The 144,179-nt window shown below is 45.3% G+C and overlaps 4 protein-coding genes and 1 pseudogene across 4 annotated transcripts; 4 read left to right on the forward strand and 1 right to left on the reverse strand.

Moving 5' to 3' along the window:
• Positions 1 to 58,003: 58,003 nt before the first annotated feature.
• Positions 58,004 to 62,252, forward strand: LOC125510633 (Mitochondrial substrate carrier family protein). The gene is made up of 6 exons (XM_048675864.2): positions 58,004 to 58,320; positions 58,592 to 58,973; positions 59,084 to 59,280; positions 59,869 to 60,010; positions 60,942 to 61,089; positions 61,792 to 62,252. Exons 1-6 carry the CDS (start codon positions 58,253 to 58,255, stop codon positions 61,821 to 61,823), a joined length of 969 nt encoding a protein of 322 aa, XP_048531821.1. The 5' UTR covers positions 58,004 to 58,252; the 3' UTR covers positions 61,824 to 62,252.
• Positions 62,253 to 63,294: 1,042 nt separating this feature from the next.
• On the forward strand, positions 63,295 to 68,041 carry LOC125510632 (Transducin/WD40 repeat-like superfamily protein). Its single transcript, XM_048675863.2, has 13 exons — positions 63,295 to 63,681; positions 63,754 to 63,872; positions 63,953 to 64,022; positions 64,432 to 64,515; positions 64,604 to 64,690; positions 65,267 to 65,337; positions 65,488 to 65,539; positions 65,628 to 65,685; positions 66,171 to 66,265; positions 66,365 to 66,519; positions 67,209 to 67,317; positions 67,529 to 67,585; positions 67,675 to 68,041. The coding sequence occupies exons 1-13, from the start codon at positions 63,511 to 63,513 to the stop codon at positions 67,819 to 67,821; spliced, it is 1,275 nt and encodes a 424-aa protein (XP_048531820.1). The 5' UTR covers positions 63,295 to 63,510; the 3' UTR covers positions 67,822 to 68,041.
• A 4,146-nt stretch (positions 68,042 to 72,187) lies between these two features.
• On the forward strand, positions 72,188 to 78,047 carry LOC147972945 (uncharacterized). Its single transcript, XM_087524510.1, has 11 exons — positions 72,188 to 72,673; positions 72,793 to 72,930; positions 73,502 to 73,606; positions 73,754 to 74,137; positions 74,191 to 75,121; positions 75,610 to 75,746; positions 76,002 to 76,366; positions 76,615 to 76,798; positions 76,884 to 76,967; positions 77,503 to 77,765; positions 77,879 to 78,047. The coding sequence occupies exons 1-11, from the start codon at positions 72,188 to 72,190 to the stop codon at positions 78,045 to 78,047; spliced, it is 3,246 nt and encodes a 1,081-aa protein (XP_087380636.1).
• A 512-nt stretch (positions 78,048 to 78,559) lies between these two features.
• LOC147972946 (protein FAR1-RELATED SEQUENCE 5-like) lies at positions 78,560 to 82,653 on the reverse strand (annotated as a pseudogene).
• A 748-nt stretch (positions 82,654 to 83,401) lies between these two features.
• LOC147972947 (uncharacterized) lies at positions 83,402 to 86,017 on the forward strand. The gene is made up of 3 exons (XM_087524511.1): positions 83,402 to 83,427; positions 84,207 to 84,271; positions 84,735 to 86,017. The coding sequence occupies exons 1-3, from the start codon at positions 83,402 to 83,404 to the stop codon at positions 86,015 to 86,017; spliced, it is 1,374 nt and encodes a 457-aa protein (XP_087380637.1).
• Positions 86,018 to 144,179: the final 58,162 nt, after the last annotated feature.

The raw sequence follows: 144,179 nt of genomic DNA on the forward strand, positions 1-144,179 counted from the left end.
CGATGCTTGATGATTGTTTTGACATATGGAGGTAATAATATCAAAGTCGTGCTAGTTGAGTAGTTGTGAATTTGAGAAATGCTTGTGTTGAAGTTTGCAAGTCCCGTAGCATGCACGTATGGTAAACGTTATGTAACAAATTTGAAACATGAGGTGTTCTTTGATTGTCCTCCTTATGAGTGGCGGTCGGGGAAGAGCGATGGTCTTTTCCTACCAATCTATCCCCCTAGGAGCATGCGCGTAGTTCTTGGTTTTTGATGACTTGTAGATTTTTGCAATAAGTATGTGAGTTCTTTATGACTAATGTTGAGTCCATGGATTATACGCACTCTCACCCTTCCATCATTGCTAGCCTCTTCGGTACCGTGCATTGCCCTTTCTCACATTGAGAGTTGGTGCAAACTTCGCCGGTGCATCGAAACCCCGTGATATGACACGCTCTTTCACACATAAACCTCCTTATATCTTCCTCAAAACAGCCACCATACCTACCTATTATGGCATTTCCATAGCCATTCCGAGATATATTGCCATGCAACTTTCCACCATCCCGTTTATCATGACACATTAATCATTGTATATTGCTTAGCATGATCATGTAGTTGACATAGTATTTGTGGCAAAGCCACCGTTCATAATTCTTTCATACATGTCACTCTTGGTTCATTGCATATCCCGGTACACCGCCGGAGGCATTCATATAGAGTCATCTTTTGTTCTAGTATCGAGTTGTAATCATTGTGTTATAAATAAATAGAAGTGTGATGATCATCATTTTCAAGAGCATTGTCCCAAGTGAGGAATATAAAAAAAAGAGAAGGCCCAAAAACATGAGAGAAAAAGAGAGAAGGGACAATGCCACTATATATCCTTTGCCACACTTGTGCTTCAAAGTAGCACCATAATCTTCATGATAGAGAGTCTCTTGTTTTGTCACTTTCATATACTAGTGGGAATTTTTCATTATAGAACTTGGCTTGTATATTCCAACAATGGGCCTCCTCAAGTGCCCTAGGTCTTCGTGAGCAAGCAAGTTGGATGCACACCCACTTAGTTCCTTTTGTTGAGCTTTCATACATTTATAGCTCTAGTGCATCCGTTGCATGTCAATCCCTACTCCTTGCATTAACGTCAATCGATGGGCATCTCCATAGCCCATTGATTAGCCCCATTGATGTGAGATTTTCTCTCTTTTTTGTCTTCTCCACATAAACCCCCTCATCATATTCTATTCCACCCATAGTGCTATGTCCATGGCTCGCGCTCATATATTGCGTGAAAGTTTATAGGTTTGAGATTACTAAAGTATGAAACAATTGCTTGGCTTGTCATTGGGGTTGTGCATGATGAGAGCATTCTTGTGTGACGAAAATGGAGCATGATTAAACTATATGATTTTGTAGGGATGAACTTTCTTTGGCCATGTTATTTTGAGAAGACATAATTGCTTAGTTAGTATGCTTGAAGTATTATTATTTTTATGTCAATATGAACTTTTATCTTGAATCTTTCGAATCTGAATATTCATACCACAATTAAGAAGAATTACATTAAAATTATGCCAAGTAGCACTCCGCATCAAAATTATCCTTTTTATCATTTACCTACTCGTGGACGAGCAGGAATTAAGCTTGGGGATGCTTGATACGTCTCCAACGTATCCATAATGTTTGATTGCTCCACGCTATATTATCTACTATTTTGGACATTATTGGGCTTTATTATCCACTTTTATATTATTTTTGGGACTAACCTATTAACCGGAGGCCCAGCCCAGAATTACTGTTTTTTTGCCTATTTCAGAGTTTCGCAGAAAAGGAATATCAAACGGAGTCCAAACAGAATGAAACCTTCGGGAATGTGATTTTCTCACCGAACATGATCCAGGAGACTTGGACCCTACGTCAAGAAATAAAAGAGGAAGCCACGAGGTAGGGGGACGCGCCTACCCCCACCCCCCAGGCATGCCCTCCACCCTCATGGGCCCCCTGTTGCTCCACCGACGTACTCCTTCCACTTATATATACCTACGTACCCCCAAACTATCAAACACGGAGCCAAAACCCTAATTCCACCACCGTAACTTTCTGTATCCATGAGATCCCATCTTGGGCCTATTCCGGAGCTCCGCCCGAGGGGGCATCCATCACGGAGGGCTTCTACGTCAACACCATAGCCTCTCCGATGAAGTGTGAGTAGTTTACCTTAGACCTTCGGGTCCATAGTTATTAGCTAGATGGCTTCTTCTCTCTTTTTGGATCTCAATACAATGTTCTCCCCCTCTCTTGTGGAGATCTTTTTGATGTAATCTTCTTTTTGCGATGTGTTTGTTGAGACCGATGAATTGTGGGTTTATGATCAAGATTATCTATGAACAATATTTGAATCTTCTCTGAATTCTTTTATGTATGATTGGTTATCTTTGCAAGTCTCTTCGAATTATTAGTTTGGTTTGGCCTACTAGATTGATCTTTCTTGTAATGGGAGAAGTGCTTAGCTTTGGGTTCAATCTTGTGGTGTCCTTTCCCAGTGAAAGTAGGGGCAGCAAGGCACGTATTGTATTGTTGTCATCGAGGATAACAAGATGGGGTTTTTATCATATTGCATGAATTTATCCCTCTACATCATGTCAGCTTGCTTAAGGCGTTACTCTATTTTCATGAACTTAATACTCTAGATGCATGCTGGATAGCGGTCAATGAGTGGAGTAATAGTAGTAGATGCAGGCTGGAGTCGGTCTACTTGTCTCGGACGTGATGCCTATATACATGATCATACCTAGATATTCTCATAACTATGCTCAATTCTGTCAATTGCTCAACAGTAATTCGTTCACCCACCGTAAAATACTTATGCTCTTGAGAGAAGACACTAGTGAAACCTATGACCCCCGGGTCTATCTTCATCATATTAATCTTCCAATACTTAGTTATTTCCTTTTCTTTTACTTTACTTTGCATCTTTATCACAAAAATACCAAAAATATTATCCTATCAGATGTCACTCTCAAAAGTGACCGTGAAGGGATTGACAACCCCTTATCGCGTTGGTTGCGAGGAGTTATTTGTTTTGTGCAGGTGCGAGGGACTCGCACGTAGCCTCCTACTGGATTGATACCTTGGTTCTCAAAAACTGAGGGAAATACTTACGCTACTTTGATGCATCATCCTTTCCTCTTCAAGGAAATCCAACGCAGTGCTCAAGAGGTAGCAGTCCACATTCCTCACTCGGGATGCGTTTAACAAGTGCGAGAATGGGAGATGAAGCAAGGACGGCCTCATGCAAGTGCAATCACACCGTGTTAGGGAGACCTTGAAAGCCCGGCCTCCGTGTTGGTGGCCATCGTGTGTGGTTCCTCCAGGCTCTTTCACCTCATACATCCAATCGTTGTCGTGGTATAGTACAGCATCTTCGGAGTCTGCCTTCCGTGATTGAAATCCCAACCATTCTTCAACCTTTGATGGGAAATTGTACTTGTGCTTTTCCTTGTTCTCACAAGCAATCTGCTTATCCGTCTCCATTGAGTACTTTAAAAAGCATGCATTCATCTTGTCAAATATGTATTGAACTATTGTCGTCACGGGTAATGCACGTACACCCTCGAGCACCCTATTGAAGCATTGTGCCATGTTGCTTGTCATTTGACCGTACCTCCAGCCATCTTCATCGAAAGTATGTGCCCACTTATTCCTTTTGATAATGTTCTTATTGAGAAATTCAAGACCACCGGGATCAAGTTTCTTGTGTGTGAGCAATGCATTGAACAAGTTGGCGAACCGCTTGTCGCAGAAAGCGAGACAACAATCTTGAAGATCATCGACCAATGCTACCTCTTGAGCACTGCGTTGGTTTTCCCTTGAAGAGGAAAGGGTGATGCAGCAAAGTAGCGTAAGTATTTCCCTCAGTTTTTGAGAACCAAGGTATCAATCCAGTAGGAGGCCACGCATGAGTCCCTCGCACCTACACAAACAAATAAAATCCTCGCAACCAACGCAATAAAGGGGTTGTCAATCCCTTCACGGTCACTTACGAAAGTGAGATCTGATAGATATGATAAGATAATATTTTTGGTATTTTTATGATAAAGATGCAAAGTAAATAAAGAAAAATAAAACGACAAAAGAAATAGCTTGTTGACGGAAGATTAATATGATGGAAAATAGACCCGGGGGCCATAGGATTCACTAGTGGCTTCTCTCGAGAGCATAAGTATTACGGTGGATAAACAAATTACTGTTGAGCAATTGACAGAATTGAGCATAGTTATGAGAACATCTAGGTGTGGGAGTCCTGGTTTAGGGGGTCTCCGGACAGCCGGACTATCTCCATTGGCCGGACTGTTAGACTATGAAGATACAGGATTGAAGACTTCATCTCGTGTCCGGATGGGACTCTACTTGGCGTGGAAGGCAAGCTAGGCAATACGGATATGTGTATCTCCTCCTTTGTAACCGACCTTGTGTAACCCTAACCTCTCCAGTGTCTATATAAACCGGAGGGTTTTAGTCCGTAGGACAACATACAATCATACCATAGGCTAGCTTCTAGGTTTTAGCCTCTCCGATCTCGTGGTAGATCTACTCTTGTACTACCTATATCATCAATATTAATCAAGCAGGACGTAGGGTTTTACCTCCATCGAGAGGGCTCGAACCTGGGTAAAACATTGTGTCCCCTGCCTCCTGTTACCATCTACCTTAGACGCACAGTTCGGGACCCCCTACCCGAGATCCACCGGTTTTGACACCGACATTGGTGCTTTCATTGAGAGTTCCTCTGTGTCGTCGCCGTTAGGCTTGATGGCTCCTACTACCATCGATAGCGATGCAGTCCAGGGTGAGACTTTTCTCCTCGGACAGTTCTTCGTGTTCGGCGGCTTTGCACTGCGGGCCAATTCGCTTGGCCATCTGGAGCAGATTGAAAGTTACGCCCCTGGCCACCAGGTCAGGTTTGGAAGCTTAAACTACACGGCTGATATCCGTGGAGACTTGATCTTCGACGGATTCGAGCCTCTGCCTTGTGCGTCACGCGGTCACGATGAGTACGATTTAGCTCTACCATCGGACAGTGTTCAGGAGATCGCACAGGCAGCCGCTCCGACCCTCAATTTGGAGCCAGTTGCACCGTCCATGGACGGGTGGATGGACCCCGCCACGGAGGCCTTACCCTCAGCAGCGATCGAGCCAAACATCGACCTTACCTTGCACGAGAGCCGTGTTGTTAAACTATCGGATCCTTCTCCAGCCACGGACTCCGAGCCGCCTGCGCCCGTTCCTATCGAATCCGATTGGGCGCCGATCATGGAGTTTACCTCCGTGGATATTTTTCAGCACTCGCCCTTTGGCGACATACTAAACTCATTAAGGTCTCTCTCCTTGTCAGGAGGATCCTGGCCGAACTATGTCCGGCAGGACTGGGATGCGAACGACGAAGAAATTCGCGGCCCACCCACCACCCACTTAGTAGCCACTGTCGATGACTTAACCGACATGCTCGACTTCGACTCCGAAGACATCGACGGTATGGACGACGATGCGGGAGACGAAGAGGAACCACTGCCCACAGGGCACTGGACAACCACCTCATCATACGATATATACATGGTGGATACACCCAAAGAAGGCAATGGTGACGAGATAGCGGAGGATGACCCCTCCAAGAAGCAACCCAAGCGCCGACGTCAGCGGCGCCGCTCTAAGTCCCGCCAAAGCAAAAGTGGTGATACTAGCACAGGAGATAATAACACTCCAGATAGTGCCGAAGACAACAACAATCCCCTCCAGCAAGATTTAGAGCAGGAGGATGGAGGAGCCAGCCCTCCTGAGAGAGCGGCAGATGGAGAGGCGGAGGATGATAATTACATGCCCCCCTCCGAAGACGAGGCAAGCCTCAGCGACGACGAATTCGCCGTGCCAGAGGATCCCGTCGAATAAGAGCGCTTCAAACGCCGGCTTATAGCCACGGCAAATAGCCTTAAGAAAAAGCAGCAGCAGCTTCAAGCTGATCAAGATCTGCTAGCTGACAGATGGACTGAAGTCCTCGCGGCCAAGGAATATAAACTCGAGCACCCTTCCAATAGTTACCCAAAATGCAGGTTGCTACCCCGACTGGAGGAAGAAGCGTATGACATGGCTGATCGGCCACCTCGTGGCCGCGATAGAGAAGCATTCCAGCCAAAAACTCAGCCTGCACCCCGACGCCATTCAAATAGAAAGGCATGGGGAGATACGCCAGACCTGCAAGACATATTGGAGGACAAAGCAAAGCATGCAAGATCGATCTACGGATCACGAGGGCGTGCCACTATGCGAGACGATAAACGTCACGCCGGATACAGTAAAAGTAAATCCGGCCGGGCCGAACCCAGCGGGCAAGACCCATTCGAGCTGCGTCGCGATATAGCCCAATACAGAGGCGCCGCACACCCCTTATGCTTCACAGACGAAGTAATGGATCATCAAATCCCAGAAGGTTTCAAACCTGTAAATATTGAATCATACGACGGCACAACAGATCCCGCGGTATGGATCGAGGATTTCCTCCTCCACATCCACATGGCCTGCGGTGATGACTTACACTCCATCAAATACCTCCCACTAAAGCTCAAGGGACCAGCGCGGCATTGGCTTAATAGCTTGCCAGCAGAGTCCATTAGCTATTGGGAAGATTTGGAAGCCGCATTCCTTAACAACTTTCAGGGCACTTATGTGCGGCCACCAGATGCCGATGACTTGAGCCACATAATTCAGCAGCCAGAAGAATCGGCCAGGCAATTCTAGACTCGGTTCCTAACAAAGAAAAATCAAATCGTCGATTGTCCTGATGTAGAGGCCCTAGCGGCTTTCAAACACAACATCTGCGACGAATGGCTAGCCCGGCACCTTGGTCAGGAAAAGCCAAAATCTATGGCAGCCCTCACGACACTCATGACCCGCTTTTGTGCGGGAGAAGAAAGTTGGCTGGCTCGCAGTAATAACATATCAAAGAACCATGGTACTTTGGAAACCAAGGACGGCAATAGCAGGTCACGTTGCAACAAACATAAGCGCCGCATTAACAGCGATAATGCCGAGGATACGACAGTCAATGCCGGATTCAAAGGCTCTAAACCCGGTCAGCGGAAAAAGGCATTCAAACAAAGTACGCCAGGCCCGTCTAGCTTGGACCGTATACTTGATCGCTCGTGTCAAATACATGGCACCCCAGACAAGCCAGCCAATCACACCAACAGGGATTGTTGGGTGTTGAAGCAGGCCGGCAAGTTAATTGCCGAAAACAAGGACAAGGGGCCACATAGTGATGACGAGGAGGAGCCCCAGCAGCCACACACCGGAGGACAGAAGAGGTTTCCCCCACAAGTGCGGACGGTGAACATGATATACGCAACCCACATCCCCAAGAGGGAGCGAAAGCGTGCGCTCATGGACGTATAGGCGTTGGAGCCAGTCGCCCCAAAGTTCAATCCATGGTCCTCCTATCCGATCACTTTCGATCGCAGGGACCATCCCACTCGTATCCGTCATGGTGGATTCACCGCACTGGTCTGGACCCAATCATTGACAGATTTCACCTCACTCGAGTCCTTATGGATGGCGGCAGCAGCCTGAACCTGCTTTATCAGGACACAGTGCGCAAAATGGGTATAGACCCCTCAAGGATCAAACCCACAAAAATGACCTTTAAGGGCATCATTCCAGGTGTAGAGGCCCATTCCACAGGCTCAATTACACTGGAAGTGGTCTTCGGATCCCCGGATAACTTCCGAAGCGAAGAGTTAATCTTCGATATAGTCCCGTTCCGCAGTGGTTATCATGCACTGCTCGGGCGAACCGCATTTGCGAGATTCAATGCGGTACCGCATTATGCATACCTCAAGCTCAAGATGCCAGGACCTCGTGGGGTTATTACAGTTAATGGAAACACAGAGCGCTCTCTCCGAACGGAGGATCACACCGCGGCCCTCGCAGCAGAAGCGCAAAGCAGCCTCTCAAGGCAATCCACCAGTTCGGCGTTTCATGACCCGGACACCTTCAAGCGCGCTCGGAGCAATCGGCAACTAGACCGCCTGGCGCGATCTGAGCTCACGTAGCAATGCGGCACCCACCCTAGTCCCAGCCAAACGGCGAAACTCGTGCCATGCGTACATAATTACGCATTAGAAATACCATGGGCACAGGTGGGGAGGGGGCACAACTGCGGCACGCCCCAAGACGCGGCTTAAACCGCACTAGGGGCTTCCCGTTTGGTTATTTTTCTCTCTCTCTCTCTCTCAGGACCTTAATCTCTGGAAACCCTGCCCGGCAGCACTATTGCCGAACACATGATGCAGCAACCAAGCAGGCAGAAAGCTACGTCACACCACGGAATTCCCAGGTGGATTACAATAACAAGCGAAATATTTGATTTAATACTATTCCTCAGCTTGCCCTTGGAAGGGACATAGTCCTACTCTTTGCTTATCGCACCATCTGTATCATCCTGCTTTAAACGCACCTTTTTGAATAAACAATGCATAACATTACGACTATTATTGCATTCTTGTTATACATATATGTGTTCATTAATGACGCCTTGCAACCGTACACTTTGGTACGGCCAATACACCAGGGGCTTACGTACCCCACAATATGGTGTGAAAAGTCCGAACACTTTCACAAGTGCGGCACCCCGAACTTATAGCATTATATGCATCAGCTCCGAATCATGTCTTTGGTCAAATGTTGGGTTTGCCCGGCTCCTATGTTTTGGTACCTTATGTTCCGCTCTATCGGCTAAGGTAGCGCTAGGAGAACTACTGCGATTGTGCCCTGGTTTTGCTGGGCTAAGCACCTCAGTAGAGAAAGCTAAGACTGACTCTCATGATAAGGCGAGAGACTGGTCGCCGTTCGGCGATGTTTTCGAGTCCCTAAAGACTTATGCCGCTTAGAGCGAGGGGCCGGCCCTGTCCGGCTTAAAGGCGTGTATCGTGCCCCGAATTCGGCCTTCCGAATACCAGGGGCTTCGCCGAAATTTAAAATTATAGAATTCTATGGCTAAGTGAGAGTGATAAAGCATTATTAGTCCGGTTGCCTTGTTCGTTGTGCTGAGCACCTCCCTCGAAGGACCCAAACATGGGAACAAGAGTGCTCAGGTTTATCCCGAACACCCCAGCACTCGTGGCATGGGGGCAGAAGCCGAGGACTAGCCATCTCTCAGATTGGATAAACAGCCAAACAGAAGGTAATATTTTAAATTCACACAAGCGTTGCATAGCGCATACGAAACAAGTTTTCATCATACAGGATCACATGAGCAAGTTTACTCAAATATTACATCCTTTGAACATTCGTTCGCTACAATACGGGCACCCTTCAGGACACCCTCATAATAAATTTCGGGGGTGCGATGCTCCTTGCCCTGCGGTGGCCCTTCCTTGATCAGCTTCACGGCGTCTAGCTTGGCCCACTGCACCTTCACATGGGCGAAAGCCCGGCGTGCACCTTCGATGCAGACGGACCGCTTGACGACCTCCAGCCATGGGCAGGCATCCACAAGCCGCCTCACCAGGCCGAAGTAGCTGTTCGGAAGGGCGTCGCCAGGCCACATCCGGACTATAAGGCCCTTCATGGCCTGTTCGGCTGCCTTGTGCAGCTCGACCAGCTGCTTTAGCTGGTCGCTCAGAGGCATCGGGTGTTCGGTCCCAGTATACTGGGACCAGAACAACTTCTCCGATGAGCTTCCCTCCTCGGCCTGGTAAAACTGTGCGGCATCCGACACGCTGCGGGGCAAATCTGCGAATGCTCCTGGAGAGCTCCGAATTCGGGTAAGTAATCGGTAATTTACTTTTACATGCTTGCTCTGCATATAGAATGCCTTACCCGCCGCTATCTTCTTCATTGCGTCGATCTCCTAGAGGGCCTTTTGGGCTTCGGCCTTGGCACTTTTTGCGCTCTCGAGGGCCGTGGCAAGCTCAGACTCTCGCGTCTTCGAGTCAAGCTCCAATGCCTCATGCTTCGTGACGAGAGCCTGGAGCTCTTTCTCCACCTCGCCCACCCAAGCCTCTTGCTTTTCTCGCTCGGTGCGCTCCTTGGCCGCTTTATCTTTGGCTTCGGACAACGCTTGCTTTAGGGTCGCCACTTCGGTCATGGCCCCTGGCAAATTCACGATGATCCTGTCATTTTGCAATCGCAATCTTTTTATACATATCCACAGACTAGATACTACTTACCTTTGTTCTCCTCGAGCTGCCTCTTGGCAAGGCCGAGCTCGTCCTAGGACCCTTTAAGGTCCTACTTCAGTATGGAGACCTCTGCAGTCAGTGCGGCGGACGCCAGCAGCGAAGCCTGCATATGCATATTGACATACTCATATTAGACTCCTGCGATATTGTTTGATCCTCTGTTCGGCTTTTCTTTGTGAACACCGAACGAAGCATCAGGGGCTACTGTCTATGCGGAAATATTTTCCTATATTTTAAACACTTACCTCAAAGCCTGTTAGAAGGCTGGCACAGGCTTCAGTTAATCCGCTCTTGGCGGACTGATCCATCTGGATCACCGCACTCATGATAGTACGGTGCTCCTCATCGATGGAAGCGCTGCGAAGCGCTTCCAGCAGATTTTCCGGCACCTCTGGATGGACAGAGGTCACCGGTACAGGCGTCTCGCCCCTCTTAGAAGGAGGCCGCCTGCCCGAGTCCGGAACCACTGGAGGTTCCGGCGCGGTGTTCGGCTGAGGGCCGAACTCGGAGCTGTCAGGGGCCTTGTCCCCTCGGCTCCCGAAGTCCAGGAGGTCGCCTTGAGGCGCCTCCGGGACTGTCTCCCCTCGACCCGGTGCCTCGTGGGACAGCACCTCGGCGTTGTCCGCAGGATGAGGGGAGGTGGCGGTCGGGACTGGATCGCTATCCATATCCGACGAGCCCAGGGAGCCTTCCGATGATACATTAATACGGGCTCGAGGCGGCCTGCATAATCATATTTCGGCGTTAGGTGAAGTAGTGCGATAAAGGAATACTATGAGTTACTCTGGTATCCGAATACTTACGACTTCCCCAGGGGCTTGGCCCTAGGCAGCCACTCGTCTTTGCCGTCGGCAGCGGTGGTAGAGCTGTCCGGAAGGAGAGTCTTCCCCTTCTTGGACCCTTCGGCCTCCCCAGTTGGGGCGGCCTTCCTTTTCTTGTCTCCCCCATCTGGAGGGGGAGCATCTTCTTTTGCCTCCTCGTCTTCGGGGGAGGATTGCGCCGTAGAGTCCTCGGACGGTGAGTCCGATGACGCCTGGCGTCGGGAACTCTTTCGGGTTCCCTTGGCCTTCTTGGTCTTCTCCGACACCGTATAAGGAGTCGGAGTCAGCAGCTTCGTCAGAAGAGCATCTGCTGGGCCTTCGGGCAAAGGGGCCGGACAGTCGATCTGTCCACCCGTCTCCTGCCAGTCCTGTCAAAGGTACGGGAGTTTAGATCCCGCATGGAGTCAATCTATGAAAAATAAGTATCCTGTAAGAGGTAAAGCAGCTTACCGCACTGGCTTGGCGCTTCGTGCTGAATCCGCGATCCTCAGTAATGGGAGGGGGGACCTCGGCACTCTTGAACAGCACCCTCCAAGCATCTTCGTGAGTTGTGTCGAAGAGCCTGTTCAGAGTTCGGTGCTGCGCCGGGTCGAACTCCCACAAGTTGAAGGCCCATTGCTGGCACGGGAGGATCCGGCGGTGGAGCATGACCTGGACTACGTTGACAAGTTTGAGCTTCTTGTTCACCATGTTTTGAATACATGTTTGGAGTCCGGTCAGCTCTCCCGAACTACCCCAGGACAGGCCCTTCTCTTGCCAGGAGGTAAGCCATGTGGGGAAGCCAGATCGGAACTTGGGGGCCGCTGCCCATGTAGGGTCACGCGGCTCGGTGATGTAGAACCACCCCGATTGCCACCCCTTTATGGTCTCCACGAAGGAGCCCTCGAACCATGTGACGTTGGGCATCTTGCCCACCATGGCGCTTCCGCACTCCGCCTGGCGGCCGCTCACTACCTTCGGCTTGACATTGAAAGTCATCAGCCATAAGTCCAAGTGGGGCTTGATGCGGAGGAAAGCCTCGCACACGACGATAAACACCGAGATTGTCGGATTTCGGGTTCCGGCAGACCCTTGAGGTTCGAACACTGGGGTGCGCGCGGAGATTTCGCCTTCTACCTACCTGCACCCCTCCGCCTCGCTAAGATCTAAGCTAAGGAAAGAACAACACAAGAGACACAGGGTTTATACTGGTTCGGGCCACCGTTGTGGTGTAATACCCTATTCCAGTGTGTGGTGTGGTGGATTGCCTCTTGGGCTGATGATGATGAACAATACAAGGAAGAACAGCCTCGCGAGGGTCTGTTCTTTGCTGGGGGGACGAACTGCTAGGAGGAGTTCAGTCACCCTTCTCTCTCTCTGATTTCGATCCGATCCTTGATCCTCGATCTCTGTCTCTAACCTTCCTTTTACCTCGAACCTGAACCCCGATCCTTGTGGGTGGTTGGTCCTATTTATAGGCAATGGCCCTGGGCCTCTTCCCATATATTGAGCGGGAAGGGCGCCAACAATTGGCCATTTTGAAGGGGAACATCTAGTACACTTATCCTGACTAAAGTTGGTCCTTGCCTGCACGAAGCTCTGGTGGTGACGCCGTCTTGGGCTCCACGATGACCTCCGTCTTGCGGTCCTCCTGGTCTTGGTCTTGTTGCACCGAAATGGCAACCTTTGCCTGATGCCTCGGTACTCCGCGGCTGCGCTTGCCCCCTTTGCACCAAAGGGGAAAGGAGGACACTGCGCGGGCTGGCGCCCGCCTGGCACCCTTGGTCGTCATGCCTTGCGTTACGGGCACCTCGTGAGGTACCCCGCCTTGATCTCTCCGCCTCCTCGCGTGTCAGCCTGGTGAGGCCGTGCCTGAGGAAGCTCCGTGTCGTCCGCCCCGCGAGGCTTGGCCCCTCGCGAGGGTCTTGGGTCTGTGTTGATGAAGATGGGCCGTGCTGGGGCCCCCTTTGAGCCACGTGCAGGCAGCCAAGTCTGGGGACCCCCGTTCCCAGAACGCCGACAGTAACCCTCGAGCCCAAGGCGCGCCTGAACTTTGCCGTGCAGGGAGGCGGAAGGGCAAGAGTGAAGCGCCGCGGGCCCTAACAGCCTGCGGTCTTGGGCGCCGCGTGGCGGTTGATTGGACATGGGCGTCTCCACTTCCCCATGGCGCTTCGGCAACTGCACGGATTGGACAAGCCTCTACATGCAAAGCGGTTCATGATTACCTGCAATCATGGAGGTCGGCAGTTGGCCTTCGCCGGCCATAAGTACGGAACGACGCGCGCCCTTCCAGTCCATCCCTTCTTGCTTCTCCTTCTTCCCGGTCCTTGCTCCGTCTTGCTGCGATGGCTCCGATCCGCCGGTTCTCGACGGTAGAGAAGGGAAAGGCTCCCCGAGAGGAACCAGACCCGCTCCCGCCGAAGAAACGGCTCGCCCTCCACGGCCCGGACGAGGGGGCCCATCAGGTGGTGTCGAGGCCCTGGTGCGAGCGGGCACCGCCGGGGTTCCCGCTTCCCTTGTACGCCCACATCGAGGGCCCTGAAGGAGTTGATGCTGATCGCCACGGGCGGCGCCGCCGTCGGCACCGACGGGTCACGAAGGTGTGGGTCGTCCCCCCTGGGGTCCACACCGAGGGCTCCTCCCGAGAGTTCATGCTCCATGCCGCCATGCCTCCTCAGTCTTGGATTCGCCTTCCTCCCTTCTTCGCCTCCATCATCCCGCAAGGAGAGCTCTTGGAGCTTTGGCTGCAGCACGCCGGTTGCAGCACCCTAGCGACCGAGGCAGAGGTCGCGGTCGTCGCCCCGGGCGAGGTCTTCATGACTCGAGGCTGGAGTGAAGTCGCCCGGGTTTGCAGGACAACCGGCGCCTTCATGATCCACTTGGAGTACGACGGTGCTTCGGTGATGTTCTTCAAGGTCTTTGATGCGAACGGGCGTCGGCTGGAGTGCTGCCCCGAGAGAGGTGGCCGGGACCCTGTTGCGGCGAGGACTAGGCCCGCCGACCGCTCCCTTGGCGGCTCCTCAGGCGGCAGAGGCGTCCGAGGTTCCAACGACTCCGGCGATCTCTTCGCGACTCCGGAGATGAGCGACGACAGCTACGAGCCCCCGAGCCGGCGCCGCTCCTGGATCAGGGTGGGCTCGTCAGGCCGTCACCGCCTCTGATCTGGATGGGGTTGGTGCCGGTGCTTGACGGCCCACTGTTGATGATGGCGTCTTTTGCAGGGGCACGCGTAGTTAGCGTCCTTTTAGGATCTGTTCCCTGCGAGGAATCAAAGACGCGTCCTGTGGGGGCTTGTAAGGTGCCTGTGATCCTGTTTTGTTAATATAACCCTTGTCGTAGAATTGTGCGAGTTGCTCATTCCGTCTTAGCTCAGTTCTCCCTTTCGAACCTCACGAGGGCTTGGTGCTCTGCGCCGACAGGTCCCAGTCCCAAGGCGGCTTCAGTCGTCGCTGGTATGCCAGGTCGCGATGCCGTGGTCAAGGCCGGGAGATGAGCGACCCGGAGTCCGGTAAGAGCCCCTGAGTCGCGATGCTCAGGAGGTCCCCTTTGGCGCTCAAGCACCCGTCGTTCAGTGAGAAAGGAGAGCGGCGTCGCTAACACGGGATTGCATAAGGTCCGGGGATGGTGCCACGGTAGCTGGCGCTTCCGGGTGGTGACTTATCTCGAGAATCAGGGGTCGCTCTCTGGTGTGTCGCCGGGTCCGTGCATCGGCAGGCGTGAGGCTGCTCGGCGAGGTCCTCGCGTGTCCCTCCCCTCTCGCCTTTGCTCCCCTTTCTGCTCTACGTCCTCGGGTCCCGGCCCTCGAGTGAGTCTCAGCCGTCGCTGGTATGCCAGGTCGCGATGCCGTGGACAAGGCCAGAGGGTGAGGGCTGGAGAGCCAGTAGAAGCCCTGAGTCGCGATGCTCAGGCACCCCCCCTTTAACGTGCAAGCGGTTCACGCGGATGAGAGTGAAGGAGACACCGCAAGGGCCTAGCCTGATGCGGCTCCTTTGGAGATCCTGTAAACCCATCATAGAGAGAACGAGGGGTTGCCATGACAATTGACAGTCAGCCGTTGGTTGCTACCGAGGGGTGATGAGGCACTGAAGGCTTGACGAGGTGGCGCCATGCGGGGCTGCCGTGGCCAGAGCTCAGCCATTCAGGTTTGTCGGCGTTGCAGGGACGGACCCATGCGCAAGCGTCGTGCCGTTTGGGAGCAGTTCCGTCTGTTGGCGTCAGTTGAGCGGGCAACTAGGTCAAACACATTAGCCGCGAAGGAGTGGATTCATTCAAATAGATGCTGGGAAGGCGGATATCACTGGGTCAGGCCCGAGCGACTTGGGGATGATGCAGCCCGAGGGGCGCCCCCAACAAGGTAAGCTAACAACATGAAATAAACGGGATACATGCCACAGGGACGGACCCACGCGGCCTGGGAATAATGCAGCCCTGGGGGGCGCTCCCAGCTGGAAATGAAACTTGAAAGATGTCACCTGATGATGTTGAGGACGTAGGACTGTTGGTGTAGCAGACTCGGTGGGCTGCGGAAGCCGATCCTCACGAGCCCCCAGGCCTAGGGGCCTCGGGAGGCTCCGGAGGCGCTGGTGGCTCCTCGCAGACCATCTCCATCTCCGCCAGGGCTGCGGAACGCCTGGCCTCTTGTGCCTCCATGATGCCCCTCATGAGGCGCTAGTACGCGGCAGCCGCGTTCGGTAAGCCGTAAGGCATGTGAACGTAGCTGTGGGGTGGACCTTCGCAGCGCCCCACTCGCGAGGGCCAGAGGTGCTCCAGAGAGGCGACTCGATTGAGCCCTGCTATGTCGATGCAGACACGCAGCCCACCATCCTCGCCTGGATGGGGAGCCACCGCTGCTAGGCGGCGGCCGCCTTTCATGACTCTTGACTCCTGTAGCTCCTGAATGGCCTTGCTGACGAACTCCTGAGGGTCTGGCTCTCCTTGCCTCACTCCTTCTTGAGGGAAACGTGCTTCGAAACACGCCTCCATGTGGTGCCCAAGCGCCTCCCTCGTGACCCTAGCCAGGTCGGTGGCCCTCCAGGGGAGAGCCCCCGAGCCCTGCCTAAGGAGGGCGCCGGGCGCGCTTTCCTATGCGACGGAAGGAGGTTCCCCCTGGGCAGGTGCGGGCCCAGAGGGGCCTGCCTCCTGAGGGGCCGGGCCGGACGATGTCTTCTTCTTCTTGGGGGCGGTCTCGGGAAGCTTCCTGCTTCCGCGATCCGGGTCTTCCAGTGACGCGGCCTGAAAGGCTCACTCCAGGGAACACACCGCGTCCTTCTCTTCACAAGGAACCATGATGACTCCGCCACTTCCTGGCATCTTGAGGACGTTGTAGCCATGGTGAGTTACGGCCATGAACTTGGCCAGCGCTGGGTACCCAAGGATGGTGTTGTACGGCAGGCGAATGTGAGCGACGTCGAAGTCGATGAGCTCGGTGTGGTAGTTGTCGCGTGCCCCGAAGGTGACAGGGAGGCGGACCTGCCCAATCGGGACCGTGGAGCCGTCGGTGACTCCGGAGAAAGGCTTGGTTGGCTGAAGCTGGCTGCAGGGCACTTGGAGATTGTTGAATGTTTCCACGGACAGGACGTTGAGCCCTGCCCCGCCATCAATGAGGGTCCTGGTGACCACCACGTTGCTGATGATTGGGGAACAAAGCATCGGGAGGACTCCGGCTGTAGCCGCACACTTGAGCTGATCTGCTGAGCTGAACGTGATGGCGCACGCCAACCACCTGAGAGGGCGTGTGGCTTCGAGCTTGGGGGGACTACATTCACTTCGCAGGCGAACTGCTTGAAGATGCGTTGAGAGGTTGGGGCTTGAGCCCCGCCCAGGATGCAGGCGATTGCGCGCGGATCCTGGAAGCCCCCAGCCCCCTCGTCCTGGTGGCGGTCCTCGTTCCTCCTTGGTTGCGGCGGCAACGGAGGGAGGCCTGCGTTGCCTTGCGGGCGATCCTCGCGAGGCTGATCCCTCCAGTCTCCCTCGCGAGGCGGATCTTGCCAGCGATCCTCGCGAGGTTGATCGTGACACCCTTGGCGCGGGCCACGGTCTTCCCAGCGTCATGCGTTCCTTCCTCCTCCTCGACCGTAGCCCCGGTCACCGCGGTCGGGGCGACGGCCGATCTTTCCTTCTCGCACGGCTCGGAGCTCTTGGAATTCGTTGGTGTTGTCCGTGTGGAGGTCGTGGTACACATAGTATCGACTGCCCTTGGGAGGTTCGGGCAGATCTCTGCCCCGCTTGGTGTCTGGTTCTGCCGCGAGCATGGCAGGCCCCTTGCGCTTCACATCCTTGGCCTTGGGCTTCTTCTCTTTTGGGTCTGCGGAAGGCAGCTCGAGGAGGGAGAGACACCCTTCCTCGGCCCTGGCGCACTTGGTTGCCAAGTTGAACAGCTCCAAGGAAGTGCACAGGTCTTCATGCATCGCCAGCTCCTCCTTCATCTTGACATCGCGCATGCCGCCGGAGAAGGCTGAGATGATGGCCTCCTCGGTCACCTTGGGAATCTTGAGGCGTGCGTTGTTGAAGCGCTGGATGTACTTCTGCAGGGTCTCCCCGGGTTGTTGCTTGATGCGGCGCATGTCGCTCACGGCGGGTGGCCGGTCGCGAGTACCTTGGAAGTTGGCGATGAAGTGGGTGCACATGTCGTCCCAGGAGGAGATCATGCCTGGGGCCAGGTTCAGGAGCCAGGTGCGGGCCCCGTCCTTGAGCGCCATGGGAAACCAGTTCGCCATGACCTTCTCGTCTCTGTTGGCAGCTTCGATGCCCAGCTCATAGAGCTGGAGGAACTCCGCAGGGTCGGCCGTGCCGTCGTAACGAGGAGGCAGGTCTGGCTTGAACTTGTCGGGCCACGCGATGCTGCATAGCTCGGTGGTGAAGGCACGGCAGCCTGCTGTGGCCACGGGAGGCCTTGGGTGACGGAGAGCTTGGTCTTGCATGTCCCCACGTGCTACAGCTGGGAGCAGCGCGGGGTCTTGGCGTGCGGGAGCAGGAGCATGGTCGCGACATGCTGGAGCAGGGAGCGCCCGGGCAGCTTCTTGCGGGCGAGGGACTTCTTGGCAGCTATGCTCTTGCCGCGCTGGCACCTGACGGAGCGGGTTCTGCCCAGGGGCCACGCGCCTTGGAGCCATGGTGCCTTCTTGAGGAGGAGGCGGCCTGGGCGCCGCCGGAGCCTCGTCGCCCGTGCGGGGCGGGGTGCGGTGCAGCGGAACGGATGGCGCAGGAGAGCCCCCTGCGGCGCGGACGAGCTCGGTGACGCGGTCAAGCCATTCTTCGTAGACGTCGTCGACGGGATGGTAGCACAGGAGCTCGTTTGCCGCGATGAGCGCAGCTTGAGCCTCCATGGGTGCGCAGAGCGCGCGGGACGAAGAACCAGCTGGGGTGAGCGAGGGAGTAGCGGTGCGGCCGTCTTGCCGCACTGACGGATGCTGAGACGATGCTTGCTGCTCGTCCCCCGCTGGGCCGGTGGCGGCATTGATGGTAGGTGACGGGGAACGGCGAGGACGCCCGCCGACAGGAGCCGTCTGGGCGACGCGAGAAGCGAGAGCGGCCCGGCGCTCTGCGCGGGCCCGACGAGCGTCAGACATGGGCGCGATGGTCGGAGGAGAACGTGGTGGTGGAAGACGAATTCCGGCGCACCCCTACCTAGCGCGCCAAATGTTGGATTTCGGGTTCCGGCAGACCCTTGAGGTTCGAACACTGGGGTGCGCGCGGAGATTTCGCCTTCTACCTACCTGCACCCCTCCACCTCGCTAAGATCTAAGCTAAGGAAAGAACAACACAAGAGACACAGGGTTTATACTGGTTCGGGCCACCGTTGTGGTGCAATACCCTACTCTAGTGTGTGGTGTGGTGGATTGCCTCTTGGGCTGATGATGATGAACAATACAAGGAAGAACAGCCTCGCGAGGGTCTGTTCTTTGCTGGGGGGGACGAACTGCTAGGAGGAGTTCAGTCACCCTTCTCTCTCTCTGATTTCGATCCGATCCTTGATCCTCGATCTCTGTCTCTAACCCTCCTTTTACCTCGAACCCGAACCTCGATCCTTGTGGGTGGTTGGTCCTATTTATAGGCAATGGCCCTGGGCCTCTTCCCAAATATTGAGCGGGAAGGGCGCCAACAATTGGCCATTTTGAAGGGGAACATCTAGTACACTTATCCTGACTAAAGTTGGTCCTCGCCTGCACAAAGCTCTGGTGGTGACGCCGTCTTGGGCTCCATGATGACCTCCGTCTTGCGGTCCTCCTGGTCTTGGTCTTGTTGCACCGAAACGGCAACCTTTGCCTGATGCCTCGGTACTCCGCGGCTGCGCTTGCCCCCTTTGCACCAAAGGGGAAAGGAGGACACTGCGCGGGCTGGCGCCCGCCTGGCGCCCTTGGTCGTCATGGCTTGCGTCACGGGCACCTCGTGAGGTACCCCGCCTTGATCTCTCCGCCTCCTCGCGAGCCAGCCTGGTGAGGCCGTGCCTGAGGAAGCTCCATGTCGTCCGCCCCGCGAGGCTTGGACCCTCGTGAGGGTCTTGGGTCTGTGTTGATGAAGATGGGCCATGCTGGGCCCCCCTTTGAGCCACGCCGCAGGCCGCAGGCAGGCAAGTCTGGGGACCCCCGTTCCCAGAACGCCGACAGAGATGTTGAGGATGAAGTTCGGGGCCAGATCGTGGAAATCCAGGCCGTAGTAGAACATGGGCCCCCAGACAAATGGGTGGAGAGGAAATCCCAGTCCGTGGAGGAAATGGGTGAGGAACACTACCCTCTCATGGGGCTTGGGGGCGGGGATGAGCTGCCCCTCCTCTGGGAGCAGGTGCGCCATGTCGTCGGGCAAGTATCCGGCTCTCCTCAGCTTCTTGACGTGTCCCTCCCGCTCCGGACATGGTTGGAGAAGGTCGAGGTGGGAAATGCGAACTTGGGCGCTGGAGCTCGAGTGTGCGAAGGTGGATGAGCAAAGGAGGAAGAAGGCATGGATGAAAAGGTAAATCCTTATCCCTTTATATGGGCAGACGAAACTATGCGTCCCCAGTAGCCTGGTAAAACTCGCTTCTCCCCCAAGCGCCGTAATCGATGGCACGGTTGGGTTACCCACGCCCGTATTGATGAGAATCCCGTGATAAGGGGACACGATCTCTGCTTTGACAAGACGTGTCAAAAACTGCCTCGCGTTATGTGTGGGGTTAGTTAAAGAAAATGGTTCGAATAATCACCGGGCCGTGACATAATGTCGTGTTGCCAAAACAAGTCAGCAAATTGGATTTGTGGAAATATTATTCTCTCTACGGTGGTATGTGGAACTTATTTTGCAGGGTCGGACACTACCCTTATGTTCAAATTCTTTCGTGGTATATTCGGAGGAGGAACCCACCTTGCCGGACTCATCGTCATTGAAAGCCTGGTTCAGGGGCTACTGTGGGAGTCCTGGTTTAGGGGGTCTCCGGACAGCCGGACTATCTCCATTGGCCGGACTATTAGACTATGAAGATACAGGATAGAAGACTTCGTCTCGTGTCTGGATGGGACTCTACTTGGCGTGGAAGGCAAGCTAGGCAATACGGATATGTGTATCTCCTCCTTTGTAGCCGACCTTGTGTAACCCTAACCTCTCCTGTGTCTATATAAACCGGAGGGTTTTAGTCCGTAGGACAATATACAATCATACCATAGGCTAGCTTCTAGGGTTTAGCCTCTCCGATCTCGTGGTAGATCTACTCTTGTACTGCCTATATCATCAATATTAATCAAGCAGGACGTAGGGTTTTACCTCCATCGAGAGGGCCCGAACTTGGGTAAAACATTGTGTCCCCTGCCTCCTGTTACCATCCGCCTTAGATGCACAGTTTGGGACCCCCTACCCGAGATCCGCCGGTTTTGACACCGACACTAGGTATGATCATGTATATAGGCATCACGTCCGAGACAAGTAGACCGACTCCTGCCTGCATCTACTACTATTACTCCACACATCGACCGCTATTCAGCATGCATCTAGAGTATTAAGTTCAAACGAACAGAGTAACGCCTTAAGTAAGATGACATGATGTAGAGGGATAAACTCATGCAATATGATATAAACCCAATCTTGTTATCCTCGATGGCAACAATACAGTACGTGCCTTGCTGCCCCTACTGTCACTGGGAAAGGACACCGCAAGATTGAACCCAAAGCTAAGCACTTCTCCCATTGCAAGAAAGATCAATCTAGTAGGCCAAACCAAAATGATAATTCGAAGAGTTGCAAAGATAACCAATCATACATAAAAGAATTCAGAGAAGATTCAAATATTGTTCATAGATAAACTTGATCATAAACCCACAATTCACCGGTCTCAACAAACACACCGCAAAAGAAGATTACATCGAATAGATCTCCACGAGAGAGTGGGAGAACATTGTATTGAGATCCAAAAAGAGAGAAGAAGCCATCTACCTAATAACTATGGACCCGAAGGTCTGAGTAAACTACTGACACATCATCGGAGAGGCTATGGTGTTGATGTAGAAGCCCTCCGTGATCGATGCCCCCTCCGGCGGAGCTCCGGAAAAGGCCCCAATATGGGATCTCACGGGTACAGAAGGTTGTGGCGGTGGAATTAGGTTTTTAGCTCCGTATCGGGTAGTTTGGGGGTACATAGGTATATATAGGAGGAAGGAGTACGTCGCTGGAGCAACGTGGGCCCCATGAGGGTGGAGAGCGCGCCTGGGGGGGTAGGCGCGCCCCTACCTCGTGCCTTCCTGGTTGCTTTCTTGACGTAGGGTCCAAGTCCTCTGGATCACGTTCGTTCCGAAAATCATGTTCCCGAAGGTTTCATTCCGTTTCGACTCCGTTTGATATTCTTTTTCTACGAAACTCCGAAATAGGCAAAAAAAACAGCAATTCTGGGTTGGGCCTCCGGTTAGTAGGTTAGTCCCAAAAATAATATAAAAGTGTATAATAAAGCCAATAATGTCCAAAATAGAATATAATATAGCATGGAACAATAAAAAATTATAGATACTTTGGAGATGTATCAAGCATCCTCAAGCTTAAGTCCTGCTCGTCCTCGAGTAGGTAAATGATAAAAACAGAATTTTTGATGTGGAATGCTACTTGGCATAATTTCAATGTAATTCTCTTAATTCTGGTATGAATATTCAGATCCAAAAGATTCAAGACAAAAGTTTAATATGGACATAGAAATAATAATACTTCAAGCATACTAACTAAGCAATTATATCTTCTCAAAATAACATGGCCAAAGAAAGTTATCCCTACAAAATCATATAGTGTGGCTATGCTCTATCTTCACCACACAAAGTATTTAAATCATGCACAACCCCGATGACAAGCCAAGCAATTGTTTCATACTTTTGGTATTCTCAAAATTTTCAATCTTCACGCAATACATGAGCGTGAGCCATGGACATGGCACTATATGTGGAATAGAATGGTGGTTGTGGAGAAGACAAAAAATGAGAAGATAGTCTCACATCAACTAGGCATATCAACGGGCTATGGAGATGCCCATTAATATATATCAATGTGAGTGAGTAGGGATTGCCATGCAACGGTGCACTAGAGCTATAAGTATATGAAAGCCCAACAAAAGGAACTAAGTGGGTGTGCATCGAACTCGCTTTCTCACGAAAACCTAGGGCATTTTGAGGAAGCCCATCATTGGAATATACAAGCCAAGTTCTATAATGAGAAATTACCACTAGTATATGAAATTGATATCATAGGAGACTCTCTATCATGAAGATCATGGTGCTACTTTGAAGCACAAGTGTGGTAAAAGGATAGTAGCATTGTCCCTTCTCTCTTTTTCTCTCATTTTTTTATTTGGGCCTTTTTCTCATTTTTATGGCCTCTTTTTTTAGTCCGGAGTCTCACCCCGACTTGTGGGGGAATCATAGTCTCCATCATCCTTTCCTCACTTGGGACAATGCTCTAAAAATGGTGCTCATCACACTTTTATTTACTTACAACTCAATACTTAGAACAAAATATGACTCTATGTGAATGCCTCTGACGGTGTACCAGGATATGCAATGAATCAAGAGTGACATGTATGAAAGAATTATGAACGGTGGCTTTGCCACAAATACAATGTCAACTACATGATCATGCAAAGCAATATGACAATGATGGAGCGTGTCATAATAAGCGGAACGGTGGTAAGTTGCATGGCAATATATCTCGGAATGGCTATGGAAATGCCATGATAGGTAGGTATGGTGTCTATTTTGAGGAAGGTATTTGGTGGGTTTATGATACCGGCGAAAAGTGCGTGGTATTAGAGAGGCTAGCAATGGTGGAAGGAAGAAAGTGCGTATAATCCATGGACTCAACAATAGTCATAAAGAACTCATATACTTATTGCAAAAATCTACAAGTTATCGAAGCAAAGTATTACGCGCATGCTCCTAGGGGGGTAGATTGGTAGGAAAAGACCATCGCTCGTCCCCGACCGCCACTCATAAGGAAGACAATCAATAAATAAATCATGCTCCGACTTCATCACATAACGGTTCACCATACGTGCATGCTACGGGAATCACAAACTTTAACACAAGTATTTCTCAAATTCAAAACTACTCAACTAGCATGACTCTAATATCACCATCTCCATGTCTCAAAACAATTATCAAGTATCAAACTTCTCATAGTATTCAACACACTCCATAAGATTTTTTTACTAATCTCGAATACTTAGCATATTAGGATTAATTTCCCAATTTAAGCAAATTACCATGCTGTTTAAGACTCAAAATAATATAAGTGAAGCAGGAGAGAATAATAGTTTCTATAAAACAAATCCACCACCGTGCTCTAAAAGATATAAGTGAAGCACTAGAGCAAAAACTATATAGCTCGAAAGATATAAGTGAAACACATAGAGTGTTCTAATAATTTTCAAATCATGTGTGTATCTCTAAAAAGGTGTGTACAGCAAGGATGATTGTGGTAAAATAACAAATAAAGACTCAAATAATACAAGACGCTCCAAGCAAAACACATATCATGTGGTGAATAAAAATATAGCTCCAAGTAAAGTTACCGATGGAAGTAGACGAAAGAGGGGATGCCTTCCGGGGCATACCCAAGCTTTGGATTTTAGGTGTCCTTAGATTATCTTGGGGTTCCATGGGAATCCCCAAGCTTAGGCTCTTTCCACTCCTTGTTCCATAATCCATCAAATCTTTTACCCAAAACTTGAAAACTTCACAACACAGAACTCAAAATAGAAAATCTCATGAGCTCCGTTAGCGAAAGAGAACAAAACACCACTTCAAGGTACTATAATGAACTCATTATTTATTTATATTGGTGTTAGACCTACTGTATTCCAACTTCTCTATGGTTTATAAATTATTTTAATAGCCATAGATTCATCAAAATAAGCAAACAACACACGAAAAACAGAATCTGTCAAAAACAGAACAGTCTGTAGTAATCTGTAGCTAACGCAAGTTCTGGAACCCCAAAAATTATAAAATAAATTTCTGGACGTGAGGAATTTATCTATTAATCATCTGCACAAATAATTAACTAAATAGCACTTTCCAAATAAAAATGGCAGCAGTGCTCGTAAGCGCTAAAGTTTCTGTTTTTTACAGCAAGATTAAAAAGACTTTCCCCAAGTCTTCCCAACGGTTCTACTTGGCACAAACACTAATTAAACACAAAAAATACAACAGAAACAGAGGCTAGATAAATTATTTATTACTAAACAGGAGAAAAAAGCAAGGAATAAAAATAAAGTTGGGTTGCCTCCCAACAAGCGCTATCGTTTAACGCCCCTAGCTAGGCATAAAAGCGAAGATAGGTCTAGGTATCTTTAGTTGGTAATTCTTTAATGAGACATCTATCACCCTTAGGAGTTTCTTTATTTTTATTAATTATCAAACTTCTAGGTACAAAATCGAAAAAATCATTTGTAGCAAATGGTTCCTTAATGATAGCAAAAAGATTGGGATGGATACTTATAGATTTGAGATCCGCAGTTTCCTTGCTAGAGGATTCACCCTTATTTTTAGGAACATACATAAGCTTGGCAATTTTAGTTGGAGGACTTGGATTATTTTTTGCGGAAGTAAAGGCGGTTCCCAAGTTGGTAACGATACCCTCAAGTTTATCGATTCTAGTGGAATCCTGATTTATTCTTTCATTAACTATGGGTTCCTTCTCCTTAATATTTTTCAAAGTGACTCCTACTTTAGATCCATATTGAGTAATTTGGTTGTGGATCTTTTTATCCAAATTTTCAATTAACTCTACAGTAGCAACTTTATTTTCAATGATTTTAAGTCTTTGCATTACATTCTCCAAAGTTAACATAGTTCCATTAACCAAAAGAGGGGGTGAGCCAAACAAATCTATCATAGCATTATAAGAATCAAAAGTATGGCTACCCAAGAAATTCCCTCCGGTAATGGTATCAAGGATATATCTGTGCCAAGGAGTAGCGCCTACATAAAAATTGCAGAGAAGAACGGAAGTAGATTGCTTCCTGGTAGATCTATTTTGAGCATTGCAAATTCTATACCAAGCGTCTTTTAGATTTTCTTCTTCCCTTTGCTTAAAATTAGGAACTTCATTTTCGGGAGACAACGGAGAAGATAGGGGACTAGCCATAACGACAAGCAAGCGATCCAACACACAAGCAAACAAGAAACGGGCAAAAAGAGGCAAATAGGGAAAGAGAAGGAGGACGGAGGGAGAGGGCAAATAAAACGACAAGGGTGAAGTGGGGGAGACGAAAACGAGAGGCAAATGGAAAATAATGTAATGCGGGAGATAAGGGTTTGTGATGGGTACTTGGTATGTTGACCTTTGTGTAGACTCCCCAGCAACGGCGCAAGAAATCCTTCTTGCTACCTCTTGAGCATTGCGTTGGTTTTCCCTTGAAGAGGAAAGGGTGATGCAGCAAAGTAGCATAAGTATTTCCCTCAGTTTTTGAGAACCAAGGTATCAATCCAGTAGGAGGCCACGCACGAGTCCCTCGCACCTACACAACCAAATAAAATCCTCGCAACCAACGCAATAAAGGGGTTGTCAATCCCTTCACGGTCACTTACGAAAGTGAGATCTGATTGATATGATAAGATAATATTTTTGGTATTTTTATGATAAAGATGCAAAGTAACTAAAGCAAAATAAAAACGACAAAAGAAATAGCTTGTTGATGGAAGATTAATATGATGGAAAATAGACCCGGGGGCCATAGGTTTCACTAGTGGCTTCTCTCGAGAGCATAAGTATTACGCTGGGTAAACAAATTACTATTAAGCAATTGACAGAATTGAGCATAGTTATGAGAATATCTAGCTACGATCATGTATATAGGCATCACGTCCGAGACAAGTAGACCAACTCCTGCCTGCATCTACTACTATTACTCCACACATCGACCGCTATCCAGCATGCATCTAGAGTATTAAGTTCAAAAGAATAGAGTAACGCCTTAAGTAAGATGACATGATGCAGAGGGATAAACTCATGCAATATGATATAAACCCCATCTTGTTATCCTCGATGGCAACAATACAATACGTGCCTTGCTGCCCCTACTGCCACTGGGAAAGGACACCGCAATATTGAAACCAAAGCTAAGCACTTCTCCCATTGCAAGAAAGATCAATATAGTAGGCCAAACCAAACTGATAATTAGAAAAGACTTGCAAAGATAACCAATCATACATAAAAGAATTCAGAGAAGATTCAAATATTGTTCATAGATAAACTTGATCATAAACCCACAATTCATCGGTCTCAACAAACACACCGCAAAAGAAGATTACATCGAATAGATCTCAACGAGAGAGGGGGAGAACATTGTATTGAGATCCAAAAAGAGGGAAGAAGCCATCTAGCTAATAACTATGGACCCAAAGGTCTGAAGTAAACTACTGACACATCATCGGAGAGGCTATGGTGTTGATATAGAAGCCCTCCGTGATCGATGCCCCCTCCTGCAGAGCTTCGGAAAAGGCCCCAAGATGGGATCTCACAGGTACAGAAGGTTGCAGCGGTGGAATTAGGTTTTTGGCTCCGTATCTGGTAGTTTGGGGGTACGTAGGTATATATAGGAGGAAGGAGTACGTCGGTGGAGCAACGTGGGCCCCACGAGGGTGGAGGGCGCGCCTGGGGGGTAGGCGCCCCCCTACCTCGTGCCTTCCTGGTTGCTTTCTTGACGTAGGGTCCAAGTCCTCTGGATCACGTTCGTTCTGAAAATCACGTTCCCAAAGGTTTCATTCCGTTTGGACTCCGTTTGATATTCTTTTTATGTGAAACACTGAAATAGGCAAAAAACAGCAATTCTGGGCTGGGCCTCCGGTTAGTAGGTTAGTCCCAAAAATAATATAAAAGTGTATAATAAATCCCAATAATGTCCAAAACAGAATATAATATAGCATGGAACAATAAAAAATTATAGATACGTTGGAGACGTATCAGCCAACTCCTTGATACCACATGCCCTATAGAAGTTTGCACAAAAGTGCCTCATGCACCATCGATGGTGCTACTTTGCATGTCTGGGAATGTCAACCACCACCGCATTTAGAATTCCTGGATGGCGATCCAATATGACACAAGTTTCCCTTTCAGCCGGTAATACCCTTGTTCTCAATTGACGCAAGAACCACTCCCAGTTATCATTGTTCTCCATCACAACCAAAGCGAAAGCCAAAGGCAACACCCGGTTATTGGCATCACTTGCTATTGCAACCAATATGGTGCCCTCGTATTGTCCGGTCAAGAACGTGCCATCAATGGCGATGACGGGCCGACAATGCTCAAAAGCCCTAACGCATTGCTCAAAGGCCCAAAATGCACGGCCAAATACTCAGACGGTCCTCCCGTTGTGAATCAATGTTTGGTGCCCATGAGGCTCATGTTGGAAATATGCCCTAGAGGCAATAATAAATTAGTTATTATTATATTTCCTTATTCATGATAATCGTTTATTATCCATGCTATAATTGTATTGATAGGAAACTCAGATACATGTGTGGATACATAGACAACACCATGTCCCTAGTAAGCCTCTAGTTGACTAGCTCGTTAATCAATAGATGGTTACGCTTTCGTGACCATGGACATTGGATGTCGTTGATAACGGGATCACATCATTAGGAGAATGATGTGATGGACAAGACCCAATCCTAAGCCCAGCACAAGATCGTGTAGTTCGTATGCTAAAGCTTTTCTAATGTCAAGTATCATTTCCTTATACCATGAGATTGTGCAACTCCCGGATACCATAGGAATGCTTTGGGTGTACCAAACATCACAACGTAACTGGGTGGCTATAAAGGTGCACAGCGGGTATCTCCGAAAGTGTCTGTTGGGTTGGCACGAATCGAGACTGGGATTTGTCACTCCATGTAACGGAGAGGTATCTCTGGGCCCACTCGGTAGGACATCATCATAATGTGCACAATGTGACCAAGGAATTGATCACGGGATGATGTGTTACGGAACGAGTAAAGAGACTTGCCGGTAACGAGATTGAATGAGGTATCGGGATACCGACGATCGAATCTCGGGCAAGTATCATAACGATGGACAAAGGGAATTGAATACGGGATTGATTGAATCCTCGACATCATGGTTCATCCGATGAGATCATCGTGGAGCATGTGGGAGCCAACATGGGTATCCAGATCCCGCTGTTGGTTATTGACCGGAGAGTTGTCTCAGTCATGTCTAGATGTCTCCCGAACCCGTAGGGTCTACACACTTAAGGTTCGGTGACGCTAGGGTTGTAGAGATATTAGTATGCGGTAACCCGAAAGTTGTTCGGAGTCCCGGATGAGATCCCGGACCTCACGAGGAGTTCCGGAATGGTCCGGAGGTGAAGATTTATATATAGGAAGTCCAGTTTCGGCCATCAGGAAAGTTTCGGGGGTAATCGGTATTGTACCGGGACCACCGGAAGGGTCCCGGGGGTCCACCGGGTGGGTCCACCTATCCCGGAGGGCCCCATGGGCTTAAGTGGGAGGGGAACCAGCCCCTGGTGGGCTGGTGCGCCCCCATGGGCCCTCCCCTGCGCCTAGGGTTGGAAACCCTAGGGGTGGGGGGCGCCCCACCTGACTTGGGGGGCAAGTTGCCCCCCCCCCTTGGCCGCCCCCCCTTGGAGATTGGATCTCCTAGGGCCGGCGTCCCCCAGGGGTCCTATATATAGTGGGGCAGGGAGGGCAGCCACACCCAAGCCCTTGGCACCTCCCTCTCCCTCCATGACACCTCTCCATCTCGTTGGTGCTTGGCGAAGCCCTGCCGAGATCCCGCTACTTCCACCACCACGCTGTCGTGCTGCTGGATCTCCATCAACCTCTCCTCTCCCATTGCTGGATAAAGAAGGAGGAGACGTCTTCCCAACCGTACGTGTGTTGAACGCAGAGGTGCCGTCCGTTCGGCGCTAGGATCATCGGTGATTTGGATCACGACGAGTATGACTCCATCAACCCCGTTCACTTGAACGCTTCCGCTTAGCGATCTACAAGGGTATGTAGATGCACTCCTCTTTCTCGTTGCTAGTCTCTCCATAGATTGATCTTGGTGACACATAGGAAAATTTTGAATTTCTGTTATGATCCCCAACAGTGGCATCATGAGCTAGGTCTATGCGTAGATTCTATGCACGAGTAGAACACAAAGCAGTTGTGGGCGATGATTTGTTCAATTTGCTTAGCGTTACTAGTCTTATGTTGATCCGGCGGCATTGTGGGATGAAGCGGCCCGGACCGACCTTACACGTACGCTTACGTGAGACTGATTCCACCGACTGACATGCACTTGATGCATAAGGTGGCTGGCGGGTGTCTGTCTCTCCCACTTTAGTCGGATCGGATTCGATGAAAAGGGTCCTTATGAAGGGTAACTAGAAATTAGAATATCACCGTTGTGGTTTTGCGTAGATAAGAAACGTTCTTGCTAGAAACCCATAGCAGCCACGTAAAACATGCAACAACAATTAGAGGACGTCTAACTTGTTTTTGTAGGGTATGCTATGTGATGTGATATGGCCAAAAGGATGTGATGAATGATATATGTGATGTATGAGATTGATCATGTTCTTGTAATAGGAATCACGACTTGCATGTCGATGAGTATGACAACCGGCAGGAGCCATAGGAGTTGTCTTAATTTATTTATGACCTGCATGTCAATGAAAACGCCATGTAATTACTTTACTTTATTGCTAATCGTTAGCCATAGTAGTAGAAGTAATAGTTGGCGAGGCAACTTCATGAAGACACGATGATGGAGATCATGATGATGGATATCATGGTGTCATGCCGGTGACGATGGTGTTCATGCCGCGCCTCGAAGATGGAGATCAAAGGCGCAAGATCATATTGGCCATATCATGTCACTTTATGATTTGCATGTGATGTTTGTCATGTTTACATCTTATTTTCTTAGAACGACGGTAGCATAAATAAGATGATCCCTCACGATAATTTCAAGAAAGTGTTCCCCCTAACTGTGCACCGTTGCTAAGGTCCGTTGTTCCGAAGCACCACGTGATGATCGGGTGTGATAGGTTCTAACGTTCGCATACAACGGGTGTAAGCCAGATTTACACACGCAATACACTTAGGTTAACTTGACGAGCCTAGCATGTACAGACATGACCTCGGAACACGGAAGACCGAAAGGTCGAACATGAGTCATATAGTGGATACGATCAACATGAAGATGTTCACCGATGATGACTAGTCCGTCTCACGTGATGATCGGACACGGCCTAGTTGACTCGGATCATGTATCACTTAGATGACTAGAGGGATGTCTATCTAAGTGGGAGTTCATTGAATAATTTGATTAGCTGAACTTAATTATCATGAACATAGTCAAAAGGTTTTTGCAAATTATGTCGTAGCTTACGCTTTAGTTCTACTATTTTAGATATGTTCCTAGAGAAAATGTAGTTGAGAGTTGACATTAGCAATTATGTGGACTGGGTCCGTGAACTGAGGATTGTCCTCATTGCTGCACAGAAGGGTTATGTCCTAAATGCACCGCTCAGTGTGTTGAACCTCGAGCATCGTCTGTAGATGTTGGGAAACATCTGACATACACGTTTTGATGACTACGTGATAGTTCAGTGCGTAATACTAACAGTTTAGAATTGTGGCACCAAAGACATTTTTGAAACATCGCAGAACATATGAGATGTTCCAAAGACTGAAATTGGGATTTCAGACCAGTGCCCACGTCAAGAGGTATGAGACCTCTGACAAGTTTCTTAAGCCTGCAAACCAAGGGAGAAAAGCTCAATCGTTGAGCATGTGCTCAGATTGTCTGAGTACTACAATCGCTTGAATCGAGTGGGAGTTAATCTTCCAGATGAGATAGTGATAGTTCTCCATAGTCACTGCCATCGAGCTATTAGAGCTTAGTGATGAACTATAACATATCAGGGATAGACATGATGATCCATGAGCAATTCATGATGTTTGACACCGTGAAAGTAGAAATCAAGTAGGAGCATCAATTGTTGATGGTTAGTAAAACCACTAGTTTCAAGAAGGGCAAGGGAAAGAAGGGATACTTCATGAAACGGCAAATCAATTGCTGCTCTAGTGAAGAAACCCAAGGTTGAACCAAACCCGAGACTAAGTGCTTCTATAATGAGGGGAACGGTCACTGAAGCAGACCACCCTAGATATTTGGTAGATGAGAAGGCTGGCAAGGTTGACAGAAGTATGTATTGGACATACATTATATTAAATGTGTACTTCACTAGTACTCCTAGTAGCACCAGGGTATTAAAATACCAGTTCAGTTGCTAAGTGTTAGTAACTCGAAATAAAAGGCTACGGAATAAACGGAGACTAGCTGAAGGTGAGATGACAATATGTGTTGGAAGTGTTTCCAAGGTTGATGTGATCAAGCATCGTATGCTCCCTCTACCATCGAGATTGGTGCTAAACCTAAATAATTGTTATTTGGTGTTTGCGTTGAGCATAGACATGATTAGATTATGTTTATTGCAATACGGTTATTCATTTAAGGAGAATAATGGTTACTCTGTTTATTTGAATAATACCATCAATGGTATTGCACCTAAAATGAATGGTTTATTGAATCTCGATCGTAGTGATACACATGTTCATGCCAAAAGATATAAGATAGTAATGATAGTACCACATACTTGTGGCACTGACATTTGAGTCATGTTGGTATAAACGCATGAAGAAGCTCCATGTTGATGGATCTTTGGACTCACTCGTTTTTGAAAAGATTGAGACATGCGAACCATGTCTATTGGTAGATATGCATGAAGGAACTCCATGCAGATGGATCGTTTGGACTCACTTGATTTTGAATCACTTGAGACATGCAAATCATACCACATGGGCAAGATGACTGAAGGGCCTCATTTTCAGTAAGATGGAACAAGAAAGCAACTTGTTGGAAGTAATACATTTTGATGTGTGCAGTCCAATGAGTGCTGAGGCACGCAGTGGATATCGTTATGTTCTTACTTCACAAATGATTTGAGTAGATGCTGAGTATATTTACTTGATGAAACACAAGTCTGAATTATTGAAAGGTTTAAGTAATTTCAGAGTGAAGTTGAAGATCGTCGTAACAAGATGATAAAATGTCTATGATATGATCATAGAGATATATATCTGAGTTACGAGTTTGGCACACAATTAAGACAATGTGGAAATTGTTTCACAACTAATACCGCCTGGACCACCATAGTGTGATGGTGTGTCTGAACATCATAACTGCACCCTATTGGATATGGTGCATACCATGATGTCTCTTATCGAATTACCACTATCGTTTATGGGTTAGGCATTAGAGACAACCACACTCACTTTAAATAGGGCACCACACAATTCCATTGAGACGGCACCGTATGAACTATGGTTTAGAGAAACCTAAGCTGTCGTTTCTTAAAAGTTCGGGGCTGCGATGCTTATATGGAAAAGTTTCAGGCTAATAAGCTCGAACCCAAAGAGGATAAATGCATCTTCATAGAATACCCAAAAAATAGTTGGGTATGCCTCCTATTTCAGATCCGGAAGCAAAAATGATTGTTTCTAGAAACGGGTCCTTTCTCGAGGAAAAGTTTCTCTTGAAAGAATTGAGTGGGAGGATGGTGGAGACTTGATGAGGTTATTGAACCGTCACTTCAACTAGTGTGTAGCAGGGCACTGGAAGTTGTTCCTGTGGCACCTATACCAATTGAAGTGGAAGCTTATGATAGTGATCATGAAACTTCGGATCAAGTCACTACCAAACCTCATAGGTCGACAAGGATGTGTACTACTTCAGAGTGGTACATAATCCTGTCTTGGAAGTCATGTTGCTAGACAACAATGAACCTACGAGCTATGGAGAAGCGATGGTGGGCCCGCATTCCGACGAATGGCTCGAGGCCATAAAATCCGAGAGAGGATCCATGTATAAAACAAAGTATAGACTTTGAAAGAACTACTTGATGGTCGTAAGGCTGTTAGGTGCAGATGGATTTTAAAAGGAAGACAGACAATGATGGTAAGTGTCACCATTAAGAAAGCTCGACTTGTCGTTAAGATGTTTCCCGACAAGTTCAAGGAGTTGACTACGATGAGGCTTTCTCACTCGTAGCGATGCTAAGAGTCTGTTGGAATTATGTTAGCAGTTACTGCATTATTTATGAAATCTTGCAGATAGGATGTCAAAACATTGTTTCCTTGACATTTTTCTTTAGGAAAGGTTGTATGTGATACAACCAGAAGGTTTTGTCAATCCTGAAAGATGCTGACAAGTATGCAAAGCTCCAGCAATCCTTCTAAGGACTGGAGTAATCATCTCGGAGTTGGAATGTATGCTTTGATGAGATGATCAAAGATTTTGGGTTTACACAAAGTTTATAAGAAACTTGTATTTCCAAAGAAGTGAGTGGGAGCACTATAGAATTTCTGATGAGTATATGTTGTTGACTATTGTTGATCAGAAATGATGTAGAGTTTCTGGAAAGCATATAGGGTTGTTTGAAAAGTGTTTTTCAATGGAAAACCTGGATTAAGCTACTTGAACATTGAGCATCAAGATCTATAAGGATAGATCAAAAACGCTTAATGGTACTTTCAAATGAATACATACCGTGACAAGATTTTGAAGGAGTTCAAAATAGATCGGCAAAGAAGGAGTTCTTGGCTGTGTTATAAGGTATGGGTATTGAGTAAGACTCAAGACCTGACCACGGCAGAATAGAGAGAAAGGACGAAGGTCATCCCCAATGCTTTAGACATAGGCTCTACAGTATGCTATGTTGTGTACCGCACCTGAAGTGTGCCAAGCCATGAGTCAATCAAGGGGTACAAGTGTGATCTAGGAATGGATCATAGGACAACGGTCAAGGTTATCCTTATTAACTAGTGGACTAAGGAATTTTCTCGATTATGGAGGTGGTAAAAGAGTTCGTCGTAAAGGGTTACGCCGATGCAATCTTTGACACTAATCTGGATGATTCTGAGTAGTAAACCGGATTCGTATGGTAGAACAGTTATTTGGAATAGCTCCGAATAGAGCGTGGTAGCTGCATCTACAAGATGACATAGAGATTTGTAAAGCACACACGGATCTGAAAGGTTCAGACCCATTGACTATAACATCTCTCACAAGCATAACATGATCAAACCCAGAACTCATTGAGTGTTAATCACATGGTGATGTGAACTAGATTATTGACTCTAGTAAACTCTTTGGGTGTTAGTCACATGGGGATGTGACCTTGAGTGTTAATCACATAGCGATGTGAACTAGATTATTGACTCTAGTGCAAGTGGGAGACTGTTGGAAATATGCCCTAGAGGCAATAATAAATTAGTTATTATTATATTTCCTTGTTCATGATAATCGTTTATTATCCATGCTAGAATTGTATTGATAGGAAACTCAGATACATGTGTGGATACATAGACAACACCATGTCCCTAGTAAGCCTCTAGTTGACTAGCTCGTTAATCAATAGATGGTTACGGTTTCCTGACCATGGACATTGGATGTCATTGATAATGGGATCACATCATTAGGAGAATGATGTGATGGATAAGACCCAATCCTAAGCCTAGCATAAGATCGTGTAGTTCGTATGCTAAAGCTTTTCTAATGTCAAGTATCATTTCCTTAGACCATGAGATTGTGCAACTCCCAGATACCGTAGGAATGCTTTGGGTGTACCAAACGTCACAACGTAACTGGGTGGCTATAAAGGTGCACTACGGGTATCTCTGAAAGTGTCTGTTGGGTTGGCATGAATCGAGACTGGGATTTGTCACTCCGTGTAACGGAGAGGTATCTCTGGGCCTACTCGGTAGGACATCATCATAATGTGCACAATGTGACCAAGGAGTTGATCACGGGATGATGTGTTACGGAACGAGTAAAGAGACTTGCCGGTAACGAGATTGAACGAGGTATCGGGATACCGACGATCGAATCTCGGGCAAGTATCATATCGATGGACAAAGGGAATTGAATACGGGATTGATTGAATCCTCGACATCATGGTTCATCCGATGAGATCATCGTGGAGCATGTGGGAGCCAACATGGGTATCCAGATCCCGCTGTTGGTTGTTGACCGGAGAGTTGTCTGGGTCATGTCTACGTGTCTCCCGAATCCGTAGGGTCTACACACTTAAGGTTCGATGACGCTAGGGTTGTAGAGATATTAGTATGCGGTAACCCGAAAGTTGTTCAGAGTCCCGGATGAGATCCGGGACATCACGAGGAGTTCCGAAATGGTCCGGAGGTGTAGATTTATACATAGGAAGTCCAGTTTCGGCCATCGGGAAAGTTTCGAGGGTAATCGGTATTGTACTAGGACCACCGGAAGGGTCCCGGGGGTCCACCGGGTGGGGCCACCTATCTCGGAGGGCCCCATGGGCTGAAGTGGGAGGGGAACCAGCCCCTGGTGGGCTGGTGCACCCCCAATGGGCCCTCCCCTGCGCCTAGGGTTGGAAACCCTAGGGGTGGGGCGCCCCACCTGACTTGGGGGGCAAGTTCCCCCCCTTGGAGATTGGATCTCCTAGGGCCGGCGCCCCCCCTAGGGGTCCTATATATAGTGGGGGGAGGGAGGGCAGCCACACCCAAGCCCTTGGCACCTCCCTCTCCCTCCGTGACACCTCTCCATCTCGTTGGTGCTTGGCGAAGCCCTGCCGAGATCCCGCTACTTCCACCACCACGCCGTCGTGCTGCTGGATCTCCATCAACCTCTCCTCTCCCCTTGCTGGATCAAAAAGGAGGAGACGTCTTCCCAACCATACGTGTGTTGAACGCGGAGGTGCCATCCGTTCGGCGCTAGGATCATTGGTGATTTGGATCACGACGAGTACGACTCCATCAACCCCGTTCACTTGAACGCTTCTGCTTAGCGATCTACAAGGGTATGTTAGATGCACTCCTCTCTCTCGTTGCTAGTCTCTCCATAGATTGATCTTGGTGACACGTAGGAAAATTTTGAATTTCTGCTACAATCCCCAACAGCTCGACCACGTGAACCATGCCTGGGTTTGTGGCGGCCATAGCTAACAACAAATTAGGGAGTCGGTTGTATGCTTCCTCCCAATTGCCATACAACATCCTGAATGTGGCTTGCTTCGCCTTCCATGCCTTGTCGTACTTCACCTTGTAATGAAAGATGGCTTTCACAAGGTCAACGACACTCTTAATGCCCATTGTTGGAAGTGTGGATATTTGGTTGGAAAACCTATAAGCGATGAACTCGGACGTGAGTTGTCTGTGTTCTTGGGACACAAGCTCGCCATCCGCATTCTTGTGTCAGCACATGTGACTTGGTGCACAACTCACTATGCGCCAAGTGGGACCTCCTTTCCATGGCCTTGCACACACAATCCATGGACATATTGGCACTTCACATTTAACTGTGTAACGCACATTGATGTCCTAGTTGGCCACTCTATGTGGACGATAATGCGTAACCGAGTAGTTGTCGAGCCACATCTTCAATTCCAAGGAGGAATCAAACTCACAACCGGGAAATATCCCGTTCTTGCCGTCTTCCAAATCACGGTGAGAACTTGGCCTACCTCCAAGAGATATACATTTGCCACCATCTACAACGCTTCATCCGCAAGACTAAGATCCTTGAACAATGGTGTCTTGTGATCCCACCCGAATACCTTCTTAAATGCTTAGGCCTCCTTCGGTGTGAACCCCTCCTCATCAACTTCTTCATCGGGACCATTGTCATCCGAGTCCGATGCATATGAACGGGAAAAAGGGATGGATTGGTCCATTGTCTCTTGCACATGATATTGGTCGAAATCACCCACATTGTTGTCATGGAGATCAACTTCGTTGTCATCCTCCTCGTACTCATCATTCTCCTCTTCAAAAGCTTCATTTTGGTTGTTTGAAATCGGGCTCAATGTTGGCCAAACTTGTTGCATCAAATGAGGTTCACTCATTTGATCTTGGTTCATGGGTGGGGGAGTACTAGCAACCAACGGGGAAGGGTTCCTGTTCAAGTCCAAATGCAAACTAGACTCAACCTTCTTGGAGGCAAATAACTCAAGAGCCTTGTCTAGAGATTCGGCAACTGTCTCCTTGTATGCAACCCAACATTGCTCGGAGTTCACACGCATTGTCTTCCAACGGATGTGCATTCCAAAACCAACATTATGCCTTCCCTCGAACTCCACAACGTCACTTGGGTCCATCCAATTCAAATCCTTCCTCACTTGTTCCAAGACATCCGCATAGCTAGGACTACTCTCAAACACCATGTCAAGATCATCCGGGTCCGGCTCAACATTGCCTTTCAAAAATGCCTCTTTATCCACATGATGAACATAAACACATGTGCTTCCCATCCCTATAATAATCAAAAACACACATATATCAAGTAAGTACTTAATCAAATATTTGCACAAAATACATAAGCCCTAACATAGATATGAAACAATAACCCTAACCCCCACTTAACAATACCCACAACCCTAACCATAGCATAACCCTAACCCTAACCCCAACATAAAAACACACATAACCCTAACCCTACCAAATTAGCAAAGAAACATAACATGTTTCAACACATATTTCCAAATCGAAGCCAAAACTAGGATTTCCCCAAACTAGCAAGATTTGAGCAAATGTGACAATTCCTATGGATGAAAAAGAGGGGATCGGAGGACATTACCTTAAGGGAGGGGTTGGCTTCGAAATCCACGGTCAAATACTTCGGATTTGCAAGATTTGAGGAGGATTTGAGAGAGGGGAGAGGGGGAGAGAGGAGGGACGCTTAACTCATGGTGTGAGTGGGGTGGGTGGGGTGGGGTGGGTGGGGTGAGAGGGTGGGCCCAGCCTAAGTGACAAACAGACAGTTCAGCGTAGTAGGCGCTGCACATTACAAGTGTGATGTCTACGCTTTAGGTACTGCACGGCTGGCCGTGGGGCCGTGCCTGGCCCCGGGCTGCCATGTTGGCCGGGTGTGTGGCGCCCAAGACAAGGGCGCTGCATGGTGGAGTGCAGCGCCCGGCTGTCAGGCGCCACACAAAACGGTCAATCTGTGAATTTTTTTCAGGAGCAGTTCGGATCGTGATTTGGTTCCGTCCACAGGTCAAATATATATTTTTTGCTGGAAATACCCCATCTCTGCACAATGAGACTCCATCTTCCCCTGTGCTGCTCTGGTGAGGCAACGCTCGTCGGTCGGCGGCTGCTCATACCCCAGCGCTTTGCAGCCCCTCCGTTGCTCGCTGAAGAAACTCCCGCCGCTCATCAATTTTGGTTGCAGTTCCCATTGACCGGTTCCAACTCCTACCGTCAAGCTCCATGGTTGCAGCACCCCGATGCATTGCCGCCGCCCCTCGCCATCGATGCTCACTGCACGGGGTTGCACAAGCGATGGCCAAGAGTCAACACCATTGAATGAATGTAGCAAAAAAATGATCGTCGGTCGTAGCAAAGAAGGACGACGATTGTGGCAAATTCATCGTTGCCGCCCTGGGTCATGGCTCCGCCATGATGGATGTAGCAAAATCTTTCGCTGGTAGTAGAAAAATTCAACGACGATTGCAGCAATTCATCGTCACTGCCGTCATAGGTCGCAACTCTGCCATGATGGATGTAGCAAATCCCTCGTCAGTAGCAGCAAATTCGAGGATGGTTGCAACAAAAAAGTCACCGCCCTAGGAGGTTGCGGCTCTGCCGTGATGGATGTAGCAAATCTGTCACCGATAGTAGCGAAATTCGATGACGGTTGCAGCTTCTAGCTCAATTGGTAGCAACTTCCAGGGGTGAAGGCCGGCTCATTGTAGTGGAGCTAGATGGATGGATGGAGCGCATTCCATGGCGGTGTTGCGGGGGCGCATGGGCGGGCTCACCGGCGTTGAGACAAAAGAGGATGGAGGGCTTCCATGTGGTGGAGGTGCGGTGTCCCCCGCGTGTGTTCGTGCGATAAGAGGGACGAATGAAGAAGACACCACATGAAGGGATAAGGCTGAGCCAGGAGAGGGCGCTACATGGAGTCCACAAGTAACATGTGGGTGCTGGGGCACTTCGGATCCTTATCTCATTCAACAACGCGAGAGCGACCAGCCGAGTGCTGGGACGGTGGGTCGATGTGAAATGTTTTCCTTGACTTTTGCCATTGGGCGGCTAAGGGTGAGTTTGGTTTAATGATTTTTAAGGCTACACCATGGAAAGGTGTATTAGTAGCATAGAAAAAAGCCAAGCGGCTGATACAATGCCTTTTGGCACACTGTCCACAACATCACGACTACAATGACATAAACAACTTGCCTAGGCAAACCTCAAGCCGAAAATGGCGATGAGGCAAGACACAAAGAACAAAGACCGGGTCTCGACCAACACTGGATAAGTTAGCACAACCCTGACCACATCTCAGACTGGGTCAACGCATTGTTGATATGTCTCCAACGTATCTATAATTTTTGATTGCTCCATGATATGTTATCTACTGTTTTGGACTATATTGGGCTTTATTTTCCACTTTTATATTATTTTTGGGACTAACCTATTAACCAGAGGCCCAGCCCAGAATTGCTGTTTTTTGCCTATTTCAGTGTTTCGGATAAACAGAATATCAAACGGAGTCCAAATGGAATAAAATCTTCAGGAACGTGATTTTCTCACCGAACGTGATCCAGGAGACTTGGACCCTACTGCAAGGGATCAAAGAGGAGGTCACGAGGGTGGGGGCGCCCCCCCTAGGGCGCGCCCCCTGCCTCGTGGGCCCCTCGGTGCTCCACCGACGTACTCCTTCCTCCTATATATACACACGTACCCCCAAACGATCAGAACAGGAGCCAAAAACCTAATTCCACCACCGCAACTTTCTGTATCCACGAGATCCCATCTTGGGGCCTGTTCCGGAGCTCCACCGAAAGAGGGCCCTCATCACACAGGGCTTCTACATCATCCTAGCCCCTCCGATGAAGTGTGAGTAGTTTACCTCAGACCTTCGGGTCCATAGTTAGTAGATAGATGGCTTCTTCTCTCTCATTGAATCTCAATGCAAAGTCCCCCCCTCTCTTGTGGAGATCTATTCAATGTAATCTTCTTTTTGCGGTGTGTTTGTTGAGACCGATGAATTGTGGGTTTATGATCAATTCTATCTATGAATAATATTTGAATCTTCCTTGAATTCTTTTATGTATGATTGGTTATCTTTGCAAGTCTCTTCGAATTATCCGTTTGGTTTGGCCAACTAGATTGGTAGTTCTTGCCATGAGAGAAGTGCTTAGCTTTGGGTTCAATCTTGCGGTGTCCTTACCCAGTGACAGAAGGGGCAGCAAGGCACGTATTGTATCGCTGCCATCAAGGATAACAAGATGGGGTTTATTTCATATTGCATGAATTTATCTCTCTACATCATGTCATCTTGCTTAAGGCGTTACTCTGTTTTTAACTTAATACTCTAGGTGCATGCTGGATAGCGGTCGATGAGTGGAGTAATAGTAGTAGATGCAGAATCGTTTCGATCTACTTGTCACGGACGTGATGCCTATATACATGATCATGCCTAGATATTCTCATAACTATGCTCAATTCTGTCAATTGCTCAACAGTAATTTGTTCACCCACCATAGAATACTTATGCTCTTGAGAGAAGCCACTAGTGAAACCTATGGCCCCGGGGTCTGTTATCATCATATCAATCTCCATTACTTTAATCTTGCTTTGCTTTTGTTACTTTGCTTTTACTTTTTACTTTGCATCTTTATACCAAAAATATTATATCTATCAGATCTCACTCTCGTAAGTGACTGTGAAGGGCTTGACAACCCCTAATCGCGTTGGTTGCGAGTAGCTATCGCTTTGTGCAGGTATGAGGGACTTGAGCGTGGGCTCCTACTGGATTGATACCTTGGTTCTCAAAAATCGAGGGAAATACTTACGCTACTATGCTTCATCATCCCTTCCTCTTCGAGGAAAACCAACGCAAGCTCAAGACGTAGCAAGAAGGATTTCTGCCGCTGTTGCCGGGGAGTCTACGCAAAAAGTCAATATACCAAGTACCCATCACAATCCCTTTCTCTCGCATTACATTATTTGCCATTTGCCTCTCGTTTTCCCCTCCCCCCCCAATTCACCCTTGTCGTTTTATTCGCCCTCTCTCTCTATCCTCCCTCTCTATTTTCCTCTTTTTGCCCGCTTACCTTTTGTTTGCTCGTGTGTTAGATTGCTTGTTTGTCGCGATGGCTCAACCAAGATTTGGTGATCTTCACCTTAAAAGGTTAGAGGAAATCGAAAACAATGTTAGGAAGTTGATGGTTTTGCAATTTGAGCATAATAATTTCTTTAGAAACGAGCTTAAGGAACAAAAAAGTTTTATGAGTTATATGAATAAAGATCTTGATGATATGTCTAAAGAATTTGAGGGTATAAGATCCCAGATTGCTCGTCTAGAGAAGATGACTGTTGAAATTTCGGATATGCAAGCCACCTTAGTCAATAAGATGGCCGCTAAACCGAATACCTATGAAAATCAAGATGAAGATCTAAAAGTTATTGATGTGTCTCCTATTAAATCTTTGTTTTGCAATATGAATCTTGATGAAACTGAATATGATGTTCCTTTACCTAGAAAGCGTTCTAAAAATTCGGAGTATTTAGATCTTAATGATGAAATTGATGAACGTGGGATTGAAAGAAATAAAAATCTAGATGTTGCTAAACCCACTATATTGGATTTCAAGGAATTTAATTATGAAAGTTGCTCTTTGATTGATTGTATTTCCTTGTTGCAATCCGTGCTAAATTCTCCACATGCTTATAGTCAAAATAAAGCCTTCACCGAACATATTGTTGATGCCTTGATGCAATCTTATGAAGAAAAACTTGAGTTGAAAGTTTCTATCCCTAGAAAACTCTATGATGAGTGGGAACCAACTATTAAAATTAATATTAAAGATCATGAGTTTTATGCTTGTGTGATTTGGGTGCTATTGTCTCTACTATTCCCAAGACTTTGTGTGATTTACTAGATTTCCGTAATTTTGATGATTGCTCTCTAAACTTGCATCTTGCGGATTCCACTATTAAGAAACCTATGGGAAGAATTAATGATGTTCTTATTGTTGCAAATAGGAATTATGTGCCCGTAGATTTCATTGTTCTTGATATAGATTGCAATCCTTCTTGCCCTATTATTCTTGGTAGACCTTTCCTTAGAACGGTTGGTGCGATTATTGATATGAAGGAAGGGAATATTAGATTTCAATTTCCATTAAAAAGGGCATGGAACACTTTCCAAGAAAGAAAATAAAATTACCATATGAAACTATCATGAGAGCCACTTATGGATTGCCTACCAAAGATGGCAATACTTAGATCTATCCTTGCTTGTTATGCCTAGCTAGGGGCGTTAAACGATAGCACTTGTTGGGAGGCAACCCAATTTTATTTTTATTCCTTGCTTTTTGCTCCTGCTTAGTAATAAATAAATTATTTATCCTCTGTTTTGGTTGTGTTTTTTGTGTTTAATTAGTGTTTGTGCCAAGTAGAACCGTTGGGAAGACTTGGGGAAAGTCTTGTTGAACTTGCTGCAAAAAACAGAAACTTTAGCGCTCACGAGAACTGCTGTCATTTTTATTTGAAGAGTGATATTTAGTTAATTATTTTTTCAGATGATTAATAGATAAATTCCTCACATCCAGCAATTTATTTTAGAATTTTTGGGGTTCCAGATCTTGCGCTAGCTACAGATTACTACAGACTGTTCTGTTTTTGACAGATTCTGTTTTTCATGTGTTGTTTGCTTATTTTGATGAATCCATTGTTAGTAAAATAGTTTATAATCCATAGAGAAGTTGGAATACAGTAGGTTTAACAACAATATAAATAAATAATGAGTTCATTACAGTACCTTGAAGTGGTCTTTTGTTTTCTTTCGCTAACGGAGCTCACGAGTTTTCTATTTTGAGTTTTGTGTTGTGAAGTTTTCAAGTTTTGGGTGAATTCTTTTGATGGATCATGGAACAAGGAGTGGCAAGAGCCTAAGCTTGGGGATGCCCATGGCACCCCCAAGATAATCCAAGGACACCAAAAAGGCAAAGCTTGGGGATGCCCCGTGATGTCTACTACACAACCTTCTTCTTATAGACGTTGCTGGGCCTCCAAGTGCAGAGGTTTGTAGGACAGTAGCAAATTTCCCTCAAGTGGATGACCTAAGGTTTATCAATCCGTAGGAGGCGTAGGATGAAGATGGTCTCTCTCAAGCAACCCTGTAACCAAATAAAAAAGAGTCTCTTGTGTCCCCAACACACCCAATATAATGGTAAATTGTATAGGTGCACTAGTTCGGCGAAGAGATGGTGATACAAGTGCAATATGGATACTAGATAATAGTTTTTGTAATCTGAAATAATAAAAACAGCAAGGTAGCAAGTGATAAAAGTGAGCGTAAACGGTATTGCAATGTGTTGAAACAAGGCCTAGGGTTCATACTTTCGCTAGTGTAAGTTCCCTCAACAATACTAACATAATTGGATCATAAAACTATCCCTCAACATGCAACAAAGAGTCACTCCAAAGTCACTAATAGCGGAGAACGAACGAAGAGATTATGGTAGGGTACAAAACCACCTCAAAGTTATTCTTTCCAATCAATCCGGTGGGCTATTCCTATAAGTGTCACAAACAGCTCTAGAGTTCATACTAGAATAACACCTTAAGACACAAATCAACCAAAACCCTAATGTCACCTAGATACTCCAATGTCACCTCAAGTATCCGTGGGTATGATTATACAATATGCATCACACAATCTCAGATTCATCTATTCAACCAACACAAAGGACCTCAAAGAGTGCCCCAAAGTTCTACCGGAGAATCACGACGAAAACGTGTGCCAACCCCTATGCATAGGTTCATGAACCCGCAAGTTGGTCACCTTAACATACATCAAGTGGCACACGGTATCCCATTGTCACCAAAGATGTCCACGGCAAGACATACATCAAGTGTTCTCAAATCTTTAAAGACTCAATCCGATAAGATTACTTCAAAGGGGAAACTCAATTCATTACAAGAGAGAAGAGGGGGAGGAGAAACATAAGATCCAACTATAATAGCAAAGCTCGCGATACATCAAGATCGTGCCAAATCAAGAACACGAGAGAGAGAGAGATCAAACACATAGCTACAGGCACATAACCTCAGCCCCAAGGGAGAACTACTCCCTCCTCGTCATGGAGAGCACCGGGATGATGAAGATGGCCACCGGAGAAGGATTGCCCCCTCTGGCAGGGTGCCGGAACGGGTCTAGATTGGTTTTCGATGGCTACGGAGGCTTCTGACAGCGGAACTCCCGATCTATTGTGTGTTCTGGAAGTTTTAGGTCACGTGGGTATATATGGGTGCAGGAGGTACGTCAGGGGAGCCACGAGGGCCCCACGAGACAGGGGGCGCGCCCTAGGTGGGCGCCCCCCACCCTCGTGAGCACCTCGTTCCTTCCTTGACGTGAGGTCCAAGTCCATCGGGTGTGTTTCCTTCCAAAAATAACTTCTCCAGTTGATTTCGTTCCGTTTCGACTCCGTCTGATATTCCTTTTCTTGAAAACACTGAAATAGGCATAAAACAGCAAATCTGGCCTGGGCCTCCGGTTAATAGGTTAGTCCCAAAAATAATATAAAAGTGGATAATAAAGCCCAATATTGCCCAAAACAGTAGATAATATAGCATGGAGCAATAAAAAATTATAGATACGTTGGAGACGTATCCAGCATCCCCAAGCTTAATTCCTGCTCGTCCTCGAGTAGGTAAATGATAAAAAAGATAATTTTTGATGTGGAATGCTAGTTGGCATAATTTCAATGTAATTATTCTTACTTGTGCTATGAATATTCAGATCCGAAAGATTCAAGACAAAAGTTCATATTGACATAGAAAATAATAATACTTCAAGCATACTAACAAAGCAATTATGTCTTCTCAAAATAACATGGCCAAAGAAAGTTATCCCTACAAAATCATATAGTCTGGCTATGCCCCATCTTCACCACACAAAATATTTAAATCATGCACAACCTCGATGACAAGCCAAGCAATTGTTTCATACTTTTAATGTTCTCAAACTTTTTCAATCTTCACGCAATATATGAGCGTGAGCCATGTACATAGCACTATAGGTGGAATAGAATGGTGATTGTGGAGAAGACAAAAAAAGGAGAAGATAGTCTCACATCAACTAGGCGTATCAATGGGCTATGGAGATGCCCATCAATAGATATCAATGTGAGTGAGTAGGCATTGCCATGCAACGGATGCACTAGAGCTATAAGTATATGAAAGCTTAACAAAAGAAACTAGTGGGTGTGCATCCAACTCGCTTGCTCACGAAGACCTAGGGCAATTTGAGGAAGCTCATCATTGGAATATACAAGCCAAGTTCTATAATGAAAGATTCCCACTAGTATATGAAAGTGACAACATAGGAGACTCTCTATCATGAAGATCAAGGTGCTACGTTGAAGCACAAGTGTGGTAAAAGGATAGTAGCATTGTCCCTTTTTTTATTTGGCCTTTTTTTTATTTGGCCTTTCTCTTTTTTTGGGGACAATGCTCTATTGAATGATGATCATCACACTTCTATTTATTTACAACTCGATGATACAACTCGATACTTAGAACAAGATATGACTCTATATGAATGCCTCCGGCGGTGTACCGGGGTGTGCAATGATGCATGAGTGACATGTATGAAAGAATTATGAACGGCGGCTTTGCCACAAATACAATGTCAACTACATGATCATGCAAAGCAATATGACAAATGATGAAGCGTGTCATAATAAACGGAATGGTGGAAAGTTGCATGGCAATATATCTCGGAATGGCTATGGAAATGCCATAGTAGGTAGGTATGGTGGATGCTTTGAGGAAGGTATATGGTGGGTGTATGATGCCGGCGAAAGATGCGCGGTATTAGAGAGGCTAGCAAAGGTGGAAGCGTGAGAGTGCGTATAATCCATGGACTCAACATTAGTCATAAAGAACTCACATACTTATTGCAAAAATCTATTAGTTATCGAAACAAAGTACTACGCGCATGCTCCTAGGGGGATAGATTGGTAGGAAAAGACCATCGCTCGTCCCCGACCGGCACTCATAAGGAAGACAATCAATAAATAAATCATGCTCCGACTTCGTAACATAACGGTTCACCATATGTGCATGCTACGGGAATCACAAACTTCAACACAAGTATTTCTCAAATTCACAACTACTCAACTAGCATGGCTCTAATATCACCATCTCCATATCTCAAAACAATTATCAAGTATCAAACTTCTCATGCTATTTACCATGCTATTTAAGACTCTCAAAATAATCTAAGTGAAGCATGAGAGTTCATCTATTTCTTCAAAATAAAACTACCACCATGCTCTAAAAGATATAAGTGAAGCACTAGAGCAAATGACAAACTACTCCGAAAGATATAAGTGAAGATCAATGAGCAGTCGAATAATTATGCAACTATGTGAAGACTCTCTAACATTTAATAATTTCAGATCTTGGTACTCTATTCAAACAGCAAGCAAAGCAAAAGAAAATGACATTCTAAGAATGGCAAACATCATGTGAAGAAGCAAAAACTTAGGATCAACCGATACTAACCGATAGTTGTTGAAGAAGAAAGGTGGGATGCCAACCGGGGCATCCCCAAGCTTAGATGCTTGAGACTTCTTGAAATATTATCTTGGGATGCCTTGGGCATCCCCAAGCTTGAGCTTCTGTGTCTCCTTAATTCCTCTCATATCACAGTCTCCCTAAATCTCGAAAGCTTCATCCACACAAAACTCAACAAGGACTCGTGAGATAAGTTAGTATAAACCATTGACAAAACCTTATCATACTCTACTGTAGCAAATCCCTAAAATTATTATTCAAAATTTCATACTAAATGCCTCTGCATATTTAATAGTCCTATCCTCAAATAGAATCATTAAAGAAGCAACCATATGCAAACAATGCAAACATAACAGCAATCTGCCTAAACAGGATAGTCTGTAAAGAATGCTGCAACATCCATACTTCCCTAACTCCAAAAATTATGAAATAAAATTACCACTGTAGTAAATTTATCAGAGCTTAATATGCAAAAGGTTTTAACATTTTATCACATTCTTAATTTTCTACGGAATTATTGCAACAGCGGTAAACTTTCTGTTTTCAAACAGCAACATGTATACTTGTAACATAGGCATAGTAAAGGCTATCAATGACACTTTTATTGAAATAAAAGATGCAAAACATTGTTCTAAATAACAGAAAGCAAATCCTAACAAAATAAATTGACACTCCAAGCAAAACACATATCATGTGGTGAATAAAAATATAGCTCCAAGTAAAGTTACCGATGAACGAAGACGAAAGAGGGGATGCCTTCCGGGGCATCCCCAAGCTTAGGCTCTTGGTTGTCCTTGAATATTACCTTGGGGTGCCTTGGTCATCCCCAAGCTTAGGCTCTTTCCACTCCTTATTCCATAGTCCATCGAATCCTTACCCAAAACTTGAAAACTTCACAACACAAAACTTAACAGAAAACTCGTAAGCTCCGTTAGTATAAGAAAGTAAATCACCACTTCAAGGTACTGTAATGAACTCGTTCTTCATTTATATTGGTGTTAAACCTACTGTATTCCAAATTCTCTATGGTTTATAAACTATTTTACTAGCCATAGATTCATCAAAATAAGTAAACAACACATGAAAAACAGAATCTGTCAAATACAGAACAGTCTGTAGTAAACTGAATCAAACGTATACTTATGGAACTCATAAAATTATAAAATAAATTTCTGGACCTGGGTAATTTATCTATTAATCATCTTCAAAAAGAATTAACTAAATAGAACTCTCCAAATAAAAATGGCAGCAATTCTCGTGAGCGCTAGAGTTTCTGTTTTTGACAGCATGATCAACAAGACTTCCCCCAAGTCTTCCCAAAGGTTCTACTTGGCACAAACACTAATTAAAAGCATAGAACCACATATAAACAGAGGCTAGATGATTTATTTATTACTAAACAGGAACAAAAAGCAAGGAACAAAAAATAAAGTTGGGTTTCCTCCCAACAAGCGCTATCGTTTAATGCCCCTAGCTAGGCATGATGATTTCAATGATGCTCACATGAAGGATAAGAATTGAAACATAAAGAGAGCATCATGAAGAATATTACTAGCACATTTAAGTCTAACATGCTTCCTATGCATAGGGATTTTGTGAGCAAACAATTTATGGGAACAATAATCAACTAGCATAGGAGAGCAAAACAAGCATAACTTCAAGATTTTAAGCACATAGAGAGGAAACTTGATATTATTGCAATTCCTACAAGCATATGTTCCTCCCTCATAATAATCAATGAACAAACACTCCGTCTTATTGATCTTGAAAAGCACCAGCTAAAACTCCTGAACCATGCTAATGCACAAGCATGACAACTCAGATTTTTCATCTCTCATCATATACACAAATATGTACCAACATGACATTATTTTATATTTAACAAGATGGGTGTTTATCCACTGACCCTGTTAATCAGCCTGTCATGTTTGACAACACTGTTGATTTCTTGAACACATCGCACGAATCTGGATGGGTTCCCTTGCTTTCATCCAGGCAGCGGTGAATCCAGTTGGTGGTCTATGGAGCGGGAACGACGACAGCGGTGCTGTGACGCTGGGGGCTCCACCGCCACTGTCCTGGTTCTCCTGTGCTGACTGCTAGCGGAATTCTTGCCAACCCTCCATCCAACAACTCGTACATATTTGTATTTTTTATATGTTTCAGCCAAGAATTAATCCCAAACTTCTATATCGTCTTATGGCATCTTGGATTGAAGGATTCACCATAAGACATAGATCAATATGGGGAAAAAACTGGAAAAAAAAGATGTAGGAATCTGAATAGCTGACTGAGCATTTGACAACTGAAGAATGAGATGGCAAGGATGCAAGGCTCTGGGCATGTCTACATTGTCGATACTACTGTGATAAATATATATGCAACACAAGCACAAAACGCCGTGACACAAACCCATGAACCTGAGATCATACATGAGTGATCGTTTGATGGAAGAAGATCATACATGAACGAGAAAGCGATGTAGAGGAAGCCGTTCTTCAAGGTCAAGGTCGGGAAGGGAGCACGCGAGATCGCCATGGTGCTGATCCACGCCGCTGGGAAGGGGGGTGATTCGCCATTGCCACAGCCCAGCTGCTGCCTCGGCCTTCACTGGTGGTTAAGTCGAGTGGGAAAGGAAGGGTGTGCGGCTAGGGTTAGGCCGAGAGTAGGGAAGGAAGGGGCCTGAGGGAGGGATACAAAGAGACATCGCTGACCAGCGCCTGATCGATTGTTCCTTCGTGATGAAGCTGACAAAAATGAATTAGCTAGTTGGGCCGTTGTGCACAAGCCCAATAACCCAGCACGCTGTGATTTTTTCACCAGAATAGCGTCCCTCAACGACACTCAGCCCACTTAGCGACAGATGGGGTGCTAACGGAGATCAAATGGCCAAGATTGGCTAGATCATAGTAGCAGATGGCTCTGGATGCTAATAGCGTGAGAGGGCTGGGAGGGTGTTCAGTTTTAATATATCTAAATAGCTCTAGTGCATCCGTTGCATGGAAATCCCTACTCACTCACATTGATATCTATTGATGGGCATCTCCATAGCCCGTTGATACGCCTAGTTGATGTGAGACTATCTTCTCCTTTTTTTCTTCTCCACAACCACCATTCTATTCCACCTATAGTGCTATATCCATGGCTCACGCTCATGTATTGCGTGAAGATTGAAAAAGTTTTGAAAAAGTTAGAGTATGAAACAATTGCTTGGCTTGTCATCGGGGTTGTGCATGATTTAAATACTTTGTGTGGGGAAGATTGAGCATAGCCAGACTATATGATTTTGTAGGGATAACTTTCTTTGGCCATGTTATTCTGAGAAGACATAATTGCTTTATTAGTATGCTTGAAGTATTATTATTTTCTATGTCAATATAAACTTTTGTCTTGAAATTTTCTAATCTGAATATTCATACCACAATTAAGAAGATTTGCATTGAAATTATGCCAAGTAGCACTCCGCATCAAAAATTCTCTTTTTATCATTTACCTACTCGAGGACGAGCAGGAATTAAGCTTGGGGATGCTTGATACGTCTCCAACGTATCTATAATTTTTGATTGCTCCATGCTATATTATCTACTGTTTTGGACTATATTGGGCTTTATTTTCCACTTTTATATTATTTTTGGGACTAACCTATTAACCGGAGGCCCAGCCCAGAATTGCTGTTTTTGCCTATTTCAGTGTTTCGGATAAACAGAATATCAAACGGAGTCCAAACGGAATAAAATCTTCGGGAACGTGATTTTCTCCCCGAACGTGATCCATGAGACTTGGACCCTACTGCAAGGGATCAAAGAGGAGGTCACGAGGGTGGGGGCGCGCGGGCGCCCCCTGCCTCGTGGGCCCCTTGGTGCTCCACCGACGTACTCCTTCCTCCTATATATACACACGTACCCCCAAACGATCAGAACAGGAGCCAAAAACCTAATTCCACCGCCGCAACTTTCTGTATCCACGAGATCCCATCTTGGGGCCTGTTTCGGAGCTCCGCCGGAAGAGGGTCGTCATCACGGAGGGCTTCTACATCATCCTAGCCCCTCCGATGAAGTGTGAGTAGTTTACCTCAGACCTTCGGGTCCATGGTTAGTAGCTAGATGGCTTCTTCTCTCTCTTTGAATCTCAATACAAAGTTCTCCCCTCTCTTGTGGAGATCTATTCGATGTAATCTTCTTTTTGCGGTGTGTTTGTTGAGATCGATGAATTGTGGGTTTATGATCAAGTCTATCTATGAATAATATTTGAATCTTCTCTGAATTCTTTTATGTATGATTGGTTATCTTTGCAAGTCTCTTCGAATTATCCGTTTGGTTTGGCCAACTAGATTGGTAGTTCTTGCCATGGGAGAAGTGCTTAGCTTTGGGTTCGATCTTGCGGTGTCCTTACCCAGTGACAGAAGGGGCAGCAAGGCACGTATTGTATCATTGCCATCAATGATAACAAGATGGGGTTTATTTCATATTGCTTGAATTTATCTCTCTACATCATGTCATCTTGCTTAAGGCGTTACTCTGTTTTTAACTTAATACTCTAGATGCATGCTGGATAGCGGTCGATGAGTGGAGTAATAGTAGTAGATGCAGAATCATTTCGATCTACTTGTCATGGACGTGATGCCTATATACATGATCATGCCTAGATATTCTCATAACTATGCTCAATTCTGTCAATTGCTCAACGGTAATTTGTTCACCCACCATAGAATACTTATGCTCTTGAGAGAAGCCACTAGTGAAACCTATGGCCCCGGGGTCTATTATCATCATATCAATCTCCATTACTTTAATCTTGCTTTGCTTTTTGACTTTGCTTTTACTTTTTACTTTGCATCTTTATACCAAAAATATTATATCTATCAGATCTCACTCTCGTAAGTGACCGTGAAGGGCTTGACACCCCCTAATCGTGTTGGTTGTGAGTAGCTATCGCTTTGTGCAGGTAAGAGGGACTTGAGCGTGGGCTCCTACTGGATTGATACCTTGGTTCTCAAAAACTGAGGGAAATACTTACGCTACTCTGCTGCATCATCCCTTCCTCTTCGGGGAAAACCAACGCAAGCTCAAGACGTAGCAATTGTCCACCCTTCACGCCTAGGAATCAGCTAATGAACAGCAGGAACCAATCCAAATTGAATAAGGCGTCGGCTAAGGGTAACCTGTGATGGCTTACATTGCGCTCCAAGGCCTCATGCCTACATCAGTAACCATCACCGGAAGACTTAGTGTCCCAAACCTCGCCAAAGAACCAACGAGGCCACCACCTCCAGCAACAACTCCGGTAGCCTCCGTGAGCACCCAGGCAACACCTCCAATGAAGAGACGACGACGCAGCGCCGATGCTGCCTGGCGGCAAGCCAACCAAAGGTTTCCCTTGGTGCCTGAGCAAGACATGAAAATGTTGTCGGGGATTTCACAAGCTCTATAAGCCGGAGTTTGGTCATGGTGGATTTTGCCCAATCGGCATTCTTTTTGTTCTTGAGCCATCACTTTGCGCATGTGATGAATGGAAAGCTACACAGTGGAAATAAAATAATAAGCCAAGCTATGGATGGCTACTTGTAAAATTTTACGTCCTATAAGATGGCAAGGGATGACAGATGGCCGGGCTACCAGTTTACTACAAAGAACCACTGTTGAGATTGACAGAAAATTTTGGATCTAGATAATATTGGGGAAAAAGTTAAAAGGGGTGGAAAAACCTAGCAACAGAGACAAACATTACCATGGCAATGGAAGAGAAAAACTACCACGACATAAACAAATTTTCAAGAATATAGATGTATCATGGGGGCGGTACGGTACGCAAAAACCCAACTAATCTAAGCTATATAAAGATCTAGCGAGAAGATGAACCAAGTCAACGATGCATTACGATGAACTATGGCGATGAACATCACCCGGGCAGCAGCGGAAGTACATCGAAGGTGAAAGGAGGCTTACAGATTTGGGAAGTGGCGCCAAGAAAGACTCGTCGGATCGAGGACGAACGGTGGCGGACAAACGCAAGCTCTAACAGTGACGATGTTCATGGACGGATTCCGGCGGCTGCTACGGTTTGGAACTCGAGCAGGGGTGATTTGGAGCTTGAGAAGTCGCAAGCAAGAAGAAGAGCACAAGCGCATGAGGTAAAAATGGCCTTGAGCCCCTGCCTCCCTATTTATAGATGGGGGTGGGAAACCGGAGGCGTCATGGTGCTTTTCCAAGGATACCCCTATGATTTCACGATATGATATCCTTTGACCTAGGTGACGGGGTCCTATACCCGAGGTACTTGACATAAGGGGGTCCGACCATGGTCCGCAGACGAGGCCTATTAGGCCCAAGAGCGTAAGGAAGCCCTAAAGAGGCGAAGACGATGTGCGTGCTCTCCGAACTTGAGGGCGGCGGAGGAACCGACCTCATCTACCCCCCGAGTAAACCCTAGACCTATCCTATCTATATAAAGGGATCCTTTTGGTTATCTTCCTCCAAAATGATGGTGCCCAGTGCCATTGCGATGGCTGCCTAGTCAGCAGGAGCTGCGATAGACCTATACTTGGCGGATCTGGCTCTCTTACCTGGATCGGCCGACTGATGATGTCGTCTATCGAGGGCCGGTGGGGAAGGGGTTCATGGCGATGGAGTGGTGGTGAGACAGAGAGAGTTCTGGAAGAGGAGACGGTAGAAGAGAGAGATGGGTGAAGTGGTAGACAAATTGGGGGCTTTGGAGGTTCAAGCGGTAGGGGTGGATGGGATGCACGAATGCTGAAGTTTGGCCAACAACTTTCATAGGTGTGGTCAAACAATCCATTAGTCGTGGGATGAATGAATATTGAAGATGCAGTGTAATAGATTTTCTGCATACCTCCATTGATCTTGTTCATATGTGTATCACATTTTGTCCCTCCATTGACTTCATTTTCATACTTTCGATGCGGATCAACAATGTTGCTTCAGGGAACTCCTCTAAGGGCAAGGAGGTTGTGTTGGTCAAGAAAGGCATGGCAATGGTGGGGCTCAACAACGGCCTAAGAACTATGACCATTAATGGAAATATGCCCTAGAGGCAATAATAAAGTTGTTATTATTATATTTTCTTATTCATGATAAAGGTTTATTATTCATGCTAGAATTGTATTGATCGGAAACTTAAATACATGCGTGGATACATAAACAAAATACTGTGTCCCTAGTGAGCCTCTACTAGACTAGCTCGTTGATCAAAGATGGTAAGGTTTCCTAACCATAGACATGTGTTTTCACTTGATAACGAGATCACATCATTCGGAGAATGATGTGATGGACAAGACCCACCCGTTAGCTTAGCATATGATCGTTCAGTTTATTGCTATTGCTTTCTTAATGTCAAATACATATTCCTTCGACTATGAGATCATGCAACTCCCGGATATCGGAGGAATACCTTGTGTGCTATCAAACGTCACAACGTAACTGGGTGATCATAAAGATGCTTTACAGGTATCTCCGAGGGTGTCTGTTGAGTTGGCATTGATCAAGATTAGGATTTGTCACTCCGTGTATCGGAGGGGTATCTCTGGGCCTCTCGGTAATACACATCACAAGAAGCTTGCAAGCAAAATGACTAAGGAGTTAGTTATGAGATGATGTATTACGAAACGAGTAAAGAGACTTGCTGGTAACGAGATTGAACTAGGTATGAAGATATCGACGATCGAATCTCGGGCAAGTAACATACCGACAGACAAAGGGAATTACGTATGCTCCCATAAGGTTTGACCGATAAAGATCTTCGTAGAATACGTAGGAACCAATATGGGCTGGTTATTGACCGAAGAGGCATCTCGGTCATGTCTATATCATTCTTGAACCCGTAGGGTCCGCACACTTAACTTTCGTTGACGATATAGTATTATATGAGTTATGTGTTTTGGTGACCGAATGTTGTTTGGAGTCCCGGATGAGATCACAGACATGATGAGGAGCTCCGGAGGTAAAGATTGATATGTAGGACGATGCTATTTGGTCACTGGAAAGGTATCAAAGTGTATCGGGTAGTCATCGGATCACCAGAAATGGTTCCGGGAAGCCTCGGGAGGTTAATGGGCCTTATGGGCCAAGAGGGGCAACACACCAGCCCACAAGGGGCTGGCGCGCCCTTCCCTTGGCCGTCGGCCCTATGGATGGAAAGGGGGGAGGGCTAGCCCCTCTTTCCTTCCCTCCACCTAAGAGGAAGGAAAGAGGGGGGGGGGGCACCCCCTCCTACCTTCCCCCACGGGCAAACAAGGAAGGGGGAGGGGGGCTAGAGGGCAGGAGTATATATATATATATATATATGAGGGAGGGGCGCCACACAATCCTACGATAATCTCTTAGCCGTGTGCGGCACCCCTGTCCACAATTTAGTCCCCGCTAGTTTTCCGCAGTGCACGACGAAGCCCTGAGGGAATAAGATTCACCACCACCGTCACCATGCCGTCGTGATGCCGGAACTCATCTACTACTTCTCCCGTCTTGCTGGATCAAGAAGGCGAGGACGTCATCGAGCTGAACGTGTGCTGAACGCGGAGGTGCCGTACGTTCGGTACTTGATCGGTTGGATCGTGAAGGTGTTCGACTACATCAACCGCGTTGTTAAACGCTTCCGCTTTACGGTCTACGAGGGTACGCAGACATACTCTCCCCTCTCGTTGCTATGCATCTCCATGGATAGATCTTACGTGTGCATAGATTTTTTTTTGTTTTCCATACAACGTTCCCCATCAACCATTTCCATGAGGACGCCGGCTCAAGCCACTTATGCAATGTCATCCTTGTACCCAAATTGGAGTGCTTGGCGATGCCCCTTGACTTCACCAAGCACTTGACCACCGTCCCACATGAATTCATGATGAGAATGAACACTAGCTGAGTGGAGAGTCATGGTCCAGACGATGAACAACAGGCTCACCCTTGATAAAGCCCCCCCCCCATTCGTTGTTGTTCACAAATCAAGTTCGGGTACCTCGTCACCTTCAAGTTGGCGACTCCCGACATCTTGAAGGTGACTTCAACAATGATGGTGTTGAGGTGGTGACAAAGTGCAAGAGGCATGAGGATGCATTTGTAACGGCTCTTTAGGGTGTTATCTTTGCACCAATTTAAGACTCTTGTGTTGCATGTTTAATTTAAGACTTGCCGCAACCGTTTGTCAGTTTAACTAACGATGAGTAAGACTCTGGTTTATGCTTTGCCCGTTATTAGTTGGTTATGCTATGTCTGTGCGTGCTAGTAACCTTACCACTCCAACAAGAAGTTATCAGACCACATGTCTTGGTTGACCAACAACGGTTTGCATCTGCCTAGAACAAGCCTGCAACAAAACACCATACATGTGTTTTTGCTCAGCCAGGCTGGAGGGGATGCCAAACTAAGTATATGCAGAACATATTTTTTCCCCGTTTTCACTCAGCCTGGCTCTGGCTCAGTTGAGCCACACATGCAAATAGCCCCAAAAACATGCAACCTACCAAACACATCATTAAGCTATATGTTGTTTTCTCAATTATTTCTATTTTTGTTGTTGTTCCACTCAAGATCAGACTAGGCGTTCTTACTACTTCTGATTGATAAGGGGAGTTGCTACCTTTTATTTTTTTTATTTTTATCAAACAACAATTTTATTGTTAAAATTTCAAAATATTGTCATTCGGTTGGACAATCACTCTGGCTTCATCCTAGAAGTCATGCACATTGACATGTTGTCATACATGGTCATGGTGCCAAAGAATAACACAACGTGGCATTTTTGCACCGGTTTCAAGGACATCAACAAGGTGTGTATGAAGAACCTGTTTTCTTTACCACCCATTGAACAGATCGTCGATGCAACGGCCAGGCATGACCTTATCTTTCTGGATTAAAATGAAGATGTCCGGCCGGGAGGCCACCTCATTTATCACAGCATATACAAGCCTTGATGTTTCATCACAATGCCTTTCAGGTTAAAGTGTGCAGGGCCACCTATCAGCAGATGATCTAGATGTTGCAGCTGCAGATCGGAACAACCGCAGAGGCGTATATCGATGACGTGGTCATCAAGACCAAGACAACCGACACCGTCATTAACGACTTGTGTAAGACCTTCAAAAATCCGTGTGCATTCAACATAAAGCTTAATCCAGAGAAGTGCGTCTTCGACGTGCCATCCAGTAAGCTGTTGAGATTCTCATCTCCTAGTGCAGGATCGAAGCAAACACCGACTGGACAAAACTCAAGAAGCTAGAGAAGCTTAAGAACATTCGTCGACTGGACAGATACGTGGCTTCCCTAAGTTGGTTCATTAGTCGGCTAGGTGAAAAGGCTATCCCCTGTGCAGGCTCCTGAAGAAGACAAACGATTTTGAGTGGACCACCGAGGCCGACAACGCCATGAAAGAAATCAAAACGCTCCTGGCAACCAATCTAACCCTCACAACACCCCACCCCAGCGAACTAATGTTGCTTTACATCTTGACCATCAATCTCGATGAGCTGCGTTGCGGTCACTACGAATCCAGTCGCAGCTGCCTCCCTCGCCATAGTCGCTCTGCAACAGACCGACTGTTGCTTTTGAAGGGTTTGCAACAAGGGTGGTGTTGCAAAACTGGCCTTCGAGTAGATTTTGATGAGGCGGTCTTCGAGGTGGTCGACACGCACAATGTCAGTAGTCGTTGAGCGGAAGCGCTTCTAAAATCTGAAAAAAAAAAACCTCATCACCAGGGTTTTTTTAATTTTCCGTTTAACTTTCAATCTGATAGCCACGCCGGTGGAAAACAAGCATAACGTGGCAACGACCACGCCGCATATCTCCCAAGAAAATAGCGAAGCAAACGGGCTTCGACGACGGAGCCCAACAACGACCACGCGGTTTTGCTTTGGGCTCAAGAAAGAAAAGTTTGGCCAGAACTGGCGACGCGACCCAAGAAGAGTACCCACCCGGGACGCCATTGACGCCTCCGAGCCAGAGGAGGCGAGGAACACATGCTCTCTTTCCCCCCCGCTGAAGAGTAGCTGCAGTTGTTGCCAAGACGGCCACGGAAGCGGAAGCGCAGGCCAGCGCACCACCCGGCGGGCCATTCTCGCCGAGCCCCCGCCCGCTTACGGCCGCGGCGGCGGCGCCCCTCCCCCGCGCTCTCGCCTCCGGGGATCGCGGGATTGGGCGGCGATGGACACCTCTACTAGGGCGGCCAAGATCCCCTCCCTCCCCCAACAGACGGAGATCAACTGGGACAAGTAAGCGCGCCCGCCTCCTCTCCCCCCCGCCGCCCCCCGGCAATTCGCCCCGTCTCGGGCGCTCCCGAGTATCTAGTTGTTAATCTCCCCGCCTCCCCCCTGCCGCAATTCGGAATTGGCATTAGAAAATTTCGATTTAGGAACTTGCCGTGGCTGCTGTTGTTCCCGGATGGAGCGCGATTGGGGAAGCTGTGGTGAATCACGGCTTCTAGGTAGCTCTCTGGTTGGAATTGGTATATTGTTCTCAAACTGTGGTGTATACATGTTGCAGCCTCGACATGACCAAGCTCTATGTGGTGGGGGCCGGCATGTTCAGCTGCGTGACCGTGGCGCTCTACCCGGTGTCCGTGATCAAGACCCGGATGCAGGTGGCCTCCGGGGAGGCCATGAGGAGGAACGCCCTGGCCACCTTCAAGAACATCCTCAAGGTGGATGGGGTGCCTGGGCTCTACCGGGGGTTTGGGACCGTCATCACCGGGGCTATCCCGGCTAGGATCATCTTTCTCACGGCGCTCGAGAAGACAAAGGCGACTTCGCTCAAGCTTGTCGAGCCACTTCAGCTGTCAGAGTCGATGGAGGCTGCCCTTGCTAATGGCCTTGGTGGTTTGACAGCGTCTCTGTGCTCGCAGGCCGTGTTTGTGCCCATTGATGTGGTATGCTTACTATTAGCCATTTCCAGTTTCCATGCTGCTGCAAAGAGTTGTGCTATGTTTGCCAGAGTAGGCAAATCCATTTATCATGTTTCTGTTGGCCTGTATCTCAGGTTAGCCAGAAATTGATGGTTCAAGGATATTCTGGTCATGTCAGATATAAGGGTGGAATAGATGTTGTTCAAAAGATTATGAAGTCTGATGGGCCACGGGGGTTGTACAGAGGATTTGGCCTGTCTGTTATGACGTATGCACCGTCTAGTGCTGTTTGGTGGGCAAGCTATGGGTTCAGCCAGCGTATGATTTGGAGGTTAGTAGTGATGGTCTAATTGGCTTATCACTATGTTTCTCTCTCTTAGCCTCTATGTTGTTTAAATTCATAGATTTCTTAAGTTGAACAAAGAAGAAAAGGCTAACTGTATGTATGTATATACTGGCAATGTCGATCTCTGTAATTATGCAACCTTCTTAAAACCGCCCTTTTGATGGCGACAGACTCTTTCAATCACATATCCATCTTTTGCTTTCCTGTTAGTAGTGATGGTCCAATAATGCCAAACTACAGTTTTATTTACATTGATCTATCTTTTTGGAAAACTCTGATCTTACTTTGGTGTGTTCTGGCTGATTTGCTTCGGTAATCTTTTCATATTTGCTGTCTTCCTATAGGTAGAAACAGTAACCATGATCAAGTGGTTTGGCTTATATAAATACCTCTCAGACACTAGGTACTCAGAAATACATAGTAGTGTGCTCTTAAGGGTCAGTACAGAAGTTAGTTTAGGGGAGTTCTTTCTTAATGGTGATAGCATCAAAATGTTAAGAATTGAAATAAAGTTATTTATCTTGTTAGCATAGCTACTTGAGCTCACTTCTGTTGTTCTGCTTGTGTAAACAGTGCTCTTGGCCATTTGAATGATAAAGAAGATGCTCCTAGTCAGTTGAAAATAGTCGGTGTTCAAGCAACAGGGGGAATGATTGCTGGGGCAGTGACCTCTTGTGTTTCAACTCCTCTAGATACAATCAAAACCAGGCTGCAGGTGACATTTATGTTTCTGATTATTGTTGCTTATTTCTGCCTAATTGGGTTTGAAGAAGTTCATTTTTCAAGACTGCCCTTGTAACTAGTGCTTATTAAGTTTCACGCTGATGCCATTAAGATGTCTATAACCTGACTCCGTTATCAGAATATCAGTACGATTATTAAGTAAGGTTTAGGAGCATGGGCATTTTGTCTTGAAGTTCATTGATGTCCATCTGAAAACATAAGTAACTTTTGTCTTGGATAATATATAGTAGCATGGGATTGAGGAGCTAGAATTCAGGAACAATCTTTGTTACTCCCACCGATCCAAAATAAGTTTCATGGTTTTAAGAGTAGGCAAGATATATTTCTTCTCTCAGTAGTGATCATTGGAAAGGCAAGCCACTGTATGTAAATGGATACTTGTACTCTCTCTGTTCCTAAATATATGACGTTTTGGTAGTTTAAATTGAACTACCAAAACGCCATATATTTAGGAACTGAGGGAGTATTTCTTTATCTTATAGTTATTATGGGGTCAAAAGGGAAAATTTTCCTCTAAAGCTTTTTCCACAAACCTCTCTATTTAATAGTGAGTAGTAGCATAAATGTGTAATGTTGAAGTGGCTTAGAAGTTTTTCAAGGATATGACATGCACTTTATGGACACACTTCACAACTTTCTTAACATTACATGTTTTATCTGTGTTGATAGTGTCGAGTGTAGACTTTTAGTTAATTACAATCACACTTCTAGACTGTAGCGTTCAACCCCCAGTGTTCAATTTTTCTGGTGATGCTTTAAGAAAATGCTCCGTGCAGCTGATGTTTTCTTTATGTCATCAAGAATTTGCATTTTTTTTTTCTATTTCTTAACTGTACATGCATCCTGCGAATTATGGTTTTATATCAGCCACATTAATATTTTTTTTCTGTTTTTTCATCTAGGTTAATCAAAACAAGCCAAAAGCCAGTGAGGTAGTTAGAAGATTGATCGCTGAAGATGGATGGAAAGGTTTCTACAGAGGGTTAGGTCCAAGGTTTTTCAGCTCATCTGCTTGGGGTACATCAATGATCGTATGCTACGAATACTTAAGTATGGCCATCCTCCTTTCCAAGTCTTATATGTTTGTTTTTGTATATTCATCACATCTAATGCTATTTGCAATACAAAATTGCATATAATAAATACGCACTCTTACAGTTAACTGCATACTTGAGCATCTCATCTATACTTGTGGTGTCTGGTGGCATTGTGGTCACTTGTCATAATTTGTCCATATCTCCTGTAGGCTATACCATAACTCCCATATGCAATTTAAACCACACTTGAATACAATCTGAAACTGTGGAACTTCTATTCCTTTTTGCTCCCTGTAAGGTTACCTTACATGAAAGCTAGCACATTATGGATGATTGGATTCGTGCTGCACTGTCGTATATGGAAGGAGTATTGGCATATACGGATAGCAAATGCAGTTGGGTGGAATATCCGTGCTTTGCTTCGGCAGCAGCCTGGTCTGTCTTGTGGGACTATGGCCAGTGTATTCCTATTCGCAAAACATGGCGTTTGTTAACAAGTTTTCCATGAATGAAAAGCATTTGTTTTATGAAATTTGATGGGTTGAACTTCCAGTAAAAGCCCATTCACAAAAGAAGGGTTGTTTGTAGTTGTATATTCAAACATGGAAGCTCCATACGATATTCCTCTCTAAAATAATTAAGATTTCTCATCTGATCTGAAACTATTCCTTTTTCTCTATTCCTAACTATAGTTTCCTTCTGGTTTTGTCCCCAGAGCGCGTATGTGCTAAAGTTGAAGAGGCCTGAGTCGGCTGACATCTCCTTATGTGGTTCCTGCAAAGACGCTGGAATTTTTGTTGGTAGCCGAAATGCAACAATACTACAAGAAGGCATCAGTGACACCCACCTGAAGCTCTGTTTCTCGCTGACTTGATAGCTAGACAGTGGTTCTTACAAACTTTGGTGCCCCTGGAGGGTATATTTTTTTGACGGAATATTTGAGGCTCGTATTAGCTGCCTCTAGTGACAGCTATGGATTAGGCAGAATGCTCATATAAACCGAGAGATCAGATGTATTCGATTTCTATTCTTTTGAACTCCAAGGCTTTGTTATGGCGAGTCTGGTCGATTGGGACCAGTTGTAATGACACGTTAGGGGCAAGCTTCGCATTTGCTCGTTTCTCTGCTAAAATTTGTTTTTCCTTGTCAAGAAAGGCAGCAGCTCATTGTCTGATCCCTCCACAGTGTGCGCGCGCGTGTGTGTGTGATAAAAATATAGTTTGATTAAAAAGAAAGTGTGGGACACATATCGTCTTGCCAAACTGGATGATTGAATGGCTACCAAATTATTGGCATGCCATAGGGCATAGGCAGGCTAAGGGCGTAAACTTTATCTCCCAACCCTAGCTGCCGCCACAGCTTTTGTACAAGCCGCTGCCTCCGGCGGCAAGAGGAGTGAGGACTTGTCTGTCTTGTTTTATTTTTCTTAGTTTACGAGGTGGTGGCGGTGATGATGTGTTGGAATAAGGTCTCTCCCTACCTTAACGGCATCTGATTTGGCGCCAATGAACGGACTTGTGAGTTTGTGTGCCTAGATTTGGTGGTTCCCTTTAGTTGTATGTCTTTCAAGTAGAGCTATTGGCTGGCTATTTGTGTGGGGATTTTAACGTCTTCTTTTGTATTGTTCTTGACCTGATTTCTCCAACTCCTGAACCGTGGTGATGGATTGCAAGCCTATCCTGGGGTGAAGCTCTAACCGAGTGACTTATAGATCTGGTCTTAACGGACGAGTGACTAAAATCCGGACGAGTGACTAAAATCTCGATGCTGCTTGACGAGTGACTAAAACCTGGTATGGCGAGGGCGTATGCAGCCGTCGCTTTTCTTTACTATTGGTTCAGTGCATTTTTCAATCTCCGGCGTGCAGCGTCCAATAGGAGGAAGAAGACTAGTATGCTTTTCAATGTGATTTTACTTTTTATTGGTCATTTTATGTTCGATTGTCAATCCATTTTCTCGATATTAATTAGATCTAAGATGTTTGTTGGGTGTCTTTACTCAAAAGTTTTTCCTTATAAGATGCCAATCCTTCTATGCTCATTTTAGTTCATATTTCTAGCCAATGTTGGTCAATACATCGACAAGCAAAAAATTCCATCAAAATTATATCTAGCCAGCTCATTTGGTAGGGCATTGCCCAAAGAAGAAGAGCTTCAGAATCGGCGTCTCCACAGATTACATTCCTCTAAACTGAGCCATGCGCTGACATTTATCTTGCTGGAAGCTTGCAGTTCTGTGAGATCGACTCCGATGTTGTAGCTCTGCTTCCACCGCCCAGATACTGACAACATATTTTTCACCTTCGTTCAGAGGTTCGCTCCGCTGCGAGAACACCGAACACATTTGCTCTGAAGCGGCAGAGCTTCAGCCCACTCCCACTCCATTTCAGTTGGCCCCCTTCCACCCCACGAGAGGAAGGTCGACGGGGGCCGAGATGGACGCGGCGGTGCAGGAGGCGAAGCTGCTGCGGCAGGTGAACGCCCTCATCGTGGCGCACCTCCGCGACCAGAACCTCACGCAGGCCGCCGCCGCCGTCGCCGCCGCCACCATGACCCCCAAGGCCGACGCCTCCGTCCCCAACCACCTACTCCGCCTCGTCGCCAAGGTATAACCCCCCTGTCCGCCCCCTCCCTCGCCTAGGGTTCCGGCCTAAACCCTCGCTGCTGTCGGCTCGCAGGGCCTCGCGGCCGAGCGGGAGGAGGCGGCCAGGGGAGGCGGAGCTCCCGCCGCGTTTGACTCCGGTGCTGGCGGCGGTGGGCTGGCGCGCCCGCTCGGCACCAATGCCGTGGATTTCAGGTGAAACCCATGATTGCTCGCGGTTCTGGCATTTGACAAATGAACTGTGTATATGGATTTGATTGTGAAGCTTACTGCAGTGTGCAGAATGTTAGGGGCCCGTCCAAGACTTTCCCCAAGCATGAAACCAGGCACATCTCCGATCATAAGGTAAGCATGGTTCCAATTTTCCCTTCTCTCAATCCACCATATGGATTTCCCCTTTTACTGCATTTCCTGCCAGGGTATACCATAGGAATTCACTTTTACCCCATTTCCTGCTGTGATGTTTATGAGATATCTGAATTCAACTGAGGAGCGGTATTTTCTAAACCCGAACATGGATGTTACTTATACACGTATATTATAAGCAACAGCAAGAAGTTTACATGGCTCACAGATCGAATGGATAATTTATCAGCATACAATCACCACCATTTACACGCTTTGCACCTCCCATGGCGCCTTCATAGTCACCCAACTTGTAATTTTGTTGGTCCGGTTAATTAAGGTGTGACAGACCAGTTGGCAAGAAATATCATATATACTTTTTTCGGTGGTTTACTCTTATTTTGTGCAGAATGTTGCCAGATGTGCAAAATTTAGTCCTGATGGGAAATATTTTGCAACTGGAAGTGGGGACACATCCATTAAGTTCTTTGAGGTGAGCTTGAATTATCACTCTATCGCTGAGTACAGGATGTGCTTTCTTAGGTTCTAGTTCTTGCTCAATGTACGACTTCCACTTGCAGGTATCGAAAATTAAGCAGACGATGTTAGGAGACTCCAAAGAAGGCTCTGGCCGGCCTGTGGTCCGTACATTTTATGACCACGTGCAGGTTAGTATTTTACTGTTCAAGTCATTGGGTCTCTTCTCGTCCTGTTTTGGAATAGCTTCCTGTTAAGACTTCTTCTATTCATAGTTTGGTAGTTGCTTAGCCAACTTCCTGTACATAGCAGTGACAAGGTATCTAGCTTTGTAACTAGTATTCCAGGTAGTTACTTCTTCACCTTCTATATCTTGAATTGCCACCATAGGGTATTGAACTTTGTAACTGATGATTAGTAACTACTCCCTTCGTCCCATAATGTAAGATAGTGTCAAAAAACGTCTTACATTATGGGACGGAGGGAGTATTTCATTTGCTCCATTCATCCATGGTTCTGCTTATTTATCTTTAATTGTTTGAATTACCACCATGCCTTCTTTTAGCAAGTAAACATCTTTATATTTGTAGGGTGCCAATGTGGCTGCCTAGTGCCTAGTGTCAAAAACATGGTTTATAGTTACTCCTATGTACTCTAGTTGTGGTTGAATTCATGGATTCAAGCCCCCATTATCCTTCTATAATTAAAGATTTATAGTTCCTCCTATGTACTCTAGTTGTTTTTGTAACATGTTTAATTTCTTGCAGCCCATCAATGATCTGGATTTCCATCCTATTAGCCCAATACTGATATCTGGAGCAAAAGATAATACGATAAAGTATGCTTATCATTGCTTTCCGCCTTCCTTGTTGTTTGTTATGCAGTTTGAGGAGTTCATACAGAGATTAAGGATAATTGGTCTGTTTACATATAACTATGATATCTCTTTTGAGTTGTATGTCCTTTGAACTTGAAACTTGCTTGACAGGTTCTTTGACTTCTCCAAAACTGCTGCAAGAAAAGCATTCAGAGTTATTCAGGTAGTAAAATGCTTAGTAACTGTATATACTCTAAATGGCATGTTTGTGGTGCCTGAATAATTTTTTTCTCCAATATTTACTTGAACAGGATACTCATAATGTTAGGTCTGTATGTTTTCATCCTTGCGGGGATTACATTTTAGCAGGTACTATGATCCTTTCTGTAATCAGGCTTTTGATCCTTTCTGTAATTAGGCTTTTGACCCTTTCTGTAATTAGACTTTTACCTGTAGCCTCTAGCTTTTTTGTTTTACACGATTATCAATTCTGATATTGCTTGGCTAGAGTTAAGAGTCGACTTATTTATAATGCATTTTAAAGAAACAATCATGTATAGTAGGCATTATTATATATATTTTCATGGTGTCCATACTCTAGCGGTTGCAGAATTATAACTCGCTAATGTGTTCTAGGTATGGCATAATATATCTAACTGAGAATATTTGGTGTCTGGCCAGGATTTGAGTTTTGGTCCAGAATCAGACTGCCGACTTCAATAATTTTTGGCATTGCCTATTTGTCAAATACCGACTAGTTTTGCGCAGTTTCAATTAGATGCCTACATTGCCATATTAATCTATTGAATATGCAATCCTTGGAAGCAGCTGACTTGGATACAAAATATTTTCAGGGACTGATCACCCAGTAGCTCATCTCTATGATGTAAACACTTTCACATGCTTCTTATCCGCAAATCCGCAGGACTCTAGTGCTGCCATCAACCAGGTATTTTCTTACTTTTGCTTCACAAGCTTTGTCATACAGTGGTTATAATTTCATGAAAGGCACACCATGGCAACCCTATATATACTTTGTGGGTGTCAGGTGCGTTACTCGGGTACTGGGAGCATGTATGTGACTGCTTCTAAGGATGGTTCTCTGCGCATCTGGGATGGAGTATCTGCTGAATGTATCCGTCCCATAATTGGAGCACATGGATCTGTAGAAGCTACGAGTGCAATTTTCACCAAAGACGAGAGGTTAGCAAGTGGCGGCATGTGTAAAATGCTTTTGGGGGACAAAGATATATGTGAATAAATAGTCTTAACATCATAATGTTTCAGCATTGTGTTGAGAATCTACCTTTTTTTCCGTACAATCCCCAAAAGGATTAGGTTCCACTATCAAGAGATAACGGAACAACGAACTGTATCCAGCACCCAGGTGCAAAAACAAAAGAAAAAAATAGGTTTGTCCTAGCATCCAGGTGTTGAGAATCTACCTGTAAGTCAGCCTGATTCGTCCTAGTAAGAATGGATCAGTTCCAAGTGGTTAGTTGCCGTACCATTACAGTTGCATACAGTCCATAAGGAATCATCCATTTTAGGATAAACAAGGACAGCAGTGATGTGCCATGGTTACTTGCCAGGGATGGACATACCTGAGCAATGAGGTGTCACGACTATCGTGAGGTGAATCCGACGGTCACACATCAGAGAAAGAGGACCTAACCTGGTCACTCTAGTGTGGATGCAAATGCAAAGCATTTCTCTGTTGTGCAGAAAGGCTTTGTTTTATGGTTAAAATTTGCAACTTTGCATGTACTTGCACATAAGATTGAATAATGAAGGACTTGGTCACCTATTTCGAGTTATTATATTCCTGGATTTGAGAAAAGTTTATGCTAGTATCCTGGCTATCTCTTATGAAGCCAAAAACGTTCTTTCAGGTACATCCTATCCAGTGGAAAGGATTCGTGTATAAAGTTATGGGAAGTTGGCACCGGAAGACTTGTGAAGCAATATCCAGGTGGTGTTAATACACAATTCCGGTGTCAGGTTAGTAGTACGATTCTGTACCATTATCCTTTTCTTTCTTTCTGATTTAACATACTACACATTTGGTCATACAAGCTGTCCTTGCTCCAATTGTAGCCAAGTATCTCAGCTAGTCAGCCTAGTCCATATGAAATATAGGTTGTAGCTTTGAGCTTGTAACTGAATGTACAACTAACATCATTGTTGCAATAAATTGACTTTTGTTGTTTAGGCTGCCTTCAACGAAACGGAGGAGTTTGTACTATCAACCGACGAGCAAAACAATGAGGTGAGTTTCAATTCAGACTAGTAATATCTGTGTTTCAGAAGGGAAAACCCTTCAGCACACGCCTCACTGTAATGCTGCCTGGTCTTCAGGTTGTCATCTGGGACGCACTTACTTCCGAGAGGGTGGCAAGATTGCCCTCTGGCCATACCGGCGCCCCTAGGTGGCTGGAGCACTCCCCTGTAGAGCCAGTGTTTGTTACATGCGGAAACGATCGATCCGTCAGATTCTGGAAATAAACGGCATAGATTCAATCCAACCTAGCATTCAAATCACGAAGTTTGTTGTATCATGAGTACTTCAGGGTAAAAGAAAGGAATGCTTGTAACTGTAGTGGCTGTACTTATAGGAGTACATGCTGTTGAAGCTTGACATCGTACCAAACTTAGTAGGGTAAGAATATTTTTTTTGTCTGTTATGGCATTGAGATTGTGAAAGAGAAAAATCCATCTACAGTCACTGAACTTGTTTCAAAACTCACTTCTATACCTACTAATAAAAAAATATGTATTCTTAGTCTGTCATGCTATTTTATTGAAAACCCCTTGATGTTTCTGACATTACGCCCGCAGTACATATCAAATCTTCTAAACCGTAACTTCAAATTTAACATTGTTATATATGAAATTTGATTAGAAAAATATATAGAATCTGAATATGATGTTATTTTACCTGTTAACTATTTAAAAAAAATACTATCTAGGATGCAATCTTAATCAATGCATTATCCGTCTTTCTTTCATATCGGTACTGATCCGGATTGTGGATGAACATCTCAGCAAAATCAGGATTGGAGACGAAATTGAAGATCGCTTGCTCGTTTCTTTGTACGTAATAAATCTACATGCGAGCCGTGTTTAAATAGAAGACATGTGGAATCTTGAACTTGTGTTTTTGTAGGTAAAGACCATCTTTGTTTCCGCCGTAGCTACAAATACTCAGATTATAGACCATTTTTAAAATTAAAAGCGTGTGATATTTTTTCTCCCGTTGCAACGCACGGGCCATTTTGCTAGTTGATCATAAATACAATCATATGGCTCCAGCTATCATGCTGTACCATGGCTCGCAGGACAAGATAAAATTATTACAACATATCGCATCTCATACAAACATATTGAAATAAATGAAGGCTTATACCACGTCACATGCAAAACCTTCGACAAGAATGAGTTAGATGTCTCTAATCACTTTGCTAATTACCATGGTTGCTATAGTTAAGTTGGCAAAAATTTACTTTTCCTACAAATAATAAGCATGACACTTTACGTTGTTGGTTTAACCTTCGAGGTGTATGAAACACGAGACTTAATTAGAAATCTCGAGCCCCATACTAAACTTCGTCATTAAAGCGTGACCCTCGTGTAGATCATTATCTACATTGCCCTTCCGCCTTCACAAAGTTTGTCTTTAAAGATTATGAACGAACCCAAAGTATCTGAAGCATAACTATGGATGCTAGACCTTAGTAAGCCAGACCTTTGTAACAAAGCTCGAACATGCTGTCAAGATCAAAACCTCGCGAGATTAGAGGGGTTACAACATGAACGTTCAATAGTTAGAACCATCTAATCACCCTGCACATACATGCAATGTCGTATATCACCATATGCTCTAATCGTACCAGCATCTACTCATAGATTTGCTCATAATGCCATTGTAGGGGAACGTGCTACGCAACAAAAAGTTTATGCTACACGATCACACCCCGAACACTATGAAGATGGCGGTAATGATCAAACTCATCGACGGTGCAGAGTAGCGGAAGTTGCAACGAGTCAGTGCAGCTTAATGATCCCATCGATTCCCGCAGCTAGGTTACACCTCCCAGCCGCAAGAATTGTTCTCCGAGAAAGTAAAATGATAATGATTTCTATCATGTATTGTACACTTTAACAGGACACAAGTTCATTACACAGTCAGGAATTGTATTTTGCAAGCAAAAGAGTCACTCCAATTTCCCCAATCAAATAGGCACACTCTCTGAGAAGTTACCGTTGAAGGTGAATTAATGAACGCGTATGTGTTGATATAGGCAAGCGCCAGCGAGAGATTTACATGAGTGGTTGACATCTGCACAAACTGATCTGACGGCAATAAATTCAGGAATAAATGCGAGCACCAGGATTTGAACCCTGGTGGGCTGGAAATACCACAACCCCTCTAACCATCCAACCAAATATCTGACATCAGCTAGTTCGAATCCATTTTCGTATTTATTTTTCGCGGGCGAGTATTTCCGTTTTCGTAAACCTAAATCCTAAAAAGTGGTCGAGTGCTACTTTGTCTTAAAGAGCACTCGGGCTCGTGCGACGTCCGATCGAGATCTTGCGGTCACGCGCGTTTTCCAGTGGGCTCAGGGGAAACCGTCGATGCGCGCGCCAGGTGTCCCCTGGTCGTGGTGGTCGAGACCCGTTGGTTCTCGAGTGCGGTTGCTTCTCTCATCCCCTCTCCTGTTCCTCTCCACTCCCCCTCCCATTCGAAACTGCCCCGAGCCCAGCGACAGATCTCGTTCCAATCCCCCCAACTCCTTCCCCAAATCCAGCGCGAGAGCAGCCGGCGGCGTGTCGGCGATTCGGCGCTTGTCTTCCACCGGAGCTAGGGCGGGACAGAGGGCGCGGCGTGAAGGAAGGCGGTGTAGCGGCAGAGACGCGACCGAGGAGAGACGACGCGCTGTAGGCCGCGTCAGAAGGAGCAGCACCGGAGACTCGGCAGAGGAGGAACGGCGTGCGCGGCCGTTGTTCTGTTGGCGCAGAAGGGCAAAATCGTGGCGAATCCCTGGTATGCCTATCGATCTCTTACGGTCATCCGCGTTTAGGAACACCAAATCGATGTGCTCTGCCGCTCCGCCGCGGACAGAGGAGGAACGGCGCGCGTTGACGGGTCTCCGCGGTGCCGAATCGCGGCGGGTCGACGCGCCCCTCCACTAAGTTGATGAAATCGAGTAGCAGATGGTAGAAATTGTTTGGAGCACTTGTTAATTTGGAGATGGACGACGACACGGGGCATTTCGTGTTCCTAGGCTACTGGTGAACTGGGATTCGTAGGTTTTGAAGGCAAGCCTTGGGGCTGTAGTTTTCTAGTGTTGTAGATGTGGAGGTCGATCCTGATTAACGACTGACTTGCCTGAATATGGTTCATGTGTTGCCTGCGCAGGAGTGTTTGACAGTGTTTTTGATTTAGTGTACGAGAATAATGCTTCTCTCATGTCAATGTTGCCTTTGTTTTGTGAGTGACTTGCCTGATATGGTTGATATGTTGCCTGCGCAGGTGTTTTTGACAGTGTGTTTTCATTTAGCATAGGACAGTAATGCTTCTCTCATGTCAATGTTGCCCCTGTATTGTGAGTGACTTGCCTGACATGTTTCATGTGTCGCCTACGAAGGTGTTTTGAAAGTGTGTTTTTGGTTTATTGTAGGACAACAATGCCTGTCTCATGTTAATGTTGCCCTTGTTTTTGTGAGTGACTTGCCTGATATGGACCGTGTGTTGCCTACGAAGGTGGGTTTGACGGTGTGTTTTGATTTTCAGTGCAGGAAAGTAATGATTTAGCAATGGAAAATGCACATGTGACTTTGTTGTGTGTGTGTGTGTGTGACGTAGGAAGTAATCCAGTAGAGGGAGGTTAATAGGGCTATTTGTAGGACAGTCTTAAGCATTTCACGAGGATTCATTTTGTGATTTTCTGTTCTATGCGCCTTTATTTGTTTCAGATTTTGTAGGACATGTAGAGGGAGGGTAATAGGGCCAATTATAGGATAGTTGTAATATAGTGAAAATCAGATAGTTTACAACCCTTTTCACTGCCCACTTTTTGTAAGTTGCTGTTTGTTAAGTTCAGTAAGAATTTAGTAAAACGAAATTCGTTGGATGATATAGAGTTCTTTCAGAATCATTTTTCTAATGTGCTTTTTATGATGAATCTCACTGTTTTGTCTTTTAAATATGCAGCAGAAAATAGATGGCTGGGACAAGTCATAAGTCTAAACAGGATGAACCTGCTGGATCAAGTCATGACGACCTTGCATCTCATGGGAATGAAGAGCATCAAGCACAGGTGTGCACATGCTTAGGAAGTTTTATGTTCTTCCTGTACATAACAGAGTTTGTTTTTTTTTCATTTTTTATTGATTTATGTGGTTTCCATCTCCCAGCCACGGAGCAGTGCACCAATAACTGGGCACAAGCGTATGAGAACTAAGGCAGTTGTCCATCGGGGGAAGCGACCTGATGATATCATTAGTACTGAGAATAGTAATGAGAGCCAAGCTGCAGATGCGGGGAATAAAAATGTTGAAGGTGCAGACGTCGAGCAGCCTCCAAAAGCAAAACGCCAGAAGACGGGAGGAACTGAGGTATTTTGCATAGTTGCCTCAGTTTCACTGAGCAGTTGCCCAGCAATGCTGCCTAAGTTGCCTATGTTGTGATGAACCTTTTTTTTTTGCTAATCCCCTGTTTATGTTTTTTCCTTATGCGCAATAGGGTCGTAGGAACAGGGCATCCCCTGCAAGGCTCTTCAAGTTGAACAAGGACTTGGTTCCTGACCAAAAGGGTGTCATCATCGGAAAAGAATTTGGTGGCATTCTGGACCTTGCAGCGAGTAGCATGCCCGGAGATCTCAGCCAGTGGATAATGAAGCATTACGACCCGGAGATTTCGCAGATAGTCATTCCAGAAAGGGGGAAGATTCCTGTAGATGCTGCAAGTGTCCGTAGGATATGGGGTTTGCCCAACAGGGGCAGGAAGGTGTGCTTCGAGAATCGGCCTGAAATCACAAAGGCAATGTACAGTATTTACAACATCACATCCAAGAACTCCCCAACCCTCACAGAATGGTGCAAGATGATCGTTGACATGGGAGGATCTCATGATGATGATTTTGTCCGCGCTTGGCTAGCTCTTGTTTTTTCATGCTTCCTTGCCCCTTCAACTAGTTTGAGTATTTCCCCAAAGAGCTTTCCGGCGGTCATGGATGTCAATGGAATAACGGAAACCAATATATGCCAGTTTGTTGTTGATCAATTAAAGCTTGCGTTCACTTCGGGGCGTGCCAACAAGAAGGCTGTTTGTTGTTGTGTTTTCCACCTTGTTGTAAGTGCTTCAAGCTGTTTTGTTTTTTCAAGCATCCTTTTGTTTAGTTACCTTCTCCTTTCTTTTTGCATTCATTAGCTAACTTAAACTTTTTGATCTTTCTCCGTGTCTCTATGCAGCTGTTGTACCTAGACTCTCTGGATGTTGATGAGCCAATCCCGAACTTGGTACCAAGGGTCTCAGTTTGGAATTCAGATTTAATCTCCAGAGTTATCAAGAAGGACAGGAAGGCTCCAGGAGAATATGGCCAATTGCGAGTAACTAAATTTTTCTGTTTTAGTATACATATCATTGTCATATTGTTTTTAGGAAACACTACCATTTTTTTAGAGTAGGCAATTCACTTTCAAAGAGCAAGCAAGGCAATGTATCTTTTTGGGCAAGCGACATACATATTTTTTCAAGTATGCCCAAGTAGTTATCAGACTTAATCGAACTTTCTATCGTTTGCCATGCACACAGTTGGATAATGTTCACAGGAAGGATTTGTTTTGTTCTTGTATTTAATAGTAGCTTCTGTAGTACATTTTTTAGCTCTTTTTTCTGTCTGAGCAATTTACATGTTGAAAAGTAGCAAATTTACACAACAACACAAGCAACTTATGTTCTGGAAACTGGCAACTTGCATACTAGTTCCTCATTTTTTGTTGATTACAGTATCAACTAATAGTAGGCAACAGGGGGAAGTGGCATAATGGTTGCAGGAATTTTCAGACTATTAGTAGTACTATTTTCCTTCATTTTTCTCAGGTCTTTTTTGGTATGGGAGTGCCAGAATTGTTGTCACTCATAGTTTTTTTAATCTTCTTTTGGCTATAAAACCACCAGCTCAAGACGGAGTTTTCCCGGTGTGCGGATGATAGTTTGTTTGGCAGTATGGACCACATCACCAAATTTGTTGCAGTAAGATTGCCCGAGTCATATGACAAATCAGTAAGTTTATCTAGCACTTTGTTTTTTCCTCTCACTGTTGTTCCCCTTTTTATCGCCATTTGTACATTCAACCATTTTTTCAGAATCTTCAATAGAAGATATGTACTTATCATGTTCTCTACCATCCACTTTTATGTTTTACGTAAGCAAAAGAAGCTCACAGGGTTGGTGCACGACATGTGTTCTATAATTTCACATGCAGTTGGGAAGCTCGTGACTGGGGTTGGGAAGATAGATGATGATGAATGGGGGACAAAGGAGGCAGATCCTACTACTGCGGAGACAAGCAGACGGCAGTCTAACAGAAGGGGCAAGCGAGTACCAGCCAGAAGAGACAGCTTACCAAGTGAGGAGGAGTCGTTTAATTCTGACAGTGACGACAGCGAGGCAGCCGACAGTGAAAGTGAGGGAGATGGCAGGGATGAAGGTAGTGATGAAAGCGACACCGATGGCAGTTCAGATAGCGATGACGGTCATGATGGATCAAGTGGAGTTCAGGGGAAATCAAGTAGCCAGGGAGCACGGCAAACGGTTGATCACCACGAGGGGGCAAGTGCTGAGATGGGAGGTAAAGACGGAACTAGGGGAACGAGGACAATGATGATGATGAAGAAGAAGAGGACGACGAAAAAGAAGATGACGAAGGAAAGGAGGACGATGACGATGAAGAAGGCGATGGGGATGACAAAGACAAGGAAGATGATGGGCAGGGGAAGCAGGATGAAGATGATGAGGATGACAGCGGAGGTGGCAATGGTGGTTCAGGTACCAATGGTGGCTCCGATCGGGACGGGGATCCCGCAGCTAAAAATGCAAGCAGCGATGATGATGAACAATGCACGCTGCAATTTCTGATTGAAAAGAAGAGGGACAGAAAGGCAAAAGGATTGGATGAGGCAGATAGGATATCTATCAGAGACATTGTGATGACAGAATTCAAAACTGCTGTTTCCCCAAAACCACGCTTCCCTGTTTTTGAAGTGAAAGAAATGTTGGATATTGATGACATATCCATGGCAACCGAAGCGAGGAGGGTGTTCAAAGAGTTGTTGAGGGGGGAAGATTTGGATATGGTCTTCACATTCAACCCCAAGCAAATATGCCCAAAGGCGACTCGGCAGAAAATAATGAGAGAACTTGGTGCTCTAAATGAAGCTACAGAACAGAAGACTGCTTGTCGAAACCAACTACCACCACTCCCGCCATCAAAGAAGATGAAGAAAACTGTTAGTTTTGTATTGGAGCCATCTGTGATGAATGAAACAGCAATTCATCTGCAGGCATATCGTGCCGAAAATCCCGGTTACGGCCAAGGGGGGAAGTCAAGGCAGTCAGCCATGAAAAAATCCGGTCCTCCCCAGCAGCAACAAGAGGCATTTTCTAAAACAAAAGAGGCAATCCATGGGAATGCCAAAACACAGGTGGTAAAGAGTACACCATCAAGCTCGGCAGCACCCCCGTGCAGCAAAGTTGGAGATAAGGCAGTACCTACAGGAGTAGATTCAAAGCAGTCGGGTAATTTTCATTCCCAATGTCAAGCAAGTGGATCACATATTCTGGCAACTCAGTCTAAGGAGGAAGCAAGGCCAGCTGTTTTTTAGGCAAGTTCTGCAGAGGAAACACTGGACCCCACAAAAGTAAGGCCAGTTCAACTCAAGAAGGGACCCACAGTGCTAGTAAGCACAGGAAACAACAGCAGAACACAACCACTAGGTGACTTAAATGGTCAAGTGCCTCCTCTGTCTCGGGGGAATGTGATGCAGTCAGCCAATGGTATCCAGAAGGCCAAGGTGCAAGATTTCAACGCATCACCCGAGGCTGCTCCATTAAATCATGCAGGACATAAAAAGGAGAAAGAGAACATCCCTCCGGTGTCATGTACGGAGATGAATAGGATACAAGACCTGCCCGAAGCTGTAACCATGGGAAAAAGTCCGGAACAAAAGTTGCTAAGAGCCCTAGGGAAATTGCCTGTCTGCTCAACTGTACTTGCCCAACCTGAGGCCACAAGTTTCCAGAAGCAGTAGAAGCAACTGGCCAGGGGAACACTTCCCATTTCTCTCATGTGGAGGAGATGTACCATGAATTCATGCGTGTTAGTGGGAAGACAACCAATGCACTAGAAATCAATGTTCTAGATGTGAGTGAGCTGTTTGCAAGGTGTGTTGATCCAAACAGCAAGAATGCCCAATCCAACTCCATAAATCACAGCTCAGCGAATAAAGATAAACAACATTTTGAGCAAAGGGACACCGAAAGATCAAATGACTTTTTCAGATAGTACTGCCCAGCACCAAGTTTCGATCTAGGCATAGATGATTTGCACACAAGATCTGCAGACAACACAACACATCAACATGTTGGGTCAAGCACATTTACAAAGCATGATTTCCAGGAACTCCCAGTACATAACCAGCCAATCATCGATATAACCGATGATGATTATCTGTTGGAGGTTGAAGGCATGGACAAACCGTGTGTTCAAGCAGAAGGAAATGCGTACCAAACACCTGAAAAAAGTTGCAACCAAGGAGAAGTGGGGTCAGGCAGCAAGGTTTACAGCAGTAGTAGTTCAGGAGAGATGCATCCACATCAATTTGAGAGAAGGATTATCAAGCCACCTCCTTGCAAGAGGTCACCTTTCATTGACTATAATGAGAAGAAAGTCTACATGTCCAAACCCGAAGCAAATAGATTGTATGCATCAGTTATTTTGCATGGAAGAATTAATGAAGAAGAGTCACCAGATGTGGATACCAGGTATGACAGTATATCACATTTTCCCCCAGGCAAGGTCTGTCATGTTATCCAGGCAATTCAAACTGTGTTTACAAGCAAGCCATTTATAGAATCAGGCAACTTGGCTTAGTGTGAAATTCTTTTTTTTGAAGTAGTTTATCCTTTTGATATGCCCATGCCCCTATGTGTTTTCCCTGAGTTGATATGGTGGTAGGCAATTCATGGAATGATTTTGTGAGCTGAATGCCTCTTTTTTTCTTCCCATGCAGCGTAAGGGTAATTGAATATGGCAAATACTTTGTCACGGTGAGGGAGCTCGCAAACTCAATGAAGAAAGAAGGTTTTGTCTTGAGCCATGTAATGGAAGTTGGTATACAGAATATAATGATGAACTTGCCACCAGACTCAAAGAAGCTCGTGATGCCCGTCAGGTTCTCGGTAAGAAAACGTGAAGCAACTAATAGTGTAGTTTTGCGTTTTTTTCTTTTTCTTTTTTTCATAAAAGGTCATGTTCATGTCTGTATTTTTTTTACATCAGTTTCAGATGCTAAACATGGAATTGAACGGCAAGGAGCTCATTTCCCGGTTCAAGAAGTCGAATCGCTTGGACTGTAAAGACATGGTAAGTTAATGGTTCCTTTAATTTTTACCAATGCATTTTTTATATATGACTTTTTATGCTAAAAATTTTGCTCACACAAATGTAAATATTTCTTAGGGTGGGGGGGGGGGGGGGTTGGTGGTGTGTTGTGTGGTGGGCTAGTTGACTACACTCATGAAAATTCGCTTCTATGTGCCAAGTTGCTTACATTTTTTGCACAACTTGCCTGTGCATTTTTGGCTGGTTTTGCTTACACAAGTAGATAAGTTGCCTATGCATCTTCTATTTTTGGCAAATTACTCACACTAGTACAAAACTGGCATGTGCATTTTTGCATCTTCTTAATTGTTTTTTTATGTGGCAAGTTGCTTACATTTTTTGCACAAATTGCCTGTGCATTTTTGGCTGGTTGCTCACACAAGCAGATAATGCATTTTCTGTTTTTGTCAAGTTACTCACACTAGCACAAAACTGGCATGTGCATTGTTTGCTTCTTCAGTTCAGTTTCTAGTATTTGTATTTTTTTCTACTAACCCAATTTTTGTTTTTCTAACAGATTATGTTCCCAGTGTTAGAGAACATCGACAAGACAAAACCTAAAACAGGCAATCATTACTGGATTTTTAATGTGAACATAAGGGATCGACGTTTTGAAACTCTTGATTCTTGGAGGACGCTCAAAAACAAGTCTTTAGATGTTTGCGCAAGGAAGATGCTTGCAAGTTTTCGCTCTCTATGGAAAGAGCATTACGCCAGTTCCCGCGTCTCGCTGGATGAGTTTGGGCTTACCAACATCGACGTTCCAAAACAAAATAATGAGTAAGCATCCACTTCTTTTTCACATATTTAACTATGGTCTTGTTCAGTTTTTTACAAGCGACACAATACTACATAGAGTAAGCATCCAGTTCTTTTTTCAATTTTTTGTTTAGGTTCGACTGTGGTGTTTTTGCTCTGACGATAGCAAATGGTTGGGAGGCAAGGGCTGTTCCAAATTTCACAGCTGAGGACATTCCAAGCATCAGGAAACAATTGACTAACATGTGGGTTGACAACGCCAACAACACTGCTCCATGGAAAACCATACTCAAGTTAGCATAGGTCAGTTTTTTCTCCCCCCACGCGCGCTACATCCATGTAAAATGCATGTGTTGTTTCTTTTTGCTCTGTTGTGAATTTTGGAGTGCCGGGGGAGGAGTTGCCTGTATAACAACTTGGACCAGGCAATTCTATTGCATAAACAGGCAATTTAAGCTTTATTTTGAGGCAAGTTATTCAGAAGAACCCATAAAAGACAAATGAAAGACAAATAGTATGATCATTACATAACCAGGGAATTGTTGCATTTTATAGAATTGCAGAATCTTATGTATGTAAGTTTTTGAATATTATGGGGGGGGCAAGGGTGTTTGCGGGGCAATTCAAATCACACAACAGGCAACTCAAAACTTATAACCAGGCAACTCAAAACTTATAACCAGGCAAGTCAGCCACAAGAAACCGTAAACCATAAATAATAGTTTAGGATGTTCAAACGTACAGACCCACAAATAGTTTAACTCGTCAATGCCATTCGACACATCTTTTTCAGCCATCTGGTCACTGTGTGACCATTACACCAATCTGGTCGGGCAGCTTGCACCATTGTGGTTAAAAGAACCACAATAGCTGCACTTGTTCTTTCTTTTCGGATGCAGCTCAAGTGCTGATTGAATTCTTCTTGACTTTGCCCTCCCTTTTGTTGTTGATTTTGGAGGGTCTCTAGGAATTGCAGGGCCAAGTGTGGTAGCAGGTCTTCCAAACTGTGGTTCAACCATTGCAACAGCTGCATGTAGAGATGCCATACTGAGCGGCTGGTGCGCATATCCACCAGGAGCTTGCGCAGTAGGAGATGAAATTGCATTGGCATTTTCTTCCTGTGTTGTTGAAGACTCTGGATGCTGCCCAATCCAGCCATCCAGCGTTGCTGTTGATGCAGGCAATGGTGCCAGTCCAGGACCAGCCACATAGGTTGTGTTTGCTGCGTTAGGCCCCCGTGGTGGTTGTATAGCCACCATAGTCTGTGGTGCAGGCCAAATTGCTGGTCTAGGACCCATAGGAGGTCGCGCAGGCCCTCTTGCTAGTGCCGTATCCATCAAAAGTTGTGGCGCAGCTCCTCTTAGCGCTTGCACAGGCCTTGTCATTGTTGAGCCCCTTGAAAGTTGAGGCGCTGCTCCACTGTTCAGTGGCACATATCCTGACAGTTGCTGTACAGGCCAGCAGCCTTGTGTGGGAGGGCTCATGGGTAGTGGTACAGCCCTTTTTTGCATCGCTGCACCCCTGAATGCTGTCTGTTGGTGTCTATCCTCACTCATAGAGTTGCCAGTTAGGTTTGGTGCGTTTTTTCTCCGCGTTGCAGAAGTAGGTCGTTGCTGCCTAGGTCCAGAAGAGGTTTGTGCATGTTCATCAGGACGCACCGCAGGGCCACTAGTTGCCTGAGTGTTTCTTGGTGGTGGCGCAGAAGCAGGTCTCTGCTGCCCAGGTCCAGAAGGGGCTTGTGAAGGCCCTCCAGGACGCACCGCAGGGCCACCAGTTGCCTGAGAGTTACTCGGTTGTGGTGCAGAACCATCAACTGATGGTGGAGGACCACCAGAGGGCCCACTTGTTGGTGCTGCCGGTTTCTTCTTCTTTGACAGGTTGAGATTTTTGATTTCATGACGCGCACCACGCATATGTTTCTTTACAATATCCGTCGCAGCATCTGACGCACTAGCAACCCGGGCAAGACTACCAAAATCCATCATCAAATTTGCATGCCTGAGTTCCTTTTTCGATTGTGGTGGCATCTCATCAGGTTGCTCTTCGACAGCAGGGGGTGTGTTGGGAATTGCCATAGGTGTCCACCTTTTATGTATGTACTGCGCTGGGATTTCATCAACACCAAGGTGGTTGAAAACTTTCAAGATATGGCAGCAAAGCATGCCGTCCCTCTCAACCTTGCAGCAGTCACATCTGTAGTCTCCAGCACTAGCTTCCACCGTGACAAAATAGCCCATAGAACCATATTTGGCAACCCACTCTTGATTGGGGTAAACCTGATACAAGTTTTCACCATGTGGTCGCACATTGTACCTTGTAGTCAACTGAAACTCATCACGAAACTTCTCGTACAAGTCCCTAGTATACGAACCGTACGCCTGCTTCTCTATTGGGTAAGATGACCACATTTCAGTCTGTAAATGTCCTGTCCTGTAGTCTTTTGAACCCTCCCGGACTAGTATGTGTGTTTGGATTTTCTGATATTGCTTCACAAAGTTCAAAATGGACTTGTGTGGGTTCACATATCGCTTAAGGACAGCGTTGAACCCCTCGCTGCGTTGAGTTGACTGCAAGAAAGGGAAGAATTGGTGCTTGAAGTAGCAGGGCACCCATGTCTCTCTGTACTTGTATAGATTCTCGAAGTGGGAGTCAGTCATAGCCTCATACTTCATCATCAGCTCACACCACCTTGCCTCAAATTCTTCCAGCGTCAAGCTGAAGTCAACACAGCTGTTGAAATCTTTGGACAAGCCAGGGTTTCGCCCCAGCAATGCTCCAAGCTTTTCTTATGCTTTTTTCATAATATGCCAGCGGCAACAGCGGTGCACACTTGTAGGAAAGATCTTTTTAATTGACTGTGCCATTGCGATGTCTTGGTCGGTTATGATGTTGGTGGGTGCTACATTATGCATTGCCTCAAGGAAGGTCTGGAATAGCCAATCAAAGCTCGATGCCAACTCTTGCCTAACAAAGCCACAACCCAACATGAATGACTGCCCATGCCTGTTAATCCCAATGAATGGTGCAAAGGGCATGTTGTACATGTTAGTCATATACGTTGTGTCAAAGGAGATACAATCATGATAAGATTCCACGTACGCCTTCCTTGCTGCACCATCGACCCAGAAAATATTCTCAACCCTGTCTTCCTCATCATATTTTATCTTGTAAAAAAAATCTGGATCCTCTCTCTGCTGATCTTTAAAGTAAGCAACTGTCTCTATCATATCCCCTTCTTTTGTATCATCCTTGTTCAAGAGCGTCTTGAGGTTTGTAATGTGTTTAGTGCCATAAGGTACAATGAGTTCTGTCCCATAGAAATCTGACATGATGTGCATCATACGACCTGTTGACATGAAGTCACAATGGTGGTCAATTCTTCTTCTACACAAAAACAGTGCCAAAAATAGTTTCTTTTCTGTTTTTAGCAAGGCAACTCAAATGCAAAGTTTGGGCAATTCATGAAGCTATACAAGCAACTACAACCATATGCCCCAGGCAACACATGAGCAAAATACACAAAACAAACCAGGGGGGTAACTATGCATTTAGCGAGCAATACAAATTTCAATCATAAGCAAGTTGACCCTATCTAGAAACAAGTACTATTGTACATTTTAGCTACAAAGAGACTAACCATAGGCAAGTTCACATTCAACACCAAATTTGTTTTATAAAAAAACTAGGCAAGCAAGAAACTTTGCATTGAGCAACAAACAGGTAAACATTAGCTACAAAAAAACTAGGCAAGCAAGAAACTATCCAGAAACAAATCAGGCAATTTATTTCTTTTTTCTACTGTTGTAAGCAATTTAGTGGCACTATCAAGCAACTAAGGCATTTGTTTGAAGCAAATCAGTGACATGGTTCAAGCAAAAACAGGCACTTGTTGATAGGCTAAGAAACACACAACCAGTAGGCATGTGCAGGTTCTTAAAGTTAGAAGATGGGGGGGAGGTGGGTGTGGTTCAATACCTGTAGTTAAATTGCAGTTATGAAGATGAGTAAGGAAGGCCCTTTCTTCCGGCAGGATCCCTTGGTGTGATCGCAAATATTTAGTCAAACATGGCTTGTCAACCAACGGGTGGTTGTGCTCGCTAACAAAGTAGATCACTTCCCATCTGCCATCTATTACCTTCACAATCATCTTAGCTTTGCAACCAGTTTGCACAATTTTATCTCTTTTTCGTTTCTTGCTCCTCTTTTTGCCTTTACTATCATCATCAAGAAAGACAATAGCCTCATCTTCATTATCATTTTTTTCTTGCTCAACAATGTCATCTAGCACGGGAATCTTTTCTGCCCCTCCGTCATCAACATCAGGCTTCCGAAACTTGTTGCAAACAAACTGTTGTTTTATCAACTCCCTTGTTTTGAGATCCTTCCTTGAACTATTCATTTTGATTGAAAACCCCATTTGCAAGGAATATGCTTTGTAATGCACCTTGGCATCTTCCAAAGTGTCGAACCTCATGCCCACGTAAGGCTCCTTGGGCTGTGACCAAGCTTCATCATCATTTTCAGCACCCAAACCATTACCAACAGTGCCACCGGTATCACCTGCAGCACCTGTGCCATCCAGGGTATGAGCATCACTCCCAGTTGCTATAGCTGCAGGTACTTGTGTACTGCCCGGAGCACGACCCCCATGACTTGACTGCCCATCTGCCTCCATTGCTTCTGTAGCAGCACCATCGACTCTTTGGATGATAGGGGGATTAGGTGATTCCGCCACAAATTCTGCATTTCCAGCACCATGTTGTGTACAGTACAATGGATCATCATTATTTTCAGCTGGTACTTCATTCAGATCAATCATTGTCAACCTGTTTTATTCATTGAGAATATGGGAAAAAGTAAAGCAAGTCAGCAGAGGGATGGAAGCAAGTAGCACAGTAAATACAGGCAAGCCAATAGCTCACCCACCAACCAAAGCAATTTTTACGTTGTTGAGGCAAGCTAGTACCACACTAAAATCAGGCAAGCAAACAACACAGCAACGCAAGCACACCAGATTCACAAGATAGCAGTTGAACATAACCAGGCAATTCAAAGTGCACTATCAGGCAACCCAAACCATATAATCAGGCAAGTCAAACTATATATGTCAGGCAATATATTATTTGCAGGATATGCATAGAGCTTGCCTGAATGAACCATGTTTGTACATATAAACATAACATAGGCTTTTTGTTTTTTGTATTTCATAATATATTTTCCTTTTTTGTTTTTCTTTAAATGCAGGCAACATTTGATTTTTGGGGAAGCAAGCATCCCGCCATAGAAGTGCTACTTTGAAGTGTCTTCAGGATGGAATTCACTCCCAATTCAGAGAGATCAGAGCATGTTTAGTGTTAGGAAAAACTTAAGCTAGAATTATGGGCATGATTGCTCTTTTATATTCAGACTATTTCTGCTTTCAATACTTACGTTTGTGTGTTAGAAAGAACTTAAGTTGACATTTTTAGGTTTCATCTTTTACAGCAGCAAGTTTGTGTGTCTTTGGATATGCTCAGTATGCTTTTGAAGTAATGTTTCACAGCTGAGATAGTTGTTGGTATATGTATTTTTTTGTTGGCTTTTTCCTTCTTTTGCGGGATGAAATACTAATAATTTTGCAACTGTATACTGGCAACTTTTCCAACTTTTTCTGGATCATGGTGAAGGATATGATACAACAAAGGTAATTTGTACTACGCAACTGTCTCTTGTTTTTTAGTTGCAATTTCAGTTACATTTATTTCTTCTAGTGTGTTTTCACTATCGTAACCAAGGAATAATGGAAACAAATGTCCAAGAGGAATCTTTTTTCTAGTTTCTTCAAGAGTTGCCTCGACATCTTGCTTAATCCTATATTTGTAAGTTGCTCCAATAAGCCACATTGATGTCAGTATTCATTGTCTTATAAGTTTCAAAAGTGTTCATGTTTTTGCCATGGCATAAGTTTTCAAAGTTTTGTGTAGACATATACTTAGTTGCCTCATTATAGCACTGTTTTTGCTCAAACAGAATGTTTATTTTTTCACTATTTTAAGCAATTAATAGAACCGGAACACGTCAGAAAGATCATGATCTGTTTGTTTCTCATCCTCTTATAAGCACTGTTTTGCTCAGTTGTTTTTCTTGCTCAAGCCATTATATTTTCCTAATTTTTTTGTCAGCATTTACTATCAGCACTTGCCTACAGATTTATAAATGTGTTCATATGCAACAGATTTGGAAATAGATTTTGAAGCCTGGGAAGAAATATGATGCTTAATATCAGACTAAATTTGCCCAAATCAGGGGGCTGAAACTTGCCCAAACAGCAGTCTAAACATGCTTAACATCACAGCTTTTTTACACAATGTTTTGCACATCTGAAGCCTTACAGAAGAGGCAAATCGTGGGGAAAGAGGAGGGGGATCTGGAAGATGAGCCAAATCTGACCTTTTTGTCTTGTTTTTTTTTGCCTTTTTGCAGGGCAATCAGGAACCAGGCGCCTAGAGAAGAAACATCAATGAAGCCGCCATTGGTGGGCTGTGAAGGTTTGCTTTGGATCTGGAAGTGGTGAGGGGAAGGGGCGTGCTGTCCTTCTTTGCTTGAGAGAGAAGAAGATGGGGCTGGTGAGGACAAAGGAGGAAGGAGATGCGCAGGGGTGGGGGAGGGATCGGGCAAAGGGGAGGACCAGGTGTTTTGACCGCTCGATGGGTGGCTGCGGGAATCGGGAGCGGGGGCCAGGTACTTTCCTATCCTGGACAGTGGGGACAGAAAATTACCTTTTTTGGGTGGCTGCCAGGAAACGCTAGGGAGCACCCGACTGCTCCCTAGACGCGTCCTTTCGTAAATATGGGCCAGATTCGATGTCGTGAGACAGCAGCATACGCGATCGGAGTTCGAATCATGTTTATATTTATGCAAAAAAGATGGGCAGCACAAGCTAGGACGTCCGGGCGTTTCGGGCACGGACACCCTCTCGATGTCGGTCCCAGCCTCTGTATATTTATGCAGCGGTGCGTCTGCGTACTTGTGTTTCCGAGCACAGAAGTTACGCCATCCAGAGCTTGATCGAGCGGTATCGATCCATGGCCTCCACAATTCCGCCGTGGTCTGAAATCCCACAGGACATCCTGGGCCTCGTCATCGACCGCCTCTACTCCTCCCCTGGCCACACACGCTTCTCCGCGGCATGGTCTAAAATCTTGCTCGCCGTCCCTGTCGCCGCCGCCAACCGCCGTGGCTTCCAGCACCTGTGCCGCCGTACCCGGCACTCGGCCGCTGCCGACCGTGCCCGCTTTCGCGCCGTGTGCTGCTCATGGCATCTGGCTATGCGCCAACATGTTTCGACGACACCTGAGGCGTTGCCATGGATTTTCATGTCGGACGGCTCGTTCTTCACACATTCCGACGGTGGCTGCAGCGCGCCATGCCGTCTCCCTTCCCTGCCGGAGAACGCAAGATGCATTGGGTCCACTGATGAGTGGCTTGCCCTTGACCGCACTGATGCAGAAAACATGCACACCTACTTCTTGCACAATCCTTTCTCCAACACGACGGTGCCGCTCCCCGAGTTGAGCCCTATCATCGGTGATGTCTCTGAGTTTTTCGAGGTCCGCAAAGTGCTATTGCGGTCAAGCCCTCATGACATCGTTGTTCTCATGACCAACAACTCTAATCATCCCATCATATTAATTCGACCAGGAAAGGGTGTATGGCTGCCTAAGCCGGATACAACACCCTTCAACCTCATCATCGATATTGTTTTTCTTGAAGGGAAACTCTACAGCATCACTCAGGCTGAGGACCTTGCCTCTGTCAGTATTGATTTTGATGACCATGGCATACCGACCGTTACCACTACAGAGCGCCTCATCAAACACCCACCCTTGGAAAATTGTGATTTTGATGTATGGAGTGATGTTGATGAAAAGTTGGAGGCCAACGATGGTATGGGTGATAAGCACGAGGTTGAGAACTGTGGCGACGACCATGATGAGGAACTGAATGCAGTGGATGCTCGCGCACGTGCCTTATATGAATTCAAAAATAGAACCGGTGATGGCATGATTCTCGAAGGCACGACCTATTTGGAAGATAGCGAGGTGCCATATGAGCCCAATGATCTCATCTCGGTCAATTGGTACTTGATCGAGTCTCATGGAAAGTTGCTCATGGTGAGACGACAAGTGCAATGGCCTCTATATAGTATAGGCTTCACTCGCAAGGTGGAGGTTTTCGAAGCGAATATCAGCGCAGGTGCATGGGTGCCAGTTTCAGGTGGGATCGATAGTTAAGCGCTTTTCATTAGCAGCCGCTTCAGTAAATCAATTTGTGCTTGTGAAAATGTGGAACAGGACACTATCTATTTTATCAACACAGGTGAAATGTTCAACACCAGATCACAAAGCATGAGCCCACCTCAAAGGGACATCGATCGCCGGCGGTCAATGTGGATCTTTTCCTCGGAGATTGTGGTTTAATAATTTTTGTAATAACGTAGGGTTAATTTAGATAAATGGTCCACGTGTACATTTTCATAAGTTAGTTGTTTCTGAAAGTGCGTTATATCGACTAGAGGGGGGGCAAATAGGCGATTTTTATGAAAGTCTTCAGAACATGGGAGTTTTGAAGACAAACGATAAAATTAAACCTATTACCATGCAGCGGAAGCTAGACTACACTAGGCAAACCATAGTCAAGTATTCAATGAAGTGAAAGCACAAAGACTAATAGCAGCTAGGTAGTAAGGATCAGGTAGGAAGATATTGTGAAGCCAAACAGAACACGCAGTCACTCAGTGAAGACAAATGATAAAGCAAACATACAATGACTTCACAAGGAGAAACAGTAAGTAAAGTGAAGTGAAGATGAAACCAGTGACTCGTTGAAGACAATGATTTGTTGGACCAGTTCCAGTTGCTGTGACAACTGTACGTCTGGTTGGAGCGGCTAGGTATTTAAACCTTAGGACACACAGTCCCGGACACCCAGTCCTGAACACGCAGCTCAGGACACCCAGTCCTCACCGTATTCTCCTTGAGCTAAGGTCACATAGACCTCGCCCAATCACTCTGGTAAGTCTTCAAGGTAGACTCCCAAACCTTCACAGACTTCGTTCACTGGCAATCCACAATGTCTCTTGGATGCTCAGAACGTGACGCCTAACCGGCTGGAGGATGCACAGTCCTCAAGTGTAATAAGTCTTCAGATCACACAGACAAGAAGACTTAAGTGATGCCCAATTCTCTCTGGCTCTGGTGGTTAGGTCTTTATCCTCGCAAGGAATTCTCTCTCAAAGGCTTCGAGGTGGGTTGCTCTCAAACGACAAAAGCCGTACTCTCAATCTGAGCAGCCAACCGTTTATGGTTGTAGGGGGTGGGCTATTTATAGCCACTTGGCAACCCGACCTGATTTGTCCGAAATGACCCTGGGTCACTAAGGAACTGACACGTGTCCCAACGGTCAGATTTCAAACTCACACGGCAACTTTACTTGGGCTACAAGCAAAGCTGACTTGTCCGACTCTGGACAAGATTCGCTCTCATTGTCTTCACTCGAAGACATAGGTTTTTGGTTTAGGCATCACTTCAGTCATTCTGACTGGTTCTCTTGGACCCCACTTAACAGTACGGTGGTTCCTATGACTCAACACAAAAGAAAAAGAACTATGAAAGATCTAAGTCTTCGAGCTCCATAGGCTTCATATCGTGTCTTCTCTTGTCATAGTCTTCAATGTGAATATCTTCATATACCACCTTTGACTTCAATATCTTCATATATTTTTAGGGGTCATCTCTGGTAGTAAAACCGAATCATGAGGGACTTCTACCTGTGTTATTCTGCAATTCTCACAAACACATTAGTCCCTCAACTAGGTTTGTCGTCAATACTCCAAAACCAACTAGGGGTGGCACTAGATGCACTTACAGTTTCGATAATTGATTGTGAAAATCATATACGATATGTCCTAGGCACAAAAGCTTCTAGTCATGAGCTGGCGACCAACTGATAGTCCCTTTCTGAGCAGTTCACACGAAAGCCTTGTTAACGCACCCACGCACCAAGAACCTAGTACTGCTGCTACATTATGCTAGGAATGAAATGAGTGAAGTCTGAATTGACGAGGCCGGGCCATCTTCAAAATGGACTCTCAAACCGTCGCAACCATGTTGTCGCCCTAGATTCGTCCTTGGACTGGTTCGGGCGTTCTTTGTCCCGCAAGTCAAAAGCAAACTAGGGGAGACATTGCGGGAGTTTGGAAAGCAGCCTCGTAGGACTCTGACACACCCGGCCCACCTAACACCCCTCCTGAAAGTGCATCTAATCCCGTGATTTTGATAACTAGTAAATGCGCACGTGCAACACACGTTAATATTTAGGTAATATATTAATTGCACGCGGATATTAGGTATGCTATTATTTGTGTGTTAATCATGTGATTAGTGTAATATTTGGTATGATATTAATTACACGTTAAACATGTTTAATGCTCGCCATTGGAGCAGTCTAGGTCGTTGGATTAACTTAGTTTGATGGGCGATATCAATTGGATCTGCCCCTTTGGGTCTTTTTATATTGGTATAGATTCATCACAACATATACATCTATAAGTGCATCTAGTGCCATCCCTAGTTGGTTTTGGAGTATTGACGACAAACCTGGTTGAGGGACTAATGTGTTTGTGAGAATTGCAGGATAACACAGGTAGTAGTCCCTCATTGATTCGGTTTACCTACCGAAGATGACCCCTAAAAATGTGTGAAGACATTGAAGATAATGGTGGTATGTGAAGATATTCACATTGAAGACTATGACATGAGAAGACATCGCATGAAGTCTTTGGAGCGTGAAGACATAGTTGTTTCATAGTTTCATTTTCTTCTTTGTTGAGTCATAGAAACCACCGTACTGTTAAGTGGGGTCCAAGTGAACAAAGTCAGAGTGACTAAAGTGATGCTCAACCAAATCATATGTCTTCAAGCGAAGACAATGAGAGCAAATCTTATTCAGAGCTGGATGAGTCAGCTTAGCCCAAGTCAAGCTGTCGCGTGCGTTTGAAATCTGACCATTGGAACACGTGTCAGTTCCTTAGTGATCCATGGTCATTTCGGACAAATCAGGTCGGGTTGCCTAGTGGCTATAAATAGCCCACCCCTACACCATAAATTGGTGGCTGCTCAGAGTTAGTGCACGGCTTTTGTCGTTTGAGAGCAACCCACCTTCGAAGCATTTGAGAGAGAGATCCTTGCGAGGACAAAGCCCAAAACACCCAGAGCCCAAAGAGTGTTTGGCATCACTAAAGTCTTTCTGTCCGCGTGATCTGAAGACTTGTTACACTTGAGGATTGTGAATCCTCCAGCCGGTTAGGCGTCGCGTTCTGAGCATCCAAGAGTTATTGTGGATCGCCGGTGAACGAAGTCTGTGAAGGTTCGGAAGTCTACCTTGAAGACTTACCTGAGTGATTGGGCGAGGACTGAGTGTCCTTAGCTCAAGGGGAATAAGGTGAAGACGCGGTCTTCTGAGTTAAATCCCAGCGTCCCTAACCAGACGTACAGTTGTCACAACAACTGGAACTGGTCCAACAAATCCTTGTCCTCACCAAGCGACTGGTTCTATCTTCTCCCTATCTTTATTTACAGTTTGTCTTCGTGAAGTCATTGCCTGCCTGTGTTACCTGTTTGACTTCATTGTGTGACTTCTATTGTTGTTTGGCTTCATACTATCTTCCATCCTGATCATCACTACCTAGCTGCTAGTAGTCTTCATGCTTTCACTTCATTGAATACTTGACTATGGCTTGCCTAGTGTAGTCTACCTTCCGCTGCATGTCAATAGGTTCATTTCTACTGTTTGTCTTCGAAACTCCCATGTTTTGAAGACGTTCATAAGAATCACCTATTCACCCCCCTCTAGTCGATAACTAGCACTTTCAATTGGTATCAGAGCAAGGTACTCCCTTATTCTGTGTGATTCGGTTTAACCACCTGGAGTTTTAGCTATATCGACTGCAAGGATAATCAAAGTCTCCGCTGCGTGCCATGTCTTCGATGTTATTGATTACTGTTGGGGAACGTCGTAATTTCAAAAATTTCCTATACACACGCAAGATCATGGTGATGCATAGCAACGAGAGGGGAGAGTGTTGTCTACGTACCCTCGTACACCGAAAGCGGAAGCGTTAGCACAACGTGGTTGATGTAGTCGTACGTCTTCACGATCCGACCGATCCAAGTACTGAACGCACGACACCTCTGAGTTCAGCACACGTTCAGCTCGATGACGTCCCGCGAACTCTGATCCAGCAGAGCTTCACGGGAGAGTTCCGTCAGCACGACGACGTGGTGACGGTGATGATGTTGCTACCGACACAGGGCATCGCCTAAGCACCGCTACATATGACCGAGGTGGAATATGGTGGAGGGGGGCACCGCACACGGCTGGGAGAGATCAACTGATCAACTTGTGTGTCTAGAGGTGCCCCCCTGCCCCTGTATATAAAGGAGCAAGGTGCGAGGCCGGCCGGCCCTCTATGGGCATGCCAGGAGGAGGAGTCCTCCTCCTAGTAGGAGTAGGACTCCCCTTTCCGACTCCTACTAGGAGGAGGAAAGGAAGGAGGAGAAGGAGAAGGAAGGAGAAGGAGGAAAAATAGGAAAGGGGGGCCGGCCCCCTAGTCCAATTCGGTTTGGGCTAGGGGGGCCGCGCGCCCTGCCTCATCTCTTCCACCACTTGGCCCATGAGGCCCATTGTTTCTTCCTCGTATTCCCGTAACTCCTCGGTACCCCTGAAAATACCCGAATCACTCGGAAACTTTCCGATGTCCGAATATAGTCGTCCAATATATCGATCTTTACGTCTCGACCATTTCGAGACTCCTCGTCATGTCCCCGATCTCATCCGGGACTCCGAACTACCTTCGGTACATCAAATCACATAAACTCATAATATAATCGTCACCAAAACTTTAAGCATGCGGACCCTATGGGTTCGAGAACTATGTAGACATGACCGAGACATGTCTCTGGTCAATAACCAATAGCGGAACCTGGATGCTCATATTCGCTCCCACATATTCTACGAAGATCTTTATCGGTCAGACTGCATAACAACATACGTTGTTCTCTTTGTCATCGATATGTTACTTGCCTGAGATTCGATCGTCGGTATCTCAATACCTAGTTCAATCTCGTTACCGGCAAGTCTCTTTACTCGTTCCGTAATACATCATCTCGCAACTAACTCATTAGTTGCAATGCTTGCAAGGCTTATGTGATGTGCATTACCGAGAGGGCCCAGAGATACCTCTCCGACAGTCGGAGTGACAAACCCTAATCTCGAAATACGCCAACCCAACAAGTACCTTCGGAGACACCTATAGAGCACCTTTATAATCACCCAGTTACGTTGTGACGTTTGGTAGCACACAAAGTGTTCCTCCGGTAAACGGGAGTTGCATAATCTCATAGTCATAGGAACATGTATAAGTCATGAAGAAAGCAATAGCAACAAACTAAACGATCAAGTGCTATGCTAACGGAATGGGTCAAGTCAATCACATCATTCTCCTAATGATGTGATCCCGTTAATCAAATGACAACTCATGTCTATGGTTAGTAAACATAACCATCTTTGATCAACGAGCTAGTCAAGTAGAGGCATACTAGTGACACTCTGTTTGTCTATGTATTCACACATGTATTATGTTTCTGGTTAATACAATTCTAGCATGAATAATAAACATTTATCATGATATAAGGAAATAAATAATAACTTTATTATTGCTTCTAGGGCATATTTCTTCAGTCTCCCACTTGCACTAGAGTCAATAATCTAGTTCAAATCGCCATGTGATTTAATACCAATAGTTCACATCACCATGTGATTAACACCCATAGTTCACATCGACATGTGACCAACACCCAAAGGGTTTACTAGAGTCAATAATCTAGTTCACATCGCTATGTGATTAACACCCAAAGAGTGCTAAGGTGTGATCATGTTTTGCTTGTGAGAGAAGTTCAGTCAACGGGTCTGCCACATTCAGATCCGTAAGTATTTTGCAAATTTCTATATCAACAATCACAGAGCTACTCTAGCTAATTGCTCCCACTTTCAACATGTATCTAGATTGAGATTTAGAGTCATCTGGATCAGTGTCAAAATTTGCATCGACGTAACCCTTTACAATGAACCTTTTGTCACTTCCATAATCGGGAAACATATCCTTATTCCACTAAGGATAATTTTGACCAATGTCAAATGATCTACTCCTAGATCACTATTGTACTCCTTTGCCAAAAACAGTGTAGGGTATACAATAGATCTGGTACACAGCATGGCATATTTTATAGAACCTATGGCCAAGGCATAGGGAATGACTTTCATTCTCTTTCTATCTTCTACCGTGGATGGACTTTGAGTCTTACTCAGTTTCACACCTTGTAACACAGGCAAGAACTCTTTCTTTGACTGTTCCATTTTGAACTACTTCAAAATCTTGTCAAGGTATGTACTCATTGAAAAACTTATCAAGCATCTTGATCTATCTCTATAGATCTTGATGCTCAATATGTAAGCAGCTTCACCGAGGTATTTCTTTGAAAAACTCCTTTCAAACACTCCTTTATGCTTTGTAGAATAATTCTACATTATCTCCGATCAACAATATGTCATTCACATATACTTATCAGAAATGATGTAGTGCTCCCACTCACTTTCTTGTAAATACAGACTTCACCGCAAGTCTGTATAAAACTATATGCTTTGATCAACTTATCAAAGCATATATTCCAACTCCGAGATGCTTGCACCAGTCCATAGATGGATCGCTGGAGCTTGCATATTTTGTTAGCACCTTTAGGATTGACAAAACCTTCTGTTTGCATCATATACAACTCTTCTTTAATAAATTCATTAAGGAATGTAGTTTTGTTTATCCATTTGCTAGATTTCATAAAATGTGGCAATTGCTAACATGATTCGGACAGACTTAAGCATAGATACGAGTGAGAAACTCTCATCGTAGTCAACACCTTGAACTTGTCGAAAACCTTTTGCGACAATTCTAGCTTTGTAGATAGTAACACTACTATCAACGTCCGTCTTCCTCTTGAAGATCCATTTAATCTCAATGGCTCGCCGATCTTTGGGCAAGTCAATCAAAGTCCATACTTTGTTCTTATACATGGATCTCATCTCAGATTTCATGGCCTCAAGCCATTTCGTGGAATCTGGGCTCATCATCGCTTCCTCATAGTTCGTAGGTTCGTCATGGTCAAGTAATATGACCTCTAGAACATGATTACCGTACCACTCTGGTGCGGATCTCACTCTGGTTTACCTACGAGGTTCGGTAGTAACTTGATCTGAAGTTACATGATCATCATCATTAGCTTCCTCACTAATTGGTGTAGGAGTCACAGAAACAGATTTCTGTGATGAACTACTTTCCAATAAGGGAGTAGGTACAGTTACCTCATCAAGTTCTACTTTCCTCCCACTCACTTCTTTCGAGAGAAACTCCTTCTCTAGAAAGGATCCATTCTCAACAATGAATATCTTGCCTTCGGATCTGTGATAGAAGGTGTACCCAACATTTTTCTTTTGGGTATCCTGTGAAAACGCACTTCTCCGATTTGGGTTTGAGCTTATCAGGTTGAAACTTTTTCACATAAGCATTGCAACCTCAAACTTTAAGAAACGACAGCTTAGGTTTCTTGCCAAACCATACTTCATACGGTGTCGTCTCAACGGATTTAGATGGTGCCCTATTTAACGTGAATGTAGCTGTCTCTAATGCATAACCTCAAAACTATAGTGGTTAATCGGTAAGAAACATCATAGATTGCACTATATCCAATAATAGTACGGTTATGACGTTCGGACACACCATTATGCTGTGGTGTTCTAGGTGGCACGATTTTGTGAAACTATTCCACATTGTTTTAATTGAAGACCAAACTCGTAACTCAAATATTTGTCTCTGCGATCAGATCATAGAAACTTTATTTTCTTGTCACGATGATTTTCCACTTCATTCTGAAGTTTTTGAACTTTTCAAATGTTTCAGACTTATGTTTCATCAAGTAGATATACCCATATCTGCTCAAATCATCTGTGAAGGTCAGAAAATAACGATACCCGCCGCGAGCCTCAACATTCATCGGACTGCATACATCAGTATGTATTATTTCCAATAAGTCAGTTGCTTGCTCCATTGTTCCGGAGAACGGAGTCTTAGTCATCTTGCCCATGAGGCACAGTTCGCAAGCATCAACTGATTCATAATCAAGTGATTCCAAAAACCCATCAGCATGGATTTTCTTCATGCGCTTTACACCAATATGACCTAAACGGTAGTGCCACAAATAAGTTGCACTATCATTATTAACTTTGCATATTTTGGTTTCAATATTATGAGAATGTGTATCACCACGATCGAGATCCAACAAACCATTTTATTGGGTGTATGACCATAGAAGGTTTTATTCATGTAAACAGAACAACAATTTATTCTCTTACTTAAATGAATAACCATATTGCAATAAACATGATCAAATCATATTCATGCTCAACGCAAACACCAAATAACACTTATTTAGGTTCAACACTAATCCCGAAAGTATAGGGAGTGTGCGATGATGATCATATCAATCTTGGAACCACTTCCAACACACATCGTCACTTCACCCTTAACTAGTCTTTGTTCATTCTGCAACTCCCGTTTCGAGTTACTACTCTTAGCAACTAAACCAGTATCAAATACCGAGGGGTTGCTACGAACACTAGTAAAATACACATCAATAATTTGTATATCAAATATACCTTTGTTCACTTTGCCATCCTTCTTATCCGCCAAATACTTGGGGCAGTTCCGCTTCCAGTGGCCAGTCCCTTTGCAGTAGAAGCACTTAGTCTCAGGCTTACGACCAGACTTGGGCTTCTTCACTTGAGCAGCAACTTGCTTGCCGTTCTTCTTGAAGTTCCCTTTCTTTCCCTTTGCCCTTTTCTTGAAACTAGTGGTCTTGTTAATCATCAACACTTGATGCTCTTTCTTGATTTCTACCTTCATCGATTTCATCATCATGAAAAGCTCGGGAATTGTTTTCATCATCCCTTGCATACTATAGTTCATCACGAAGTTCTACTAACTTGGTGATGGTGACTAGAGAATTCTGTCAATCACTATTTTATCTAGAAGATTAACTCCCACTTGATTCGAGCGATTGTAGTACCCAGACAATCTGAACACATGCTCACTGCTTGAGCTATTCTCCTCCATATTTTTAGCTATAGAACTTGTTGGAGACTTAATATCTCTCAACTCGGGTATTTGCTTGAAATATTAACTTCAACTCCTGGAACATCTCATATGGTCCATGACATTCAAAATGTCTTTGAAGTCCCGATTCTAAGCCGTTAAGCATGGTGCACTAAACTATCAAGTAGTCATCATATTGAGCTAGCCAAACGTTCATAACGTCTGCATCTACTCCTGCAATAGGTCTGTCACCTAGCGGTGCATCAAAGACATAATTCTTCTGTGCAGCAATGAGGATAAACCTCAGATCACGGATTCAATCCGCATCATTGATACTAACATTTTTCAACATAATTTTTCTCTAGGAACATATCAAAAATAAAACAGAGGAGCTAAACGCGAGCAATTGATCTACAACATAGATATGCTAATACTACCAGGACTAAGTTCATGATAAATTAAAGTTCAATTAATCATATTACTTAAGAACTCCCACTTAGATAGACATCCCTCTAATCATCTAAGTGATCACGTGATCCAAATCAACTAAACCATAACCGATCATCACGTGAAATGGAGTAGTTTTCAATGGTAAACATCACTATGTTGATCATATCTACTATATGATTCACGCTCGACCTTTCGGTCTCAGTGCTCCGAGGCCATATCTGCATATGCTAGGCTCGTCAAGTTTAACCTGAGTATTCTGCGTGTGCAAAACTGGCTTGCACCCGTTGTAGATGGACGTAGAGCTTATCACACCCGATCATCACGTGGTGTCTGGGCACAACGAACTTTGGCAATGGTGCATACTCAGGGAGAACACTTTTATCTTGAAATTTAGTGAGAGATCATCTTATAAAGCTACCGTCGAACTAAGCAAAATAAGATGCATAAAAGATAAACATCACATGCAATCAAAATATGTGACATGATATGGCCATCATCATCTTGTGCCTTTGATCTCCATCTCCAAAGCATCGTCATGATTTCCTTCGTCACCGGCATGACACCATGATCTCCATCATCTTGATCTATATCAATGTGTCGTCACATGGTCGTCTCGCCAACTATTGCTCTTGCAACTATTGCTATCGCATAGCGATAAAGTAAAGCAAGTATTTGGCGCTTGCATCTTATGCAATAGAGAGACAACCATAAGGCTTTTGCCAGTTGCCGATAACTTCAACAAAACATGATCATCTCATACAACAACTTATATCACGTCTTGACCATATCACATCACAACATGCCCTGCAAAAACAAGTTAGACGTCCTCTACTTTGTTGTTGCAAGTTTTACGTGGCTGCTACGGGCTTAACAAGAACCGTTCTTACCTACGCATCAAAACCACAACGATAGTTTGTCAAGTTGGTGCTATTTTAACCTTCGCAAGGACCGGGCATAGCCACACTTGATTCAACTAAAGTTTGAGAAACTGACACCCGCCAGCCACCCGTGTGCAAAGCACGTCGGTAGAACCAGTCTTGCGTAAGCGTACGCGTAATGTCGGTCCGGGCCGCTTCATCCAACAATACCGCCGAACCAAAGTATGACATGCTGGTAAGCAGTATGACTTATATCGCCCACAACTCACTTGTGTTCTACTCGTGCATATAACATCAACGCATAAAACCTGGCTCGGATGCCACTGATGGGGAACGTAGTAATTTCAAAAATTTCCTATGCACATGCAAGATCATGGTGATGCATAGCAACGAGAGGGGAGACTGTTGTCTACATACCCTCGTAGACCGAAAGCGGAAGCGTTAGCACAATGCGGTTGATGTAGTCATACGTATTCACGATCCGACCCATCCAAGTACCGAACGCAGGACACCTCCGAGTTCAGCACACGTTCAGCTCGATGACGTCCCGCGAACTCCGATCCAGCAGAACTTCACGAGAGAGTTCCGTCGGCACGACGGCGTGGTGACGGTGATGATGTTGCTACCAACGCAGGGCTTCGCCTAAGCACTGCTACGATATGACCGAGGTGGAATATGGTGGAGGGGGGCACCGCACATGGCTAGGAGAGATCAACTGATCAACTTGTGTGTTTAGAGGTGCCCCCCTGCCCCTGTATATAAAGGAGCAAGGAAGAGGCCGGCTGGCCCTCTATGGGCGCACCAGGAGGAGGATTCCTCCTCCTAGTAGGAGTAGGACTCCCCTTTCCTACTCCTACTAGGAGGAGGAAAGGAAGGAGGAGAAGGAGAAGGAAGGAGAAGGAGGAAAAAGAGGAAAGGGGGGCCGGCCCCCTAGTCCAATTCGGTTTGGGCTAGGGGTGCCGCGCGCCCTGCCTCCTCTCTTCCACCACTTGGCCCATGAGGCCCATTGCTTCTTCCTCGTATTCCCGTAACTCCCCGGTACCCCCAAAAATACCCGAATCACTCGGAACCTTTCCGATGTCCGAATATAGTCGTCCAATATATCGATCTTTACGTCTCGACCATTTCGAGACTCCTCGTCATGTCCCCGATCTTATCCGGGACTCCGAACTACCTTCGGTACATCAAATCACATAAACTCATAATACAATCGTCACTGAAACTTTAAGCGTGCGGACCCTATGGGTTCGAGAACTATGTAGACATGACCGAGAGATGTCTCCGGTCAATAACCAATAGCGGAACCTGGATGCTCATATTGGCTCCCACATATTCTACGAAGATCTTTATCGGTCAGACCGCATAACAACATACGTTGTTCCCTTTGTCATCGGTATGTTACTTGCCTGAGATTCGATCGTCGGTATCTCAATACCTAGTTCAATCTCGTTACCGACAAGTCTCTTTACTCGTTCCGTAATACATCATCTTGCAACTAACTCATTAGTTGCAATGCTTGCATGGCTTATGTGATGTGCATTACCGAGAGGGCCCAGAGATACCTCTCCGACAGTCGGAGTGACAAATCCTAATCTCGAAATACGCCAACCCAACAAGTACCTTCGGAGACACCTGTAGAGCACCTTTATAATCACCCAGTTACGTTGTGACGTTTGGTAGCACACAAAGTGTTCCTCCGGTAAACGGGAGTTGCATAATCTCATAGTCATAGGAACATGTATAAGTCATGAAGAAAGCAATAGCAACAAACTAAACGATCAAGTGCTATGCTAACGGAATGGGTCAAGTCAATCACAGCATTCTCCTAATGATGTGATCCCGTTAATCAAATGACAACTCATGTCTATGGTTAGGAAACATAACCATCTTTGATCAACGAGCTAGTCAAGTAGAGGCATACTAGTGACACTCTGTTTGTCTATGTATTCACACATGTATTATGTTTCCGGTTAATACAATTCTAGCATGAATAATAAACATTTATCATGATATAAGGAAATAAATAATAACTTTATTATTGCCTCTAGGGCATATTTCCTTCAATTTCCCCTACTGGAAGAATAAGATGCGCATGCATCTTGAAGCCATTGATGTCGATCTATGGTATGTCGTCAAGAACGGCGTTCCCAAGACTGGTGAAGATGGCACCCCTGCTGATGTCAAGAAGTTCATTCAACTAGATTCTACTACCAAGAACATCATCTGTGGTCATCTGACCAAAGGACAATATGGCCGTGTGAGTGCTCTGGAAACGTCGAAGCTTGTCTGGGACTGGCTCTCCAAGGTCAACGAAGGCGTCTCAACCCAGAGAGATCAAAGGATCAGTGTCCTTCACAACCTCTTCAACCGCTTCAAGAGAAACGACAATGAGAATGTTCAACTCACGTTTGATCGCCTCACTGACTTCACAAATGAGCTTCATGCTCTCGGCGCCACTGAGATCACCAAGCATGAAATCGTCAAGACACTCCTGAGATCACTTCACAGCTCGTTTGACACCCTAGCCCTGATGATTCAAGAACGCCCTAACTTCAAGACACTCGATCCGTCTGACATACTTGAGAGGCTCAACACACATGAGTTTCAACTATCTGAGAAAAGAGATATCTATGGTCCCAACTATGGCCGAACTCATGCTTTGAAGGCAAAAGCTGCTTCCTCATCTGAAGAAGAATCTGACTGCAGTTCTGGTGATCCTGAGGAAATTGGAAAGGAGCTTGCTATGCTTGTGAAGAAGTTCCAGAAATTCAACAAGAAGAAAGGCTTCAGAAAGTCTTCACGATCTAGCTCAAGAAATGATGAAGCTTTTACTCATGATCACAAGAAGAGAACATGCCACAAGTGCAAGAAACCTGGTCACTACATCTCTGAGTGTCCGCAGTGGGACAATGAAAACAAGAAGAAGAAGAAGAAGAATAAGAAGAGCAAGGAATATGATTCTGATGATAAGAAGAAGAAGAAATCCTCAAAGTCTTCTTCCAAGTCTTCATCAAAGTCTTCATCACACAAGAAGAGCTCATCTGGTAAGGCTCGTGCTTTTGTTGGCAAGGAGATGGATTCAGAGGAGGAGTCTGCTTCCGAGGAGGCGGAGGTGGAGTCTGAGGAGGAGTCCGACTCTGGCGTTGCAAGTCTGGCTCTATCTACAGCCTACGTTGCCAAGTCCATCTTCAACACTGAAGACAATGGCTCCGTCACCTACGCTGATGCTAATGACAAGGACGACTCCGCTCCCACCTACTGCTTCATGGCACGTGGTGCCAAGGTAAACTCACGCGATGCTTACTTTCAAACATCAAGTGAAGATGACTCTGATTGTGAATCCAAACCCAGCTACAAAACACTTGCTAAAATTGCAACTAAACAACAGAAAGCTATGGAACATATTCAAAAACCGTTAGACAAAAGCGATGACCTCTTGGACGCGGAAATGACCCGATCTCAATCCTTAATTGAAGACATAAAAAATCTTCATGTTAAGTATGAGGAACTTGAAAGTCGTCATGAAACGCTCTCAACAACTTATGAAAAGCTTTCCTATGATTATCTTCAAAGGAAGCAAGAACTTGAAAAATTGAGAGCAGTTCATGAAGATCTTCAAAAAGAAAACGAGTCACTTCGTGCTCAACAGATCAGTCCCGCTCAGGAAGGATTTGAACCACCATGTCTAAAATGCCTTGAGCGTGATAACGCTACTTCTGTTGCTGAATGTTCTACTGCTGCTACTGTTGCAATATCTTCAACTGTTGATGTGGTAACTAACCCCTCTGCCGAGGATGCCACTGCTATTGCTGATGAAAATGCTAGGTTGAAGACATTGCTTGAGATAGGGATGTACAAAAGTCTCAAAGGGCATCAGACACTATGTGATGTCCTCAAAAAGCAGATTATGAACCGAAACCCTAGGAAAGAGGGTGTTGGGTTCGAGAGGAAAATGAATGTTGATGGTTCTTACTAGAAGCCTGAGCAGTACCCCAAAACCACATGGGTTGCTGCAAAGGAACCTTCAGTGGATCCATCCACCCTATCTGGCTTCACTTGTGCTAACCCTATTATCATTGATGAATCCTTTGATGCAAACTATAAACTATTTAAGAATCAGAATGGTGAAGTGTTTGCCAGGTATATTGGTACTAACTACAGGAATGGGCCACCTATGAAGAAAATATGGGTGCCCAAAAGGTGTCTGGAGAATCTTCCTGTGAATGTCGTCATGACACCACAAGGGAAGAAGACAAACCCTAGACCAAAGGCTTCATATGGTCCAAAGGCTTCATACAGACACATGACTCACCTGAGTCACACTAACGCCAATGTTTTGCAGGAAAATCATACTCAAACTTATGAATATGAGCGCGTATCATCAAACCGCTATGTTCATAAGACTAAGAACTACTCTGCTTATTCATATGAGTACTATTCGCCTCCTGCAAGGCTATTTGCTAGGGCTCCAAAGCCGAAGTTCTCAGATGCTGCACTTAGACTCATTGCTTCTAAGCCACCCCTGAAGATGTGGGTGGCTAAGAAAATTTGACTTTCTTTTGCAGGGAAAGGTCTCCAGCCGGAAATCAAAGGCGTCGGATGCTATTGCTGGGGACCTAAAACATCTTGTTGGGCGCAAGATATGCCCAAATGGTCTCGCTATGTATTTTGTTCCTGAATCGCTTGCCATTCATCCTATCAGTCCTAATCTTGATCTGATCTTTGATAATCTTCTTGTGCGTCAAATGTTTATGCTTCACAATACTCTTGGTGAAGCCTATCCCCTAACTATACTGTAGGGTATGACACCTCATGCTTCAGAATGGATTATGGACAGCGGATGCACTAATCATATGACTAGTGATCAAAGTATTCTCATGGACTCAACCTTACGTCTATCTAACAAGAGTCACATCACATTTGCTCACACTGGTAAAAGCAAGGTATTGGGTCTAGGTAGAGTTGCAATCTCAAAGGATCGGCACATGGATAAAGAGATGCTTGTTGAATCCCTTGGCTTCAACTTAATGTCTGTCTCAATGCTTTGCGATTTGAACATGATTGTGATATTTGGAAAATATCGTTGCCTTGTTCTAATGGAATCTGACAAGTCTCTAGTCTTTGAAGGGTATCGGAAAGATGATTTGTACATGGTAGATTTCTCAGCAGGACCACAGCTTGCCACATGTCTTCTTGCAAAAGCTTCAGAGTGCTGGCTCTGGCATCGGAGGCTAGGGCATGCTGGCATGAGGAACTTGCATACTCTCGCAAAGAAGAAGCACGCCATAGGCATCGAGGGCGTCAAGTTCAAGAAGGATCACTTATGTGGTGCCTGCGAAGCTGGAAAGATGACGAGGGCCAAGCATCCCTCGAAGACAATCATGACAACAACTAAACCCCTTCGAACTGCTACACATGGACCTATTCGGCCCTACTCACTACTCTACTCTCACTACTACTGCTTGTCTCTATGGCTTTGTCATTGTTGATGATTATTCAAGATATACATGGGTGCACATAATCCTCTACAAGACTGAAGTGCAGGATGTCTTCAGACGCTTCGCCAATCGTGCCATGAACAACTATGGCGTTAATATCAAGCATATCAGAAGTGACAACGGCACAGAGTTCAAGAACATCGGCCTCGACCTTTACCTAGATACATTGGGCATCACTCATGAGTTCTCAGCTCCGTACACACCTCAGCAAAATGGCATCGTGGAGCGCAAGAACAGAACACTCATTGAGATGGCTCGGATGATGCTTGATGAATACAAGGCTCCAAGAAAGTTCTGGCCTGAAGCTATTGATACTGCATGCCATGTCATCAACCATGTTTATCTTCACAAGCTTCTGAAGAAGACATCCTATGAACTCCTTACTGGTAAGAAGCCAAATGTCAGTTACTTCAGAGTATTTGGTGCTAGGTGCTGGATCAAGGATCCACACCACACTTCAAAATTTGCACCAAAAACACATGAAAGTTTTATGCTTGGTTATGGAAAGGACTCACACTCCTACAGAGTCTTCAACCTCTTTCACTATAAAGTGGTTGAAACTGTGGATGTGCGGTTCGATGAGACTAATGGCTCGCAAAGAGAGCACCTGCCAAATGTGCTAGATGAAGTTCCACCTAGTGAATCCATCAAGCTTATGGGAATTGGAGAAATCATACCATCTGAAGCTCAGGCTGAAGAGGAACTTATCATTTCTGCACCTAATCAACCTGAAGACAATCATCCTAATGATGACAATGATCAGCAAGAGCAAAATCTTCATCCAGTTCATCCTCGTGTTGCAAATGAAGTACAGATTGAGAAGATAATTGATAGCATCATTGCACCTGGTCCACCCACTCGTTCAAGAGCAACACATCTAGCAAATTTCTGTGGGCACTTTGCATTTGTCTCAATATCTGAACCCAAGAAAGTTGCTGAAGCCTTCATGGAACCTGAATGGATTCAAGCTATGCAAGAAGAGCTTCAACAGTTCGAGCTAAACAATGTGTGGGAATTGGTCAAGCGTCCTGATCCTCGTAAACACAATATCATAGGCACTAAATGGATATATCGCAACAAGCAAGATGAGCATGGTCAAGTTGTCAGAAACAAGGCTCGTCTCGTTGCTCAAGGATACACTCAAGTTGAAGGGATTGACTTCGATGAAACATTTGCTTCCGTGGCTAGGCTTGAAGCCATTCGCATACTGCTAGCCTACGCAAATCATCATAACATCCTTCTGTATCAAATGGATGTGTAGAGTGCCTTTCTCAATGGAAAGATTGAAGAAGAAGTGTATGTTGCACAACCGCCTGGCTTTGAAGATCCAAAACATCCTGATATGGTATACAAGCTCAATAAGGCATTGTATGGCCTCAAACAAGCCCCTCGCGCTTGGTATGACACACTCAAAGATTTTCTGAAGATGATGCAAGAGCAATATCAGATGTCCATGATGGGTGAGCTGAAGTTCTTCCTTGGTCTTCAAATACGTCAGCAAAGCAACAACATCTTCATATATCAAGAAAAATATCTCAAAGACTGCTTGAGGAAGTTTGGAATGCAAGATTGCAAAGGATACACGACACCCATGCCAACCAAAAGTCATCTGGGTCCTGACGCAGATGGTAAAGAGTTTGATCAAAAGGTATACCGCTCCATGATTGGTTCTTTACTTTATTTATGTGCATCTAGGCCAGATATAATGCTTAGTGTTTGCATGTGTGCCCGATTCCAAGCGACACCAAAGGAATCGCATCACTTAGCTGTGAAGGGAATTCTTTGATATTTGGCCTACACCCCAACATTAGGATTATGGTATCCAAAGGACTCAGAGTTTGATCTAGTTGGATTCTCGGATGCTGATTATGCTGGTGACAAGGTGGATCGCAAGTCTACATCAGGCACATGTCACTTTCTGGGACGATCACTTGTTTGTTGGTCTTCAAAGAAGTAGAACTGTGTATCTCTCTCCATTTTTGAATCTGAATACATTGCTGCTGGATCTTGCTGCGCTCAGCTTCTATGAATGAAGCAAACACTCAAAGACTATGGCATCCATCTGAAGCAAGTACCACTCTACTACGACAATGAAAGCGCCATCAAGATTGCCAACAACCCAGTTCAGCACTCGAAGAAAAAGCACATTGAAATTCATCATCACTTTGTCAGAGATCATGTCATGAAGGAAGATATTGATATCATTCATGTCAACACTGAAGAGCAACTGGCAGATATCTTCACAAAGCCCTTGGATGAGAAAAGGTTTTGCAAGTTGCAGTGTGAGCTAAATATCTTGGAATCCTCAAATGTCCTGTGATTAGGCACACATCCTAACACTTATGCATGTTGATGACTTAGATGTGCAACACACGAAGTAACGTATATCTTCAATTAATGAAGACTTACACTCTAAGTGTGGATACATTAACACGGAACTTGACTTCGGAGCGCCACGATAATTGTGCGCCATGTCTGGGTCTAATACTTCCTATACGGTGGGTAACGCCACCACCAAACCTTTGTTTGGAGTGTTTTCTGTTGGCGTTACATTTGCAAAGTCTTCGCATTTGGTTTGTCTTCAATATTGACATGACTTCATGTTTATCTTCACAATGTTGATTTGGTCTTATTCTGATATATACATATATTAGTGTTCTGCCCTCTACAGCATTCACTTATAGCTATGTCTTCTCGTTTGAATCTTTTGAACTAAGTGAATGTGATCGGACCCTAACCTCTCTATGCGTCCTTCTCAAATCTATCTATCCAAATCATATGCATTCTATTGAAACCGTCGAATGTCTTCTCTGCGTCCTTGTCAGCAGAAGATACAGAGACAAACATTAAATCTGTTTTAAATGCTCAATCCTTATTGCCTGAAACCCGGAGAAGCCGGAACAACCACCCGACAGTCCAGACGTGCGTGGGAACATGGAACAACTTCCAATGTGTTGCATGTTTGCCACGTGTCCCTCAGATGTGAACCGCTAGGGGCACCTACGTAACTGCGCTGTGCTGTCCCTCTCCCTATAAATGCACATCACATCGCGATCAAAATCTTTATTCCACCTCTCCACCTCAGACAAACCCTAGCGCCACCGCTAGCTCTCGACGACGCCGGTGACGAAGCGCTTAGCTGCCGCGACCTCACCGACGCCGTCCTCACGCCGGCCACGGACATCGTCTTCTCCGCCGCCGCCGTAGGTGTCCTCCGTCGCCAAGTTAGGGCACGGAAGATCGAACTACTCGGCCTCATCTTCTACTCCGTCTAGAAGTTCATCGTGTGGTAAATTAAAACTCTCTTTTTACTGTATTTTTGATCCGATGGATCCATCTTTCCTTACCAAAAGTAGTTTCTGCCTCCACAAATTTGGATCTATCCTGTTCTGCATCTCATAATATGCCTAGTATATTCACTTATGCTTCACACGTAGTTAGATTCCTCACTTGTACCAATTCTTGGATTTGTACAAATCTGGAACCAACTCTCAACATATAAGTGAATGTCTTCACGCTACGAGGTCAATGTCTTCTAAACTGATTTATCTTCAAAATCTTCTGAGAATGCATATGACCTCTTCCCCTTCCCTCGCATCTCTAATGCTGTCACAGGTACATGTCCATGGGAGAATCCCTTGGTTCTCATAGTCTGCATTCATTTGCAGAATTCTTGCAGCATCACATCAATTCTCCCAAAGCTAGTTCCTGTCTGACCAGCAGGCGGAAGCCTTTGACAGTTTCGAAGCCATTCAGTCTGACCTACATGGCCGCAGATAAGTCAGCAAGGAAGGGAGGCAGACAGCGCCGAGGGGGCACGTCAATGGATTTGCCTGAAGATCTTTATGAGTTATACAAAACTGATCCTGAAGAGAGCTATGGCCAACACAAAACACGAATCCAATGGATTCGAAGATATTGGGCCGAGCAATGGTTCAAGTACAGATTCGTCACCAAGGAATACGCTGAAAAGAATGTCATCAAGCGTCCTGATAACCCACAAGTATAGGGGATCGCAATAGCTTTCGAGGGTAGAGTATTCAACCCAAATTTATTGATTCGACACAAGGGGAGCCAAAGAATATTCTCAAGTATTAGCAGCTGAGTTGTCAATTCAACCACACCTGGAAACTTAATATCTGCAGCAAAGTGTTTAGTAGCAAAGTAATATGATAGTGGTGGTAGCGGCAACAAAAGTAAAGACAACAAAAGTAATGTTTTGGTATTTTGTAGTGATTGTAACAGTAGCAGCGGGAAAGTAAATAAGCGAGAACTAGTATATGGAAAACTCGTAGGCACCGGATCAGTGATGGATAATTATGCCGGATGCGATTCATCATGTATCAGTCATAACATAAGGTGACACAGAACTAGCTCCAATTCATCAATGTAATGTAGGCATGTATTCCATATATAGTCATACGTGCTTATGGAAAAGAACTTGCGTGACATCTTTTGTCCTACCCTCCCGTGGCAGCGGGGTCCTATTGGATACTAAGGGATATTAAGGCCTCCTTTTAATAGAGAACCAGAACAAAGCATTAGCACATAGTGAATACATGAACTCCTCAAACTATGGTCATCACCGGGAGTGGTCCCGATTATTGTCACTTCGGGGTTGCCGGATCATAACACATAGTAGGTGACTATAGACTTGCAAGATAGGATCAAGAACTCACATATATTCATGAAAACATAAGAGGTTAAGATCTGAAATCATGGCACTCGGGCCCTAGTGACAAGCATTAAGCATATCAAAGTCATAACAACATCAATCTCAGAACATAGTGGATACTAGGGATCAAACCCTAACAAAACTAACTCGATTACATGATAAATCTCATCCAACCCATCACCATCCAGCAAGCCTACGATGGAATTACTCACGCACGACGGTGAGCATCATGAAATTGGTGATGGAGGATGGTTGATGATGACGACGGCGATGAATCCCCCTCTCCGAAGCCCCGAACGGACTCTAGATCAGCCCTCCCGAGAGGTTTTAGGGCTTGGCGGCGGCTCCGTATCGTAAAATGCAATAATTTCTTCTCCCTGATTTTTTTCTCTCCGAAAGCAAATATATAGAGTTGGAGTTGGCGTCGGAGGGCATCCAGGGGGCCCACGAGGTAGGGGGCGCGCCCTAGAGCGGGGGCGCGCCCCCACCCTCGTGGACAGGCTGTGGGCCCCCTGGTCTTCATCTTTGGCAGGGATTTATTATTATTTTTTCTAAGATGTTCCGTGGAGTTTAAGGTCATTCCGAGAATATTTGTTTTCTGCACATAAAACAATACCATGGCAATTCTGCTGAAAACAGCGTCAGTCCGGGTTAGTTCCATTCAAATCATACAAGTTAGAGTCCAAAACAAGGGCAAAAGTGTTTGGAAAAGCAGATACGACGGAGACATATCAACTTCCCCAAGCTTAAACCCTTGCTTGTCCTCAAGCAATTCAGTTGACAAACTGAAAGAAAGAAAGAAAAACTTTTACAAACTCTGTTTGCTCTTGTTGTTGTAACTATGTCAAGCCAGCATTCAAGTTTTCAACATAGATCATAACTAACCACATTTGCAATAATTCTCAGGTCTCATAATTACTCATATCAATAGCATAATCAACTTGCAAGTCATAATAATAAATCTCGGATGACAACACTTTCTCAAAACAATCATAATATGATATAACAAGATGGTATCTCGCTAGCCCTTTCTGAGACCGCAAAACATAAATGCAGAGCACCTTTAAAGATCAAGGACTGACTAGACATTGTAATTCATGGTAAAAGAGATCCAATCATAGTCACACCCAATATAAATTAATAATGATGAATGCAAATGACAGTTGTGCTCTCCAGCTAGTGCTTTTTAATAAGAGGGTGATGACTCAACATAAAAGTAAATGGATAGGCCCTTCGCAGAGGGAAGCAGGGATTTGTAGAGGTGCCAGAGCTCGGTTTTGAAATAGAGATAAATTGCATTTTGAGCGGTATACTTTCATTGTCAACGTAACAACTAAGAGATGGCGATATCTTCCATGCTAAACACATTATAGGCGGTTCCCAAACAGAATGGTAAAGGTTATACTCCCCCTCCACCAACAAGCATCAATCCATGACTTGCTCGAAACAACGAGTGTCACCAACATACATTAGGTCCCAGGGGGAGTTTTGTTTGCAATTAATTTTGATTTAGTTTGCACAAAGCATGGGACTGGGCATCCCGGTGACCAGCCATTTTCTCGTGAGTGAGGAGCGGAGTCCACTCCTCTTGAGAATAACCCACCTAACACGGAAGATAAGGACAACCTTGGTTGATACATGAGCTATTCGAGCATACAAAACAGAACGTTTATTTGAAGGTTTAGAGTTTGGCACATACAAATTTTCTTGGAACGGCAGGTAGATACCGCATATAGGAAGGTATAGTGGACTCATCTGGAATGACTTTGGGGTTTAAGGGATTGGATGCACAAGCAGTATTCCCGCTTAGTACATGTGAAGGCTAGCAAAAGACTGGGAAGCGACCAACTAGAGAGCGACAACAGCCATGTACATGCATTAAAATTAATAAACATTGGATGCAAGCATGAGTAGGATATAATCCACCATGAACATAAATATCGTGAAGGCTATGTTGATTTTGTTTCAACTACATGCGTGAACATGTGCCAAGTCAAGTCACTTAAATCATTCAAAGGAGGATACCACCCCATCATACCACATCATAATCATCTCAATAGCATGTTGGCACACAAGGTAAATCATTATAACTCATAGCTAATCAAGCATGGCACAATCAACTATGATCTCTAATTGTCATTGCAAACATGTTTATTCATAGTAAGCTGAATCAAGAATGAGGGACTCATCATATTTACAAAAACAAAAGGGGTCAATTCCATTCCCCCCTAATCTTGCCCCAGTCTCAACTTTACCCCTAAAAAAAGCATGTGCTCAACTTTGCCCCTCTTCCGTCTGGTGCCACTTCAGAAATACCCCTCCGCGCCGTTTCCGTCTAGTCAAAGTGGTTTGACCGTTTTCGGGACAATTTTGGGACAAGTTTGCCCCTACTTACATGTGGGGGGCTGACCGAACAGTTATCTCTCCCGGTTTTCTTCTTCCTCTCGACGCTAAGAACAAAGTGTAGGAGGAGGCGGCTGCTCAGGCGATTTCGACAGCTCGGTGCTGGAGAGCTAGGAAAGGAAGATGGCGTCCATGTCCTCGATGGCTCAGTGCTTGGCGACTTCAGCCGCGGAGGACGAGGTTAGTAAAGTCTGCATATTTGGGGATTTCAGATCTAGGGTTTGTGCGGATTTGGAATTTTTTTAGCCATGTGCATCCGATTTTGTTTGTAGGTGGATGGTTGCGGCATTGTGCAGTTTAGTTCAGAGCATTTCATTCCCAATCCCATCTTCTGTGGCCTTGAGGAGCGCTCGAAGCGTAGATGCCCAGGGCATGGGCTAGTTCCGGCTCGCCGTGTAGCTTGGGGAGGAGCAAGCACTGGTAGACGTTTTTTGGGTTGTCCAGTTGATGTAAGTGCTATATTTCCCTCAATTTGATATATTTTTTGTCGAATTGATGCTAAGGTTTCAGTTTGACATTATTTTTGAACTATGCTTTTGCAGCTTCCCGATGAATGTGATTGGGTTGTATGGATTGACCCCCCTCCTACTGACTATGTTGGGCTTGCTTTTGAGGATTTACATGCTGCCCTTGAACACAGTTGGATCAAAGCAAGCAATCTGGAGAGGAGGGTTGTGGATCTTACCACTAAAAACAAGAAGTTGAAGCAAAAGTTGAAGAAAAAGAATGAGCTGATGGAAACAATGTGCTTTGTCATTGTTCTTGGCATAAGCATTGTGGCTAGTCTTGTTTCTGTGTGGTCAAATTAGGCTATTGAAGTGTTTGCTGATGTAGGTTATGTTGTTATGTTCTGGAGCCTTTATGTAATGGAGCCTTTATATAATGGTGTGAACTATGAAATTGTAGTAGATGTTCTGGAGCCTTTATGTTATGTTCTGGAGCCTTTATGTTCTGGAGCCTTTATGAAATGTCCCTTTATATAATGGTTATGTTGTTAATGTGGTTTAAATCTTGTATGAATGCACGTTGAGGTACTTTTGGCTAGTGATGTTTCCATGTGGTAAATATGAGCACAAATATATATCAATCCAGGGGCAAATATGAGTACACAAATATAGCACAGGGGCAAATATGAGCACACGAGTGTAGCACATGAACAAATAGGAGCACAGAAGTGTAGCACAGTGACAAATATGAGCATAGAAGTGTAGCACAGGGCAAATATGAGCACATTACACAGGAGTAACAGTTTGACAACATGCAAAGCAACACACATCAGTTAACACATTACATCTAACATAGCAGTTCATCACTCTAGTTGAACAGAACCAACATTAAGCTGATCACACTAGTTTGGCCCTCTTGCTCCTAGTGTTGGCAGCAGGATTTGCAGCTTTGCTCCTTGTGCTGACAGCAGAGTTGCCGCCTTTTGCCTTCTTCTTTGGTGACCCCCACCTAGTTCCTCTCTCAGAAACTCTTTTAGTAAATTTCTTTGGACTGAGAAGCATGTAAACAATCAAGATGAGTATGAAATAATGAAGTTACACAAAGAATGCATGAACATGTAGTAGAAAACATACCTGACAAGTGCTGTTGGAGAGCTTGGAGCTGGTGTAGAGCTTGGAGCAATTGGTGGAGAGCTTGGAGCTGGTGGATAGCTTGGAGTAGTTGGTAGAGAGCTTGTAGCAGATGGTGGAGAGCTTGGAGCAGTTGCAAGAGCATTTTCTGGAGCATTTTCTGCACCCCAATGCTCATCTTCTCCAAATGCAGGATCAATTGACTCTTTGCAATGGGTGCCTCTGTGACCAAGTCTGCCACATCTACTGCATTTCTTTTGCCTTCCTCCAAGACCTTTTCCTTCTGCCTGTGCCCTTATCCTAGTTTTCCTTGGTCTTCCAGGTGGTCTATTTTGCACTGGTGCACACAGTTTAAACCCAGTATCAACAATGTCCCACTGCTGCTTCCCCTACATTGCAGGCAAATTCTCTACATAAGTAAGATTGAATCTATGCACAGAGTAAAATTCATGCACATACTGATCAATCTCACTTGCTGGACCTCTGAGTGAAGTAATGAAGTATAATGCATGAATGCAAGGTTGTCCAGTGATTTGCCATTTTCTGCAGCTACAAGTTTGTGCTTGCAGATCAACAAGATACCTCCACTCCCTATTCTCTTTATCAATTGCAGTCACCTCTGCCTCATGAGTACTTCTCTTAACAATGCTCATATCTAAGGTCTTTGATTTTGCCATTAACTGTTTCATCACTTTGAAGGAAATATGCCCTAGAGGCAATAATAAAGTTATTATTTATTTCCTTATATCATGATAAATGTTTATTATTCATGCTAGAATTGTATTAACCAGAAACATAATACATGTGTGAATACATAGACAAACAGAGTGTCACTAGTATGCCTCTACTTGACTAGCTCGTTAATCAAAGATGGTTATGTTTCCTAACCATGGACAAAGAGTTGTTATTTGATCAACAGGATCACATCATTAGGTGAATGATCTGATTGACATGACCCATTCCATTAGCTTAGCACCCGATCGTTTAGTATGTTGCTATTGCTTTCTTCATGACTTATACATGTTCCTATGACTATGAGATTATGCAACTCCCGTTTGCCGGAGGAACACTTTGTGTGCTACCAAACGTCACAACGTAACTGGGTGATTATAAAGGTGCTCTACAGGTGTCTCCAAAGGTACATGTTGGGTTGGCGTATTTCGAGATTAGGATTTGTCACTCCGATTGTCGGAGAGGTATCTCTGGGCCCTCTCGGTAATGCACATCACATAAGCCTTGCAAGCATTGCAACTAATGAGTTAGTTGTGAGATGATGTATTACGGAACGAGTAAAGAGACTTGCCGGTAACGATATTGAACAAGGTATTGAGATACTGACGATCGAATCTCGGGCAAGTAACATACCGATGACAAAGGGAACAACGTATGTTGTTATGCGATCTGACTGATAAAAGATCTTCGTAGAATATGTAGGAACCAATATGAACATCCAGGTTCCGCTATTGGTTATTGACCGGAGACGTGTCTCGGTCATGTCTACATTGTTCTCGAACCGTAGGGTCCGCACGCTTAACGTTACGATGACAGTTTCATTATGAGTTTATGTATTTTGATGTACCGAAGGTTGTTCGGAGTCCCGGATGTGATCATGGACATGACGAGGAGTCTCGAAATGGTCGAGACATAAAGATTGATATATTGTAAGCCTATGTTTGGACATCGGAAGTGTTCCGGGTGAAATCGGCATTTTACCGGAGTACCGGGAGGTTACTGGAACCCCCCGGTGACCTAATGGGCCTTATTGGGCCTAGTGGAGGAAGAGGAGAGGAGGCCTAGGGGCTGCCGCGCGCCCCTCCCCCCCAAGTCCGAATTGGACAAGGAGGGGGGCGGCACCCCCCCTTTCCTTTCCCCCCTCTCTTCCTTCCCCCCAAGTCCTAATCCAACTAGGGAAAGGGGGGGAGTCCTACTCCCGGTGGGAGTAGGACTCCTCCGGCGCGCCTCCTCCTAGGGCCGGCCGCACCCCCTTGCTCCTTTATATACGGGGGTAGGGGGGCACCTCTAGACACACAAGTTGATCTTCATGATCGTTCCTTAGCCGTGTGCGGTGCCCCCCTCCACCATATTCCACCTCGGTCATATTGTAGCGGTGCTTAGGCGAAGCCCTGCGACGGTTGAACATCAAGATCGTCACCACGCCGTCGTGCTGACGGAACTCCTCCCCGAAGCTTGGCTGGATCGGAGCCCGGGGTGCGTCATCGAGCTGAACGTGTGCCAAGAACTCGGAGGTGCCAGAGTAACGGTGCTTGGATCGGTTGGAACGGGAAGACGTACGACTACTTCCTCTATGTTGCGTCAACGCTTCCGCTTCGGTCTACGAGGGTACATAGACAACACTCTCCCCTCTCGTTGCTATGCATCACCATGATCTTGCGTGTGCCTAGGAATTTTTTTGAAATTACTACGTTCCCCAACACACTTTGGGGACTATGATATGCCCTCCACAAGTGCCAGCAGAAATGCTTTGCCTTAGATCAAATTTCTCCATTAAGACTTGCCTACTTTTGTCTAGCAGGTCTACAATGTGTAGTCCTTTCCATTTTCTAATTTTGGAATTGAAAGACTCTGCAAGGTTATTGTTCACATAATCTAACTTGCACTTCTCATTGAACAGTGCCCTGGCCCATATCTTGCTGTGATGTTCATCCAGATAATATTTTACATCTGGCTTGCTATACAACTGCTTGAGATGGTAATTGTGTTTCTCTCCTAGCTTGAGAACTGTGAGCTTGAGATCTAGTTCCTCTCCTCTCAGTCTCTCCTCTAAGCCTTTGTATCACATTAATTTCTAAATCTACTGTCTTAGTTTCAGCATTGGTTGCAAACATAATTCCCAATTCATCATCAGACTGCATTGGCACCCAATTAGTATTTCCCATGTCCCAATACCTAAATTCTATAGCATCATAGAGGCCCCATGGATATTTATCTGAGATTGCAGATCTAAACTTCACAAATGTTGATGTGCAATCAACTACAAGACGAAAATTAAACCCTGTGCCAGATCCTTTTGTACAGAAGTGCCTAACACGACGGTTTCCATCCTACAGTTGAGATAGAAAGCTCTAGCTGGATCCATCCTACGGTAAATGTTGAGAAAAATTAGAGGAAGGCAAAGACAGTGAGCATAGCAATCGTGCGAGTAACCTAATGGAGACACTTACCCCGTTGGAACAGTCGGTGTGGTTGCCGCTGTGGTCTGAGAGCTCTCAGCTCTGCCGCTGCCGGCGCCGCTTCCACGAACGGCAGCCATCCGCGAAATCCCTCGGTGAAGAGGAGTGGCGGGTCAGATCCAGCCGCCGCGCATCTCAATCCCCACGCTATCCCTCCATGACGGCCGACGACGAACCAAATTGTGGGCGGGCTAGGGTTAGGGTTCAAGTTGCCAGAGAGAAGAGAAGAGATGAGAGGAGAGGATATCTATGAGTGAGTGACTCTGTCCAAAGGGCCCCACATGTAAGTACCAGGGGTAAATTGTCCGAAATGTGTCTCCTGCACGGTCAAACCACTTTGACTGGACGGTAAGGGTACGGAGGGGTATTTCTGAAACGGCACCAGACGGAAGAGGGGCAAAGTTGAGCACTTGTTTCTTTTAGGGGTAAAGATGAGGGTGGGGCAAGATTAGGGGAAAAAATGTAAATGTCCCAAACAAAAGAGGTCGAGTTCATACCAGCTTTTCTCATCTTAGTCAGTCCATCATATATCATCATAATTGCCTTTCACTTGCACGACCGAACGATGTGAATAATAATAAGAGTGCACGTGCATTGGACTAAGCTGGAATCTGTGAGCATTCAATAAACAGGAGAAGACAAGGCAATATGGGCTCTGGGTTATATCAACAATAATGCATATAAGAGCCACTTCAACAATTTAATTATGGTCTTCTCCTACTGACCCCTAAAGAAAAGAAATAAAACTATTTACACGGGAAAGCTCCCAACAAGCAAAAGAAGAACGGGAAATATTTTTGGGTTTTCTTTTTAATTATTACTACTACAGCAAAAAAAATAAACTACTACTAATTTTTTTTGGGTTTTTCTTAAGGTTTAACAAACACACAAGAAGAAAGCAGGAAAAAGAAAATAAACTAGCATGGATATTACAGTGAAAGAGTATGAGCACCGACATCTAGTAATGAGTGTGTGTGAGCATAAATGTAATGTCGGTGAGAAATACGTACTCCCCCAAGCTTAGGCTTTTGGCCTAAGTTGGTCTATTGCCAGGGATAGCCTGGCGGATACCCATAGGTGTAGCTGGGGTCATACTGCGACGAAGAATAGTTGGGATCATACTGTGATGAAGAACAAGACTCTGACTGCCACTGGCTGACAATCATCTCTGGATCCCAAGAATAAAAAGATTGTCATGGAGGCTCATCTTGTGGTTCCTATTCCGGGGCTAGTGCAAGATTCTTGTAAGCTTGGACGGCAGCCCATGTAACGAGGTAGGGTCCTCCAAAATTAAACAAAGAAGGAGCAGGCAACGTAATAGTTTCGGGATAATGTTTAGCAAAGTATAACTTATATTTGAGCTCTCCATTCCCGTCCTTAACAAGAAAATCATGAGCTATCATGCTCTTATAGTCTAGATAAGCATTAGGCAGCAATTTTTCTTCTTTCTCATAATGCCTAATAGCTATGTTAAAGTGTACAGCAAGGCGAGAAGCATAAATGCCTCCAAAGATGGGGCCTTTAGTACGGTTCAGACTCAACCGCCTAGCAATAGTTCCGCCCATACTGACAGTGTTGTCGTGGTATAAACCATTGAGTAGAATAATAATATCAAGAACACTAAGGTTCCCACAGTTCCCACGACCAATCAAACATCGACTAGCAAATAAAGCAAAATAGTGTAACACAGGAAAATTTATGCTAGTGATTCTTGCATCAGAAACCTTCCTGGTTTCTCCCATAGAGATAAGGTTAATAAATGGTTCCAACTCTTTACGAGGTGGTTCCTCTAAGATACCATCAGGAGGTATGTTGCAGACTGCGCAAAATTCAGACAATGGCATTTTCTTCACAATGTCATATAAATGAAACTCTACTGAAGGAGGTGACTCTTTAGGGAAAAAGTAGAAGTTTTGCACAAAAGTATTTGTGAGTAAGAGATACTGTGGACGTTGGTCGCGGACGAAGTCGGTGAGGCCAACATTCTTAATCAATGAATAGAAATCCTCATAAATCCCGGCCTCTCTTAAGAAATTATCAGAAGGCCATTCACACGGCCGGATCTCTACGGTACGAGGCAAATTATATTTGGGCCTCTAAGCTTCTTCATTTTGTTTATCCTTTGAGCTTCGGCTCGATGAACCCCTCAAAAGTCTCCTCATTATTTTTCTGAAATAATCTGAAATTTTTAGTAACTTCAAACAAAAGTGAACCAACTTCAATAAAACTGATAGCAACTACTCCTACAAGTGCCTAGAGCCTAAATCTAGCATTAGAACTACTTGGAACCATATAAATTTGACATGCAAGCTCAAGAACATGGTCACCTATGCAGCACAAATTTGCAAAGAATAAAGCACTAGAACAAAAACTAATTGGAGCAATGGAGGAGTCACATACCAAGGAACAATCTCCCCAAGCAGTTTTGCGAGAGGTGCTTTGAGCAAGGAGATCGAAAATCACAGCAAAAGTGGCTGGAACTCGTGCTTGAGTTGGTTTTTCGGGATTGTGTGAGACAGAGGAAGAAGATGGGTGCTGGGATAAGTGGAGGAGGGCCACCGTGGGCCCACGAGGCAGGGGGCGCGCCCTATAGGGGGGGGATGCCCACCACCCTCGTGGCCGGGTGGCAGCTCCTCCCGCGGTAATTTTTGCACAGTAAATCCTCAAATATTCCCGAAAATATCATATTAAATTGGCATGTCATTCGGAGGACTTTTATTTTCGGGATTTTTTTATATTGCACGGATAAGTCAGGAAGCAGACAGAAAAATACTATTTTTACTTTATTTCTACTAATTAACAGAAAATATAGAGAAGGTACAGAAGGTGGTGCTTCTAGTTTCATCCATCTCATTCTCATCAAAAAGAATCCACTAACAAGGTTGATCAAGTCTTGTTAACAAACTCATTCCGATAATCATGAAACCGGAGAAATTTCGAATAACACTAAGTTACCTCAACGGGGATATGCACATCCCCTATAATAAGTATATCATATTTATTTTTGATAGTAGGAAGAGGAAATTCAAAACCTCCAATTATAATCGATGGAATTTTTCCAATGGAGTTGATACTATGAACTTGAGGTTGTTTCCTCGGAAAGTGTACCGTATGCTCATTACCATTAATATGAAAAGTGACATTGCCTTTGTTGCAATCAACAACAGCCCCTGCAGTATTAAGAAAAGGTCTTCCAAGAATAATAGACATACTATCATCCTCGGGAATATCAAGTATAACAAAGTCCGTTAAAATAGTAATGTTTGCAACCACAACAGGCACATCCTCACAAATACCGATAGGTATAGCAGTTGATTTATTAGCAATTTGCAAAGATATTTCGGTAGGTGTCAGCTTATTCAAGTCAAGTCTACGATATAAAGAGAGAGGCATAACACTAACACCGGCTCCAAGATCACATAAAGCAGTTTTAATATAATTTCTTTTAATGGAGCAAGGTATAGTAGGTACTCCGGGATCTCCAAGTTTCTTTGGTATTCCACCCTTAAAAGTATAATTAGCAAGCATGGTGGAAATCTCAGCTTCTGGTATCTTTCTTTTATTAGTAATGATACCCTTCATATATTTAGCATAAGGATTTGTTTTGAGCGCATCAGTTAATCGCACATGCAAAAAGATAGGCCTAATCATTTCAGCAAAGTGCTCAAAATCCTCATCATCCTTTTTCTTGGATGGTTTCGGAGGAAAAGGCATGGGTTTCTGAACCCAAGGTTCCCTTTCTTTACCATGTTTCCTAGCAACAAAGTCTCTTTTATCATAACGTTGATTCTTTGATTGTGGGTTATCAAGATCAACAACAGGTTCAATTTCTACATCATTATCATTACTAGGTTGAGCATCATCATGAACATCATCATTAATATTTTCATTAGGTTCATGTTCATTACCAGATTGTGTTTCAGCATCAGACATAGAGATATCATTTGGATTATCAGGTGGTTCAGCAATAGGTTCACTAGAAGTTTGCACAGTTCTATCATTTTTCTTCTTCTTCTTTTTAGAAGAACTAGGAACATCAATATTATTTCTTTGAGAATCTTGCTCGATTCTCTTAGGGTGGCCTTCAGGATACAAAGGTTCCTGAGTCATTCTACCAGTTCTAGTAGCCACTCTAACAGCATAATCATTTTTCTTACTATTCATTTCATTAAGCACTTCTTTTTGAGCCTTAAGTACTTGTTCTACTTGAGTGGTAACCAAAGAAGCATGTTTGCTAACAAGTTTAAGTTCACCTTTAATATTAGCCATATAATCACCCAAGCGTCTAATCATATAAGCATTTTCTTTTAATTGTCTACCAAAATAAGCATTGAAGTCGTCTTGCTTAAACATAAAGTTATCAAACTCATCCAAGCACTGACTAGCAATTTTAGTAGGAGGGACTTCAACTTTATCATATCTATAGAGAGAATTTACCTTTACTACCTATGTCGGGATATCGGGGTCTGGAGGTTCTTCAATAAATAAAGAATTGAGATCATAAGTTTCTTCTACAGGCGGTAGATTAAGACCATGTATTTCTTCAATAGGAGGTAAATTCTTAACATCTTCAGCTTTAATACCTTTCTCTTTCATAGATTTCTTTGCCTCTTGCATTTCTTCAGGACTGAGAAATAGAACACCTCTCTTCTTCGGAGTTGGTTTAGGAGTAGACTCAGTAATTGGAGAAGGAGCTGGTTCAGGAGGTGCCCAATTATTTTCATTTGTCAACATATTATTCAATAGAATTTCAGCTTTATCCGGTGTTCTTTCCCTAAAAAGAGAACCAGCACAACTATCCAGGTAATCTCTGGAAGCATCGGTTAGTCCATTATAAAAGATATCAAGTATTTCAGGTTTCTTAAGCGGATGATCAGGCAAAGCATTAAGTAACTTGAGAAGCCTCCCCCAAGCTTGTGGGAGACTCTCTTCTTTAATTTGCACAAAGTTGTATATTTCCCTCAAAGCAGCTTGTTTCTTATGAGCAGGGAAATATTTAGCATAGAAGTAATAAATCATATCCTGGGGACTACGCACACAACCATGATCAAGAGAATTAAACCATATCTTAGCATCACCCTTCAATGAGAACAGAAATATTTTGAGTATATAAAAGTAACGCGATCTCTCATCATTAGTGAACAGGGCAGCTATATCATTTAACTTAGTAAGATGTGCCACAACAGTTTCAGATTCATAGCCATAAAACGTATCAGATTCAACCAAAGTAATTATATCAGGATCAACAGAGAATTCATAATCCTTGTCAGGAACACATATAGGTGAAGTAGCAAACGCAGGGTCGGGTTTCATTTTATCTCTAAGTGATTCTTTGTTCCATTTAACTAATAACCTCTTAAGCTCATATCTATCCCTGCAAGCTAAAATAGCGGCAGAAGATTCCATATCAAAAATATAACCCTCAGGGAAAACAGGCATATTTTCATCATCATTATCATCATCGTATTCAGATTCAATAATTTCTTTTTCTCCAGCCCTAGCAATTTGTTCATCAATAAATTCACCAAGGGGCACAGTAGTATCAGGCATAGAAGCAGTTTCATCATAAGTATCATGCATAGTAGAAGTGGCATCATCAATAACATGCGACATATCGGAACGAATAGCAGAAGCAGGTTTAGGTGTCGCTAGCCTACTCATAACAGAAGGTGAATCAAGTGCAGAGCTAGATGGCAGTTCCTTACCTCCCCTTGTAGTTGAGGGATAAATCGTTGTCTTAGCGTCTTTCAAGTTCTTCATAGTGTCCAGCAGATATAAATCCCAAGTGACTCAAAGAATAGAGCTATGCTCCCCGGCAACGGCGCCAGAAATTAGTCTTGATAACCCACAAGTATAGGGGATCACAACAGCTTTCGAGGGTAGAGTATTCAACCCAAATTTATTGATTCGACACAAGGGGAGCCAAAGAATATTCTCAAGTATTAGCAGCTAAGTTGTCAATTCAACCACACCTGGAAAATTAATATCTGCAGCAAAGTGTTTAGTAGCAAAGTAATATGATAGTGGTGGTAGCGGCAACAAAAGTAAAGACAGCAAAAGTAATGTTTTTGGTATTTTGTAGTGATTGTAATAGTATCAGCGGGAAAGTAAATAAGCGAGAACCAGTATATGGAAAACGTTGATCACGTGTAACACGTTGACTGTTTTGACTTCTGGTGGAAACTTCTTTTGTTCCCCAGTGTCTTGCTTGGGAGGCTCATCCTCGTCTTCGCTTGGTGTATCCTCCTCCTTGTGTACGGCGTTGAGCTTGCCGAACTGCTTGAAGACCCAACATTCTCTGTGGGTATGATTAGCAGGTTTACCGAGGGGTGCTATGGATCTGACATACTTGGTACAGAATTTTGTTTAGGCTGGACAGTTCATCTTTGGCGCCTTTAGAGGGTTGCTTTTGCTGACTTTGCCGAGAGCTTCTAAATCCGGCGTTTACTGCCGTGCTCTTCATGCTGTCTTCTTTATTCTGGCGTTTGCTATTGCGCCGTGATTTCCTGTTTCCATCTCTAACTTCGGATGTACTTGGGTCGCTGATGCTGCATCTGGCTAGCCAGCTATCCTCACCCGTGCAAAAGCGGGTCATGAGGCTTGTTAATGCTGCCATTGTTCTCGGCTTTTCTTGGCCGAGGTGTCTGGCAAGCCATTTTTCACGGACGCTATGCTTAAAAGCTGCCAAGGCTTCGGCCCGGACAGTCATCTATTTGGTTCTTTTTAGTAAGAAACCTTTTCCAAAGTTTTCGGGCAGACTCTCCGGGCTGTTGAGTTATATGACTCAAATCGTCCGCGTCCGGAGGTCGGATGTAAGTCCCCTGAAAATTTGCCCGAAAAGCATCTTCGATCTCTTCCCAGCTTCCAATGGAATTTTCGGGGAGGCTCTTAAGCCAGTGTCGAGCTGGCCCTTTGAGTTTGAGGGGTAAATACTTAATGGCGTGGAGGTCATCTCCTCGAGCCATATGGATATGGAGGATATAATCCTCAATCCAGACACCAGGGTCTGTTGTTCTGTCGTATGCCTCTATATTTACGGGTTTGAATCCCTCTGGAAATTCATGATCCAGCACCTCATCGGTGAAACATTGGGGGTGTGCGGCACCCCTGTATCCGGGTGTACCACGTTCTTCAGATATTTGTTGTGTTGCGTTGTGTGCTGGAGCACGCTTATGTGGTCCATAGATGGATCTAGTTGTGCCGTCCTTTTGATGTGAGTCCTCACGTGGATCGTGTATTGGCTTATGTGCGGCGTTGTTTGCCGCTCTATGTTGGCCGTGAGGTCGCCTATCCGGCTAGATGGATGTTTTGATTTTTGGTTGTGGGGGATCTAAGGCCTCCTCATCGAATTCAGGTAGCAACTTCTGCTTCGGGTAGCTCTTGGTGGGGCGATTACCGCCGTACTTTGCTGCTGTGTTGAGTACTTTGCTCCATCTGATTTTGAGTGTGTCTTGCGCAACTTTGAGCCTTTGCTTCTGCTTTTTTAGACTCCTCGCGGTGGCAACGAGCCTTTGATGGGCATTCTATTGCGCCGGCTGTCCGTCCGGTGTGACGTCATCTGGACTATGATCTTTGATAGAGTCGGGTTGTTCGGCTTGATTCTCCGTGTTGCCGTGGTCCGGCAATGGTTCCCCTGCTCTAACGCTGGGTCTGTATGATCATTGTTTCTGCCGAGGCGGGATTTGGGGCGGCGCTTATGCCGCCGTTTTGACTGCTTCTCGAGGGAACAACCCTTCGTTGCGTCCTTCCGTTCCTCGTCGTCGTTTTCCTTTGGTGTGTCCACCATGTATACGTCATGTGGTGAAGTGGGCGTCCAGTGCCCTGGGGGCAGTGGTTCCTGTTCGTCTCCTGCATCGTCGTCCATGCCGTTGATGTATTCGGAGTCGGAGTCGAGCATGTTGGTGAAGTCATCGACAGTGGCTATTAGGTGGGTGGTGGGTGGGCCGCGAATTTCTTCGTCGTCCGCATCCCAGTCCTGCCGGACATAGTTCGACCAGGATCCTCCTGACAAGGAGAGAGACCTTAATGAGTTCAGTATGTCTCCAAAGGGCGAGTGCTAAAATATATCCGCGGAGGTAAACTCCATGATCGGTGCCCAATCAGATTCGATAGGAACGGGCGCAGGCGGCTCGGAGTCCGTGGCCGGAGAAGGATCCGACAGTTTAACAACACGGCTCTCGTGCAAGGTAAGGTCAATGTTTGGCTCGATCGCCGCTGAGGGTAAGGCCTCCGTGGCAGGGTCCATCCACCCGTCCATGGACGGCGCAACTGGCTCAGAATTGAGTGTCGAAGCGGCTGCCTGTGCGATCTCCTGAACACTGTCCGATGGTAGAGCTAAATCGTACTCATCGTGACCGTGTGACGCACAAGGCAGAGGCTCGAATCCATCGAATATCAAGTCTCCATGGATATCGGCCGTGTAGTTTAAGCTTCCAAACCTGACCTGGTGGCCAGGGGCGTAACTTTCAATCTGCTCCAGATGGCCAAGCGAATTGGCCCGCAGTGCAAAGCCGCCGAACACGAAGATCTGTCCGGGGAGAAAAGTCTCACCCTGGACTGCATCGCTATCGATGATAGTAGGATCCATCAAGCATAACGGTGACGACACAGAGGAACTCTCAATGAAAGCACCAATGTCGGTGTCAAAACCGGCGGATCTCGGGTAGGGGGTCCCGAACTGTGCGTCTAAGGCGGATGGTAACAGGAGGCAGGGGACACAATGTTTTACCCAGGTTCGGGCCCTCTTGATGGAGGTAAAACCCTACGTCCTGCTTGATTAATATTGATGATATGGGTATTACAAGAGTAGATCTACCACGAGATCAGAGAGGCTAAACCCTAGAAGCTAGCCTATGGTATGATTGTCGGTTGTCCTATGGAATAAAACCCTCCGGTTTATATAGACACCGGAGAGGTTAGGGTTACACAAGGTTGGTTACAAAAGAGGAGATACACATATCCGTATTGCCTAGCTTGCCTTCCACGCCAAGTAGAGTCCCATCCGAACACGAGACGAAGTCTTCAATCCTGTATCTTCATAGTCTAACAGTCCGGCCAATGGAGATAGTCCGGCTGTTCGGAGACCCCCTAAACTAGGACTCCCACACCTGTGGATAATGATATTGTTAGATAGAAGCTATTTCCGTTCTCACTATGAGATCGTGCTAAAACTTGGTTTTCATATTCGCCTAAAAATAGTATTGATTCATGGAATAAGTGTAAAGATGCTTTTATTTCCAAGTATTTTCCTCCCGCTAAGATCATCTCCCTTAGGAATGATATAATGAATTTTAAGCAACTTGATCATGAACATGTTGCACAATCTTGGGAAGGATGAAATTGAAGATAAGAAATTGGCCTACTCGGTTTAAGTTTATGGATGATCATACAATTTTCTATGCCGGATTGAATTTTGCTTCTAGAAATCTTTTAGATTCGGCCATGGGAGGTACTTTTATGGAAATCACATTAGGAGAAGCTACTAAACTCCTAGATAATATCATGGCTAATTACTCTCAATGACATACCGAAAGATCCTCTACTAGTAAAAAAGTGCATGCGATTGAAGAATTTAATGTTTTGAGTGGAAAGATGGATGAACTTATGAAATTGTTTGCTAGTAAGAGTGCTCCCATTGATCCTAATGATATTCCTTTGTCTACTTTAATTGAGAATAATGATGAATCTATGGATGTGAATTTTGTTGGTAGGAACAATTTTGGTAATAACGCGTATAGAGGTAATTTCAACTCTAGGCTTTTTCCTAGTAATTCATCTAATAATTATGGTAATTCCTACAGCAATTCATATGGAAATTATAATAAGATTCCCTCTGATCTTGAGAACAATATTAAAGAGTTTATTAGTTCTCAGAAGAATTTCAATGCTATGGTCGAAGAAAAATTGCTTAAGACTGATGATTTGGCTAGGAACATGGATAGAATTTCTCTTGAGATTGATTCTTTGAAAATTGTATCTATTCCACCCAAGCATTATATTAATGAGTCTCTAAAGTATATGAGAATTTCTATTGATGAATGTAAATAAAGAACCACTAGGATGCGTGCTAAGCGAGATTGGTTTGGAAAAGCGTGTTCTTCGATTTCTTGTGATAATAATGATGAAAATCTTAAAGTGATTGATGTGACTCCTATTGAATCTTCGTTTTCTAATATAAATCTTGATAAATATGGGACTAGATATGAGTCAACTCTAGCTAGAAGGCATCCCAATGATTTGGAGTTTATAGATCCTGATGCAAAAATTGATAAAAGTGGGATTGGGGAGGTCAAAACTTTAAGTAGTAATGAACCCACTCTTTTGGATTTCAAGGATTTTAATTATGGTAATTGTTCTTTGATAGATTGTATTTCCTTTTTGCAATCCATGTTGAATTCTCCTCATGCTTATAATCAAAATAAAGCTTTTACAAAACATATCGTTGATGCTATGATGAAATCTTTTGAAGACAAACTTGAGTTGAAAGTTTCTATCCCTAGAAAGCTTTATGATGAGTGGGAACCTACTATTAATATTAAAATTAAGGATTATGAGTGCCATGCTTTGTGTGATTTTGGTGCTAGTGTTTCCACGATTCCGAAAACTTTATGTGATGTGCTAGGTGTCCGTGAATTTGATGATTGTTCTTTAAATTTGCATCTTGCGGATTCCACTATTAAAAACCGATGGGAAGGATTAATGATGTTCTTATTGTTGCAAATAGGAATTATGTGCCCGTAGATTTCATTGTTCTTGATATATATTGCAATCCTACATGTCCTATTATTCTTGGTAGGCCTTTCCTTAGAACCGTTTGTGAAATTATTCATATGAAAGAAGGAAACATTACATTTCAATTTTCGTTAAGGAAGGGCATGGAACACGTTCCTAGAAAGAAAATTAAGTTTCCATATGAATCTATTATGGGGGCTACTTATGGATTTAATACCAAAGATGACAATAGCTAGATGTATGTTGGTTTTTTCCTAGCTAGGGGCATTAAACAATAGCTCTTGTTGGGAGGCAACCCAATTTTATTTTAGTTTCTATATTTTAGTTTCTTTTTTTGAATAAATTTATTATCTTGCCTCTGGTTAGATGTGTTTCGTGTTTTAGTTAGTGTTTGTCCCAAGTAAGACATTTGGGAAGGCTTATGGTGATAGTTGATTTGATCTTGCTGAAAAATAGAAACTTCTGCGCCCAGTAAAATAGTTTTCGTTTTCTACAGAAGCATGATAAAATAATGATTCTTCTTTCGCAAGATATATATACAAATTTCCTTCGTTTTCCTATTTTCAGAATTTTTGGAGTTACAGAAGTATTCGAAGTTTCTAGATTGCTACAAACGGTTCTATTTTTGTCAGATTATGTTTCCTATGTGTTGTTTGCCTATTTTGATGAATCTATGTGTAGTATCGGGGGTATGAACCATGGAGAAGTTGGAATACAGTAGATATTACACCAATATAAATAAAGAATGAGTTCACAACAGTACCAAAAGTGGTGATTTATTTTCTTATACTAACGGATCTCATGAGTTTTCTGTTGAGTTTTGTGTTGTGAAGTTTTCAAGTTTTGGGTAAAGATTTGATGGACTATGGAATAAGGTGTGGCAAGAGCCTAAGCTTGGGGATGCCCAAGGCACCCCACGGTAATATTCAAGGAAAACCAAGAGCCTAAGCTTGGGGATGCCCCGGAAGGCATCCCCTCTTTCGTCCTTGTCTATCGGTAAATTTTCTTGAGGCTATATTTTTTTCACCACATGATGTGTGTTTTGCTTGGAGCGCCTTGTATGATATGAGTCTTTGCTTTTTAGTTTGCCACAATCATCCTTTCTGTACACACCTTTTGAGAGGGACACGCATGAATCGTGATTTATTAGAATACTCTATGTGCTTCACTTATATCTTTTGAGCTAGGCAATTTTGCTCTAGTGCTTCGCTTATATCTTTTTAGAGCACGGTGGTGGTTTTATTTTATAGAAATTGATGAAATCTAATGCTTAACTTATATTATTTTGAGAGTCTCTCTAAACAGCATGGTAATTTGCTTAGGTTATGAATTTAATCCTAATATGATGGGCATCCAAGAGGGATATAATAAAAACTTTCATAAAGAGCGTTGAATATATGAGAAGTTTGATTCCTTGCATTTGTTTTGAGATATAAAGATGGTGATATTAGAGTCGTGCTAGTGTGTAATTGTGGATTGGTAGAAATACTTGTGTTAAAGTTTGTGATTCCCGAAGCATGCATGTATGGTGAACCATTATGTGATGAAGTTGGAGCATGATTTATTTTTTGATTGTCTTCCTTATGAGTGGCCGTTGGGAGCGCGCGATGGTTTTTTCCTACCAATCTATCCCCCTAGGAGTATGCGTATTAGCACTTTGTTTCGATGACTAATAAACTTTTGCAATAAGTATGTGAGTTCTTTATGACTAATGTTGAGTCCATGGATTATACGCACTCTCACCCTTCCACCATTGCTAGCCTCTCTAGTACCACACAACTTTCGCGGGTGCATTAAACCCACCATATACCCTTCCTCAAAACAGACACCATACATACCTATTATGGCATTTCCATAGCCATTCTGAGATATATTTCCATGCAACTTCCACCATTCCGTTTATTATGACACGCACCATCATTGTCATATTGTTCTCATATGCATGAGGCATTCATATAGAGTTATATCTTTGTTCTAGTATCGAATTGTAATTCTTGAGTTGTAAGTAAATAGAAGTGTGATGATCATCATTATTAGAGCATTGTCCCATGTGAGGAAAGGATGATGGAAGCTATGATTCCCTCACAAGTTGGGATGAGTCTCTGGACTTTGAAGAAAAAAAGAGACGAAAGAGCCCAATAAAAAAAGAGGCGAAAGAGCCCAAACAAAAAATGAAATGAGAGAAAAGAGAGAAGGGACAATGTTACTATCCTTTTTCCAAACTTGTGCTTCAAAAATAGCACCATGTTCTTCCTAATAGAGAGTCTCCTATTTTATCACTTTCATATACTAGTGGGAATTTTTCATTATAAAACTTAGCTTGTGTATTCCAATGACGGGCTTCCTCAATTTGCCCTAGGTCTTCGTGAGCAAGCAAGTTGGATGGACACCCACTTAGTTTTCTTTTGAGCTTTCATCACTTATAGCTCTAGCGCATCTGTTGCATGGCAATCCCTACTCACTTGCATCGATATCAATTGATGAGCATCTCCATAGCCCATTAATTTGCCTAGTTGATATGAGACTTTCTCTTATTTTTTGTCTTCTCCTCACAACCTCCACCATATTCTATTCCACCTATAGTGCTATATCCATAGCTCACACTCATGGATTGCGTTAAGGTTGAAAAAGTTTGAGAACACCAAAAGTATGAAACAATTGCTTGTCTTGTCATCAGGGTTGCGCCTGATGAAATATTTTGTGTGATGAAGATGGGGCATAGCCAGACTATGATTTTGTAGGGATAACTTTCTTTGGCCATGATATTTTGAGAACACATGGGTGCTTTATTAGTATGCTTGAAGTATTATTATTTTTATGTCAATATTAAACTTCTGTTTTGAATCTTATGGATATAAATATTCATGCCACAACAAGAAGAATTACATGGATAAATATGTTAGGTAGCATTTCACATCAAAAAATTTATTTTTATCATTTACCTACTCGAGGACAAGCAGGAATTAAGCTTGGGGATGCTTGATATGTCTCCAACGTATCTATAATTTTTTATTGTTCCATGCTATTATATTATCTGTTTTGGATGTTTTATATGCATTAATATGCTATTTTATATTATTTTTGGAACTGACCTATTAACCTAGAGCCCAGTGCCAGTGCTAGTTTATGTTCTTTCCTTGTTTTTGACTTTTATAGAAAAGGAATACCAAACTAATTCCAAACAGAATAAAACTTTACGGCGATTTTTCTTGGACCAAAAGAAACCCACGAGAATTAGAGAAGAGGGCAGAAGACCTATTAGGCGGCCACAAGCTGTGGGGGCGTGCCCTAGAGTTGTTCCGAGATATAAAGAATATTCTCACAAGTATAGGGGATCGCAACAGTTTTCGAGGGTAGAGTATTCAACCCAAATTTATTGATTTGACACAAGGGGAGCCAAAGAATATTCTCAAGTATTAGCAGCTGAGTTGTCAATTCAACCACACCTGGAAACTTAATATCTGCAGCAGAGTATTTAGTAGCAAAGTAATATGATAGTAGTGGTAGCGATAGTAAAAGGTAACGGTAACAAAAGTAGTGTTTTCGGTATTTTGTAGTGATGATAGCAATAGCAACGGAAAAGTAAATAAGCGAAGAACAATATATGGAAAGCTCGTAGGCAATGGATCAGTGATGGAGAATTATGCCAGATGCGGTTCATCATGTAACAGTCATAACCTAGGGTGAGACAGAACTAGCTCCAATTCATCAATGTAACGTAGGCATGTATTCCGAATATAGTCATACGTGCTTATGGAAAAGAACTTGCATGACATCTTTTGTCCTACCCTCCCGTGGCAGCGGGGTCCTAGCGGAAACTAAGGGATATTAAGGCATCCTTTTAATAGAGTACCGGACCAAAGCATTAACACATAGTGAATACATGAACTCCTCAAACTACGGTCATCACCGGTAAGTATCCTGATTATTGTCACTTCGGGGTTAATGGACCATAACACATAATAGGTGACTATAGACTTGCAAGATAGGATCAAGAACTCTCATATATTTATGAAAACATAATAGGTTCAGATCTGAAATCATGGCACTTGGGCCCTAGTGACAAGCATTAAGCATGGCAAAGTCATAGCAACATCAATCTCAGAACATAGTGGATACTAGGGATCAAACCCTAAAAAAACTAAATCGATTACATGATAAACCTCATCCAACCCATCACTGTCTAGCAAGCCTATGATGGAATTACTCACGCACGGCGGTGAGCATCATGAAATTGGTGATTGAGGATGGTTGATGATGACGATGGCGATGGATTCCCCTCTCCGGAGCCCCGAACGGACTCCAGATCAGCCCTCCCGAGAAGTTTTAGGGCTTGGCGGCGGCTCCGTATCATAAAACATGATGAATCCTTCTTCTTTATTTTTTTCTCCCCTAAAGCAAATATATAGAGTTGGAGTCGAGGTCGGAGGAGCTCCAGGTGGCCCATGAGGTAGGGGGCGTGCCCTAGGGGGGCAGGCGTGCCCCCACCCTCGTGGCTAGTGTGTGGGCCCCTGGTCTTCATCTTTTGCAAGGATTTTTTTATTATTTTTGAAAAGATGTTCCGTGAAGTTTCAGGTCATTGCTACCTCTTGAGCTTGCGTTGGTTTTCCCTGAAGAGGAGAGGATGATGCAGCAGAGTAGAGTAAGTATTTCCCTCAGTTTTTGAGAACCAAGGTATCAATCCAGTAGGAGGCCACGCTCATGTCCCTCGTACCTGCACAAAACGATAGCTACTCGCAACCAACGCGATTAGGGGTTGTCAATCCCTTCATGGTCACTTACGAGAGTGAGATCTGATTGATAGTATTTTTGGTGTTTTTGGTATAGAGATGCAAAGTGAAAAGTAAAAAGGCAAAGTAAAAAAGCAAAGCAAGATTAAAGTGATGGAGATTGATATGATGAGAATAGACCCGGGGGCCATAAGTTTCACTAGTGGCTTCTCTCAAGAGCATAAGTATTCTACAGTGGGTGAACAAATTACTGTTGAGCAATTGACAGAATTGAGCATAGTTATGAGAATATCTAGGCATGATCATGTATATAGGCATCACGTCCGTGACAAGTAGACCGAAACGATTCTGTATATACTACTATTACTGCACTCATCGACCGCTATCCAGCATGCATCTAGAGTATTAAGTTAAAAACAGAGTAACACTTTAAGCAAGATGACATTATGTAGAGAGATAAATTCATGCAATATGAAATAAACCCCATCTTGTTATCCTCGATGGCAATGATACAATACGTGCCTTGCTGCCCCTTCTGTCACTGGGAAAGGACACCGCAAGATCGAACCTAAAGCTAAGCACTTCTCCCATGGCAAGAAAAACCAATCTAGTAGGTCAAACCAAACTGATAATTCGAAGAGACTTGAAAAGATAACCAATCATACATAAAAGAATTCAGAGAAGATTCCGATATTATTCATAGATAGACTTGATCATAAACCCACAATTCATCAGTCTCAACAAACACACCGCAAAAAAGAAGAAGATTACATCAAATAGATCTCCACGAGAGAGGGGGAGAACTTTGTATTGAGATCCAAAAAGAGAGAAGAAGCCATCTAGCTACTATGGACCCGAAGGTCTGAGGTAAACTACTCACACTTCATCGGAGAGGCTATGATGATGTAGAAGCCCTCCGTGATGACGGCTGTCGGTGTCAAAACCGGCGGATCTCGGGTAGGGGGGTCTCGAACTGTGCGTCTAGGCCGGATGGTAATAGGAGGCGAGGGACACAAAGTTTTACCCAGGTTCGGGCCCTCTCGATGGAGGTAAAACCCTACGTCCTGCTTGATTAATATTGATGATATGGGTTGTACAAGAGTAGATCTACCACGAGATCAAGGAGGCTAAACCCTAGAAGCTAGCCTATGGTATGATTATTGTTGTCTATGTTGTCCTACGGACTAAAACCCTCCGGTTTATATAGACACCGGATCGGGTTAGGGTTACATAGAGTCGGTTACAATGGTAGGAGATCTACATATCCGTATCGCCAAGCTTGCCTTCCACGCCAAGGAAAGTCCCTTCCGGACACGGGACGGAGTCTTCAATCTTGTATCTTCACAGTCCAACAGTCCGGCCAAAGGATATAGTCCGGTTGTCCGGACACCCCCTAATCCAGGACTCCCTCAGTAGCCCCCGAACCAGCCTTCAATGACGATGAGTCCGGCGCGCAAATTGTCTTCGGCATTGCAAGGCGGGTTCTCCTCCAAATTCCATGCACCTGTTTGAATAAAGTCTGGTTTCTTGTAGATGTTGCGCTCCTTGGCTTCTACGCCCAATAATGGCCGCTTCCCACGTGTCAAACGAATATGAAAAGTCTGAGTGTTTTTACATTCACACCCCTAGCCGCGTAAATGACCTGCCCTATTTAAGGGGACAAGGATTTAGATCCAATCCACACCTTCTCCCCTCCGCGAGTGTTCATCAGAGCGCATCCGACAAAGGTCCATTCCACCATGGCCAGTCGTCGCAACTCCTCCCCTTGCCCTTCCATCCCTAAGCCTGGATATTGGGAGAGATGTTCCATCCTGCATAGCGAGCTAGTGACACTCCAGACCAAGGGATTTCTCCCCCCGGCCTATATGGTCCCGGTTCGAGCCGGTCTTGCCGTCTACAATGGCGGAGAGCAAGCAGAGAATGCCCCTAATCCCTCCAAAGGAGAGCGGGTGTGCCTCGTCCCTTACTTAATAAGGGGGCTCGGATTTCCAACCATCCATTTCTCCGGGGGTTGCTGGAGTTCTATGGCCTCCAGCTACATAATCTCACGCCTGCCTCAGTACTGCATATCGCGGGCTTTGTAGCCCTCTACGAGCTGTTCTTGGGTGTCGAAGCTCATTTCGGATTGTGGAAGGAGCTATTTTCCCTCGTGCCCCGTTCCAAGAAGGGGTCAATGTATCAAGTGGGCGGAGCCGAAGTGTGGCGCATCGCCGGGACCGGATATCTGTCCGGAACCCCAAAGAAGGCGTCCGAAGACTGGCCCTCGGAGTGGTTTTATATAGAAGACGTCCCGCTGCCGGATCCTGTCCGGATCGGCCTCCCTGAATTCAACAGTGCTCCCTTAAATAAGCGCCTAAGCTGGTGCCCACGGAGCCCTCAGAGGGGAGGTGATAGGGACATCATTTACCTGATGGGCCGAATAAGATTGTTAGCCCATTCCGGACTAACCATGATCAGGGTTATGGCCGAATGCATTATGCGGGGGGGGGGGGGGGGGTACAGCCGCTTCAGTATAGAAGCCACCCCATGTGGGACTTCAACGGGGAGGACGACGCCACCCGCTACGGCTGTAAGGGGCCAGATTCAGCTGCCGCTCTACTAAAGATCTTGTCCACTTTGTATAAGGGAGAAGAGGAGGAATTTCTCCGCGTCAAACCTCAGGGTGGATTCTCCATGCACAATCCCCCAAGCTGGGTAAGCGGCCATATTTATTTGTCCATCCGTTTTGTATTCCCATTGTTAAATATTCAGTCTGACGACTTCAACGCAGGAACTGCGCCGGGCTGTTAAGGAAATAAGCAGCCCTCCTCCACAACCCGAGGACCCAGGACGGTCCCTCGACCCGACCTCCCAAGAGGATCCGGACATATCTGTGGAGCTGATTGATGGAGTGTTCCATCAATTGAGCAAGGACAACGCCTTGGTGGCCATTATGGCCGATTACCCAGGGCTAATCCTGACCCCCAGGTACCTGAGATCGAAGTCCCAGTACCCCGAATAGGTGTCCGCCCACTCGTGTTCAGTTTCCTGATTGCAACCGAACTTTGCAGGGGAGGTATTTAAGGCGGAAGGCCGAACCTGCGGCGACAAGCCAACGAGGGGCCATAGGGCCCCGTGGGCAGAATAGAAGTGCAGTTCGGACCGAGGCTGTAACACCCTCGATGCGACTATATCTCCCACGTGTCGAGGCACGACTTAGAGGCATAATCGCATTGAAGGCATATGTCGCAAGTTAGGCAATCTTCACAACATCCCATGTAATATATAGATAATAAAAGGGGAGATAACATAGTTGGCTTACACTCGCCATGTCAATCAAGTACATAAATAACATTACATCATCCAAACACTCATGGCCCGACTACGGCACCAAAAATAAAAGATAACCCAACATGCGACACGGTCCCGATCACCCCCAACTGGGCACCACTACTGATCATCAGGAAAGGAAACGTAGTAACGTTAAGAGTCCTCGTCGAACTCCCACTTGAGCTCAAGCGCGTCACCTGGAGCGGAATCATCAGGCCATGCATCTGGTTTAATAGTAAACTATGAGCCACAGGGACTCAGCAATCTCGCACCCTCACGATCAAGACTATTTAAGCTTATAGGTAAGGCAAGGTAAAGTATGGGGAGCTGCAGCAAGCGACTAGCAAATATGGTGGCTATCCTGTTCGCAAAAGAGAGCGAGAAGAGGAGGCAAAGCGCGAGCGAGAAACTAGAGGGCAACCTGCGGCAAACATTACTCCAACACCGTGTCCACTTCCCGGACTCTGCCGAGAAGAGGCCATCACGGTAACACACTCAATTGATTCATTTTAATTAAATTAAGGTTCAAGTTATCTACAACCAGACATTAAAAAATTCCCATCTGCCCATAACCGCGGGCACGGCTTTCGAAAGTTCAAATCCCTGCAGGGGAGTCCCAACTTAGCCCATGACAAGCTCTCACGGTCAACGAAGGAATAGACCTGCTCCCGAGACGTTCCGATCAGAATGTGCCGACAAATCCCGATAGGAGCTACACATATCTCTTTCTCAGGGCACACTCAGATTGTCCTAGGTACGGGTAGGTCAGCCCAGAGTTACCCCTGGTGGCCACCGGCAGCTGACAGGTGGACCAACACTCAGAGGAGCACTGGCCCGGGGGGGTTTAAAATAAGATGATCCTCGGGCTCCGGAAACCCAAGGGAAAAGAGGCTAGGTGGCAAATGGTAAAACCAAGGTTGGGCATTGCTGGAAAAGCTTTAATCAAGGCGAACTATCAAGGGGTTCCCATTATAACCCAACCGCGTAAGGAACACAAAATCCGGGAACATAACACCGATATGACGGAAACTAGGGCGGCAAGAGTGGAACAAAACACTAGGCGAGAGGCCGAGCCTTCCACCCTTTACCAAGTATATAGATGCATTAAGATAACAAGATAATATAATGATATCCCAACAAGTAAATAAATGTTCCAACAAGGAACGGTCTCCAATCTTCACCTGCAACTAGCAACGCTATAAGAGGGGCTGAGCAAAGCAGTAACATAGCCAATCAACGGTTTGCTAGGACATGGTGGGTTAGAGGTTTGACATGGTAATTTGGGAGGCTTGAAAGCAAATGGTAGGCATCGTAGCATTGACATAGCAAAAGAGCGAGCATCTAGCAAAGCAAAGATAGTAGTGATTTCGAGGGTATGATCATCTTGCCTGCAAAGTTGTCAGAGTTGACTGGATCCTCGAAAGCAAACTCAACAGGCTCCTCATTAGCGAACTCGTCTCCCGGATCTACCCAAAACAAGACAAACAAGCAACAAGGACACAATCAACTACGTGCAAGGATCAAACAATATGATGCAAGGATGGTATGCTATGCGGGATGCGATGCGGGATGCATATGCAAGATTTGACAAGGAAAGCATGAACCTGGCCTCAACATGTAAATACAAGTGTGCCACTGGAAAGATGAGATGAAATCGCTTGAAAATGATATAAAGAATGCCGGAATCGGAGTTACGGTTTGGAAATGGCAAGCGATTCAAATATGACCACGTTCTGCGATTTACAGCAAGTAGCCAGCTAAATGCAACGAGATGAACATGCTAAAGCACCCAAACATGGCATAAAAATGCATGGAAGGTATGAATTCATGATGCTTAACAAAAGTCTAGCACTGAGCTACGGCCAATTCATCAATTAACAGGTTCAAACAAGCATGGCAAAAATGCATATGGTAAACAGATCTCAGACTTAGTGAAATTAACACTTGTCTGGAATTTCAGATCAGATAGGACTCTTCGGAGCAACAAAACTATATGCTACAGGACCTGAACATGGCAAAGTAAAGCATGGCATGGAGCTACTCAAAGATCTTAACAAAAGTCCCTTAGTGACCTTGAGCCAAAAGGGATTAGAAAATACAATTGCAAGCATGTGAACATGGCAAAAACATAATCAGTTCTCTGACTTAGTGAAAACTGGAGCATGCTGAAACAGATATCAAGTAGGCATGTTTACGAGCTCGATGCACTCCCTATAGAGAAAGTCATGACAAGCTAAGCATACATCCATCAAGAATACACAAAATTCAAGCTAGACATGGCAAGAACAATAGCATATCATGCACGGATCAACTTCAACATCCTCGGCAAAATCGCTAACAAGTAGACAATCTGCCCAGATTCACGAAGTAGCAAAAGTAGAGCTCGATTGACTCAAGCTAGGGTGCTCCATAATTGCAAACAAAGACATGGATGGATAGAGCACTACAAGATTAACAAAACATCCTTACTGATCATCCTCAAAAGAGGCACGGATCACTAGGAAACAACATGAACATATGGCCATATGAGATAAACAGCTCAAGGACTTGGTGGAAATGCTAAGTCCCTGAAATCAGCATTACCAAGTGCCTCACTTTGCAAGCTTGTGCTAGTCACCACATACATCAAAAAAATACATGGGTTGCACCTCTGGAAAGATGGCAAAACCCTTAACAAAACATATGTAGGGCTCATGGGCATATCATGCACACATTAATCATGGCAAAAAATGACAAATAACTAAATGGAGCAGCAGATCTGACAAATATCTCAAGTAGCACTCTTCTAACAGCATTTCGGGCATCAAGATGAACTCAAATGAAAATGATGCAATGGAATGAAATGATGTGCTCTCTGAGACGAACATTTTGATATGCTATATGCCCAAAACGGAGTTACGGATGCGGAGTTACGATGCAATGAACATGGCAAAATATTACTGAAAATTAGGTCAAAGTTCAACCGAATCTCAGATCTGGAACTAGATCGGGCGCGTGAACCGAGGCGGCGGCCGGAGCTACTGTAGACGCCGGAGAAGGGAGAGGCGGCCGGGGAGGAGGGAGCTCGCCGGGGTTGCCGGGGTCGGCGAGGAGCGCCGCGGTGGTGGTCGGCGCCGGAGATGAGGCGGCGAGGGACTCCGGGCAGCACGTGCATCGGCGCGGCGAGGAGCTCCGGGTGGCGGCCGGCAATGGCGCTGCGGCGGCCGGCCGGGAGGAAGGGCGCCGCGGGCGGGGAAGAAGGGAGGCGGCGCGGTCGGGGCGTACGGGCCCGGTCGGCGCCGGGGAGGGCCGGCCTCGGGCCTTCGCGGGCCCTTGCGGCGGCGGCGAAGTGGGCACCCGCCCGGGGACACGTGGCGGCGAGTGGTAGGTCGGCGGCGGCGGCGGACAACGTCCGGCCGTCCATATTTTTGTCTGGCGGCTGGAGGAGGAGGGGGACTAGGGTTTCACCCGTGATTTCGAATGGGAGATATATATATATATATAGACATAGAGGGAGCTAGGAGTGTCCAAACGAGGTGCGGTTTTCGGCCACGCGATCGTGATCGAACGCTCTAGATGATGGAGAGGGTTTTGGGCCAACATGGAGGGGTGTTGGGCTGCAACACACACGAGGCCTTTTCGGTCCCTCGGTTAACCGTTGGAGTATCAAACGAAGTCCAAATGGTACGAAACTTGACAGGCGGTCTACCGGTAGTAAACCAAGGCCGCTTGGCAAGTCTCGGTCCAATCCGGAAATGTTTAATCCCCACACACGAAAGAAAGATAGAAATGACCACCGGAGGAGAATGGAGCGCAGGAATGCAAAACGGACAACGGGGAAAATGCTCGAATGCAAGAGATGAACACGTATGCAAATGCAATGCACATGATGACATGATATGAGATGCATGACAATGATAACAACACACGGAGACAAAAACCCGAACCCGAGAAAATAAAATAACTTAAGGCCGGAAACGGCAAGAGTTGGATTACAAATTAGGAAAATTATATCCGGGATGTTACAGAGGCGTTAGCGCAAAGGTATGGCGCGCCCCCTTATCCCAGGTGTTATACCTTCGAGGCATATTGACACTCGCGCTCTTTTCAGGACAAAGAGACCTCGCTGGACTACATCCGGAGAGGCTGCCAATCGCGCCTCCACCAGCCAGGCTCCAAAGCCTGGTCAGGAGGCGGAGGCGAACGCAAGGCGCGCGCCAGACGCTCCTCCGACGGAGGATGTGGACGGGTTTTCTACCACCAACTATGAGGTGGAGAGTGCCATGCACCACAGGCGTCGCCGGACAATTCTTCGCGATGCTTGTTTCTCCCAAGGGGCATTAGATGCCTTCAACTCGGGAGATGCGTATCTCCGTGCCGCTCAAAATGGTCTAGCCAGAGCCACGGAGCAGTATGTAAAAGACATACGGGTAAGAAAATTCTGGTAATTATATGTATATACCAGTAGCCCCCGAGACTTGAAACAGTTAGAATAACTGATTTAAGGATCATTTGTGATGCAGGTTCTTATGGAAAAGAATTCCCTACTGTCCAAGGAGCTGGAAGAGTGCAAAGCCCAACTTGAGGCTGCACTAGCCGCGGCAGGGGAGCCCAAGGAGACCCCCTCTGATAATATACACTTCGAATGATAAGTATTTTGCGAAGCACGGCTTTGGTGCGAATATAACAAATGAAATTGCAGATGGCGCCGGATTGAATCTGGAAAGGCAACACGTCCTACGCCAGCTAAAGGCTGGTGAGAAGGTGCTGACAAAGGTGAGGCGGGAGAAGAACGATCTCCAAGATGCCAACACCAAGCTGGGCGTCGAGCTGAAAGATGTTCGTGCCCAGCTGTCAGACTCCGTGAAGGAGAATTAGCGGCTTCGGCGCGGCATATTTAGTAAGTGCTTGAACGAACCTTTGAAAGAAAGTTCGGCGGGGAAGTCGACTAACAGAGCAATGTCTGTAGGTGTGCTAACAGGTCATCCTGCAGAGGAGATGCCCGGTTCTACGGGTGACCTTCTTCCCGAGCTCTCGCAACTGCTCGATCGAGTTCGGCAGGCGATGCAACGCGTCGCCCAGGCCCTGTGGCCATCCGTCTCCATGCCCGAAGGTCTTGGAGAGCTTGCGGAGAAGCTAAAGGGAGCACGGCGGTGCTTCCGATTGTGGAAGATATCAGCCTGCTGTCAAGGCGCTAGGGAGGCCTGGGCCATGGTGAAGACGCGGTACGCAAAGGCTGGCCCCAACCACATGGCTGAGGTCGGTCCTGTAGGGCCCGATGGGAAGGAGATCCCTGTAAGCTTAGTATACGGCCAAGTAGAGTTGGCCGCAAAGTATTCCCAGCAGGACTGTAAATTAGACAGCCTGTTAGATGGTATTGAAGAGGAATACAACCAGTCAAAATGACTATGTAATTTAATTGACATTTATAATGCCTTCTAGCCGGATTGTAGATCATTTGTCATGGCCGACCTTTTCGCTTCAGCCTCGGGACCTGACGGTCCGGAGTGTGTCCGAATTCCCATGCGGTTATATAGGAACTGGGGAATGCATGGAGACCAGGCCTAGGGGTCATTAGGGCTTGAACAGACAAGTGCCCGACTAGTTATGTTATATTACATGGTTAGTAAGAAACATCTTCCAGGGAGAATAGTTCCGTTATGGGTTCCTTTCCCTGGGAGGCATGCCCTAAGGTGCATGTCCATGCTGCGAAAAGAAACGCAGGAAAAACATCTGGGGGAGTATAGATAAAAATAAAAAAGATCATCTTTAGTTCACCGACCGAATATTCCCTTAAGAACGCTAGCTTTCGGCTTCACCCAGTTTGAGGTACACGTCCGGCTGACCCGGCAATTACAATCGCAGAGGTGCTCCCTTTACCACCTAGCCGAACAATCGGGAACGTAGGGGTAAGCACAGGAGCCAGGCAACCTAGCTTGGCCAAAACCTAAGTCATATCGATGCATATAATGGTGAATAAAAGGTACATGTGGAAGTGTGACACATGTGTTGGGCATGAAGCCCGTATGAATAAGCTTCTGTTTAAAGAAGCCCCCAGGTTTAATGAGCACGGATAGTGCGTCACTTTATGAGCCTTTAGAGGCTATAAAAGAGAGAGAGAGAGAAAGAGAAATGTAGGACAAAAAATATATAAAAAATGGACAGAGGAAGGTGACAAACACAGAGTCCGGTGCTAGGCATAGAATCTTCGGAGACGTGCTGCGTTCCATGGGTTTCGCTCGAGTCGGTTATCCGATGCATCCCGCAGGCGGTATGCTCCACCAGTCAGGACTTGGTCAATTATGAAGGGACCCTCCCACTTGGGCATGAGCTTGTCCTTTTTCTTGTCCGATAGTCGTAGAACTAATTCGCCAACGTTGTAATTTTTGGCCCGTACTTCTCTGGTCTGGTATCTTCGAGCCTGCTGTTGATAGAATGCGGAACGGGCTTTTGCCACGTCATGCTCCTCCTCCAATGCGTCCAAGTTGTCCTGCCGGTTGAGTTCGGCTTCTCTTTCTTCGTACATGCGCACTCGAGGTGAGTCATGAATTATGTCGCAAGGCAAAACTGCCTCTGCGCCATACACCATAAAGAATGGTGTGTATCCGGTGTTGCGATTCGGCATGGTCCGCAGCCCCCAGAGTACGGAGTCAAGCTCCTCTACCCAGTGCGTGTTAGATTCCTTTAGGGACCACACTAATCTGGGTTTGATGCCGCTCATGATAAGACCATTTGCACGTTCGACCTGGCCGTTAGTTTGTGGGTGATAAACGGAAGCATAATCGAGCTTGATGCCCATGTTTTTACACCGGAGTTTTACCTCGTCAGCCGTGAAGTTCGTGCCGTTATCAGTGATGATGCTGTGGGGGATGCCGTAACGGTGTACAACCCCGGATATAAAGTCTATCACCGGTCCGGATTCGGCCGTCTTAATAGGCTTGGCTTCTATCCATTTGGTGAACTTATCCACCATGACCAGTAAGTATTTTTGCTTGTGGGTTCCGCCTTTAAGGGGTCCAACCATGTCAAGCCCCCAGACCGCGAAGGGCCAAGTAATGGGGATAGTTTGGAGGGCGGTGGGTGGCATATGGATTTGGTTTGCAAAGAGCTGGCAACCGGTGCATCGTTGGACTAAGTCCTGAGCGTCTGCCCGGGCCGTCGGGCAATAAAAGCCTGTACGGAAGGCCTTGCTTACAAGGGACTGGGCTGCAGTGTGATGACCACCGAGTCCGGCATGAATTTCAGCCAGGAGGTTCCGCCCCTCCTCTTCGGAGATGCACCTTTGAAGGACTCCGGTAGTGCTTTTCTTATAAAGCTCTCCCTCATGGACTCTGTAGGCTTTAGATCGCCGCACTATGCAGCATGCCTCATTTTGGTCCTCGGGGAGTTCCTGCCTAGTAAGGTAGGCAAGGAATGGTTCTGTCCACGGGGCGATGACAGCCATTATTACGTGGGCTGAAGGTGTTATTTCATTGGCAGAGCCTCCGATTGTGTCAGAATGTTCGGTGTCGGGCAGTGCGGTTGGGTCCGGGCTGTTATTGTTTGACTTGCCTTCCCATACTATGGATGGCTTGAACAGCCTTTCCAAGAAGATGTTGGGGGACTACATCACGCTTTGCGTCGATGCGTGCCAGGACATCTGCCGCCTGATTATTTTCCCGGGCTATATGGTGAAATTCGAGCCCCTCGAACCGAGCTGACATTTTTAGGACGGCGTTGCGGTAAGCTGCCATTTTTGGATCCTTGGCATCGAAGTCTCCATTTATTTGGGATATTGCGAGGTTCGAGTCCCCGTGCACCTCTAGGCGTTGGATGCCCATGGATACTGCCATCCGGAGACCATGTAAAAGGGCCTCATATTCGGCTGCATTGTTGGAGTCCGTGTACATAATCTATAGTACGTATTGAACTGTGTCTCCTGTGGGGGACGTCAAAACGACGCCAGCCCCCAGTCCGGCCAACATCTTGGAGTCGTCGAAATGCATGATCCAATTTGAATATGTGCCATATTCTTTAGGGAGTTCGGCCTCCGTCCATTCTGCGACAAAGTCGGCCAAGACTTGTGATTTGATGGCTCGTCGAGGCTTATAAGTTATGTCGAATGGGAGGAGCTCAATGGCCCATTTTGCAATCCGGCCCGTTGTGTCACGGTTGTTTATAATATCGTTAAGTGGTACTTCCGAGGCTACTGTTATTGAACACTCTTGAAAGTAGTGTCATAGCTTCCGGGATGCCATGAATACCGCGTACGCAATCTTTTGATAATGCGGGTACCGTGATTTGCAGGGAGTGAGGACAGTGGACACGTAGTAGACCAACTTTTGAAGGGGGAATTTGTGTCCGTCCGCTTCTCGTTCGACGACGAGTACTGCGCTTACAACCTAATGTGTTCCTGCAATGTATAATAGGATTGGTTCGCCAATGTTTGGCGCGGCCAGGACTGGGTTTGTTGCCAGTATGGCTTTTATTTCATTGAGTCCGGCCGTGGCTGCATCCGTCCATTTGAAGTGTTCGGTGCGCCGAAGGAGGCGGTAAAGGGGTAGGGCCTTTTCTCCCAAGCGGGAGATAAAGCGGCTTAGAGCCGCCACACATCCGGTTAACTTTTGTATTTGTTTGAGGTCCTTTGGGATATCCAGTTGCGACAGAGCTCGGATCTTGGCTGGATTTTCTTCAATTCCTCTACCAGATACTATGAAGCCCAAGAGCTTTCGGCTGGAACGCCGAAAACGCATTTTTCTGGGTTGAGCTTGATGTCGTATGTTCGGAGGTTATCAAATGTGAGCCTCAAGTCGTCTACTAGAGATTCAACATGTCTTGTTTTGACAACCACACCATCTACATATGTCTCCACTGTTTTGCCGATCTGGCTTGCCAGACATGTCTAAATCATGCGCTGATATGTTGCGCCGGCGTTTTTGAGCCCGAAGGGCATTGTGTTGAAGCAGAATGGCCCGTATAGTGTGATAAATGCTATTGCGGCTTGGTCTGGTTCTGCCATCTTAATTTTATGGTAGCCAGAATATGCGTCGAGGAAACACAATGAATCGTGTCCTGCGGTAGCGTCGATAATTTGATCGATGCGGGGGAGGGGGAAGGGATCCTTTGGACAAGCCTTGTTAAGGTCTTTAAAATCAACACCACAGGCGCCAGGATTTGTCCTTCTTCGGTACCATCACCAGGTTGGCTAGCCAGTCCGGATGTTTTATATCTTTGATGAATCCGGCCTCCAATAGCTTTGCTAGCTCCTCTCCCATGGCCTGTCTCTTAGGTTCGGAAAAACGCCGAAGAGCCTGTTTGACAGGTTTGAATCCTGCTTGGATATTTAAGCTGTGCTCGGCCAGCCTGCGTGGGATTCCTGGCATGTCTGAAGGGTGCCAGGCAAAAATGTCCCAATTCTCTCGTAGGAACTCTCGTAATGCGGCGTCGACATCAGGGTTTAACTGTGCCCCGATGGAAGCTGTTTTATTGGGGTCCATTGGATGGACATGGAATTTGACTATTTCGTCTGCCGGTTTAAAGGAGGTGGACTTGGATCTTTTGTCGAGTACCACATCGTCCCTATTCACCGTAGAGCACAGCGCAGTTAGCTCCTCAGCCGCTAGGGCTTCGGATAGTGCCTCGAGGGGCAGTGCGGCTGTCTTGTTTTCGGTGCGGAGTGCTATGTCCGGATCACTAGCGAGAGTGATGATCCCGTTAGGCCCGGGCATCTTGAGCTTCATGTACCCGTAATGGGGTATTGCTTGGAAGACTGTAAACGCTTCCCTCCCTAGCAGAGCGTTATAACCACTGCTAAACGGAGCCACCTGGAACATGACCTCTTCGGACCTATAATTATCCGGCGTGCTGAACACCACATCTAGTGTGATTTTTCCTGTATAGCGCGCTTCCTGACTGGGGATTATTCCTCTAAAGGTTGTGCTGCTTCGCTCAATGCGGTTCCAGTCTATTTCCATTTTTTGAAGGGTCTCCTCATAAATGAGGTTCAATCCGCTGCCGCAGTCCATGAGTACCTTGGTAAGATGAAAGCCATCCACTATTGGACTGAGGACCAATGCGGCTGGTGCTCGGGCTGTTCGGGATTTAGGTTCATCACTGGCATTAAAGGTAATAGCCGTGTCAATCCATGGGTTTATTGTTGCTACTTGGTAGACTTCGGCAAGGCTGCGGAGTGTCCTTTTTCGCATATTATTTGATACGAAAGTCTCGAAGACTGTTAATACCGTATTGGTGTCTCTAGGGTGGCTTTCTGTGGCCTCCGGAATTAGGAGATTTTCGCCAATTTTGGCCACTTGCCGGAGTATCCAACATGCTCTAAGGCTGTGAGTTGGTGTGGCATCCTTTGTACTGTGAATTTTACAGGGTCCATTAAGCCATCCTTCTAGTACGGTTCCATGCCCTGTAGAGGGTTTTTGCTTTTTAGTGCTTGACCCGGGTGACTGGTGATGATGCACCCTTTTATTTCGGACTCGGTTTGTATTCAGGGCCGGATTGTCCCAAAATTTTATTTCGGTTTTCCAGGCACTTTCCATCGCACAGTATTTTCGTACAATGGATGCCAAGTCAGCGAAGCATGTAATATCACGGCAACTTATGGCGTTGAGTATTCCTTTGTCCGTGCAATTATTGCAGAAGGTTGAGATTGCGTCTTCCTCGCGGCAGTCCCTTAGCCTATTCTTAACCAGGAGGAATCTGGCCCAGTAATGATTTACTGTTTCATCGGGTTCTTGCCTGATTTTGGATAGATCGCTTATGTTGGGGTGGGTGGGTGGAATTAAATCCGAAGCCTCACCCCATCTAAGGCTCAGAGGCCAAGGAATTTCCGAACTCAAAAATTTGGATTCCTGGATGTTGTCCAATGAATCCAGCCCGTCGCCTGACTCTAAATTCAGGTCTTGAGTGATATCCTCCCCTCCACGGGTATCCGGCTTGGAGGGATCGGGAATCCGGATGTAGCGAGTCTTTAAGATAGATGAAGGGTCGCCGCATTGTTCCTCTACCACGGCAACGTGATGGGTGACTTGGGGAGAGTTAATCTCTCTCAGATCAGGTTTAGACCCAATCTGGTCGTAATCCGTGGCGACTCCTAGGGCGGCGAAGCGATCCAAGAGCTCGTTTATGGAGGAGAGCTCCATTGGATCTAACTGCTCGGCGAGTTCCGAGCTGACATGAAGATTGTTTTCGATGGCTCGAGAGGTCATCGTCGGCGCAGAAGCCGAACAGGCGGTCATAAGAAAACCACCTAGCCGGAGGGTTTGGCCAACAGCCAAGGCTCCCTTAGCAACGGTGCCGTCTTTAAAGACGGGGCGAGGCATCCTTCCTGATGGCGACGACACAGAGGAACTCTCAATGAAAGCACCAATGTCGGTGTCAAAACCGGCGGATCTCGGGTAGGGGGTCCCGAACTGTGCGTCTAGGCCGGATGGTAACAGGAGGCGAGGGACACGAAGTTTTACCCAGGTTCGGGCCCTCTCGATGGAGGTAAAACCCTACGTCCTGCTTGATTAATATTGATGATATGGGTAGTACAAGAGTAGATCTACCATGAGATCGAGGAGGCTAAACCCTAGAAGCTAGCCTATGGTATGATTATTGTTGTCTATGTTGTCCTACGGACTAAAACCCTCCAGTTTATATAGACACCGGATGGGGTTAGGGTTACATAGAGTCGGTTACAATGGTAGGAGATCTACATATCCGTATCGCCAAGCTTGCCTACCACGCCAAGGAAAGTCCCTTCCGGACACGGGACGGAGTCTTCAATCTTGTATCTTCACAGTC

Source organism: Triticum urartu, chromosome 5A, assembly GCF_056163025.1.
Source record: "Triticum urartu cultivar PI428250 chromosome 5A, HENAU_Tu73, whole genome shotgun sequence".
NCBI classification, from domain to species: domain Eukaryota; kingdom Viridiplantae; phylum Streptophyta; class Magnoliopsida; order Poales; family Poaceae; genus Triticum; species Triticum urartu.

What these genes read in the sequence shown, in the direction of transcription:
- LOC125510633 (XM_048675864.2), top strand. Translation starts at nt 58,253, where the DNA reads ATGGACACCTCTACTAGGGCGGCCAAGATCCCCTCCCTCCCCCAACAG. An exon ending in AGCCAGCGTATGATTTGGAG is followed by an intron (nt 59,281 to 59,868) that starts GTTAGTAGTGAT and finishes TTGTGTAAACAG; the next exon opens with TGCTCTTGGCCATTTGAATG. An exon ending in CAATCAAAACCAGGCTGCAG is followed by an intron (nt 60,011 to 60,941) that starts GTGACATTTATG and finishes TTTTTCATCTAG; the next exon opens with GTTAATCAAAACAAGCCAAA.
- LOC125510632 (XM_048675863.2), top strand. Translation starts at nt 63,511, where the DNA reads ATGGACGCGGCGGTGCAGGAGGCGAAGCTGCTGCGGCAGGTGAACGCC. An exon ending in TACTCCGCCTCGTCGCCAAG is followed by an intron (nt 63,682 to 63,753) that starts GTATAACCCCCC and finishes GTCGGCTCGCAG; the next exon opens with GGCCTCGCGGCCGAGCGGGA. An exon ending in ATACACAATTCCGGTGTCAG is followed by an intron (nt 67,318 to 67,528) that starts GTTAGTAGTACG and finishes TTTGTTGTTTAG; the next exon opens with GCTGCCTTCAACGAAACGGA.
- LOC147972945 (XM_087524510.1), top strand. Translation starts at nt 72,188, where the DNA reads ATGCCCGGAGATCTCAGCCAGTGGATAATGAAGCATTACGACCCGGAG. An exon ending in CCGAGTCATATGACAAATCA is followed by an intron (nt 73,607 to 73,753) that starts GTAAGTTTATCT and finishes GTTTTACGTAAG; the next exon opens with CAAAAGAAGCTCACAGGGTT. An exon ending in GCCAGGGAGCACGGCAAACG is followed by an intron (nt 74,138 to 74,190) that starts GTTGATCACCAC and finishes AGACGGAACTAG; the next exon opens with GGGAACGAGGACAATGATGA.
- LOC147972947 (XM_087524511.1), top strand. Translation starts at nt 83,402, where the DNA reads ATGGTGAAGGATATGATACAACAAAG. An exon ending in AAGGATATGATACAACAAAG is followed by an intron (nt 83,428 to 84,206) that starts GTAATTTGTACT and finishes GCCTTTTTGCAG; the next exon opens with GGCAATCAGGAACCAGGCGC. An exon ending in GCCATTGGTGGGCTGTGAAG is followed by an intron (nt 84,272 to 84,734) that starts GTTTGCTTTGGA and finishes ATATTTATGCAG; the next exon opens with CGGTGCGTCTGCGTACTTGT.